The 144,179-nt window shown below is 40.3% G+C and overlaps 1 protein-coding gene across 3 annotated transcripts; it reads left to right on the top strand.

The window, feature by feature from the left end:
- Nucleotides 1-33,079: 33,079 nt before the first annotated feature.
- On the top strand, nucleotides 33,080-133,803 carry pik3r1 (phosphoinositide-3-kinase, regulatory subunit 1 (alpha)). 3 transcript variants are annotated; one of them, XM_041185235.1, is made up of 16 exons: nucleotides 33,080-33,233; nucleotides 35,364-36,060; nucleotides 102,064-102,156; nucleotides 103,004-103,078; nucleotides 104,857-104,988; nucleotides 106,519-106,720; nucleotides 106,937-107,031; nucleotides 122,405-122,507; nucleotides 123,793-123,891; nucleotides 123,992-124,172; nucleotides 124,880-125,005; nucleotides 125,221-125,363; nucleotides 128,125-128,301; nucleotides 128,691-128,765; nucleotides 128,857-129,027; nucleotides 129,869-133,803. In XM_041185235.1, exons 2-16 carry the CDS (start codon nucleotides 35,730-35,732, stop codon nucleotides 130,056-130,058), a joined length of 2,193 nt encoding a protein of 730 aa, XP_041041169.1. In that variant the 5' UTR covers nucleotides 33,080-33,233; nucleotides 35,364-35,729; the 3' UTR covers nucleotides 130,059-133,803. The 3 variants fall into 3 exon arrangements, with proteins under 3 accessions (XP_041041169.1, XP_041041171.1, XP_041041172.1); XM_041185237.1 differs by lacking the exons at nucleotides 33,080-33,233; nucleotides 35,364-36,060 and adding an exon at nucleotides 85,975-86,125; XM_041185238.1 differs by lacking the exons at nucleotides 33,080-33,233; nucleotides 35,364-36,060; nucleotides 102,064-102,156; ... (2 more) ...; nucleotides 106,519-106,720; nucleotides 106,937-107,031 and adding an exon at nucleotides 119,823-119,985.
- The last annotated feature ends 10,376 nt before the right edge of the window (nucleotides 133,804-144,179 follow it).

Below are 144,179 nucleotides of genomic sequence, written 5' to 3'. Positions count from 1 at the left end.
CCTCATGAGGTGTTCCATCTCTATCTCTTAGTTCTGATAAAGAGTTATATGGACGTGAAACATCAACTGTATTCCTCTCCACAGATGCTGTCAGAACTGCTGAGTTTTCCAGGTATTTTTGTTTTTGTTCTAGATTTCCAGCATCCGCAGTACTTTGCTTTTATTCTAACAATTTAAGACTGGGACACCATCAACAGTAGAATTGTACTCAACCACAATCTGTAACCTCATGGTCCACCATATCCCCCACTCTACAATTCCCACCAGGGGATCAATCCTTGTTCATTGAAAAGTGCAGGAGGACATGCCAGGAGAAGAACAAGGCATACCTAAAAATGAGGTATCAACCTGGTAAAGCTACAACACAGGACTACTTGCATGCCAAACAGCACTATCAATAAGTGATAGACAGAGAAAAGTGATTCCACAACAAACAGATCAGATCTAAGCTCTGCTGGCCTACCACATCCAGTCGTGAATGATGTTGGATAATTAGACAACTCACTGAAGGAGGAGGCTCCACAAATATCCCCATCCTCAAAGATGGGGAAGCCCAGCACCGGGAAGCCTAGCACATCAGTGAAAAAGATAAGGCTGAAGCACTCGCAGCAATCTTCAGCCAGAAGTGCCAAGTGGATGATCCATCTCGGCCTCCTCCAGAGGCCCCCAGCATCACAGATGCCAGTTGGCAGCCAATTTGATTTACTCCACGTGATATCAAGAAACAGCTGACGGCACTTGATACTTCAAAGGCTATGGGCCCTGACAATGTTCAGGCAATAGTGCTGAAGACTTGTGCTCCAGAACTTGCCACACCCCTAGCCAAGCTGTTCCAGTACAGATACAACAGTGACATCTACCCGGGCTATGTGGAAAATTGCCCAGGTACGTCCTGTACACAAAAAACAGGACAAATCCAACCTGGCTAAATACCACCCCATCAGTTTACTCTTGATCATCAGTAAAGTAATGGAAGGAGTCATCTTACACTGCTGACTTTGCCTGCCCTGGAGTGCTGCTCTGAGCTGCAGTAGAGTGCATAAGTGGAGTTTGATGACTAAGGGAGTTCATTGAGGAGGGAACGAGGTGATCCTTTGAGTACCATGAGAATGGTCGGGTAAGGATTTACTACTTTTATAGCTTATAGTTTTTGAGGACTTATTTTGTGGTTCATCATTTGTAAGAGCTATATTCTGTAACAACAAGGGTCAGGGAAGAACTGCCCTAGAGTAATTGATATTATTTGATATTAAGTACCTTCCAAAAGGTTTAATTTAATTTAAAGGGGTAAGTCATGTGAGGAGAGCTCAAAGCTCCTCCTGTTCTATGTGAGAAGCCAGGAACATTTCCAGTGCCCAGGGCCAGCATGTGTGCAGGAAGTATCTCCAGCTACAGCTCCTGGAAGCCCGGCTTTCAGAGCTGGAGTGATGGCTGCGGACACTGTGAAGCATCCGCAAGGTAGAGAGCATCGTGGATAGCACGTGTAGAGAGGTGGTCACACTGCAGGCTAAGAGTCCACAGGCAGGAAGAGAATGGGTAACCACCAGGTAGAGCAAGAGGACTGGGCAGGCAGTGCAGGAATTTTCTGTGGCTATTCCCCAGCAAAACAGATATACTGCTTTGGGTACCGTTGATGGGAATGGCCTCTCAGGTGAAAGCAGCAACAACCAAATTCGTTGCACCACGATTGGCTCTGCTGCAAATGGGAGGAGTAACAAGTGTGGGAATGCAATAACTATAGGGGATTCAATTGTAAGGGGAATAGATAGGCATTTCTGTGGCCACAAATGAGACTCCAGGATGGCATGTTGCCTCCCTGGTGGTAGGGTCAAGGATGTCTCAGTGGCTACAGGGTATTCTGAAGGGGGAGGGTGAACAGTCAGTGGTCATGGTACACATTGGTACAAACGACATAGATAAAACAAGAGATGAGGTCCTAAAAGCAAAATATAGGGAGTCAGGAAGTAAGTTGAAAAGTAGGACCTCAAAGATAGTGATCTCAGGATTACTACCAGTGCCATGTGCTAGTCAGGGTAGAAATAGCAGGATATATCGGATGAATACGTGGCTGAAGAGTTGGTGTGAGGGGGAGGGTTTCAGATTCCTGGGACATTGGGACCGGTTCTGGGGGAGGTGGGACCAGTACAAACTGGACGGGTTACACCTGGGCAGGACCGGGACTGATGTCCTAGGGGGATTATTTGCTCGAGTGGCTGGGGAGGGTTTAAACTAAAATGGCAGGGGGATGGGAACCCATACAAGGAGTCAGAGGAAGGGGAATCAAGGACAAGAACAAAAGACAGAAAGACGAATAAGAAAAGTGATAGGCAGAGAAATCAAGGGCAAGAAACAAACAGGGCCTCAGTGAAAAATAGTGGGAACGGGACTAGTAATGTTAAAAAGACAAGCCTTAAGGCTTTGTGTCTTAACGCGGGGAGCATTCACAATAAAGTGGATGAATTAACTGCAAAATAGATGTAAACAGGAATTATATAGTCGGGGGGTAAGGAGACATGGCTGCAGGGTGACCGGGGATGGGAACTGAACATCCAGGGGTATTCAGTATTTAGGAAGGACAGACAAAAAGGAAATGGTGGTGGAGTTGCATTGCTGGTTAAAGAGAAAATTAACACAATAGTGAGAAAAGATATTAGCTCTGAAGATGTGGAATCTGCATGGGTAGAGCTGAGAAACACCATGGGGCAAAAAGCGTTAGTGGGGGTTGTATACAGACCCCCAAGCTGTAGTGGTGATGTTGGGAATGGCATTTAAACAGGAAATTAGAGACGCATGCAATAAAGGAACATCTGTAATTATGGGTGACTTTAATCCGCATATAGATTGGGCAAATCAAATTAGAAACAATACTGTAGAGGAGGAATTCCTGGAGTGTATACGGGATGGTTTTCTGGACAAATACTTTGAGGAACCAACTAGAGAACAGGCCATCCTAGACTGGGTATTGTGTAATGAGAAAGGAATAATTGGCAATCTAGTTGTGCGAGGCCCCTTGGGGATGAGTGACCATAATATGATAGATTTCTCCATCAAGATGGAGAGTGGCATAGTTGATTCTGAGACTAGGGTCCTGAATCTTAATAAAGGAAACTATGATGGTATGAGATGCGAGTTGGCTATGGTGGATTGGGAAACATTACTTGAAGGGGTGAAGGTGGATAGACAATGGCAAACATTCAAAGAGCGCTTGGGTGAACTGCAACAATTGTTTGTTCCTGTCTGGTGCAAAAGTAAAATAGGAAAGGTAGCCAAATCATGGCTTACAAGGGAAATTAGAGATAGTATTAGATCCAAGGAAGAGGCATACAAATTGGCCAGAAAAAACAACAGACCTGAGGATTGGGAGCACTATGGAATTCAGCAAAGGAGGACCAAGGGATTTATCAAGAAGGGGAAAATAGAATCCCAGAGTAAGCTTGCAGGTAACATAAAAACTGACTGTAAACGTTTCTTTGGGTATGTAAAGAGAAAAAGATTGTTGAAGACAAATGTAGGTCCCTTACAGTCAGAAACCGGGGAATTTATAATGGGGAGCAAAGAAATGGCTGACCAACTAAATACATATTGGGGAGCAAAGAAATGGCTGACCAACTAAATACATATTTTGGTTCTGTCTTCACAAAGGAGTACACTAATAACATACCAGAAATGTTGGGGAACACAGGGTTTAGTGAGAGGGAGGAATTGAAAGAAATCAGTATTAGTCGGGAAATAGTGTTGGATAAATTGACGGGATTAAAGACTGATAAATTCCCAGGGCCTGATAATCTACATCCCAGAGTACTTAAGGAAGTGGCCCTAGAAATAGTGGATGCATTGGTGGTCATCTTCTGAGACTCGATAGACTCTGGAACAGTTCCTACAGATTGGAGGGTAGTTGCATGTAACTGCACAATTTAAAAAGGGAGGTAGAGAGAAAACACGGAATTATAGACCAGTCAGGCTGATGTCAGTAGTGGGGGAAATTCTCAAGTCCATTATAAAAGATTTAATAGCTGAGCGCTTGAAAAACAGAGGCAGAATCGGACAGAGTCAGCATGGATTTGTGAAAGGGAAATCATGCTTGACAAATCTACTGGAATTTTTTGAGAATGTGACTAGTAGAGTTGATGAGTTGGAGCCAGTGGATATGGTTTAGTTGCACTTTCAGAAGGCTTTCGAGAAAGTCCCACATAAGACATTAGTGTGTAAAATTAAAGCACATGGGATTGGAGGTATTGTATTGAGATAGCTAGAAAACTGATTGGCAGACAGGAAACAAAGAGTGGGAATAAACAGGTCTTTTTCCGAATGGCAGGCAGTCATTAGTGGAGTACCTTAGGGATCGGTGCTGGGACCCCAGCTATTCACAATATATATTAATGATTTAGATGAGGGAACTAACTGTAATATCTCCAAATTTGCAGATGACACAAAGCTGGGTGGGAGGGTGAGCTGTGAGGAGGATGCAGAGATGATTCAGTGTGACTTGGACAAGCTGAATGAGCGGGCAAATGCAGTACAATGTGGATAAAAGTGAGGTTATCCACTTTGGTAGCAAAAATAGGAAGGCAGATTATTATCAAAATGGCTATAAATTGAGAGGGGAATGTAAAACGAGATCTGGGTGTCCCCCTACACCGGTTGCTGAAGGTAAGCATGCAGGTGCAGCAGGCAGTAAAGAAGGCAAATGGCATGTTGGCCTTCATAGCCAGTGGATTTGAGTACAGGAGCAGGGATGTCTTGCTGCAATTATACAGGGCCTTGGTGAGACCACACCTGGAATATTGTGTGCAGTTTTGGTCTCCTTATCTGAGGAAGGATGTTCTTGCTATAACGGGAGTGCAGTGAAGGTTTACCCAATTGATTCCTGGGATGGCGGGACTGACATATGAGGAGAGATTGAATCAGTTAGGATTATATTCACTGGAGTTCAGAAGAATGAGGGGGCATCTCATAGAAGCTTATAAAAACCTAACAGGACTGAACAGGATAGATGCAGGAAGGATGTTCCTGATGGTGGGGGAGTCCAGAACCAGGGGTCAAAGTCTGAGGATACGGAGTAGACCATTTAGGATTGAGATGAGGAGAAATTTCTTCACCCAAAGAATGATGAGCCTGTGGAATTCATTACCACAGAAAGTAGTTGAGCCCAAAACATTGTATGTTTTCAAGAAGGAGTTAGGTATAACTCTTGGGGCGAAGGGGATCAAGGGATATGGGGAGAAAGCGAGAGCAGGCTATTGAGTTGGATGATCAATCATGATCTTAATGAATGGTGGAGCAGACTCGAAGGGCCAAATGGCCTACTCCTGCTTCTATGTTTTTATGTTTCTAACAGTGCTATGAAGTGGCCCTTGATAAGTGATAACCTACTGACTGATGTTCAGATTGGAACCACCAGGGTTGTTCAGCTCCTGAGCTCATTATAGCCTTGGTTCAAACGTGGACAAAAGAGCTGAACTCCAGAAGTGAGCTGAGACTGTCTGCCCTTGACATTAAGGTAGCATTTGACCAAGCATGGCATCAAGGAGCCCTAACAAAACTGGAATCAATGGGAAATCAGGGAAGACTCTCTGCTGGTTGGAGTCATACCTAGCACAAAGGAAGATGATTGTGGTTGTTGGAGGTCAATCATCTCAGTTCTAGGGCATTCCCCAGGGTAGTGTCCTTGGCCCAACCATCTTCAGTTGCTTCATCAATGACCTTACTTCCATCATAAGTTTAGAAGTAGGGATGCTTGCTGATGATTACACAATGTCCAACACCACTCATGACTCCTCAAATACCTGAATCAGTCCATGTCCATATGCTGCAAGACCTGGACAATATCCAGGCTTGAGCTGACAAGTGGCAAGTAATATTCGTGCCACACAAGTGACAGGTAATGACCATCTCCAACAAGAGAGAAACTAACCATCGCCCCTTGACATTCAATGGCATTACCATCACTGAATCCCCCACTATCAACATCCTGGGGGCTACCTTTGACCAGAAACTGAACCAGACTAACCATATAAATATTGTGGCTACAACAGCAGGTCAGAGGCTAGGAATCCAGTGAAGAATAACTCACCACCTGACTCCCCAAAGCCTGTCCACCATCTGCAAGACACAAGTCAGGAGTGTGATGTAATACTCTCCACTTGTGGATGAGTGCAGCACCCACAGCACTCAAGAGGCTTAACAGGACAAAGCAGCCTGCTTGACTGGCACCCCATCCACAAACATTCACTCTCTCCACCACCAACGCACCATGGTAGCAGTGTGTACCATCTGTGTGTACAAGATACACTGCAGGAACTCACCAAATCTCCTTTGACAGCACCTTCAAAACCCTCAACTGCTACCATCTAGAAGGACAAGGGCAGCAGACACATGGGAACACCACCACCCGGATTTTCCCCTCCAAGTCACTCACCATCCTGACTTGGAAATATATTGCCGTTCACTGTCGCTGGGCCAAAATCCTGGAACTCTCTCCCTAACAGCACTGTGGGTGTACCTACACCACACGGACTGCAGCGGTTCAAGAAGACAGCTCAACACCACCTTCTCAAGGGCAATTAGGGATGGGCAATAAAGGCTGTGAAGCCCTCATCCTATGATTGTATATTAAAAAAAACAAGGACACTGCTATGAATTGGCCGTCTGGTGGGATGTGGACAGGCTGATGTCTTCTGAAGAAGCCTGGAGGGAACACCAGTGGGAGGACACCAAATCCAGCCACCCTTGGGGATGGCCCGCCATTCAGGAGAGAGACTGAGATCAGGAGGAAGAAACTTAGTGGTAAAACTGGAAGGCACAATTTCAAAGTAAGGCCTCTCCCATTTAAAGTGCAGATGAGGAGAGATTTCTTCTGTCAGAAGGTTGCTAATCTTTCGAAATCTCTATCCCAGAGAGGAGTGGAAGTTGGGTCATTAATTATATTCATGGCTTAGTTCAATAGATTTTTGATCTACAAGGGAGTCAAGGATTATGGGCGGAAGGCAGCAAAGTGATGTTAAGGCCACAAACAGAATCACAGAATCACAGAATCACACAGCGCAGAAGAGGCCCTTCAGCCCATCGAGTCTGCACTGACAAGCGAGAAACACCTGACCTACCTACCTAATCCCGTTTACCAGCACTTGGCCCATAGCCTTGAATGTTATGATGTGTCAAATGCTCATCCAGGTACTTTTTAAAGGATGTGAGGCAATCCAAATCCACCACACTCTCAGGCAGTGCACTCCAGGCCTTTCAGTATTCTGTAAGTTTCAATCAGATCCCCCCTCATCTTTCTAAACTCTATTGAGTATAGACCCAGAGTCCTCAAACGTTGCTCATATGTTAAGCCTGGGATCATTCTCGTGAACCTCCTCTGGACACTGTCCAGGGCCAGAACATGCATCCTAAGATAAGGGGCCCAAAATTGCTCACAATATTCTAAATGTGGTCTGACCAGAGCCTTATAAAGCCTCAGCAGCACATCCCTGCTTTTATATTCTAGTCCTCTCAAAATAAATGCCAACATTGCATTTGCCTTCCAAACTACCGACTCAACCTGCAAGTTAACCTTAACAGAATCCTGGACTAGGACTCCCAAGTCCCTTTCCACTCCAGATTTCTGAATTCTCTCCCCATTTAGAAAATAGTCTATGCCTCTATTCTTCCTACCAAAGTGCATGACCTCACACTTCCCCACGTTGTTTTCCATCTGCCACTTCTTTGCCCATTCTCCTAACCTGTCCAAATCCTTCTGCAACCTCCCCACCTCCTCAATACTACCTGTTCCTTCACCTATCTTTGTATCATCTGCAAACTTAGCCAGGATTCCCTCAGTTCCTTCATCTAGATCATTAATGTATAAAGTGAAAAGTTGTGGTCCCAACACTGACCCCTGTGGAACTCCACTAGTCACCGGCCGCCATCCTGAGAAGGACCCCCTTATCCCCACTCTCTGCCTCCTGCCAGACAGCAAATCTTCTATCCATGCTAGTACCTTGCCTCTAACACCATGGGCTCTTATCTTACTGAGCAGCCTCCTTTGCGGCACCTTGTCAAAGGCCTTCTGGAAGTCCAAGTAGATAAGTTCCATTGGCTCTCCTATGTCTAACCTACTCAAAGAATTCTAACAGATTTGTCAGGCATGACCTCCCCTTGATGAAACCATGCTGACTTTGCCCTATTTTACCATGTACTTCCAAGTATTCTGAAATCTCATCCTTAATAATGGATTCTAAAATCTTACCAACAACCGAGGTCAGGCTAATCGGCCTGTAATTTCCCGTCTTTTGCCTCACTCCCTTCTTAAACAGGGGGGTTACATTAATGATTTTCCAGTCCTCTGGGACCCTCCCTGACTCGAGTGATTCCTGAAAGATCACCTCTAACGCCTCCACTATCTCTTTCAGAACTCTGGGGTGTAATCCATCTGGTCCATGTGATTTATCCACCTTCAGGCCTTTCAGTTTTCCTAACACCTTCTCCTTGGTAATGACATCCATACTCACCTCTGCTCCACTGATTCTCTTGAAATTTGGGGATATTACTTGTGTCTTCCATCATGAAGACTGACGCAAAGTACCTATTCAGTTCCTCCGCCATTTCTTTGTTCCCCACGACTGCTTCTCCAGCGTCATTTTCCAGTGGCCCAATGTCCACTTTTGCCTCTCTCTTACTCTTTAAATATCGAAAGGATACTCTTGCAATCTTCTTTTATATTACTGGCTAGTTTACCCTCATAAATAATCTTCTCCTTCCTTATTTCTTTTTTAGTTGTCCTCTGTTGGTCTTTGGAGGCTTCCCAATCCCTTGGTTTCTCACTGCTCTTTGCCGCATTGTATGCTTTCTCTTTAGCTTTTACGCTGTCCCTGACTTCCCTTGTCAGCCATGATTGCCTTGTCCTCCCTTTAGTAAGCTTCTTCTTCCGAGGGATGAATTTTTGCTGTGTCTCCCAAATTACTCCCAGAAACTCCTGCCATTGCTGTTCCACTGTCTTTCCTGCTGGGTTAATCTCCCCGGCAATTCTGGTCAGCTCCTCCCTCATGCTTCTGTAGTTGCCTTTATTCAACTGTAATACATCTGATTCCAGCTTTTTCTTCACAAATTGCAGGGTAAATTCTATCATATTATGGTCACTTCCTCCTAAAGGTTCCTTCACCTTAAGCTCCCTTATCAAATCTGCCTCATTACACATCACTAAATCTAGAATTGCCTGTTCCCTAGTGGGCTCCACCACAAGCTGCTCCAAAAAGCCACCTCGTAGACATTCCACAAATTCCTTTTCTTGGGATCCACTCCAACCTGATTTTCCCAGTCTACCTGCATATTGAAATCCCCCATGATCACTGTAACCTTGCCTTTCTTACACACCTTTTCTATCTCCTGGTGTATCTTGTGCCCCACACCCTGACTATTGTTCGGAGACCTGTATATAACTCCCATTATGGGTTTTTTACCTTTGTGGCTCCTCATCTCTACCCACACAGATTCTACATCATCTGACCCTACATCATTTCTTGCTATCAATTTAATTTCATTCCTTACTAACAAAGCAACCCCACGCCCTCTGCCAACCTACCTATCTTTTTGATAGGATGTATATCCTTGGATATTTAGCTCCCAGTCCTGATCCCTTTGCAGCTATGTCTCCGTGATGCCCACCACATCATACCTGCCAATTTGAATCTGCGCCACAAGCTCATTTACCTTATTTCGTATACTGCGTGCATTCAGATACAATACCTTCAGTCCTGTATTTCCTGTCCCCTTTCTCATTGTCGTCCCTTTATCTGATGTGCTTGAAGTTAGATTCTTAGCCCTTTCCAAACACTCTGTCCTATTTTGTGTTCTGGGGATTTTAATAGCCACACCTGGTCTCTCCCTTCTTTTCAGTTTTTTCATAATTTTCCATGAAGTTGAATCCAACCGCCCCCCCACCCCCCGCCACCGACCCCCCCACCACCCCCACCCCAACCCCCCACCCCCCCCCACCCCCACCCCCCACATGCCAACCTGCTGCTTTGTTTCCCATTAGTCATACTTCTTGGAGTTTTACCCTTCCCTCCCTGCACCCCCCCCCCCAACTTTCTAGTTTAAAGTCCCGTTGACCACCCTATTTACGCTTTTCGCTAGAACATTGGTCCCAGATCAGTTCAAGTAGAGACCGTCCCAACGGTACAGATCCCTTCTGTTCTAATATTGATGCCAGTGCCCCACGAGATGGAACCCCTCTTTCCCGCACCACTCCTTTAGCCATATGTTTACTTCCCTTATTCTCGTGTCCCTATGCCAATTTGCACGTGGCTCAGGTAGTAATCTGGAGATTATAACCCTTGAGGACCTGTTCTTTAATTTAGTTCCTAGTTCCTGATATTCCCCAAACAAGTCCTCTTTCTTAGTCTTACCTATGTTATTTGTCCCGATGTGACGACAACAACTGGATCCTCCCCCTCCCTCTCCAATATCCTTTCAAGCCGGTCAGAGATGCACCGAGCAGACAACATACCATGCGGGACTCTTGATCCTGCTTACAAAGGGAGCTATCAATTCTGCCTCACTTGCAGTCACACCCTGCTGACCATGACCACTGACCGAACTTGAGGTACTTAATCTACCGGGTGTGACTGCCTCCTGAAACAAAGCGTCCAGGTAACTCTCCCCCTCCCAGATGTGCCGCAGCGTCTGGAGCTCGGACTCCAGCTCATCAACTCTGAGCCGGAGTTCCTCCAGCAACCAACACTTGTTGCAGATGTGGTCAATGCAGCTCGCAATGGGATCTGCCAGCTCCCACATCATACAGCTACAGCACATCATCTGCCCAGCAATCTTGACTTCGATAATTAATTTATTAATTAGCTTGTAGTTTTTTTTCAAATTTGGTGCAGATTTCCTACCAACCAATCAGGTCACAGCTTTCCTGTGATGTCAATGTTTCAGTTTTGGCTTCAGTTGCTCTGTGCTCCAAGGTCACCGGTCCAGTGCTCCTCCCTCCAAGTCTGCTCCCTGGGGACAAGGCCGCGAATCCCCGAGGTAAGCTAGATTTATACTCAACACTCCAGTGCTCCTCCTTCCGAGTCTGCTCCCAGAATTTACTCACCAATCAGCTGCTTTTTCTTTAAAATCCACTGCCTTTTCCTTTCTTTTTTTTTAGGTTTGAGGAGGAGGGAGGGATGGAAACACTACAGCAATGTAATGTTTGGGGTTATTCCGTTCTTTGACAATGGGTCCTCCTCAATTCCCTCCTGAGTCGCGGTGTCTGCAGCGACTTCTCCCAGAATGCTTCAGTCACTTCTCACCATCGCCCTCTGTTGGATGCTTTTCCTCCTGTTGAGTGCAAGAGTCCTTCTCCTCGATTCCCTCCTGAGTCGCGGTGGCTGCGGTGACTTCTCCCAGAATGCTTCAGTCACTTCTCACCAGCATCCTCTGTTGGATCTGGATGATACTGAGTCAAAGAAAGATGAGAAGCCTCCAGAGTTGTCCATTAGGCAGCAGATGCTGGGTGTCCAGCAAGTTGTGCAGAGGATCTGGGGGGAGATTCATGAGGGTATGCATGCCATGGCCTCCGTTATGGAGGAGTCCATGCAGAACATAAGTGCTGCATTGACCTTCATGGCTGAGCGCACTGCTGCCTCCATGGAGAGAGTAGCGACTCTCATGGAGATGCAGCTCTAGGAACAAAATCAGTGTTCAAGGGGTTGCGCTTGGACCTGCAAGCCCTCATGTAGGCACTGATCTCAGGTGGTTAGTGCCAGTGTGGGTGATGGCTGAGGCATCCCAGTTAGGTGCCCATCTATCAAATGGCGAGCAGGGAGGTCCAGAGCAACCTCACATTGGTGCATCAGCTGCTTGTCATCTCTGCAGTCTCCTCTCAGGGCGCTCTGGATGATGGCAGCAGCTCTTCCTCCTCCCTGTCAATGACCATGACATCTGATGAAGCTGCAGTGACTGGGGAGATTCCAGCCATAGCACTGGCTGCTCCGTCCCAGGTGGGGCCAGCACAGGGTCCACTGGCCAGAGGACAACCACCAAGGTCATCAAGGCCAACAGGACAGCAGAGTCAGCAGGCTGTCTCCAATGCCAGCAAGGGGGGACCACTAAGCCGTAGCACTCACAAACATAAATTTAAGGCACCGTGAGCATAAAAGGGACTGGTCACGGGTGATCTTCTGTTGTGCAATGTTTTGTTTATGTGTACTGGTCTGGGGTTGAAGATCAGAGAAGACCAGTTAATTTGTTTTGACTTTCAAAATGAGATAAATTTTCTTTTGTCATAATGGCCTTCACTTGTTTTAATTAATGTGGTGCAGGGTACGCCGCTATGTAATGCTGGACGTAGGTGGATCTAACTTTATTGCACAGGCACTGAGTGGACTTTGGGGTCAAAGGAAAGGGCACATTCAAACATCCAGGATGGAGGAGGTAGCCCTGGCATGAGGTGGTAGAGCTTATTTGGCAGCCGAGCTGATGGATCGTTGGATCAAGGCATCCCTGGTGTCCTTGCCTCCCTGGAGGTTACCAAGGTCTGCCTCCATGCCCTCAGCATTCTCCTTACCATGCTCCTCTTTGGACTCACTGCTGGACTCATCATCTGTGGCCTGTGGAGTGGCGTCAAGATCCTCTTCCTCCAGTGGGTCCCCCTTGCCAGTGCCAGATTGTGCCGAGCGCAGCATGCAACCACTGTCAGTGACATCCACTCTGGGGGTTATTATAGTTCTCCCCCTGAACGGTCCAGGCATCGGAAACAAATCTTCAGAAGACCTATGGTTCTCTCTATCGCCGCCTTTGTGGAGGCACAGCTCCTGTTAAAATGTTGCTCTGCCTCTGTTCGTAAGCCACCTTTTCAAGGGATAGCCCTTGTCACCCAGCAGCCATCCATCCAGTCGGGCTGGAGCACTGAAGAGCCTCGGCACCTGGGAGTGTCTGAGGATGTAGGCATCGTGGGAGCTGCCTGGATACCTTGCATAAACTTGTAAAATCTGCATCCTGTGATCACACACTATCTGTATGTTCATGGAGTGGAAGCCCTTCCTGTTGACAAAGGCACTGGGCTCACCTGCTGGCATCTTGATGGCCACGTGTGTACATTCTATTGCATCCTGGACGTGGTGGAATCCAGCAATCGCTGCAAAGCCTCTGGCTCACTCAGCCAGGCTGGCCTCATCTGTACGGAAATGAATGAAAGTCAATATCCACCTGAACAGAGCTTCTGTCACCAGCTTGACGCAACTATGGACAACTGATTGGACACTCCACACAGATTCCCCACTGAGCTCTGGAAAGAGCTGGAGGCATAGATGTTGAGGGCCACTGTGACCTTCAGATCCACTGGCATGGGATGTCCACCCACAGAGTTGGAGGTGATCTCAGGCCCAATCATCTGACAAATGGAGGTCATTGTCTCCCTTGAGAGGTGGAACCTCCTTCAGCATTGCACCTTGGACATGTTGGGGTAGCTGCGTCACCGCCAGTAAACCCTGGCAGCAGGATAGTGGAGTCTTCTGCAGCCCCAAACGCTTTGGACTACCTGCTGGTCCTGTGCCCCTTGTGCCTCTCCTCCCACAGCTCACTCCCCTGCAAGCCGCACTGGGACACCTGGCCTCCTCTCCCTTCTGCCCTTCTCTTCCTCCTCAAAGGAGGTACTTCCAGTGGAGACCACAATCCCCATTACCAGGGTTACAGAAGGCTGTCTGATACCTGGAAGGGGACACACAGTCTGAATCATCTGGGGTCCTTGGAAACACCAAGGAGACCTGAAACGAGGCCTGGAAATGTTAAGAATGAAACCCCGAATAGAGATGAAGCTGCCAAGTACCAATAAGTCAACAGCAGCAAACAACCTACCAAACCCCTTACTACTCACACTCACAATGCTGCTGGCCCTTTCTATCCCGCCTGTGGATGAGGTTTTGCAAATTATCGGCTGGTCGCCTGCCCGTTTTGCTCGTGTGACAAGCGCAAAATCGCACAGGCAATATAAAATCAGCATCAATTGCCTTTTTTAATAGCTTTAACTGGGCTTTTAATTAATGGTGGGCACAGATCAGACTCACGCTCGTGCCCGCCAAGCGAAATACTGTGCAAGTGCGCGATGACGTTGGGTCACTCACCCAACGTCACCACGCACTATTTTATGTTCGAGCGGGTCAGGCGTGCGCCCACCCGCTCAGCGAAAAATTCTGCCAACGGATTTCCTAATTGCATATAAAGAACAATGATTTAACATCAGAACATAAGAACTAGGAGCAGGAGTAGGCAATTCAGCCCCTCGAACCTGCCCCGCCATTCATTAGGATCATGGCTGATCTCATTTCGGCCTCAACTCCAATTTCCCGCCCTCTCCGCATAACCTTTCAACCCATCACTAATTAAAAATCTGTCTATCTCCTCCTTAAATTTATTCAGCATCCCAGGATCACTGCACTCTGAGGTAGTGAATTCCATAGATTCACGACCCTTTGAGAAAAGTAATTACTCCTCATCTCTGGGTTAAATCTACCGCCCCTTAGCCTAAAACTATGGCCTCTCATTCTAGAATGTCCCAGAAGGGGAAACATCTGCTCCACTTCTACTTTGTCTATCCCCTTTAGCATCTTATATACCCCAATTAGATCTCCTCTCATCCTTCTAAACTCTAGCGAGTATAGGCCTAAGCTGCTCAATCTCTCCTAATAAGACAAGCCCCGCATCTCTGGAATCAATCTAGTGAACCTCCTCTGAACCACCTCCATTGCAACTACATCCTTCCTCAAGTAAGGGGACCAAAACTGTGCACAGTACTCCAGGCGCGGTCTCACCAATGCCTTGTATAGTTGCAACAACACTTCCCTATTTTTATACTCCGTTCCTTTAGCAATAAATGCCAAAATTCCATTTGCCTTCCTTACTACCTGCTGTACCTGCATCCAACTGTCAATGGTACCCATCTTCTAGGGCAGTGTTTGTAGATGTCCTAGTGGCATTAAACTTGGCAATGCTAACCCATTAGTCTCAACAAGAGTCACAGAAACCATTAAAAAAATCTTTAAGTTGGAGAAAAAAAATTAAGGAGTAAAGTATCTAGTATTAAGCTTCTTAAGATAGAGTTGAATTTAATTGAAAAGCAACTTTCTCCAAAACTTTATTTGACCCTCAGTGTTTTGAACCCACGGACAAAATGGCTTCTGGAATGGGTCAGGTATATATATAAAATTTCTTTCTTGAAGTGGGAGCAGCCAGCTGACACGTAGTGCATCAAAAATGTTTTTGAAGTATTACATTTCCACAACATAAGTAATAGTGTGCCAGATGGTATTTTTAATTAAACACATTTTTTTTCAATTTCAGTCAGTAACAAAGCTTGAGGCAGGTTCATTTCTATGTATTTAATTACAATAGTTAATTGAAATACAACAGAGGTGGCCAGTGGGCAACTATTGCTTCACAACGGCCAAATGTTACAAATTTGGCAGTTAAAGAACAACAGTAGACTGCTTCTACTCCATTTTACTGCCTGGCAAAAGAGGCACAGTTTTCAATATAGGGGCCTTGATATTTACAGGGAGGTGGGAAGAATGCAGAAGGGGCCAACCATGGCTGAAGAATGTAGCAAGACCAGGGCCCCTGCTAAACATAACGGTAGGACTGCAACATAATTGCTTCGATATTTTTCCTGTCCAGTAGCCTGTCAAATTGACAGCCTAGCTGGCAGTTGGAAGGAATGAACAGTGGCAGGGGGCCACAGCCACAAGCCACAGTTGGTAGCCCTTGGTGACAGTGCCTGACAGGAGGGCAGATGGTTGTTGAGGATGGGCAGAGGGGAGGGGAGGACATTAAGGCAAAGTGGGGATAAGGAGGTGATGACATCGGGGTGGAGTAGGCGTGGTGAGGACATTGTGGTGGGGGTAGAAGGGACATGATACTAGGGTGAAGAGAGGACCACATGGGTGGGGTGAGGAGACGACATTGTGGTTGGGGGTGTGGAAGGTTGAGGATATAATAGCGGGGGAAGAGAGAATGTTGTGAGCAAGGGGAAGAGAGAATATCACTGACAGGTGGAAGAGAGGACATTGAGGCAGGGGAAGGAGGGAGTGAGGTCATGATCGGGAGGAAAAAGGCTGGTGATCCACAGAGCGAGGTCGCGGGCTTCCCTGAGGGCCTGGAGGAAGCATTTGTGCTCCTCCTGACCCACAAAAAGTGCTGAGAAAGGCACTTAACTTGTGAATCCAGCAACTCCCACCTCCCAACCCCTGGGAAACCCACACAGTAGCAGTAAGTTTTAAATGGATAGCAAATTGAACAGTGGGGAACGGACTTTAAAATGCTAAAGAGGTATCTGCCTGACAGAGGGACATTCTGATGCCACAAAATCCACCATTGTGAAGCCAACAACAGGTGAGGTGGGTTAGGTTCATGTTCCCCGTGATTAACTCTTTCAACCTTTTTCATTCTTCTCTGACCTTCTACTGGCCATCATGATGGGGAGTGACAGGTGTCGATGGAAGGTTAATTTTGGGGCTAAAGTGGTTTTTTAACTTGGTAATTTGCACTTTCTTTTATATACATGGTCAACAGACTTTCATAACACACAGCAAAGCAGTTAAAGCAAGAAGAAACGTTTGGACCATCTCTTACATAAAGTGACATTCTTTATAAATTAATTGATCATTTTTTTTTGAAAAATATACTTTATTCATAAAATATCCGGAAGAACATTACAAAACATTTCTAAACCACCATCACAAAAAGTAGAATCAGATTCAACTTTTATACATGTATCATGAAGTGCTCCAATACAATCAATGAATATTACAATCATTTCAATATGGTCATTTCAGACAGTCAGACAGTGCAATGGGATTGGAGTTATCAATATACATCATGTTGCACTCTGAGGTGCTTCAATACAATTATAATACAATTAGTATTCACTACATACATTTATTGTGAGCCGTACAGCCCGAGGGGTCTATACCTTTCCCAGCCCCTCGGTTGACTATGGCTGAAAGGTCTTAGACAGCGACCTTTCCCCATTGCGCCTTTACAGTGGCTGCCCCAAGCTTTAGTGCGTCCCTCAGCACATAGTCCTGGACCTTGGAATGTGCCAGTCTGCAACACTCAGTCGGGGACAACTCTTTGCACTGGAAGACCAACAAGTTTCGGGCAGACCAAAGAACATCTTTCACCGAGTTGATGATCCTCCAGCTGCAGTTGATGTTTGTTTCAGTGTGTGTCCCTGGGAACAGCCCATAGAGCATAGAGTCCTGTGTCACAGAACTGCTCGGGATGAACCTCGACATAAACCACTGCATCTCTCTCCAGACCTCCTTTGCAAAGGGACAATCCACAAGGAGGTAAACAACGGTCTCGTCCCCACCACAGCCACCTCGAGGGCATCGTGCAGAAGGGGTGAGACTCCTGGCGTGTTGCAAGAATCTGACAGGGAGGCCCTTTCTCACCACCAGCCAAGCTACATCTTGGTACTTGTCGGAAAGTTCTGGCGATGAGGCATTCTGCCAAATGACTTTGACAGTCTACTCGGGGAACCATCCGACTAGATCCACCCTCTCCTTTTCCCGCAGGGCCTCTAAGACGTTACGTGCCGACCACTGCCTGGTGGACTTGTGGTCAATGTTTCTCTGCATAACTTTTTCCACGAGGGACAAGTAGTACAGCACGGTCCAACTACTTGGAGTGTTCCGTGGCAGCGTGGCCAGACCCATCCCTCACAACACCGGGGACAAGTAGAACCTCAGCATGTAGTGACACTTGGTGTTTGCGTACCGAGGGGCTACGCACAGCTTGATGCAGCCGCACCCAAAGGTGGCCATCAGGATGAGGGCGATGTTGGGCACGTTTTTTCCCCCTTTATTTAGAGGCTTGTACATCGCGTCCCTGTGGACACGATCCATTTTTGACCTCCAGATAAAGCGAAAGATGGCTCGGGTGATCGCCACCACACAGGAGTCTGGAATGGGCCAGACCTGCGCCACATACAGCAACAGTGAGAGTGCCTCACACCTGATGACCAGGTTATTACCCGCAATGGAGAGCGAGCACCGCTCCCACATGCCCAGTTTTCTTTGTACCATAGACACTTGCTCCTTCCAGTTTCTAACGCATGCCCTGGTCCCTCCAAACCATATCTCCAGCACCTTCAGGCCATCAGCCCTGATGGTGAAAGGGACAAAGGATCGGTCAGCACTGTTCCCAAAGAACTTGCTCTTCCCACGAGTTAAATAATGTGTATGAGGAAATTAAGGGTACCCAGAAATAACCTGAACATTCAGCAATCAACTGCCCATGCTAAGCAGGATGAACAATATTTAAGTATAAAAACAAAAAACTGCGGATGCTGGAAATCCAAAACAAAAACAGAATTACCTGGAAAAACTCAGCAGGTCTGGCAGCATCGGCGGAGAAGAAAAGAGTTGACGTTTCGAGTCCTCATGACCCTTCAACCCTTCAGTTCTGTTGAAGGGTCATGAGGACTCGAAACGTCAACTCTTTTCTTCTCCGCCGATGCTGCCAGACCTGCTGAGTTTTTCCAGGTAATTCAATATTTAAGTATATATGTTTCTGTGTTCTGCACAGTTATTTTCAGAACAACTAAATATCGCAGTTTTGTCTTTTAAATTTTTGCCTGGTGACTTAAGACTGATCAAATTGGAGCATTAAAACAAAACTCCTATTAAAATTCAGCATTTCACTGATAATTAGATGCTATATTAAATTTGCATATTTTAGTGGCTCACATTCACTGCAACTCTCATCTTTCGTTCAAGTATACCACTTCCCAGCTAATCTCCCAAGTGCTGAAGCAAAAATTAACACTTTATAAACAAATACTTCAAAGAGCTGTCATGAATTGCACAAAGGGAACACAGACAGAAAGAGAGAGAGAGAGAGAGAGATGAAGGGGAATGCAATTGAGCTTTTCTGGAGTTGAGTGCTCTTTAAGAGGTTACTGTTAGATTCTGCTTTAACAGATTGGAGTCTGATCAGTTTAAATGAGCAACAGTTCAAGAATGATTTCCCATGTGATATGTTTTTGTTGTTGCTTAGAATAATTTGTCAACTCCACAATCTATGTATACTCTTGCCACTAGATTACTTACTTAATTGAACATAATGGACTAAATCTAAACCTGTCTAAAAAAGGAACTGAAATAAATATCTACATATACATAGGCACAGAAGAAGAATTTTTTGTGAAATAGTCTCATAAAAGAATTAATTAAAAATGAGGGGTATCTTGGATAGGAAAACAACATCCATGTTATTGCTATGAGTGTAACTGAATTGATGCCCCTGTGATTGTGCTGACAATACTCATTAGACACCCTCAAATAATGTCACAGAAATACATATGTGCTTGAAGACAGGAAGGTTCTGCCTTGCATTAGAGAGCTTTGAGCTATTTGAAGCATTCAGCTGTCTCCTTGTGTCCTCTGATCCCTATTTAAGCACCAAAGCTTTGCAGTTATCATCATTGTCCTACATCCACCTCTGCAACATTCTTCATCCCTGCCCCTGTCTCAGGTTATCAGTTGCTGAAACCCTTAACCAAGGCTTTGTTACCTCTGGACTCAACTATTCCAACGTTCTCCCAACTGGCATCCCACCTTGTACCCTCTGCAAACTTGAGCCCTTTCAAATCTCTGCTGCCTGTACCCTAAATAAAAGAAAGTTCTATTCACCAATCACTCCTGATGTACGTTGCCTATCAATCAGACAATGCCTCAATCTTAAAATTCTCATCCTTGTTATCATATCCTTCCATGGCCTCACCCCACATTATCTCAGTAACTCCTCCAGGATCACTGCTCTTTTCCAATTCTGGTCTCTTGCACATCTCCGATTATTATCACCACACCATTTGTAACTATGCTTTTAGTAGTCTAGGCCCTAAATACTGGAAGTCCCTTCCTAAATTTCTCTGCCTGTCTACCTTCTTCTTCTCCTTTAATGTGGCCCTTAATGTGGCTTTTTGACCAAGCTTCTTGGCATCTGTCCTCATATATCCTTTATGGCTCAGTGTCAAATTTTGCTTTATATTGTTCCTATGAAGCTCCTTATGTGCTTTAGTGCAATAAGGGCACTCTGTGAGCAGTTATCAACCTTTTTGGGAGAAGAGCCCCTTTTCAAATGAACTAATAACACAGGTTAACAATGACAATCATAAATCATTCTCCACTTCCAGAGGGACCTAGACGAACTTATATTTTGAGCCCTGTTCCTTTAAGTATGTAATACTTAAATATTAAAAAAATTCCCTTCTCTTGAACAAGTCTGAACTCACCTGGCATCCACTGTCAGATTTAGTAATAGCCAATGTTCATGCCACTCTCAACAGTCCCCCATGTAAGCTACCCTCTAGGTGAGACAGCCAGCTCGCTCTGCATTGTACATGTAGTTGTTGCATTCTGTTGCCACCTCCCAGCTTGCATCAAGCCCATCTCCAGCTGTGACCCATTCACTTAATCCTGACAATGGTGCTCACCCTCTCCCCCTCCTGACCATAGCAATCTTATTGCCCAAGGCTGGCCCTGCTTGGCACTTTCACATTATGTTGTTCTACGAACACCCACTTGATAACTGCTCCACTATATGGGCTGAATTTCACCAGCCCCCAACGGATGAGCTGGGAGGGACAGTTTGTAAAATAGTGAGGGATGGTGGGGGGTGGAATGCATGTCGCCTCCCCACCATCATGGAATTTTATCAGTGGCGCACATTGTGTAGGATGGTCTTCCCACCCTGTGGCCAATTGAGGCCCTTAAGTGGCAAATTAAGTGCTATGTAAGTGCCTCTCCCTGCTGCTGGTGGCATTTTACCAGCAGTTGGTGGACCCCCCGAAACATGGGGAGATCCCAGCCTCCTTGTTGGCTCGGGTGGGGGAACCTCCTGATCAGGCACTCTGCGACTATGAAGAGGCCACCAAGCAGCAAAGCTGCCCTCACCCCTTCCCCCCTCTAAGGAAGCATGTCCCTGCCTTCAACAACAACCTGCCCTCGCCTGTCAAGGCCTGCCTGACTGGCCTCAGCAACCCCTGACCCCACTTACCTTGTGGGAAGATCAGCGTCCATTTTGATAGCTGTAGTTGCATCAGTGGCCACTGCTCCCATTGGCACTGCTGAAACATAAGAGCTGCCAGGTCTTCAATTAGCCAGGAGCTCTTGGAGGTGGGCTCCCGTCTTTTAAAGGGACGGGAGTCCCAGCACTGCGCAGTTAGTTGTTGATAATTGCAATATTCTGCCTTGTAAGTGCAAGTCATGTTCTGGTGCTATATAAATGCAAGTTGTTGTTAGTTAAAACTTTCTAAGGAAATGACTCTCCTAATGACTCAGTGAGCTTATTGTTTGATCAGCTGAGCCCTATAGACCCAAGTCCAAGCCACCGATCTCTGCAGAATCAAGTCATCTTACCTGGCAGGGATACTATAAGTTGCCTCAGTGCTTTTATTAGGGAGGTGAAAGCCACCGAGGGTTACCTCGCTAAGTCATTAGTCAGAACATATTTTGATTTTGGTTGAAGTTATGATTGGGAAATAGCCTGCTGAAACTGACTGTCAAGATTCACACAATAAATGTACCGTAAGACAACTGGCACTCATGGAAATGCTCCAGGGAAAGAATTCAGGCAAGCTGTAATGGGGGCAAGATTGGTGGCATGATCGCATTTGGCTGAGGTAAGTTTGGGGAGTGGTGATCACTGAAGTTCCTGCAATACAGGATTCCAGAGAGCTGAGAAAGGGAGAAAAATTGGAAGATATCAATGAGAAAAAAATCTTTCACTAAGTTCAGTAATTTGCACACAACCTACTAAACTCATTATGAGACTATGATGTTGCTGCGCAGCAAAAAGTATTTATTAAAAAATCATCAAATATTTACCTGCTTTGTGACTATAAATTGAATGAAAATGCAATTGTCTTCAGGGCAAAATAGGTATGAGAGATTACCAAGCTATGGAATGATAATAGGCGATAATAACAAGTTAGCTACTTAGCTTGATTTATTTAAATTTATGTCAAAGGTAAAGTTACAGCAGCCAGAATGAGAAATGATTTCAATCAAGGTATGTACTACTATCTGAATAAAAACATGTTTTATAGTTCAAAACGGAAAAAGAGAAAATAATTCATAAGGCCATTATGCCAAGATAATGTCTGCATATTTTGAAGCCCTGGGCACAGCAATATTTCTTTGCAAGTACTTTGGAAATCAAACTTCCCCCCTAATATAGGTCTTGTATTGGAAGAAGCAAGATATAAAATTGTTCAATTTAGCCAAAGAATCTTACCAGCTCAATCTATAGAACTATAGCCATGGTTTACTCTTCATACGATAACTTAGAATTACTCTGCCTTTGCTAGTCCAGAATACATGATATTTAAACAGAAGTACTGGCCTACATTTTTGGGTATGCTGGAGGCTTAGATGACTGAATGATGGGTTCCAATTGCTCCCAATAATGGGCCTTGGGCTTCACTTCTATGAATCTGGCAAGCTACACAGAACTTCCACTGAAACGTCCAATTGATGATTGGGTCAGCACTAGGAAAGGTAGCATTTTGGCTTATGGGCTAGGAAAGGTGGGCAATCTGTGGTTGTGGGCTGGTGAGGGGGTTGTTGTGGAGTGATCAGTGGCTGTGGGGGAGTGAATGGTGTTTGCAGGGCAGAATTTAGTGGCTGGGTCAGATGGATTATAGTCAGAGAGGAAGGATTGGTAGTTGGGAATGTGTGATAAGAACATAAGAGCATAAGAAATAGGAGCAGGAGTAGGCCATTAGGTCCCTCAAGCCTTCCCGCCATTCAATAAGATCATGGCTGATATGACCCAGGCCTCAACTGCTCTTTCGTTCCAGCTCCTCATAACCCTCAACTCTCCGATATTTCAAAAATCTATCTACCTCCTCTTTAAATACTTTCAGTGATCTAACCTCCATTACTCTCTGAGGTACGGAATTCCAGACATTCACTACCTTCTGAGAGAAGAAATTCCTTCGCATCTCAGTTTTAAATGAGTGTCCTCTTATTCTGTAACTATGTCCCTTAGTTCGACTCATGGAAACACCTTCTCAATATTCACCCTGTCAAGCCCCCTCAGAATCTTGTACATTTCAATAAGACTACCCCTCATTCTTCTAAACTCTAATGAATAAAGGCCTAACCTGTTTAGCCGTTCTTGATAAGTCAACCCCTTCATCCCAGGGATCAGCTTAATGAATCTCCTCTGAACTGCCTCCAATGCCAGTATATCCTTTCTTAAATACGGGGACCAAACTGCACACAGTACTCCAGGTGCAGCCTCACCAACACCCTGTACAGTTGTAACAAGACTTCCCTATTTTTAAACTCCAAACCCCTAGCAATACAGGCCAAAATTCCATTTGCCTTCTTAATTACTTGCTGCACCTGCATGCTAATCTTTTGTGTTTCATGCACAAGAACACCCAGATCCCTCTGTGCTGCAATTTTTTGGAGTCTCTCTCCATTTAAATAATAGTCTGCCTTTTGATTTTTCCTGCCAAAGTGCATGACCTCCCACTTTCCAACGTTAAACATCTGCCAAGTTTTTGCCCACTCACTCAACCTGTCTATATCCCCTTACAGATTCCTTATGTCCTCTTCACAACATTCCCTCCCATCTATCTTTGTACCATCAGCAAATTTGGATACATTACACTCTGCACCCTCCTCCAATTCATTAATGTAGATGATAATTGAGGCCCTAAGACTGATCCTTGTGGCACTCCACTAGTTACGTCTTTCCAACCTGAAAAAGATCATTAATCCCGAATCGCGGTCTTCTGTGTATTAGCCAATCCTCAATCCATGCTAATGCGTTACCCCCAAAACCATAAGCTCTTATCTTGTGCAATAACCTTTTATGTGGCACCTTATTGAATGCCTTCTGGAAATCCAAATACACTACACTACACTAGGTGTCTGCATGGGATTGAAGCAATTGGTGCCTGGGTCAGAGGGATCAACAGCTGGGGGGGACAAGGTTTACCCTGTGATGTTTTATGTGGGGTCTGTGAGGAACACCCCTTCTCCTCCCTGCATCACATTCAGATAAGTAAGGTGAGGGGGTTGGGGCAGGCCATTCTGCTGGTTATTATCATATTGTACTATGCAAGTTCAGCATATGGCGTGTGAAACACTGGAACATTCAAAAATAGAAAGATTTTGAGACACACCAGACTGTAATTTGAATAAATTATTCTGACCTTTTAACTTTGTTTTAACAGTCAGTGCATCAATCTTATTTAATGGGGGGATGGTGGCATTGTAGTAATGTCACTGGGCTAGTAATCCAGAGGCCCAGGCTAATACTCTGTGGACTCGGGTTCAAATCCTACTATGACTGTTGATGAAATTCAAATTAATAAAAAATCTGCAATTGAAAGCCAGTTTCAGACTAGGAAGCTATCACTGATTGCTGTAAAAACCCATCTGCTTCACTAATGCCCTTGGGAAAGGAAATCTGCTATCCTTACATGGTCTGGCCTGCATGTGACTCCAGATCCACAGCAATGTGATTGACTCTTAAATGCCCTGTGAACAAGGGCAATTGGGGATGGGCAATACATGCTGGCCTAGCCAGCATGAACAAATAATAATATTCAAATTAGGGCAACAAATCCTAGCCTTGCCTGTGGCACCCACATCCCCTGAAAGAATAAAGAAAAGAAAATGTCAAGTGACAAACTTCCACATGGAAATGTGCATGTGTTTCCCATCTGCTGGTTTGTGCCTGAAAATCAGGTGCTGCCTGGATGAATTTTTAGCTTCTAGTTTCCATTGATTTCTGAATACAATTTGCTTTCTATTATGATACTCAAGGATGCTGACAGATTTTGACAGAACACATGAATAAAAAATTTTCTCCATAATAATTATTTAGTACAAAAGCAAAATACTGCGGATGATGGAAATCTGAAATAAGAACAAGAAAAACTGGAAAAACTCTGCAGGTCATGCAGCATCTGTGCAGAGAAATAGAGTTAATGTTTCAGCTCGACGACATTTCATCAGAAGTCAGAATATTGATGATTATGTAGTAGTTTGCTGTTTTCTTTTCTTTATGTTTAGCTGTTTCTTTTTATTCTTTCATGTGATGTGAGCATCGCTGGCAAGATCAGCATTTATTGTTCATCACTAATTGCCCTTGAGAAGGTGGTGATGAGACACTTCCTTGAACCACTTCAGTTCATCTGGTGTAGGTACACCAACAGTGCTGTTAGGAAGAAAGCTCCAAGATTTTGGCCCAGCGACAGTGAATGAACGGCAATATAGTTCCAAGTCGGGATGGTGTGTGACTTAGAAGGGAACTTGTAGGTCATGGTGTTTCCATGCATCTGCTGCCTTTGACTTGTAGGTGGTAAGATTTGCGAATTTGGAACATGCTACTGAAGGAGACTTGGCAAATTGATGAACTGCATCCTGTAAGTGGTACACACTGCTTAAATTGCGCCACTGTGCATCCGTTGTAGATGGAGTGAATTTTCAAGGTGGTGGATATGTGCCGACCAAGTGGGCTGCATTTGTCCTGTATTGTGTCGAGCATCTAGAGTGGTGTTGGAGCTGCACTCACCCAGGCAAGTGGAGAATATTCCATCACACTCCTGACTTGAGTCTTGTAGATGGCGGACAGACCTTAGGGATTCAGAAGGTAAGTTAGCTGCCAATAAATCAGTTCTAGCTCTGAGAAGAGTCATACAGACTTGAAACATTAACTCTGTTTCTCTCTCCACAGATGCTACCAGACCTGCTGAGTTCTTCCAGCATTTTCTGGTTTTATTTATATATTATCTAATAAAACCAGAAAATGCTGGAAGAACTCAGCAGGTCTGGTAGCATCTGTGGAGAGAGAAACAGAGTTAATTATTTATATATTATCTAATATATCAGTTCAGTTGGTTTCAATGCCCAGAAGAAAAGCAAGTCTGATTCAAAGGGTAACATTATGGGCTGTGAGCAAGATTAAAGAGATTTAAGTTATATAGTCCATAAACAATGGTTAAATAATGAAATTCATCTATATATTTATTGAGTATGATGTACATTTTTAATCCATAAGTGTTACTTCAATACTTTGTACTCAACATTTATGATGGAATCTTTACATGTTGACATTTATAGTGGGATGGCTGCATGTAAACATTTAAAAAACTGCTGTAATTGGAAAAACATGGGTAAACATCTTGCCATCCAGTATATTGGTTAATCAAATCACTCAAAGTGCTTTTTGAAAAAGAATAGTCTATATACAGAATGCCTACATTGAGTTTTTTTAACAATTTAAATATAAGCAAGAGAAAACCTCCACTTATCACCTGTGTTTTGTCAATGGTTACAAAATATAAGCATTCTAATTACTGACACATGTGAGACAGAGACAGAGATGGAGCGAGACACATACACAGACATAGGAATCCATTTCCTGGAAACTGTCACGACAAGTCAACTTTAGTATTTTCAGAGATTTATTAGAAAGTTAAAGACCAGTGTTGCTATACTTTGTTTGTACAACCATTCCCAATATCTCACTGTTCTCCACTGCTGATAGACGTTACAAATTCATCGAGTTGAACCCCACTTTGCACCTGCCAGATCTGCACAATGTAAGGCTCCACTGACATAACTCTGCCAAGCCCCACACTGGTGACAAGTCAAAGGATCCCACCCATGCAGCCAATGCCCAGCAGTCCCACTGCAGTATTATCAAACTCTAGGATCATCACCACTGATCATGCAGCAGTGATACCAAAGCACAGGACTGCCACAGTACAGCCTCCTCCTTTAATCAGTTCTACTAAATACCAGATGAATACCAGATGCAAATATTGCATACCATCTTACAGTATATTCTCAGTTTTAAAACTGGTAAAAGAGCAAAATTAAAAACACAGATAAGTGAATATAAAGCAAACCACTTATTTATAGTTTGCATAGAATAATGGAGAGTCATGGAATTCATTTCCCAAAGCATCAGAAAAAATCCCAGGCTACCACTTAACAAAAAATGGAATTTAAATAATTCAATCACCACAAATGAGTGGTTTAATCCCCATACATACTACAAACAGTCCTATTGTTACCAATCAGCAACTTTTTTTATTCATGTGGGCTAGCTGGCTAGGCCAGCATTTGTTGCCCATAGCCAGAGTGCATTAAAGAGTGCATTGCTGTGGGTCTAGAGTCACATTTAGGCCAGACCAGGTAAGGGCAGCAGGTTTCCTTCTCTAAAGGACATTAGTGAGCTGGATGGGTTTCTACAACAATCAACAATGGTTTTATAGTCATCATTATACTTTATTGAATTCTGCCATGGCGGGATTCTAATCCAGGTCCCCTGGGTTTCTGGATTACTAGTCCAGTGACAATGCCACTATGTCATCACCTCCCCATTTACTCCAATTTACAATAGCAATTTCATAGGAGATCTGCTAGGAAAACATTTAATGACATAGATAAATTAAACATGGATTATTACTTCAAACTGCAGAGAGAAAGTAAAACCATTGGTCATAACAGCATATGAATGAAAAGTACATTTAGAACAGTTGTACTTGTGACAAATGTTTAGAACGTTGCTAAGTAAACGGGTCGTATGCCTGGGGAAGCAGTTATAGTTCGACGTCGAGGTTAATAATCCATTCAATGGCTTCAGCTGACGCAGTGTTGATGGCTGTAATGCCACCGGGAATGGATCTCTCAGGGCAGAAGTTCAGTATGTGGGTGATGGTCTGACTTGAATGGCCACAGTCACAATTTGAGCTATTTCTCATGTTCCACTTGTGGAGCAAGTGGCCACAACTTCCCTGGCCTGTTGTCAAGCAGTTGAACTTTGCCCACATTATTCATAGGAGGTTGAAATCTGGGACTTCACTGCTCAGGTCAGTTATCATGGGCGTAATTTCCCGTTCCAGAGGCTAAGTCTGGTGGTGGAAGTGAAAGTTGGAGTGACTCCCACTGGAGAACACGACGGCAGATCATGCGGGACCTTGTGCTGTTCAGTTCATTAAATATGCAGCTGCGAGGAGCACGTCAACTCTCGTGATTGGTTGGACAGGAAGTAACCCACTCTGTCATCACTTCCTAGGCTTCAAAGTCCAGGCACCATATTTGAACGGCATCTGGACAGCCATTCACCTTTCCACTCTGCTCCTTGACTGCCCCCCAGTCCTGCCTTGATCTCATCCCTCCCCTGTGCCCAGCCTTGGCACAGCTTGTGTGGCAGGCAGCTGACATCTCTCCATGATGGTGTGAAAGGAAGGCAAAAGCAGCATCTAGTGACCTGAAAGTTCAGAAAGAGGTCTATCTCACCAGGTGCATGACATTTAAGTACAGTCACGAAACAGAATGTTCTAAATTCCCATTGGGCCATTTGGATGGCAGACAAGGTTCCGATTAGGCTCTTAATGAGCATTCATGAGATGCGAATGGGGTTCCTGACTTAGATCAGTGGGACACTCGACTCACCTTTAAGCTGCCATGAAAGTCGGGAGGACAAATTCCAACTTAATTTCCCAATGTGCGGAAACTGATTTTTGGCCTCCCCTCAAATCTTGCTCCCCCACATGCCATGGTTCCCACTGCAGGTGAGAATGGAAAATTCCACCCCAGGTTGCAGTGGTGACGTTTGCAGTCAATTAGGAGGTGGTTCACCAAGAGGCAGGGCTGTCATTAGTTTGTACAGTGTGGAGTGTATTGGGGTTGCAGGATTTCAGACGGGTGCACAGGTTTTTTTTTGAGGTCCTGTGCCAATGGGAATGCTTTGTTAGTTGTCAACCAATGGCATTCTTTGAGGAGGATGTATCCCCTGAAGACATCAGAAGGTTCAATGTATGCTAGCACAGGAAGCCATTTGGTCTCAATGTCCCAGACATAATTTTCATGCCTTGCCAGAGGTGGATAACCAGCACGTCTGTATGGTGGCCCCTGAATCAGCTTGTGCAGCAGTACTCTGCTATAGGGTAGATCAGGGTGAGTGAAGCAGTGCGTAGTGGTTCTGCTGCCCCAGGAAGTAGACAGAAACCTTCATGTGCCCTCCTGTTAAAGCATTTTTTCTAACTTGAAAATCTGCGAACTAATGCTGTCAAGAAAGCAACCAAATTCCAGCCACCTGGCTCCTCATCCAAACAGTAAAAAGCAACTGGGCTAAGTAATTGAAGCAAAAGATTGAGATTGCTTAAAGTGCAAATTAGAAGCCATGGTAGAAGAATGAATGTAAGCAAGTAATTGTATTTAAACGATGGCTTAATACTTCCTCAGGATGTCACGCAGTCTATTGTTTATTTCTGAAGGGCAGTCATTATTGTTACGTAATTAATTTACATATAAAAAGTCCCTCAGGCAGCGAATGAATGAACTACCAAATAACTTTGTTTCTGGGAGTATCAGTTGATGGAAAAATGTTGATCAGGACACTCAGAGAATATTTTGTACATTTTCTATACACCCATCGAAGTTAGCAGAAGAGATCTTTGAACATACTACAGAAATGAGCTTTGATGAGCCAGGTGGACTATTCTCAGTGCCATTTTTTTCTGCAATTGATATTTTTTTTTTAAAAAATACTTTATTCATAAAATATCTGGAAGAACATTACAAACATTTCTAAATCACCAACACAAAAAGTACAAACAGATTCAACTTTTACACATGGATCACAAGGTGCTTCAATACAGCCATTTCAATATGATCATTACAGACAATCAGACGGTGAAATGGTTTTGGAGTTATCAACGTACATCATGTTGCACTCTGAGGTGCTTCAATACAATTATAATACAATTAGTATTCCATGCATACATTCATATGAGCCATACAGCCCAAGGGGTTTATACAATTCCCAGCCCCTCGGTGCACTATGGCAGAAAGGTCTTAGGCAGTGACCTTTCCCTATTGCGCCTTAACAGTGGCTGCCCCAAGCTTTAGTGCGTCCCTCAGCATGTAGTCCTGGACCTTGGAATGTGCCAGTCTGCAACACTCAGTCGGGGACAACTCTTTGCACTGGAAGACCAACAAGTTTCGGGCAGACCAAAGAGCGTCTTTCACCGAATTGATGATCCTCCAGCTGCAGTAGATGTTTGTCTCGGTGTGTGAACCTGGTAACAGCCCATAGAGCACAGAGTCCTGTGTCACAGAACTGCTCGGGATGAACCTCAACAGAAACCACTGCATCTCTCTTCAGGCCTTCTTTGCAAAGGCACAATCTACAAGGAGGTGAACAACGGTCTCGTCCCCACCACAGCCACCTCGCGGGGAGGGGGGTGAGACTCCTGGCATGTTGGAAGTATCTGACAGGGAGGGCCTTTCTCACCACCAGCCAAGCTACATCTTGGTATTTGTTGGAAAGTTCTGTTGATGAGGCATTCTGCCAGATGACTTTGACAGTCTGCTCAGGGAACCATCTGACAGGATCCACCCTCTCCTTTTCCCGCAGGGCCTCTAAGACGTTATGTGCTGACCACTGCCTGATGGACTTGTGGTCAAAGGTGTTTCTCTGCATAAATTTTTCCACGAGGGACAGGTGGTTCGTCACGGTCCAACTACTTGGAGCATTCCGCGGCAGCGTGGCCAGACCCATCCTTCGCAACACCGGGAATAGGTAGAACCTCAGCACGTGGTGACACTTGATGTTTGCATACTGAGGATCTATGCACAGCTTGGCGCGGCCACACCCAAAGGTGGCCATCAGGCTGAGGGCGATGTTGGGCATGTTTTTTCCCCCCTTATCTAGATGCTTATACATCACATCCCTGCGGACACAATCCATTCTCGACCTCCAGATAAAGCAAAATGTCCTATGTTCCCATGTATGTATCCAATAAATAGAATTAAAGGCAGTTTTTGCACTGATCTGTTAGCAGGAAGCATAGTACTTTGAAGTGCAGTTGCTCAGAAAAACATTGTGCAGTAACTCTAGAAAAAGAGTATCTGAATGTGAATCCCAGAAATTCAACTCCTAAGTCTTCTGTGTCTCTCCTTCCTTCTAGGCCACAATTAGAACTTTCAACAGTGGCAGCATGGATATGAAGTCTGCTGAGTGACATGAAACAGAAAATAGCAGCAAATGCTTGGCTTTCAAGCTGGAGAAGATACACAGTGGGGTTCCCCAGGGGCCAGTGTTAGGAATATTGCTTTTCTTGATCTATACTAATAGCCTAGACATAGGTAAACAGGGCACAATTTCAAAATTTGTAGATGACACAAAACTTAGAAGCATTGTGAACTGTGAGGAGGATAATGATAATTCAAGAGGACATAGACAAGCCGATGGAATGGGCAGACATGTGACAGATGAAATTTAATGCAGAAAAGTGTGAATTGATAACTTTTAGTGGGAAGAATGAGGAGAGGCAATTGAAAAAGAAAGATACAATTCTAAAGGGTGTGTAGGAGCAGTGGGTCTTTGGGTATATGTACACAAATCATTGAAGATGGCAGGGCAGGTGGAGAAAGTAATTAATAAGGCTTATGGGATCCTGCGCTTTATAAAAAGGGGCACAGGATATAAAAACAAAGAAGTTATGGTGAACCTTTATAAAACACTGGTTCAGCCTCAACTATGTGTTGTGCCTAATTCTGGACACTACACTTTAGGAAAATGTGAAAGCAAAAGAGAGTGCAGAAAAGATTTACAAGAATGGTCCCAGAGAGAGGGGCTTCAATTACTTGGATAGGTAGATGAATCTGGTTCTGTTCTCCTTCCAGAAAATAATTTTTAGAGGAGATTTGATGGAAGGGGTTCAAAATCATGAGGGGATCTGGACAGAGTAGATTGAGAGAAATTGTTCTGATTGGTGGAATGGTTGAGAACCAGCAGACACTAATTTAAAGTGATTGGCAAAAGAACCAGACAGGAGATGAGGATAAGCTTTTCACAGAGTGAGTGGTTAGAATATGGAATGCACTGCATGCGAGTGTGGTGGAAGAAAACTCGATTATGGCTTTCAAAAAGGAATTGGATAATTATCTGAAGACACAAAAATTGTAGGGCTACAGGGAAAAGACAGGGGAATGGGACCTAGCTGAATTGCTCTTGCAGAGACCTGGCATATTCACGACAGGCCAAATGGCCTCTTGAGCTGTGTCCATTCTATGGTTCTATTATGGAAGGCTTGAGAACCAGTGGACACTGATTAAAGCTGAATGGTAAAAGAACCAAAGACAATGTGAGGAAAATCTCTTTTATACTGTGTGCTTAGGACTTGCGAATGCCTGCCTGAGAGAGGGAAACAGGTTCAATCATATCTTTCAAAGGGAATTGGATAATTACCTGAATAGAAAAATAATGAAGGGCTATGGGGAAAGGGCAGGGGGAGCGGGATTCACTGTTCAGCTGTTACAGAGAGCCAGCATGACCAGAAGGGGCTGAATGGTCTCATTCTGTGATTCAATCATCCTGGTACTCAATCCATAAATCCATTTTCTTCAGCTCTGAAGAAGAGTCATACGGATTCGAAACGTTAACTCTGTTTCTCTCTCCACAGATGCTGTTAGACCTGCTGAGTTTTTCCAGCATTTTCTGTTTTTGCTGCATTAAATCTTCCATTCTGCTTTTCACTTTAAATAAAAACTTCCTCAAAGCATAAGCCTTCAACTCTTCCCTTAATATTGTTCCCAAACCACTCCTGGATCGCACCTTCTTTTTGAAGTGCTTTGGAATGGTTTGCTACTATAAAGGCACTGTATAAATCTATAATGTGGTTGTCAAAGGGCAGAACCGCAGAGCCTTGGGAGCTCTTCATCAAAAGTGTCATATTTAAAGGGGGCCCCGAAAGAAGTCAGGGGACCGGGGGGAGTGGAGAAACTAAAATTAAAGTACATAAGTGTACATTAATGGCTGCATGGCACAATACAAATATATTTGCTTGATTGCAGTGCAGTAACTGCATTTCAAAAGTTGGGGGGGGGGGGGGTGGGGTGAGTTACGCGTTCTTCCAGAGTGGTGAGTGGCCACTTCTTGCCAGCATTGGCGACTCGGTGAGTGACAGGCATAGGGCCGCTATCGTGATGAAGCGGACCAATAGGCGGGCAGGAAAACGGAAGGGGGCGTGTCCCTCGGAACAATACTGGATCTTGAGGCTGAGTAGGAACAGCGCGAGGCCATTAGCGAGTGCGGAGTGGAGGGCGCGAGGAAGGGAGTCACCCCGGGCCAGCCGGCTGACGAGCTGGCGCGAGAGAGAGAGAGTGAAAGAGAGAGGGGAGAGAGCGCGCGAGTTGGCACCGGGCCTCGTCAGTATTGGCAATCAGGTAAACGGCGGTTGGTTTCATTTAAAGGGCGCCGGGGGGGCAAGTTCGAGAGCGCGGCTCGAGTTGGCCGATCACAGAAAGAGGGGCGCAGGGGCGCGGGGCTGGGGGCGGTGGGGGGCGGTGGGCAGCAGCTCCAGCTCCAGCTCAGAGACCCCGCTCCTTATTCACGGCATCTTTTTCCCGTGCGGGCTGGAAGCGCGGCCTGTCCCGATCCTTCCTTCCTTCTCCTGTGTCAGACTCTCTTGTCAGACCCCGGCCTGGTTCAAAGGGCTTTTCGTGACCGGAGCCAGAGGGGTGCTCCTCCCAATTACGAGGAAGAAGGGGGCAACTTCTTGATTTTTTTTTTTGGGGGGGGGGGCGTGGGGAATCATTCGCATTCCTGAGAATTCAAAGCGAGCTGAAAGTTATTTTTTTTTAAAGGCTTTGAGCAGCGCAGTAATCTCCCTGGTTTATCCCGTTCTTAAACCATTTAATAATGTTTTATTGTCCAGGGCTGAAGAGCTAAAACCGTCCTCGCTCAGCGTTTATTTATTTGCTTTGATATGCATTCTCTTGCAAGGGTCGTGTTGCATTGCTGTCTTTTAAGATTTGATTATTTTTTTTGGAAAAATTTATAACGGGAAAGAAAACCCGAAAGCCTTTTTCCGCTAACATATGCTGACCACGTATCGACATTAATGCAGTCCATATGGATTTTTCTGCGGCGCTTCAAATTACTGTACGCTTTGGACCCGAAAGTCACTTTTGCTTTTTTTTTGACAAACTTATTTTTTTCCAAAGAGAGTGCAGTGTACACGCGGTGGTTTTTCCTTGGGGGATGCGGGGGTGGGGGGGGCAACCTGAAGCCTTTTTGATCACTGAGTAGTGGGCGTGAAGATTTGAATTTGAAATTTCCTTTTAAAACTTAATATGCCTAGTTCCAGTTGACTGGAATTGACTTTGGTTTGCATGCGTCTTCAGTGCTGCATCGTTGCACTTGTATACTAATTTGCAAAATAATCAAACTCCATTTTGCTATTTTAAAATTGTTTACTTTTTTATTTCCTGAAAATTGATTTTGTAAAAGTAACTTTGGCCAGATTTGAAGAGAGCTTTCTTTTCCCCAGAAATGTACAATGCACTGAATTTTTGAGCTTCAGTGCAAGTAATCAAATCCACATGCTGCAGCACTCTGGGAGACATTTGCCATTCTTCCTAAACTTCCATTTCCAGGTTGCAGTTACCCTCTTGGTCCCTTTTTAAAAGAACTTGACGGTGGGAATTTTAAATTTTATTTTAAGATATTTTCTTTTATAATTTTTACACTCGTTTATAATTCATCCCAGTAAGCAAAGGTGAACAGTTTGCGTTTGATTTCATCATTCTGATCTGACGAATTGTTGGATTGTTAATCCTAGGGCATCTCCAGCTCCAGTTATAGTGTTATATTGGATTGGCATTATTCTTTCAGTTTAACTCATGGATTGTCACAACGGAGTCATTTTCTTCGTTAACACACTGACCTTGTTCTCATTTGTAACCGTGCTACAGTGTCAAGAAGGCACTTTTTTTAAGCTTAGTGTTTTTTGGGGTAGTATCAAATTTCTGTCCGGCAGCTCAAGAGAAGTGCAGAGTTCCTATTTAACTGCTTATTCTACGCTTTTGAAATTCTATGCATCAAAAGGAGCAACATTTGCAGTTTCCAGGTGGAATAATGTCCCTTGCAAAACAGTAATTTGGGGACAGATAGTGCACCAAAATTTTGTACAGTATGTCTCAAAGATATAATCATTAGAATTACTTCAAACTCAATGGTAATATGAGGCCAATGCCAAGTAGTTTTGCAATGGTTTCAGCTGGTTCCTGTTAGTGTATATGCTTGCCCATGTCTGCATGCCAGTTTGTTCCTTTTTTGTATAACTGGTCAACCTTGGAAGTTCCATTTGTAGAAAGCTAGAGCTTGGTATTAAACTGGTTTGTAAGGTTGTGAATTATAATATCTATGTTTTTTGGAACAAATTTGAAGTATCCATAGGTATTGATTTAGAGCTGTCATCTGGATATGAGAATGAATTATTGTCAAATTGGCTGTGTTTTGTAGGAAATGATTTTACATTGTTTAATAAAAAGCAATTCTCTCTTTTCTTTTAGGTTGGGACTGCTCACAGAGGCCAATAATAGTTTGTTGTTGACTGACGGATCGTTTGTGGATGAAACATCAGAAAGATACGACAAACTGCTCAGCTGTGGAATCTTGCTTTTTTTAGAATGTGCTGACACGATCAAGAAGAACACAGGAGTACTTTTTTCTTATTTTTGAAGCGTGACATTGCATATTTTGCAGGAAATGGTACAAAGCTTTTTGGAAGCTTTTTGACTAAACAAGCACTGTTCACAATTGGAAAGTGCTTTATTGTGTGAAAAGCTTATCTGAAGTTTAAAGTTTCTCACCTGTTAAGCAGCTAAAAGGCAAATGTTCTTCTGCTTGTATGTTTTACATCTATAACAATAGAGAAAATGAGTGCCGATGGATATCAATATAGAGCTCTATATGAGTACAAAAAGGAGCGAGAAGAAGACATTGATTTACACACTGGTGATATATTGATTGTCACTAAAAATACTCTATTAGCCCTGGGTTTCAGCGAGGGAGATGAGGCAAGACCAGATGAGATTGGCTGGCTCACTGGCTTAAATGAAACAACACAGGAAAGGGGAGATTTCCCAGGAACTTACGTAGAGTTTCATGGTTTCAGGAAAATTTCACCTCCAACACCCAAGCCACGGCCTCCTAGACCACTGCCTGTGGCTCCAAATCCATCAAGACCAGAAGATCCTGACCAGCAAGGTCAGTCCTTTCAGTTACATTCATGATGAGAATCCAGGAATAATGAAAGAATTGTAGTATTGTGGAATTGTAGTATAGCATGCATCAGATAAGAATGACAATGCTGTTAGAAGTAACACTTAATTTCTTGTAATTATCGAATTAAAAAACTGAAGAAATAACTTAGGAATTATATTTTACTATTGACATTGGTGAGTTATAAAGCCTGGCTCATTCATATATATTTTTAAACACTACTTCTGCTTGCAGATTATTTACACATTAACCTCTGGTTCATGAAAAATGACCAAATTATTATTTGTAGAACTGTGGGCTGAAAAAAATCAGTTAAGAGAAAATTGCTTGTGTATCTTTATGTTTCAATATTCTTTGTTCCCCCTCGCCTGAAGGTGGTGAGTTCTGCTGGGGTGCAGTTACATGGGTATCAGTAGCCTTCTTGGACACAAGTTTTATAGTCATGGGTGTCATATCTGAATGTTAACGTTCTTGACAACCATGCATGTATGGAGATTTTGAGGCAGATCTCACTAGATAGAGAATTGGGACAGGTACATTATTATTTTAGTCTTCTCTATCTCCTATCAATTCTGCAGTAGAATCATTTGGTACAATGGTTGAGATCAGCTAACTAAGTCATTGATTAAGTTCACTTACTACATACATAGAATTGAGGAGTATAATCCCCCACAATATGTATTTGTGTAAGTGAAGCGGATTGCACCAGCAAAAAAACTTGTAAAAGTTTCATTAAATCCAGAGTTACTTCCCTTCCAATTTTTGGATTTTCTCTCACTTTTTTTCATTGTTTGACTTTTTTCTGCTTGCACAACACCAGGATTCTGCACTTCAAAACGAATTCATCAATTACAATAGACGTGTGCTGAGGATGTGATGATATGCTATATAAATGCAATTATGTTCTTCAAAGATGTCCATAAGTCCATTTAGACAGTTCTTGAAATGCTAAGATGGAAGAAAATAAAGATACAAAATTGGATTCACAACAGCTTATCAATTTCATTACATATGATATATGGCACAAAAACAGGCCATTTGGCCCAATCAGTCCATGCTAGTGTTTATGCTCAATTCAAGCCTCCTCCCATTTTTCTCATCTAAACCTACCATTGGAACAATCTTTTCCCATTTTCCTCATCCTTGTCTAGCTTCCCCTAAATACATTTGCTGATGTAGCGGAGTTCCACGTTCATACCACTATTTGGGTGATGAAGTTTCTCTGAATCCCCTTTTGGATTTTATGGTGACTATCTTATATTGATATTTATATCTGGTAATGCTCCTCCCCACAAGAGGAGACATTCTCTATCCACTCTATCAAAACCTTTCATAATTTTAAAGGTCTCTATTATCTCATCCTTTTTTCAAGAAAGCAGAGACCCAGTCTGTTAATCCTTTCCTGAAATGTTACTCCATCCATTTCTGATATCCTTAAATCTTCTCTGCACCCTCTCCAGTGCCTCTCTATCCTTTTTATAACATGGTGACCAGAACTGCACACAGTACTCTTAATTGCGGTCCAACCAAGGTTCGATACAGGCTTAACATAATTTCCCTACTTTGTTTTAATAGTGAAGTTTGTGAGGAATTGGATTTGAAATGTTTAATTGTTTTTTTAAAAGTCCAAAGTGATCTTGAGGTGACAGTGATATAATTCAATATTACCCCTCCTTGGCCTACTGATGATTTATTTTGCAAGCATATGATTTTTGACATGGTCATAATGTTGCATCTGGATCAAATATTAATGTTCAGTCTCCGAGCTAACCCAGAAAAGTGACCTTCAAAGCCATTTTTAAAGGTAATCATTGGAAGATTCTTTAGTTGTGTGGATGTGGATTCCAGGCTTTAGGATGGAAGGGGTTCAAGGGAAAGATTTTATTGAAACATTAAATACAGTTGAACTGATGGCAGCCTGGCAGTTAATTATGAATAAGAACTTCAACAATTTATAGTGACTTTAACGTAAGGCACTTCACAGGAACATTATGAAACAAAATATGACTCTGAGCCACAAATGGAAATATGAGGTTAGATAACCAAAAGTTTGGCCAAAGAAGTAGGTTTTAAGGAGTAAAGAGAGATGCAGAGGTATAGGGAGGGTATTTCAAAGATTGGGGTCTAAGCAACTGAAGGCACAGTCACAAGTGGTAGAACAATTAAATTTGGGGTGCACAAGAGGCCAGAATTAGAGGAGTGCAGAACTCCCGAAGGGTTGTGGGGCTGGAGGAGATTCCAGAGATGGGGAGACGACGACAAGACTATGGAGGGATTTGAAAAAACAGATGAGAATTTTAAAATCAAGACATGGCTTGACCGGGAGCCAATGTAGGTCAGCAAGCACAGGGGTGATTGGGGAATGGGACACGATTGGAGAGATTGGGATGACTTTCAGTTTATGGAGAATGAAAGGTGGGAAATGAGCCAGGATCGCATTGGGATAGTCTCGTCTAGAGTAATAGAGGCATGGATGAGGGTTTTGGCTGCAGATGAGTTGAGAAGGGCAAAGTCTTTAGAGGTGGAAACAGGTGGTCTTAGTGATATGAATATGAAGTCAAAACCTTGTTTCAAGATCAACTGTGACACCAAGGTTATGAACAAACCATCTTCGTCTCAGATTGTTGTCAGAGAGAGCAATGGCATCAGTAGCTAGGGAATGGAGTTTGGAACCAGGACTAAAAACAGTGTGTTCAGTCTTCCCAACATTTAAATGAAACTCAAAAAATTGTTCCAGTAAGGCAATTGAGAGGCTCTGTATGTTAGACTTAAGTTTGTTTTCAACTGTGTTTTTCTGTTGGTATCAAACATAAGGCAGTGGTGATCAGTTTTTTATATGAAGAATCAATTTTGCATCCACTGCTTAAAAGTTAAACCTTGGCTATGTACTACAGGACAGTGTTACGATCTGGCCTAGTCTTCTAGAATCAGTATCTCCTGGTAGATGAGCATTCTTTTGGGACTTCACAAACCTGTCCCATTTAGCAATCTCATTGGTACTGTGAGTTGGTGAAGGGGAGCATGATGAGGATAGACATTTGGAAGGGAAAAAGCATCTTTATTTCCCTAGTGATGTATGCACTGCCTGTGGGGATGGATGGAAGTTATCTACATTTTTAATAATGTTCTCCAGTCTTCTCCCTGCACCTTGTATCTGATGATTTTGTCAACTTTCTCCTTCGTAACATGGCCCTTGAGAGGCAGAGATTTTAGTATATTGCAAAAAATGCTTCACTGCATGATCCATGATTTTGCAAAGTTCTAAGCTAAGGTTTGGTAGTATTGTTCAAAATGAGAGCTTTATAATATGAGTAGGGTGTATGTTGGGTTTGATATTTTATCTACATGCTAAGGTGTAATATCCAGCCAAGCTGGAATATTTGGCAAAGCAGTTTTAGTGGTGTATAAGTTTTATCATATTTATATTAGGAAGAACTGTGTGCATTACACTTACAAAAGTGCTCTCATAGAAAATTCAATCTTGACTCTTGAAGTTTTGGGGCCTTTAGAATAGAGCACACCTTGTTTAAACAAGCATAATACTTGGCTCTTGAAGGTGCTAAGTTTTGAACTAAAGATGCCCTATATCCATGATGTGCCAGATGTACTGTATTTTTGACTTTCTTTCCTTGTTCCTCTTTCCCTTATGTTTCTATTCTCTTCACAGTAATGTGAAGCCACTGTACTTATTTTATAAATTGAATACTTGTGTACATATTTTGGGCGTAATTCATGGACTTTCCTCATTGTTGACGGATTATTAGCTAAATTTCTACCCTTTGATATTTTTTATGGAGTTTGCAAATGGGAGGACAAGTAAATAGCTGGCTCCTAAATTGTGAGCAAGGGCTGGGACGAATGGCAGGGAGGGAGTGGTGGGTGGTGAGTAAGATGGCAAGAGGAGTAGCAAATGAAAGGGAGCGAGGGAGTCGGGAGAGGAAAGTGGTGGGTGGGAGGGAACAAGGGGGCTGGCAAGTGGTAGGAGGGAAGGAGCAAAGGGCTGGGAGAGGGAAGCATCAGGAGGAAGGAATGGCAAGTGGGAAGAGTGAAGTTGGGAGGTAAGCGGTATGTAGTAAGTAAAGGAGGAGTATTTTGGGCCAGTTAGATTTCAGAGCAGCCATTAGGTTTTTAATGTAAAAATTACAGAAACATACTCACCATTAATTACTTGCTTTCTTACAGGTAAGTGATTTTCATTTAGTATGCCGTTTTTTGGGAACACATTATAAGTGCTAATTGAGGCATAGCTGTATAAGAATGAATGAGTTTATATTACAATGGTGTGCATTTATATAGCAACTTTACTATGCAAAACATCCTGCAGGATCATATAAAGCAAAATTTGACACCAAGCCATGTAAGGCGATATTAGGGCTAAGGATCAAAAGCTTGGTCAGAAGTTGGTTTTAGGTGAGGCCTATAAGAGGGAAGAGAAGGGGAGAGGTTTAAGGAGGGAATTCCAGAACTTGGGGCTTTTGCAGCTGAAGACATGGCCACTAATGATGGAGCAATTAAAATTGGGAATTCTCAAGGCCACAGTTAGAGATATGGACTGGAGGAGGGTGAGGCAATGGAGGGATTTGAAAACTAGGACGAAAATTTTAAAATTTGAGGTTGTAACCAGGAGCCATTGTAAGTCAGCAAGTACAAGGGTGATGGATCAGTGGGTCTTTGTGCAAGTTAGAACACTGGCAATGGAGTTTTGGATGAGATGAAGTTTACGGTGGGTGGAATCTGGGATGCCAGCAAGGAGTTTGTTAGAATAGTCAAATCTAGAGGTACAAAGGCAAGGATGGCAGTTTGAGCAGCAGATGAGCTGATACAGCGATGTTGGGCGATGTTAGAGGAGGGTGTAAGTGGTCTATTTAGCAAAGCTAAATAGTTGAGAACTCATCTTGGTGAAATATAAGACCAAGGTTTGGTTAGGTTCAGACTAAGACAGTGGCCAGTGAGAGGGATGGAGTCGGTGCCTAGGGAACAGAATTGACAGCGAAGACCAAAAGCAATGACTTTGACCTTCCTAATAGTTAATGGAGGAAATTTCTCTTTATCCAGTACTTGATATTGAACAAGTAGTCTGACATTTGAGAGGTGGTGGTGAGCTAGAGCTGAGTGTTGTCAGTGTACATGTGAAAGGTGACATTTTTTTGGTTGATGTTGCTGACAAGCAAGTAGATAGGTAGTAGGTGAAAATTACAACCAAGTTTTTCCATTGTTGGTTGTACCCAATCTAGGGGAGGAAAATGTAAGGTTATGTTAAGGAATCCTTCTCCCTTTAGGTGAACAGTGGCAATCAAGTGCCTTAAAATTAGCAGTCACTCTGGCTAAGGTAGAATTGTAGCAAAGAACTGGAAATGTTTAAACTTGGAGGCTGGATTTAACCACAGCACTAGATTATTTCTAACTGAAACAAAATTTCTTCCAAAAACCAGTTTGGCTGTCTCAACCAGGTATCTGCAAAGGGTCATGGTTAAGACATACTTTCCTCCATCCTCCAGTTTTCCTTTTTTATTATTCATTTACGGGATTTGGATGTCGCTGGCTAGGCCAGCATTATTGCCCATCCCTAATTGCCCTTGAGAAGGTGGTGGTGAGCTGCCTTCTTGAACCACAGCAGTCTTTGTGGTGTAGGTACACCCACAGTGCTGTTAGGAAGGGAGTTCCATGATTTTGACTCAGCGACAGTGAAGGAACAGTAATATATTTCCAAGTCAGGTTGGTGAGTGGTTTGGAGGGGAACTTCCAGGTGTTGGTGTTCTCATGTATCTGCTGCCCTTGTCCTTCTAGATGGTAGAGGTTGTGGGTTTGGAAGGTGCTGCCTAAGGAGCCTTGGTGAGTTCCTGCAGTGCATCTTGTAGATGGTACACACTGCTGCCAGTATGCGTTGGTGGTGGAGGAAGTGAATCTTTGTGAATGTGGTGCCAATCAAGCAGGCTGCTTTGTCCTGGAAGATGCCAAGCTTCTTCAGTGTTCTGGGAGCTGCACTCATCCAAGCAAGTGGGGAGTATTCCATCACACTCCTGACTTGTGCATTGTAGATGGACGACAGGCTTTGGGGAGTCAGGAGATGAGTTACTCACCACAGGGTTCCTAATCTCTGACCATTGCTACTCTGAATAGATTAACCCCTCAGTTGCATTAACAGTGTCTTTTAACCTGTCTGTGTATTGGAGTCAGTTGACCAAGTGAAATAGGTTGTCTGTCATTTTAGTGTTTGAATATATATTGAGATGTAGCTCCAGCTGCCATACAAGAAACACCATGGGTTGGGCGTTCCCGGCAGTCGAGCAGTGTTCCTAATCTCAACCCAAGAACAGATGTTGCTGCTGTGCCAATCTATTTCTTTCTCGTTGAGCTCCTCCTGTTTTCCTTCCCCTTCCCTGTGACACTTTCCAATTTTTCTCTCAAATTTTTATAGGACATTTTCAGGGTATGGATTGAATTGCAATATGGGACAAAGAGCAGGGCAGCTAATTGAATACCTCTTTCAAAGAGTTGACACAGGCATGATGGGCTGAATGGCGTCACATGCAACATGATCAGTTCTAGTATTAAAATTATAAGTTCTAAATTCCTTTACATAGCAGCAAAAGAAATTAAGGAATGGGAAAAAGCTCTTTGTCCAGACATGTCTGTTTCCACAGACCCTGTGTGAGAACTTGTTACCCATAGGAAATTTAAATTTTTTTCCTTGCTGTGAAAGGCTAATGGAGCAAATTCAAGAACACTCATCCATGTTCACTATTTATATCTAGCCCCCTCTCTTCTCAGTAATGAACTGCTATTATTTAGAAGACTCCTTAAGGAAAACTAGGCACGTTTCAGGGTAAAGCAATTTGCTCAACCTATAGCCTTGCCATTAAACTCAATTTCCACCACTGGCACACTGACAAGAGCATGATCTAAAGGATGCACTGGAGCAACTCACCAAGATTATTCTGACGATATCTCCCAGTCTCAACTGTACCATTGAAAAGAACAACATCATCTTCAAGTCACATAGCTTCTTGGACTTGGAAATATGCCATCGTTCCTTCATCACCATTGAGTCAACATCTTGGAATTCCTTACCTAACACCATTCCTGGAGTGTCGTCAATGCAAAAGCTGCAGTGCTTCAATGAGAAAGCTATCACTACCTCGTAAGGGCATCTAGTGATGACTACTAAATGTGACTTCAGCCAATAATGCCCACATTCCAAAGACTGATATTTTCTTGGTTCAAGGAGCAAAGAGATCTTTGTATTCTATGGAGTATCTGATTACAAAGTGTTAGAAAGTATTTAAACACCGGTCCGATGGAGTTCCACGCAAGCCTCGTCCCACCCTTCTTCATCTAAAACCAACATAACCGCTTTCTGAGTAAGCTTTTCCTGGATTCCTTACTGGATTTGGAATCATAGCATAATACCTCACAGAGGGAGCTCATTCAGTTAATCATAGCATCCTCTTTTGTGAACATGTATTAAAAGTAATTATTTAGTCCCTCAGCTGTGTCCTCTGTCTCCACAAGATTTTAGTTTTGATCTCTAATCAGCCCCACCTTTTTATTCTTTATATGTTAGTTGTGTGCTTGTCCTTTGTAGTTGAATATGACCTTCACTTCAACTAGAAGTCAGGAAGTTAAGTTTCAGGTGCAATGTGTTTGACGGTGCCTCATCAGTCCAATTTGAGCACAAAAAGATCTGGTGCATGTTTGACACATGCATTCTGGTGCGGAAGAGGCGCTTGTGAAGCTTTACATTTCCTGTTGGCCAGTGCAAATCTTCGGTTTGTTGGAAGTGCTGCCTTTCCTGATAAGACTGCACAATATAGAACAATCCTGTGCGAGGTTCTCACATGTTATCTTATATATATGGGCCCAAGTTCTCATCGTGGCTGCAAGTGAAAACATCTTTTTGACTTCCCCATCAAACCCTTTCATAGACTTGACAATTTCAGTTATGCTGCCCTTCGTTCACCTGTTTTTTTTTAGAGGAAAGAGCCCTGGCCTGATCAGCCTTTCCTGATAGATTTAACTTCTCAGTTCTAGTATCATCCTTTGTCCACCTTCCTGGTGCCTATTTTTTTTTGCAATATAGAGACTAGAACTGTTCACAAATATCTCAAGTGTGGTTTAACCAACGGTCTTTACAGAATTAGTATAAATTCTGTATTATTTCAATTTATTCTGCAGAATTTGGTTTGCTGCTCTTTTTACTGCCTTATTAGCCTCTGTTGCAACTTGTAGTGATTTGTGTATCTGTACCCTGAGATCCATCCATTCTGTAACCCATTTAGACACTTATTTTCAAAGGAATATGTGACCTTCTTATACTTAATGTCAAAATGTACTACCTCACACTTAAAGGTCATTTCCAAATTCCATCCCCATTCTGAGAGTTTATTAATGTCTTCCTGTATTTTGTTGCAGTCCTCCTGTATTAACTACACCCCAGTTTGGGATCATCTTCATATTTTGGAATTGTAAATACGACCCCAGAATCTAAATTCTTTATGTAAATGGTGAACAACAGTGGTCCCAGCATTGATCCTTGAACACCATACTTTGCATATTTTTTGAAAATGCTAATACCATTGAGAAGTACATTATGAACTCTGAATTGCATGTACAGACTAAGTTACCACCAAATGATTTGTCTCCTATTATTGCTCCTTATGAGTTTTGATTCTTTCTCCAATGGGGTACTTATCTAGCTATATTTGATGCAGAAAATCTGCTTTCGGTGGCAATTTGCCTAGTATTGAAGAGAAGAAAATGATATTCCTCCGATTTAAGACATTGTAAAGTGGTATACTGCTTTTCTTTGTCTGGAAGCAAAATTCTTCCATGAGCAGCTTCAGGCATGGACAAGTTTAGTCTCCCCAGATATGCTAGAAATGCTGCCATATAAGCACTGCAGCCATCATTTGGTGGTAAATTAGTCTATACATGCAATTCTGAATTGTTGATGTACTTTCCAATTGTGTTTGCATATATGTAGAATGCTGTTTAATTTCTATTTGAAATGGTGGCACGTCTGCAATTGTAACCGTTGTAGATTGCGAGACTACTAAGATTGTTAAAGGTTTTCATGAAATCATAAGATTCTCATAGTGATTCATTTCAAATATTGCTGAAGTGCTGCTGTTTCATGCCTATTATTTCATACTGCATAAAATACATTTTTAATCACTTTTTTGCAGGTGAAATGTTGGAATCCCAAAACTTTGGCTGCAAATTTCTCTTATTGCATTTAAATCCCTTCATTGTAGACTAGATTATAAAAGAAGAAAATGATTTGTCTTTTGTGCTTTGCAAATTATTGAATGTATAAGGGTTGCTAAATCTCTTTGCATGTGACTTTGTTTGGCTTCTTGTTGATTGAAATAAAATTCAAATGGTTCAGTAACATGGGGAGATGGTGGCATAGTGATAATGTCAGATAATATAAATCCAGAGGCTCAGGCTGATTCTCTGGGGACATGGGTTCAATACTATGGAATTCAAATTCAATTAATAAAGTCTGGAATTGGAAGCTAGTCTCGGTAATGGTGACCATGAAACTTATCACTGATTTTCGTAAAATCCATTTGGATTACTAATGTCTCTTTAGGAAAGGAAATCTGCCAATCTTACCTGGTCTGGCCTGCACGTGACTCCAGATCCGCAGGAATGTGGTTAACTCTGAACTGACCCTGAAATTGCCAACGAGGCCACTCAGTTCAAGGGCAGTTAGGGATGGGCAACAAATGCCAGCAATGCCCACACCCATGAAAGAATAAAGAAAAGAATAAAACCTTCTACTATAGACGTTGCAATAAACTCTGCAACACTTTTTATAGGCATGTCTTGAATTCAGTGTTTGGACACATTCTACATTGACAGCATAATCATTTTGTAATGTAAAATCTGGCCAAGTCAAAATAATTCACCTGTTTCTGTGAATCCCAGCCAACCTACAGTACAATTTTCTGTTCAGATAAATTTAATGTAAAATAGCGAACTAGCCTTGGAGACCTGCATAAAAACAAAAAAACTGCGGATGCTGGAAATCCAAAACAAAAACAGAATTACCTGGAAAAACTCAGCAGGTCTGGCAGCATCGGCGGAGAAGAAAAGAGTTGACGTTTCGAGTCCTCATGACCCTTCGACAGAACAAGTTCTGTCGAAGGGTCATGAGGACTCGAAACGTCAACTCTTTTCTTCTCTGCCGATGCTGCCAGACCTGCTGAGTTTTTCCAGGTAATTCTGTTTTTGTTTTGGAGACCTGCATGATGTTTGGATGGCTGAAATGATTGAAACTTGTGAAAATAGGTCTTACAAAGCAGTTGATATTGTAAACTAAAGTTGTTAGATGGCCACTGAATGTGCCATATTGGGAGCTGTATTGTTCTGCAACTTATTTTTATAAAGTGCAAAAATTATATCTGGTACTGTAAAAATGTGATCATGTAGTTGCCATAGAACCATAACTTTCCAGTAGAGCGGAAGACTTTCGATCCATCATGCCCTACTCTTCTTGTAGCCTTGTGTTTTTTGCTTTTAACAGTTCATTAGAATATAGAATCTTAAAGCAGAGGAGGCCATTCAAACCATTATGCTTCTGGCTCTTTTAAAGAGCTACTCAGTTTAGGTTAATTTTCCCCATAGCCCAGCAAATTAACCCGCTTCATGGAAACATAGAAAATTGACAGTACAGAAGGGGACTTTTCGGCCCATCATGTCTGCACCAGTCGAAAAAGAGCTATGCAATCTAATCCCACTTTGCAGCTGTTGGTCAGTAGCCTTGTATGTTATGGTACTTCAAGTATGTATCCAAGTATTTTTTAAATGCATTGAGGCTTCTTTCTCTACCACCCTTTTCAGGCAGTGAATTTCAGACCCCTACTACCCTCTTGCCAGAAAAAGTTCTCCTCCACTCCCCTCTAATCCCTCTGCTGATTAGTTTAAATCTATGCTTCCTGGTTATAGGCCTCTCTGCTAAGGAAAATAGGTCCTTCCTATCCACTGTTGTCTGGGCCCCTCATAATTTTATAAATCTCCCCTCAGCCTCTTTTTTTTTTCCAAAAGCCAGCAGCCCCAGTCTATCCATTTTATCATCATAGTTAAAATTCTCCATTCTTAGCAATGTCCTCATAAATACCCTTGGTTTCCCCTCTGGGAGGTCGCATCCCTCCTGCAATGCCATGGTTAGAACTGTACACAATACTCTAGCTGTTGCCTGACTAGTGTTTTATACAATGCTATTGTCATTTCCCTGCTTTATATTCTATGTCTTGATTAATAAAGCAAAGTATCCCCTGTGCCACTTTAATCACCATATCTACTTGTCCTGTTATAGAGACCTGTGAACATGCACTTCAAAATCCCCCTGTTCCTCTATGCTTCAGTATCCTACCATTTATTGTGTATTCCCTTGACTTGCCTGCCCTCCTCAAATGCATTACTTTACATTTTTCTGGATTAAATTCCATTTGTCGCTTTTTTGCTTGCCTGGCCAACCCATTGATACCTTCCTGCAGCCTATAGCTTTTTTCCTCATTGTTAACCACAAACCATTTCTGTATCACCGGTAAACCTCTTAATAACACCCTCTATATTGTTATGATTGCCATAGAAACTAATAACTTCTAAAAATATCCCAATGACAGATGGAAAAATTGCACAGGATTTCACATTTTAAGGCTTTTACTGTAACAGACATACTAAAATCAACGTAGACTAACCATTATTTAATAGGCAACTAATATACCAAACTATAGAAAAGTTATTCCCCTTTAACTAATCAACTAACTCAACTGAAAATATTTAATGACATATTTGTGCATTATGCTACATGCTCAGTAGATATGTAGCCTGGTAGATTAAGTCCCACATTCTGCCTGGCTTCTTGGCAGGCACCCTTCTTCCTGCCACACCCCAGTGAGTCTTCCAGGGTTCTTTGAAAGCCCCTTCACTCAGTCTTCTGAGCATCCTGAGTTCCAGCCACATTGCCACTATGGCAACTCCTTGGTCTTTAAATCTCCATAATTCCGGTCTCTTTGAGCAGAAAAACAGTTGTCCTCGGCATTGTACTCAGTGGCTAACATAAAACAGTCTTTTTCTCTGTAGAGCAGTAGCTGTTTCGATGTTCCCCTCTGGATCTCCGAGCCTGAGTCCAGAAGACCTGCCACCCCCCTCTTTTGGGTTGAGGTGTGAAAACCGCCACTTGTTTTTCTCTAGTTTTCAACCTGGGCCTCTCTTTATCCATGACAACCAAATTGTGTGGATCTGTCTCCAGGCTGACGTCAGTAAAATTTCACCACCCCCCATTCCAGGACATTCTGTTTTATCTTCAACTTTTTAAATTCTTTTATGGGATGTGGAAGTCACTGGCAAAGTCAGCATTTGTTGCCCATCCCTAATTGCCCTTTATTTGCTCAGCCATTTCAGAGAGCTGTTAAGAGTGAACCACATTGCTCTGGGTCTGGAGTCACATGTAGGCCAGATCAGGTAAAGCAGATCTCACATTTGTGAACCAGATGGGTTTTTACAATAATTACTGAGACTAGCTTTATATTCCAGATTTATTAATTAGATTTACATTCCACCAGCTGCCATAGTGGAATTTGAAGCTATGCCCACAGGGTGGTTTGGGCCTTTGGACTACTAGTCCTGTGACATTACCACTGTTACCATCTCCCCTATTAAAGGAGGCAGTTTAAAACATAACCGCATTATAGAGTCTTGCATTCGTAACACTAAGTACATATCCAGCTATTTTTCAAAAGTTCCTATGCAATCTGGTTCAAGTACCAGATCTTACTGTCTCTCGATAGAAAAGGCTTATCCTCATTTCTGTTATTTTAAATGAACGATCTCTGGCTAACTACTTTCTTTCAGAGGAAAGTTTCTCCCTAACTGTGCTATTAAAAAAAACCCTTAAATTTTTGAGTACCTCTATTAGATCATTCCTTGCCTCTTCTGTATTCTAAAAAGAACAACCCAGCTTCAGCAATCTCTCCACATAACTGAAGCCCCTTATCTCTGGCCTCATCTTCCTCCAAACATTGTCCATGACCTTCATGTTCTTGTTAAAATGTGGCGTCCAAAATTGTGCACAATATGGCCGAGACCTAACCAATGATTTGTAAAGGTTTAGCATGACTTCATTTTTGTATTCCATACCCCTATTTACAAAGCTAAATATCTTTCTCATTCTTACCTTAAAGAATGCAGTGTTCTTTGCTTCAGCTACCCCCTTTGGCAAAATATTCCTTGTTCTTACAATTTAAGATTTGTATAATTATATCTCCATTTTTCTTATTTAAAATGCCTTCGTAACTGTAGAAACATCTGTTCAATCTCCACTTAGCCTTCTCTGGTCTGTGTTGTAGATTTTCAACCTGATGAACTTGTATTGTAAACTGTTGATAGCTTAATTTTTTTTAATTATGAGCGTGCCTAAAACTGCTGACAGTACTCTTCGTGACATCTAGTCATTGACTTGTCTGATATTATAACCTCTGCTGTTGTACTCTGTCCCCTATTTATAAAATGGAAAATACTACAAGCTTTTTTTTATGACTTTGTCTATCTGCTTTTGTACTTGCAAAGATTTCTGTGCATTTCTTTTCCTGCACACCCTTCAGTGTATTTCCATTAAGTCTTATGCCTACATTTCTTTTTCCTCTCCCAAAATACACTCTCCTTTCTCTGAATCTATTACCTGTCTGCCCTACCCCTAATTAATATATCCTTCTGAAGATGTTAGTGTCCTTTTTGCTGTTTGTCAGCTCTCCAACTCTTGTTTTCAGAAAATTCCCTTACACAAATTCCCTTCCCAAATCACAACTACCTCTATCTCAGGATATATTTTAACACCAAAAGTGATCAACCTTGGATGGACTCCAGATTAAGTAGTGGAAGCAAAATACACGGAATAACATATAAAAAGAATAGGATGTTACAGTGGGAAAATTGTGGGGTGCTTATGGACTAAGTTGAGTCACATGATCTTTACCTATATTTATCTTGTGCTTTTGAACAAAAGTGGATCTAAAACAAAAACAGAAAATGCTGGAAAAATTCAGCAGGCCTAACAGCATCTGTGGAGAGAAAAACATTTAACATTTCAAGTCCGTATGACTCTTCATCAGAGTAGATCTAATACAGACCCAGCATTTCTCTAATATTTCATACTTCCAATCTTGACATTCTTCTGTTGCCTATTTAGTCCTTTGAAGACTAACAATTAATATTCTTGTCAAAAATTGAAGAGCAAAATGCGTGATGAAAGTTAGCAATTGAATTTCAGCATTTTGATAGCCTTCTAAACCATTCATATTACTTCAGAGTCCTTGGCTGCTGTATTTAAAATGCATTCTTGTGTGGGTGGTGGTATTAAACCTGTTTGACAAGTGATCACAGTATGAAAAAAGTTCTTCTCACTTAATTTAAAATAAATGTAAAAGGAAATGTTGGCATGACTATTGTAGGATGTGAAGTTGAACTTGTTTTCCATTTTGCCACATCCATTCCACCTGTAAGCAGAGTGGAGATTCCTTTTGGCAAACTGACTTCAGTGTCAATTCCTGTAAATGAGTTCTGTTTTAGACAGTAATCCTAGATGGTGAAAATTGTTTGGCCTTCAATCAGTCTGGAGGGAAAAAGGGACTGAAGGTCCAACAGCAGCTTGTGGGGATAGAATAGTTCCACCTCCAGTATTTGCCGTAGACTGTTGTTACCTTTCTTGCAACTTGCTATATGTGCGTATAAATGTCTGTTTGCCTGAATGACGGCAATATTTTCTCTAAGCAAACTTCAATATTGAATATGACATTTGTTATTGTTCTGTACTGTGAATGACTCCCCTTGGCATGGTTATTTTTATCAATACTGCATGTGATACTCTCTACTTGGTATGTACAGAGGACTGCTTTGGCCAAAATTACAAAGTTGAGTGCATCAGTGGGATGGAAAGATCATAATTAATGGGTGTTCTTAATCGTGTGGCTCAGTTATAAAGTAAGCTTAGTGAATTTTGCTGTTCCCTAGGATCTTCTGAGTGAGTTACTTCAGCGGTTGGCTATAAGTTTATTTTGCTGCTTATATTTTACTTATTCATTTTAGTAAGAATGAATACTAAATTCATTTATATGCTGTCAATTCTTTTTGTCTTGCGCTCATCAGGACAATACAAGAATACCAAATTTCAAAGGGATCAACAATTTCTACTGCATGAGAAAAGGGCGTTGATTGGCTGGCAAGTGGACTCCGGTCAAGGCGTTGCCCTGGGGAATACACCAGGGAACAGTTGTTCTCCATACATTTGTTTAGTTGCTAAAGGCGCAATGCCTGGACATGTACTTCCTGGACAGCACTTGCTGAACAATCTCGAGTGTGCTAAGAATTACACTAACAACCAATTTAAGATTATCAGTTGGGTTCGCAATGTTGCTTACAATTGCTAGAAGCTATGTATATTCATATGCAGGGTTCTTTCCTCTGCAGGTCTTCCTACTGGATATTCTTATATTTCTGTTTACCGTCAATGATTGTTAAATGCATTGGAAGTATTTGGAATTTTTTTCCTTCTGCTTTTTGATGAGCAAGGTAGAGAATACTGTTTGAGTGCTGAGCCCCAACAGCCACAGCAACAGTAAGGGACAGTAAGAGTAATTTGTTAGAACTATTGGCATGAAACTTCTTAAATCAGTTTTTCTTTATGGATAGCTCTGCTTCCATACTCTTTTTCTAAACTGGAGCTTGAAGAATAAAAGAAAACAATTGCTGGAATCTGGGTAGCAGGAGAATACAAATTAATTTCTCTTAAATCTGCTGCTCAAACTATGCTGTAATAATCCTTGTAGATTTGTGTTTTTAATTGAACCCTCTTATCCCACTATTCTTTGCTACACTTCCATTTAAGTCTCCAACACAAAAAGGCCTGTTTGTTACATGAATGTCAGAGACTCAAGAGGCTCGCTATCACTTGGATCTTTGAGAAGAGGTGGCACTGCCAGCTACAGCATTACTACAACCCATATTTTTATTATTAATGTTAGTGGATTTGCTCATGAGTTGGAGGTTTAGCTGTTTTGTGCAAATGGGAATTTTATGCCATTCAATTCCTGAAGTGTGATGGGCAGATAGTAACGTGCAAAATGTTTGTCATCAAGCACTTTACAAACCCCTTTTTATGTTGTATCATTTTATAATATTTCTACCTGACCTAAACCTACTCAAGTTCATTTTTATTGCATCATTCTTCCAATGTGATTGACTCTGAAGCTTGATCATACCAGCCCTATAGATTTGAAGTACTTTCTCAATGCTGCAGTAGAGTACTGTCAAGTTTAAAACTATTGGACAACTTGAAATTAAATGTAAATGCAGGAAAAATTTAACTTTTATTTTAATGCATAATTTACATTTGCTATCTCTGCCACCTTTACAAGTGCTAACAAATCTTAAAGTACAGTCTTTTTTAGGGAGTAAGGAGCAAAGGATAACTGCTCTCCCAATTTAATCCTGCTGATCAATCCAAGGATTTTGATCTGCAACCTGACTTCTCAGTGATCCCTGCATTATTTTCAGGAAAGACGTGTTCATATTCTTTTGGCATTCCCCATGAGTACTTTTGGGCCTGAGCATGATATTTACCTGATAACTTGAGGTAGTTATCAGGGTGAGTTTCTGCAAAGGGAATTGGGTTAAGTGAATGGTCAAGAATTTGGCAGATGGTCTATAATGTGGGAAAATGTGAGGTTGGCTGGAAGAAAAGGCAGAATATTATTTAAATGGAGACAGACTATAGGATGTTACATTACAGCGGGACCTTGATGTCCTTGTACATGAATCACAAAAGGATAGCATGCAGGCACAGCAAGTAATAGGAAGGCATATGGAATGTTGGACTTATTACAAGGGGGAAGCTTTGCTGCAACTGTGCAGAGCATTGGTGAGTCTGCACCTTTTGGCTTCTTTACTTAAGCAAGGATATACTTGCATTAGAAGCAATCATCAAGTCAGGCTCACATTGAAATCTTAATCACTTTGAAAGTGTTTAGTGATATTACTAAATCATTATAAACGTTAAATCTATGCTTGGTAATCGCTAGCCTTCACAGGGAATGGTATTGTTACAGTATAAGACTACTGAGTTAGGAGGTTGATTTGAGCGTGGTAAGTTATGAAACTTAATTCAGTAACTCTGGTAACTTGTGGGCTAATGCCAGTAAAGCAAATGACAAATGGAAGATGTCAGAATTTTTTTTTAAAATGCCCTCTGGGAAGGAAGTCTGTACCCAGTCTGGCCTACCCGTGACTTCGGGCCATGTTATATGGTTGACTCTTGATAACTCCAGACCAACAAATCAATATTGTTCACATTCCTAGAGCAAATAAATATTTTACAAAAGTTGCCTTTTAATGATTTCTATCCAACCCTGGCAACATGACTAAAACATGTATACTTTTCTTAGTATTCCTAGTATAATTTTTGCAAATAATAAATCGCATCTATGTAAAAGCTATGTCCATTAGCAGCAATGTTATTTTTGTACCTGTGTTTAATAGCAATAAGACAAAGCCAACCCCTTGTTCCACATTAATGTAAATCTTGATTTACATTATCCAAGGCACATATTACAGCTTATCAGAAAATAAATCTAGATAATTGACAAGATGAGCATTGTCTCTTTTCAATTTTAATGATAGAAAAGGTTTATGAGGTTAATAACTAGCTATTTACATTTATAGAAGGTCAAATTCCACTATCCTATTGAATGAGATGTTTTGAGCAGAACAGTGGTTACAGTTGTACAGGATTGCAGCCATAAGCAGCTGAACATTTGGGATGGATTTTAGCGAAGTAGGGGAGACTCCGCAGACTTTGTAAAAATATCAGACGGGGCCCAATTCCAGGATTCCTGGCGCTCCCAATTTTCATTAGCATGGGATAAAGGTGTGGGCTGGTGTGGGTCACAAACCCCACCCTGCACTCCTGATTGGCTGGCTCCATTGCAGTGGTAGGCATATCCTAACTCCCTGCAGTTTTCATGGCGTTTGACCTGCTTTTCAGGTAGTCATTGTTCATGGCACTCTGAGGTGTTGTGCCTCTGAACTGTTTCTGGGGCAATGGACCTGACTCACTCCAGTCAGTACCTGCAACCGCGCAACCCCCCCCCCCCAAACAAAAATCCTGCTTTTCAAGCATGCCAACCAGGAAATTTCCTGACTGTACCTGCCTCGAGGATGAAAATCCAGCCCACAAAGCTTGTTAACATTGGCATTTCAGTGCCACACTGAGTGAATACACAGCATTGTTAGAGATATCATCTTTTCAGATCAAACATTAAAGTACGTATTCAAATGAATGCAAATCATAGTAAAAAAGAGCAGAGGTTTTTCTTTTGGTGTTTATGCCAACATGTGTTCTTCAATAAATCAGTTTAGCTTAGAGTCTTATTCGACTCAATGTTAATCCAGTTTCTTTCTCCACAGATTCTGCCAGACGTACTTAGTATTTCTGTTTCTATTTCAAATTTCCAACGTTTGTAGCATTTTATATCAACTGGTTATTTATCTCCTTGCTATTTATGGGACTTTCTTGTATGCAGATTGGCTACTGCATTTGTCTGCTAACAGTGACAGAACTTTATTCGCTGTGAAATGTTAAAGGATGTCCTGAGAATATGAATTAGCTATATGAATGCAATTTTTTTCATTTTGTTTATTTTTTCTTTAGAATTTATTTTCTCCATGTGGCATTTGCAGTGGTGGTCTTATGAGTAATCATATACAGTAATTTTCTATGCTCAAGTTTAGTTGTGATGACTGAGCCATGGCTGACTGCTTGAAACTTGATTCCTTTTCTCTCCACTGATGCTGTCTAACCTGTTGACTATTTCCAGCGTTTTCTGTTTTTATTTCTTTGTTTACGAGGCTAATTCTGGCCTACAAGTCTTCACATACATGCTTGCTCGTTAGCTGCAGCACAGTAGAATAGAAAGAACCACTCGGCTAAGAGCTGATAAATATTTTTCTCTGGGACAAAGAGCTGTCAATCAGCACCATCAAAAAAGCTTGGCTGGCATATCTGCTACAGCAAACCCACAGAGTGGTACTCACATTAGCCTTAATATTATGACATTAAATGGGGCAGGTTTCAGATTTATTAAATCTATTTTGTTTAATGTCAGAAATCTTTATACTGTACACAGTTACTAAGTTATTACTCTGAAGTGTGAATGGCCAAAATCTGACCTTCAAGCTCTGGCACTCCTTTCTGAGGCAACTGAATTCTGCTTGTGCTTACATGTCACAGTTGTCAACTTATTCTGCATTTTGAGAGTTGGATGTTTGGAAAAGGCTCTTAGTGTGGTTGCCTCATTGATAGACAAATTCTGAATCAGAACACCAAGTCTCGCAGTTTGAGATGTATGCAAATCATTGGATTTAGACTCCCCAAAGCTGCATGATGCACACCTATAATTGGGCTTGAAAACCCCAATCTAAATGTTGAAAATATTTTGTATTTTATATTGTGACACAGCTATGATGAACAAGTATTATACTATTCCTAATATAAGCCAGATGAGTGAAATGAGTTGGTCTGTAGGCAAACCATGGAAATGGTGTGTTACTAGCTAAACACTCATTAGTTAAGAGTAGAAGTCTAATACCTTTTGTCAAAATGTGCTTGTGTATACAGTTGAATAGCCATTTTAAAATACTCCTGCAATCTACATGGAAAATATTCACATCATTACTGTATGTGACTGATAAGCCACAAATATACAACTGTGTGCCAAAATTTGCTAATGAATACAGGTTTTTATTTAATTTCAAATTTAATATTTACGCAAAACATTTCTGTTCAATTTGAGGTATTTTGTTTCTTCTCTCCAAATAGTCACTAAGCTCCTTGCAGTATAGTGTAGAACACAATGACTTCTAATTTTTTTTAGTTGTTTTACTCTTTATAATGAGCACAACATTTATCACATGCTATGTTTATTCAAAACTAAAGAAGTGTATCTTAAAACGCAGTCTTAAAAAGTTCTAGAAAGAAAAACCCTGTTTGTCAAATGGGGACAATGGGGGAAGCTAAATTTATTTGCTTGTGGTATTTATTGTTCTCTTGTTGAAGGATTTGGCTCTCCAGTTCCTTTTATGTTTTGTTGGTGACTTATTGGGTCACCACATGAAGAATATAGTAAGTATGTAGTCCCTGTACCTTAATTTATAGGGAGGTTTGCTTTGCCTTGGCCTAAAATGAGTGCCCCTTAATTCACATTTTCCATCTACTTGCAACTATATGTAAAGGAAGGTAATGCTGAGGTCCAAATTTATTTATTCATTTATGGTAACTGGGTTTTTTTTTGGTTGGTTTTCACTTGGGACAAATAAAATATTTGGGGATTTTGTCAAATGCACCTAATTTTTTTGGGAATGTTAAGTGTGATTAGCAAATTGATGTTCACCTAGCCTAGTTTATTACAGATTTTATACTAGATATATATGATTGTAACACCACATTATAGCCACTTTCCCAAATAGCTAAAAATTCACATACTCAACAGAATTAATGTTGAAATGAACTGTTGGTATATATAAAATGTATTTTGTACTTTATGCTGCAAACTTGCAATGATATTCTCCTCTCTATGGGTTTTTATATAAAATAACTTAACAACCTATCATGCTAGTTTTGCTTTGATGGGAAGCATGAACAGACATGGCTTAAATATTTTGCTTGATGAATGATCTCGAGCAGAATGCCCATTGTTTATAGTGCAGCCATGTGGAACTGCAGTCTGGCTACATACGAGATGTAAAATCTTGTCTCCACAAGCTTATGTTTGACAATTTGTTCCAAAGTTAGTGTTCTAGGGTGGTTCTGTAATGTAAATAAGGGCCAGAAAGCTGAAAGTTACCACTGTTAGAGGCATGCATAAGATTACCATACTATCTGTATCACTGATGGTCAAACAACCCCTGAAAAGTAGAAAGATGCAAGTAAATGTGATCATTCACTACTTCACTGTTGGGTTAAATACACAGTTTCTGTTAAAACGGATCAAACCATTTTCATTTAAAGCACAGTAAGCTCATTGTGTAGCCGTAGCAATTAAACTTAATATAAAATATTCAAAGCAGTTATTAATTGTTATGCCCTAGTATGCACAAGCTATGTTATGACATATTTGTTCCTGAGTCAGTGTTTGGAAGTACTAAAAGCTGATCAGCATCACACCTATTTCGCTTTGGTTACTTATTAAGTTCCAATGTATAGGAACATAAGGTCAGAAGAAATTATAGTGTAGATTGCTGAAAAAAGAGACATGCCTAAGCTTTTCATCTTGCACTCATCAGGATACCTCAAAAGAATACCAATATAAGGGGAAAATAACAATTCATACTGTATGTGAAGAGTGCATGTACTAGAAGCTACATATATTAATGTACAGGGCCCTGTTCTTTGCAGACAGAAAGAACACTCATTACATCTGTTTCAGCTAAACAAAATAAGTGATAGCCATTCACTGACGCATTCCTCAGGGCAATACCTTGACCAATCAGAGCCAAGCTGCCTAGTTTAAATTTCAAACAATGCTTGGCAGTTAACTGTCATTCACCATCAATGGTGCATTCTTCATGGCAATGTCACTCGTCAACCAATCAGCGCTCTCTTTACATATAGTATAAATTGTTGTTTTCCCTGTATATTGGTATTCTTGCGAGGTGTCCTGATGAGTGCAAGATGAAAAGCTTAGGCATGCCTCTTTTTTTTTTCAGCTGTCTACACTATAGTTTCTTCTGATCTTATGTTCTTATACATTGGAACTTAATAAGTAACCAATAGGTGTGATGCTGATCAACTTCTGCCATTGATATGTAAACTGAAAAATTGGCCATGAGCCCAAGTATTGCTTACTTTCATGGATAAAACAGATGAAAATAAAACTTCTTCATCTGTAATATTTAATAGTCTGTATATCCAGAGCATGAACATAGGGGACATGTATGTCTGATCTGGTTACATTCCATAGATCATATGAATGAAACCATAGCTTTTCATAAAGGATTAAATAATTACATTTGTAGATCTTTAATCTTCAGCCTCATTAACCAGCCATTTATACAGCTTTTTAAAGGAATTACTAGGGATTGGTATTTCAACTTTCTAGAAGAGAGAGGTACTTTTGATATCTAGTCACATTTGAATTGTTGCTCCAATTCATTTCTTACAGTAAGTTAAATTAATTTGCTCTTATCTACATTATGTATGCTTTTCAGCATTTAACCATCTAAACACTGATCGCTTTTTAATATCATTTTCAATGTAATTTATTACTCATTTTGGTATATCTGACCTAACCACCATTTGCTGAGAGAGAATGGCATTCTGAGTGCTAGTAATACAAACTATATAGCCATTAGAGAAGAGGTCACCAGGTATGTCGCTTGTTTGTTTTTTTTCTCCCTCTCTGAAACCACTCAAGTCTTTATTTGATTGGATGAAGAACTAAGTAGAGCATGAATTCAACTTGTGTTTGTTGCCTGCTTTACGATGATGCTATGAAGCAGAGTCATACAGACTCGAAACATTAACTGTTTCACCTGCACAGATGCTGCCAGACTGCTGAATTTTTCCAGCATTTTCTGTTTTTATTTTGGATTTCCAGCATCTGCAGTAATTTTGCTTTTATTGATGATAATGGTGTTCAGTGCTGCCACACTGTCTTTGCCTCGCTAATAAAACTCAATCTCCCCATGTGAGCATGTTCTGATAACTTGATATATGATTAGTTGTGATTTTATGCTAAGTGTACTGACTTAAACAATTTAGATTATTCCCTAATAAGTCAAATGAATGTGATTAAGTCATTGCTAAGAACAACAGGGTGATAACTTTTGGTATTCTATGATGCTATCAGCCAATTCTTGGTCAATTCAGTCATGGACCATATTCAAAATAAAGCACTCGCTGCTTTAGATCAGCGACCTGCCTATGTCGTAATCTCAGAAGATTGCATTCTATTACAGCAATGTGAACTCTTCAGTGTCCATTTCCATGCCAGTTATCCATGTGAAAGTGCTGTTCAGCAGCAAACTGCAGCCAATTTTATATTGGATTCGTCAATAAAATAACATGGTGGATGAGATGAAGAAATTGGACAGCCTTATTCAATCTTTTACACACTTAGAAAATATGCACTTTCCCATCTTTGTGAACTGGACTGCTAGATTTAATGTGAACGTTTAAGATTTGCAAGTGTTGGTGGGTGTCTCAAGTGCTCCACTGTGTGGAGTTTATTTGCCTCGATGAATATGAGCTGTATTGTTGGGTTATACTGCATATTTATGGTTTGAGATAATGCACTGTTTTTCAGCTCTTCATGCCATGATCAACATCTGGTGTATTTTTGAATAAGGATACTAGCTGTAAAAGTAGTATGCCATTTGCAAGAGATTTTCAGTAACAGCCAATAGTGCATTTTTTAAAAAAAATCAACATGTACAGCTGTTCAAATTTCATTCCTCCCATAATTGTTTTGACTTGTTAGTTTCCAAGTGGAAATAATTAAGTTATTCCATATGCATTGTTGGACATCAACATGGAAGGTAGAATGGTTGCCCTGTACCTGTACTGCAGCAATTACGGAAGAACTTTTGAATTGTTTACATAATACTGAATGTAATTGATAGGGTCATCTGACCTAATGATTTACACAATGTTACATTAATAGATGCTCATTTACATGCATTTAGTGATTAATAATGCACTCATGAAAGTGGGACAAGTGACAAGTTACCTTGCAAAGAAGTAGGCAAATTTATCTGCACTTTGGCAACTTTGAGGTGAGGGTGGAGAGAAACAGACCCAAAAGGAGAATGGCAATAGCTTAGAAATTATACCTTCCTTCATGCAGTCTGTGATTATGCAGCCACTTCCTTTAATTTCAATGAAAACGTGGAACTGTAACGTTGTAACGCATCTTACCAATACTGAGTCCTTGATTAATTGGGGAAGACTGTTTGTTATCTGCTACTGTCACCCATAGAAACACTGACTTAAATTCTAATGGTAACTTATGGTGCAAAAGCAGTTTAGTTTGTCAAGTCTGCTCCTTCCAATGGTGCAAATTATGTGCTCTCAAGCAAAGTCTCCTGATGAAGGTATATGGTCACTGATCCAACTTTGAAGGAGGCAACTTGCCTTGAGTGATCTTAGGATAATTTACTGACGCCTTGATTGTGATTAAAACTAACTTGTGTGTCTGCATTGTAATGTAGATTGTGAAAATGAGTCATCATCCAGTCAAAATTGAAATATAAACGTGTCAGTGTGGCGCAACGTATATATTATGTGTAATAAATATTTTCATTAAAATATAAATAAAATAGAAGAAAGTCAAACCAGGTTTTGGGAGAAAGGGAATACAAAAATAAGAAAATATGGCAGCCCAATGTCACGAGCAAGGTTCCTCTTTTGTCTTTGGTTGCTTTGGCCTGGAATTTGCAGTTCTAATGACAACAGAACCATCAGCAGTCACTATCATTATTGTGTAAAACAGACAGGAACCTCCAGCATCTGTACCTGTGCAGTTAAATGCAGAAATTCTGTCAGCAATAGCTTGCTACTCCACAGGTGTACACCTGCAGTCTTCACTGATGCATCCAACACAATCAATGAATTGGCATGAATTTTTTCATTCGTGGGATCTGCGTTTCACTGGCAAGGACAGCATATATTGCCAATCCCTAATTGCCCAAGAGAAGTTAGTGGTGAGCCACCTTCTTGAACTGCTTCAGTTCATGTAATGAAGGTACACCCACAGTGCTGTTAAGAAGGGAGTTCCAGGATTTTGACCTAGCAACGATGAACATATGAACATATGCATTAGGAACAGGAGTAGACCACTCAGCCCCTCAAACCTGCACCGCCATTCAATAAGATAATGGCTGATCTGATTGCAACCTCAACTCCACATTTCTGCCTACCCTCTTGCTTATCAAGAATCCATCTAACTCTGCCTTAAAAATATTCAGAATCTGCTTCCACTGCCTTTTGAGGAAGAGAATTCCAAAGAGACTCAAACCTTTTGAGAGAAAAAAAATCTCCTAATTTCTCTGCCTTAAATAACCAACCCTTTATTTTTAAAGTGACCCCTAGTTTTAGATGTCCCCACAAAAAGAAACATTCTTTCCACATCCACCTTATCAAAATCTTTCAAGATCTTATGTTTCAATCAATTCACCTTTTACTCTTCTAAGTTCCAGCAAATAGAAGCCTAACCTGTCCAACATGCCCTCCTAAGACCCACCCATTCCAGATAGTTGTCTAGTAACTTTCTCTGGACTGCTTCCAATGTATTTACATCTTTCCTGAAATAAAGAAACCGGCACACGGTACACACGATACTCCAGATGTGGTCTCACCAGTACCTTGTACAACCGAAGCATAATCTCCTTACTTTTGTAATCAATTCCCCTCACAATGGACGGTAACATTGTATTAGCTTTCTTAGTTGCTTGCTGTACCTGAATAGGAGCCTTTTGTGATTCATGCACTAGGATACCCTGATCCCTCTGAATCTCAGAGCTCTGCAGTCTCTCACCATTTAGATAATGCTTTTTTTCTTTTTATTCCTGCCAAAATGGACAATTTCACATTTGCTCCATGTGCCAAATCTTTGTCCCCTCCCTTAACCTATCTATGCCCCCTTGTAGCCTCCTTGCATCCTCTTTAAAGCTTACTTTCCTACCTATCTTTGTGTCATCAGCATACTAAGCAACTATACCTTCAATCCCTTCATCCAAGTCATTTATGTAAATTGTAAAAAGATGAGGCACTGATCCCTGTGGCACATCCTGCCAACCAGAAAAATATCCACTTTTGCAAACTCTGTCCTATTAGCTAGCTAATTTTCTATCTACGCCAATATGTTGTCACCTACACCTACTTTTATTTTCCACAATAACCATTGATGTGGCATCTTATCAAATGCCTTCTGGAAATCAAAGTATTATACATCCACCTTTATCCAGGAAAGAATGGTGTTATAATTCCAAACCGTTTTGTGTGTGATTTGGAAAGAACTTTCGGGTGATGTGTTTGCTTCCCTTGATCTTCTGGGTGGTAGAGCTGCAGGTTTGGAAGGTGCTTGTAAATCAACACTTTGGACACTTGAGGAGAGATGTTCAAAATTGTGAGGGGGCTGGACAGAGTAGATAGGGAGAAGCTGTCCTCGCTCATAAAAAGATCAAGAACAAGAGGACACAGATTTTAAAGTGATTTGCAAAAGAAGCAAATGTGATGCGAGAAAAAACTTTTTCACACAACGAGTGGTTCAGGTCTGGAATGTACTGCCTGGAAGTGTGGTGGAGGCAGGTTCAATTGAGGCATTCGAGAGGGCATTAGATGATTGTTTCTATTCAAATAATGTGCAGGGGTATGGGGAAAAGGTAGGGCAATGGCACTAGGTCATAATGCTCCTTTGGGGAACCGGTGCAGACACAGGCCAAATGGCCTCCTTCCGTGCCGTTAAAACTCCTGTTATTGCTGAGAAAAGAGACATCGAAGTTTTTCGTCTTGCACTCATCAGGACATACGCAAGAATACCAATATAAGGGGAAAACAACAATTTATACTATCTGTGAAGAGAGTGCTGATTAGTTGGCAAGTGGCGTTGCCATGGAGAATGCACCACTGATGGTGACTGACAATTAATTGCCAAGCATTGTTTGAATTTTAAGCCAGACAGCTTGACCCTGATTGGTCGAGGCATTGTCCTGAGAAATGAGTCAGCGAATGGCTGTCACTTATTTTGTTTAGCTGAAACAGGTGCAATGTGTGTATATGTTCTTTCTGTCTGCAAAGAGCAGGGCCTTATGTATTAATACATCCAGCTTCCAGTACACACAATCTGCCACATTGCCAGCCCACTGACTCTCTTAAATTGGTTGTCAGCTTAATTCTTAGCACATTGGACAACATTTGCTGAATAATCCTCAACCACAGAATCACATCTAATGTTGCACACCCTGTTTTGAGCTTTGCAAGCACAGGCTGGCCGGGTACAGTCTGTACCCTGCCCGTTGTAAACTGGGTCAGGCTGTTTAATCTTTGGACACTATGCTACAAAGTTTTCATGTTGTACGTATTTATTTTGAATTTCTGTAAAAGTGCAGTGCATTGTTAATTTTCATTATTTTCCATTAAATTGCTGTTAAATCTTCCATATGTATGTTAAACTGACACTGTGTATGTTACTGCTGTAAATAGGCCCAGGCCTGTTAGCTTTCTCCTTTGTAGGTTGAATAAGGAATCCTAATTTGTCCCAGTTAACCAAGTCAACAGTCTTGTTACTTAAACATTACCTCATTTTATTTCTGAACTGCCTTCCCCTTGAGTGTGTGAGGGACATAAAGTCCAAGGAAAAGCTGAGGGAGAAGACTAATACTTGATGTTCCTCCAGATTATATCATATTTCTTAACTTGAGCACAGCTGAATTTCTGTGCAAAATTCAGGAAATTCTGTTACTGTTGCAAAATTGACGAACTATTGCTAATCTTACATAAAACATTAGTTCAGCTCCAGTTGGAGTATTGTGTCCAAATCTCGGCACCAAACTTCAGAATTGACCTGAAGCATGTACATAAATGTATTAGATTGGTACCGGGATATTGGATTACAGTTACATGGAAAGAATGGAGAAGTTGGAGTAAAGAAGGCTAATGGGAAGTATAATTGAGGTGATTAAAATCATGAAGGGTTTAGCTAGAATAAACAATGACTTTGTATAGCACCTTTTAACATAAAACACCCGAAGGCAGGAGTGTTTATAATCCATACTTTTTGAAACTGAGCCGCATAAGAAAATGTTAGGGCACATGCCCAAAAACAGTCAAAAAAGGTAGGTTTAAAGGAACCTCATCCTTAAGGAGGAAATACAGATAGAAAAGTGGAGAGGGTTAGGGAGGGAATTCCAGAACTTAGGGCTTTGGCAACTGAAGGCATAGCCACCAGTGGTCGACAGATTTAAATTGGGGGTGCAGAAGAGACCAGTTAGAGGAGTGCAGATATCTCCTGAGCATTGTGGAACTGAAAGATTACACAGTTGAGCAGGGGCAAGGCCATAGAGGGATTTGAAATCAAGGATCAGAATTTTAAAATCAAAACATTGCTTAATCAGGAACCATTTTAGGTCTAAAAATAAAAACAAAAATATAAAAACAAAACTAAAAACAAAAAACTGCGGATGCTGGAAATCCAAAACAAAAACAGAATTACCTGGAAAAACTCAGCAGGTCTGGCAGCATCGGCGGAGAAGAAAAGAGTTGACTTTTCGAGTCCTCATGACCCTTCAACCTTTCAGTTCTGTTGAAGGGTCATGAGGACTCGAAACGTCAACTCTTTTCTTCTCCGTCGATGCTGCCAGACCTGCTGAGTTTTTCCAGGTAATTCTGTTTTTGTCTTGGATTTCCAGCATCCGCAGTTTTTTGTTTTTATCTCTGTGTTTAATTGACTGCCCCTGCTCTTCAAGAAATGTCTACCTTGAAGAAGTTCTGTTCGTCTCTACACCATTTTAGGTCAGTGAACTGAGGTGATAGATTAACATACCCATGTTTTGACTCTCAGCATGTTATCAGAGTTTTGGATGACCTCAAGTTTGCAGGGGTAAAACATGGAGAGCCAACCAGGAGTGCTTAGAACTTGAAATCTAGAGGTAACAGAAGTATAGATGAGAATTTACGCTGAAGATAATCTGTGAGAGGGATATCTGGTGATGTTATAAGAAGTGAAAATAGGCAGTCTTGATGATGGTGCAGTTGGAGTTCCAGGAAAAATGAGCATGGATTTAGAAAGCAATAATGCATTCAAGGACTTTGGAGAGAAAGTGAGGTTGGAGCTGGGACAGTAGTTTGCAAGAAAGGAGTTATGGGTTGAAGGTGTCAAGTTTGGCTCAGTAGACTAGGGAAAGGAAGGGGAGACGGAGGCAGTTGATCGATGGTCTTAAACTTTGTGGCAAAGAAGTCCACAAGCTCCCTGCATTTGTTGAAGGTGAGGGTGGAGGAGACAGAGAAGAAGAGTTTAAGAAAATGGGGGAAACATGTTTCCACCGTTTGAAGGATCGATAACTAGTATATACAGATTTAAAATGAATGATTAGGACGTGGAATGCTCTGCCTGATGGCTACACATTCAATACCCTTCAAAAGGGAATTGGAGAAATACTTGAGAAAAGGTTGCAGGGTTATGGGGAAAGAACAGGGGGAGTGGAGCCAACTTGGTCGCTCTCCAAAAGAGCAGATGTAGACTTGATGGACCAAATTGTCATCTGTGCTGCAGCTCTCTGATTCTACTGTCATAGTTATATGTAGCAAACACCTTTTAATATTTGTTGCAAAATGTTGAAGCTCCTCTCCTTTTTGACCACTAATATTTAAGAAAATTGGTATCAGTTTTGCCCACTCTGTATATGTATCAAGGAGTATAGTATAGTAAGTAGCATTTGCTAGCAAAATTAAGATTTAAGTGATGATGTATTCTGCATCAGTTTTTACAGAACAAGGTGGAAGTCAAGATTGTAGGATTGAAGAGTGTTAAAGAGAAAAGTAATTAGAAAGTCAATGCAAGAAAAAGCAGAAACAGAAGTCCACAGACCCTGATGCATGCATCCGAGAATAATGCAAGTCGGGAAAGAAACAATAGATGTATTAACCATACATTTCTATAAATGTTTGGAAACTGGAATTGTGTTAAAGGCTTGGCAGGTGGTAAATCTAACACCACCGTTCAGAAGAGACAAATGGATAAGATGAGAAATTATGGTTTAATTAATCTTCTATATGGGTTTTCATAAGCTCTTTGATAAGGTGGTACAGAGACTTGTTACAAAAATTGAGATGTTAAAGGGAATGTAGCTGTTATCTGAAATGGCAGGGAAGAGGAACAAGGTGAGTTGCTCAATTGGAGAGCCGGTGTAGACATGACGCCTCCTGTGCTGTAATGATTCTGTGATTGTGGACAAGAGGCATGGATCATGGACCGAAAGCAGAGAATAAGGGTTACATGGTTGTGTTCCAGATTGGTGGGATCTGTAACAAAAACAAAAATAGCTCGAAAAACTCAAGAGGCCTGACAGCATCTATGGAGAGGAAGATAGAGTTAACGTATCGAGCCTGTATGACTCTTCATCAGAACTAGCAAGAAATAGAAATGAGGTGAAATATAAGCTGTTTAAAGGGAACGGGACATGTGGAGCTGGATAGAGGGCCAGTGATAGGTGGAGGCAAGGGAGAGATTGCCAAAGATGTCATAAACAAAAGGACAAAGGGGTGTTGGGGAAAAAAACACATCTAGGTATGCAACCATATATAGATCTTTAAATATGGTAGTATGAGTAAAAAGGCCATTAAATGCCAAATGGATTCTGGGTTTTAAACATGGCATTAAATGTAAAAGCAAAGAATTTTAAACCAGGGACAAGTTACAGCAAAGATTCAGTAGAATGATACCAGAAATTAGACTTCATAATATGAAGTTTTGCTGAAAGTTGTAGCTATTTCACTGAATAAAGGTTAGTTGGAGAGCTAATAGAAGTGATCAAAAGTATGAAAAGTTTTGAGAAGGTAACTAGTTTAAAAAAAAAAAATTGTTTCTACTGGATAGTAAATTGGTAATGAGTGGGTTTAGACTTGTAATTATCACTGGAAAAATAAAGGCAGACATTTGGGGAAAATGTTTTTGTATATTGCAGAAAAATGACCAGAAGTGACCTTTGAGGCAGAGACTCTTCCCATTTAAAGGAATGTGAATAATTATTTGAAGAGGAAGAATGTAAAAAAGATTTGGGGAAAATATCCGTAGATTAAAATCTAGCACTGGCAAGATGGGTGAAATGTGTTTGTCAATGTTATGGCTCTATTCCACAATATTAAATGCAAATTTACAATAATTAAAAAGTCCAGTACCATGATAGCCTTACAAGAAGTTTATCAATGTGCTTGGTAAAATATTGTTCAAGATATTTTTGGAAAAGCTACTGAGGTAACAGTAATTTCAATTTTTAATGTATTAAACACTCATTTTTATTCTTTGTGATTTTCTTTACAGCCTTGTTTATTTTAGTGACTGATTTGGGACAGAGGAAGTTGTTGGCTAAAATGGAGAAATACTTGGTGCCAACTAATGGCTCTGGAAATAAAATAAAATAAACTGGTGTGCAGCCATTAACTAAGATGCTGTCGCCCATTCCCTGCTTACTTAGCAAGGAATTTATGAAATTTGTGTTGCAGTTGTATTTAGAAATGAGAAGTTTAATTTATACTGTGTGCAGTTTGAGCACTATAATTTGACTTTTGCCTGGTAGATTTTTAAATACTTCGCTTTGTTAATCCTGAAAATGTCTTTGTACATGCACTGATGAAAATGTAGCTAACGCGAAGGATTTGATCTCCATCTCCATATTCATAGTACACATGGTACATTTGCCAGCTTTCGAAACATGGCCTTTTGACCTTTTGTACCATACTTTCTTGTAGAAGGCAGATGGAAAGCAATGAGACAATGCATTTGTTCCAATTTTTTATGTAACTATATTTTCATAAACATTTATTCAAGTGGTTTATGTTGTGCATACTAAGGAAGAGTTAACTTTAAATTTTTAAGTCAGTTTGATTCAGAAGCAACATGCATTGCTTTTCCTTTCGCCATGGTGAAGTAAATGCACATTTACTTGCACAAAGCCAGCTTTAACCAAGAATATGTCACATAATCATTTTATAGCCTTTCCTTTGATCACTTCATCTCTCTTCTGTAATTGGATTTGAGAAAAAAAATGGCCATTGTGTGAATGTTCTGTTCTGTTCTGCTGACGCGATTAATAGCAATGGCAAAAGAAAAGGAGCTAGATGGAAAGTTCCCCAAATGTTCAATTAAAAGAATATCTAAGTAATTAAAAGCATGCAAAACATCATTCTAACTCATTGAACATTCTTTTGAAACATTTTCATTGGTTTAAGGAGATGATCTTTTATATTATTATGTCTCTTTAAAACAATTTGAAGGTTGTTCAACCCATTAATTCCCTGTTATTGGAGAACCTGTTCTTCTTTTTTGTTACTCTCTCTTCCACCTTTTAATATAAAACTTGCATATCTTTTATTTTTCAGTTCTGTTAAAGGATACAAATCCAACATTGACCGGCATTTTCTCTTTATAGATGCTCACGGACTTGATATTCCTGCATTTTCTGTTTTTTGCGATTTTAGTATTTTTTTTTAATATTTGTACTAGTTATCTTGATTTAGGATTTTTTTTATTAATCTGCTGACTCTTATATACTAATGAATGTTGTAGTTGAGGGTTGTGCAACACCAATATAGCAGTGGCATGAACATTTTTGATTGGGAACCACAATATGCCAGTGTTGTCCAACAAATTGCTGACTGACCACAGGCGTTTCTATAGAAATACCATTTTAGCCAACTGCATTAATCTTAGCAGAAAACATCCTCCATACATCCCAGAATACAAGAAAGTGTTCTTTACATGTGTATTTACTTAAAATTCAAAGGAGGAAAGCAGACGTGACAATCTCGAAGCACTCGCTTTCTCTGCTTTTCATCCTACAATTTTGCCAAACAGCACAAAAAGGTTAAAGTACGCATGCATATACTATGTGAAGTATTATCACTATACCTATTACACTTTTTTAGTCACATTTGGCTAATGTATTGGACAATGGTGCAATAGGCTCAATTTTCCACTAAGTGTTTATATGTGCTGATGCTAGTTCTAGTCTTGCATCTCCTGGGAGAAAGAAAAGTAACTTACCCCAAGGGCCAGACTACACAAGCACTCACTGCACATTGGTGTTAGGAGAAAGGTTTTGCTTGTACAAAATGCAACCAACAGCATTGTGAAATTGCAGGAGCATTAACAAGGGGAAAAAAATCTAGGCCTAGCATTTGGAAGTATTAAGATTCCTGACTCTGCACTTAGACCTTATAAACCTGCTGCATTCCCTGGCATAGCATGACATGGTGCCATCAAGTTTCAGCCCTGTTTATTTTGGATTACAGTTATGTTTTTTTAACACTGTTCCTGATAACTAAGTTACTTTAGCTCACTTGTGCTAATGGTTTCAGTGGATCCCAGGCAGTGGCTTAACTGGATCCCAGATCACTGATTATTAGAGAAATAATGATACCATTTTCAAACTCTTTTTAAAACAAAATGCAGCTTTTTACAAATAGTGGCTTTATTCATATCTCATTCATTCATATATTAACTGCTGTTAAGTGAGCTCATAAACAAGCATTGTAAACTAATACAAAACCAGAATTACCTGGAAAAACTCAGCAGGTCTGGCAGCATCGGCGGAGAAGAAACGAGTTGACGTTTCGAGTCCTCAACCGTGTCCGGCCCATCTCCCACGCATCCGCCCTCACGCCTTCTCCTCCCTCCCAGAAACATGATAGGGTCCCCCTTGTCCTCACTTATCACCCCACCAGCCTCCGCATTCAAAGGATCGTCCTCCGCCATTTCCGCCAACTCCAGCATGATGCCACCACCAAACACATCTTCCCTTCACCCCCCCTATCGGCATTCCGTAGGGATCGCTCCCTCCGGGATACCCTGGTCCACTCCTCCATCACCCCCTACTCCTCAACCCCCTCCTATGACACCACCCCATGCCCACGCAAAAGATGCAACACCTGCCCCTTCACTTCCTCTCTCCTCACCGTCCAAGGGCCCAAACACTCCTTTCAAGTGAAGCAGCATTTCACTTGCATTTCCCCCAACTTAGTCTACTGCATTCGTTGCTCCCAATGTGGTCTCCTCTACATTGGAGAGACCAAACGTAAACTGGGCGACCGCTTTGCAGAACACCTGCGGTCTGTCTGCAAGAATGACCCAAACCTCCCTGTCGCTTGCCATTTTAACACTCCACTCTGCTCTCTTGCCCACATTTCTGTCCTTGGCTTGCTGCATTGTTCCAGTGACGCCCAATGCAAACTGGAGGAACAACACCTCATCTTCCGACTAGGCACTTTACAGCCTTCCGGACTGAATATTGAATTCAACAACTTTAGGTCGTGAGCTCCCTCTCCCATCCCCACCCCCTTTCTGTTTCCCCCTTTTTTTTCCAATAAATTATATAGATTTTTCTTTTCCCACCTATTTCCATTATTTTTAAATATCTTAAAATCTTTTATGCTCTCCCCACCCCCACTAGAGCTATACCTTGAGTGCCCTACCATCCATTCTTAATTAGCACATTCGTTTAGATAATATCGCCAACTTTGTGTTCTATTGTTGTTGACATCTTTTGATGATCTGCTTCTATCACTGCTTGTTTGTCCCTACAACCACACCCCCCCTCCACTTCTCTCTCTCTCTCTCTCTCTCCGCCCCTCCCACACACCTTAAACCAGCTTATATTTCAACTCTTTCTTGGACTCGAACTCACATTCTGTCGACGGGTCATGAGGACTCGAAACGTCAACTCTTCTTCTCCGCCGATGCTGCCAGACCTGCTGAGTTTTTCCAGGTAATTCTGTTTTTGTTTTGGATTTCCAGCATCCGCAGTTTTTTTGTTTTTATCATTGTAAACTAACGATGTTTTTTCTTCTTAATTGTACCAAGTTAGGGTTTTGAGTTAATTTGGAAACGTTTTAGGCTGCGTTTCTCCAATATGTGCGTGCAAGTGTGTACATGTGTGTTTCATTACTTGCTTGAGGAGCCTTTTGTTTAAATTGGCAAAGCTAGTTCGTGGAAGCATAGTTCATCTTCTGGCAGGATTAACTGCATGCCAGGGAAAAAGGGCCATGTGCAACAGAGAGAAAATTCTGGTTATTTTTGTTTGAAAAAGCTTACATGTCATGGATAAGATAGGAACACTGTTTGACTATGTCACCCTGAATATGAGCAAGGACTATCAAATGTATAAACTTAGTGATGTGGAATATTTATTCTTGAGCATTCGGTTTAATGCATTTGCTCCCTTTAATGTTGCAAATCTTGTCCAATTAAATTGTCAGCATTTTAAATTATGAAGTATTCTTTCTTTGGCCGTGTAGCATTGTCTTTAATTTACTGTAATCAAGTGTTTTGATAAGTGTAGACTTAGAATTTATTTAGAACTGTATCTGTTCAACAGCTAATGTTGTGGAGCATCTGTTTTGATCTTTTCACCGGTGTAAAGAATATTTGCTTGCATGTCCCCTTTTCAAAAGTACACTTTTGAATATGTGTTTATGAATAGCTCATTTGCTGTTTTTTGTTAAGGGTTTGTATTTAAATTTATTTAATTAGATATATGGAAAATCCTGATTGAGAAACTAGTAATAATCCTGAAGTGAATGCAATTCAAACAAGCTGGAAATTAAGTGTAGTTAAACAGCTATCTTACAAGGTTAGAGGAAAAGGTGTAAATACTTGAACAATGAATGACCTATTTCAGGACCCATGGATAGAGCTGGGATGCCTGTCGTTATCTCTCTAAAAAGAAGCTAAAAGTTAGCAATTCTGGGAAAGAGGGTGGTCAAATTAGAGATAGGAATTATATGGGTTACAGAATTGAAGTGTTATATTGAAGTTAAAATAATTTGTTTGCATTTCTGTTTGTCATCCCAAAACATGCCACTTGCACAAATGTGATAATGACTCAGGTTGGTACCTTGGTTAAAAGGTTCTTTTGTTTGATTTATCTGTGTTTGCTAATAGAAGCAAGCAGTTCAGTTTTGGACCAGACGGGGCAGTTGCAGCTTTGCTTTAGTAAAGTTTGCATCTCACTGAATCAAGAGAGCCAACAGGAGGTGATAATTAGGCCTGCATTTCAAGCAGAGAAAATGCTAACTTTTATCATTCATCTCATGGAATGCAGGTCTCAGTTTTGAGTTTTGTGAGGGAAAGGCAGTTGGAAAATGTACCTAGTTTGCAGTTAGTAAAAGTCTTCAGTGGTCCTCAGAGCCTTGTGGCAGAAACCAATTATCAAGAGTTAGCTTAGGAAGCAGTGGGGTCTCTGCCAGCAACCCTAACAAGGAGATGATGCATCCGCTGTCACAAGGTCCTTAAAAGGAAAGATGGAGGATCGTGTAGCCAAGAAAGCTAACAAAAGGACCCTGATTGAATCTTAGGAATACCTAGAATACTAAGGAGAATTAAAATAAATTCCAGAGGATTATGGCATACCTTTTGGCTTGATCCCAGGAAAAGTGAATGAACCATCAAGATTTTGTAAGATAAGGGAACTCTTATGTGGGGTGAGGGGGTGGGGAGGAAGTAAAACATAGACAAAAACAAAAATACCTGGAAAAACTCAGCAGGTCTGGCAGCATCTGCAGGGAGGAACACAGTTAACGCTTCGAGTCCGAATGACTCTTCAACAGAACTAAGTAAAAATAGAAGAGAGGAGAAACTAAGTAAAACATCGAACTGATTTTATAGTGCAAGTCTTTATAAATGATAGTGTTAAGGTAATAGCTTTTTTATTAATTTACGGGATGTGGGCATCACTAGCTAGGCCAGCATTTATTGCCCATCCCTAATTGTCCTTGAGAAAGGGTGTTGAGCTGCTGCCTCAAACCACTGAAGTTCCTGTGTTGTTGGTACATCCACAGTGCTGTTAGGGAGGGAGTTCCAAGATTTTGACCCAGCGACAGTGAAGGAACGGTGATATATTTCCAGTCTGGGTGGTGAGTGGCTTGGAGGGGAACTTCCTGGTGGTGATGATCCCATGTATCTGCTGCCCTTGTCCTTTTAGATGGTAGCAGTCATGGGTTTGAAAGGTGCTAAGGAGCCTTGGTAAGTTTCTACGGTGCATTTTGTAGATGGTACGCACTGCTGCCACTGTTCATCTGTGGTGGAGGAAGTGAATGTTTGTGGAAGGGGTGCCAATCAAGCGGGCTGCTTTGCCCTGGATGGTTTCAGGCTTCTTGAGTATTGTTGGATCTGCACTCATCCAGGCAAGTGAAGAGTATTCCATCACACTCCTGACTTATGCCTTGTAGATGATGGACAGGTTTTGAGGAGTCAGGAGGTGAGTTACTCGCTGCAGGATTCCTAGCCTCTGACCTGCTATTGTAGCCACAGTATTTATATGGCTAGTCCAGTTCAGTTTCTGGCCAATGTTAACCTCCAGGATGTTAATAGTGAGGGATTCAGTGATAGTAATGCCATTGAATGTCAAGGAGTGATAGTTAGATTCCTTTTTGTTGGAGATGGTTGTTGTCTGGCACTTGTGTGGCGCAAATGTTACTTGACACTTGTCCATCCAAGACTGGATATTGTCCAGGTTGTGCTGCACTTGGACATGGACTGCTTCAGTATCTGAGGAGTTGCGAATGGTGCTGAACATGGTGCAATCATCAGTGAACATCCCCACTCCTGATCTTATGATAGAAGGAAGGTCATTGATGAAGCAGCTGAAGATGAGGAACTCCTGCGGTGATGTCCTGGAACTGAGATTAATAGTGCTTACTTTGGCCACTGCTTTTGATATATATTAATCCATACTCCCATATTTGCAAATGACACAAAACTTGGAAGCATTGTGAACTGAGAGAGAAGTGATAAATTTCGATGACATGGGCTGTAAGAGTGAGTGGACATGCGACAGATGAAATTTAAGGCTGAGAAGTATGAGGTGATACATTTAGGTAGGAAGAATGAGGAGTAGTAATAGAAAATAAAGGGTACAATTCTAAAGGGAGCACAGGAACGGAGACCTGGAGAGGTTTTTGTACACAAATTGTTGAAGGTGACAGCAGTTTGAGAAAGGGTTTTTTTTTTAATTCTTTCAAGGGATGTGGCAAGGCCAGCATTTGTTGCTCATGCCAAATTACCCTTAAACTGAAGAGCTTGCTAGGACATTTCAGAGAGCAGTTACAAGTTAGCCACATGGCTGTTGAACCTGGAGTCATGTGTAGGCCAGATCAGGTAAGACTGGCAGATTTCCTTCCCTAAAGTACATTAGTGAATCTGATGGTTTTTTATGACAATCTGTGATAGTTTCATGGTCACCATTACTGAAACTGACAAGAGTATAGGATAAATATATATACCAGGGATTCATTCATTTCCTTTGATCACTCTTAGAACGCATAGGATTTGTTTTATATTGGTAATTAATTTTTTGCAGGTGGTAATTTTGGGGAAGGCATGTTCATATGATTACTAGTCAGAAGCAGTCTTTTGGCATATATATCATCTTGCACTCATCCCATTTCCAGCTCTTTTGCATCTCTGGTTCAGTATCTGCTTCAGTATCTGAGGAGTCGCAAATGGTGTTGAACATGGTGAAATCAGCAGCGAATATCCCCACTTCTCTCAATGTGTAGCACTAAAAATTAATGGACAGAAATGGTTTTATGCCTATAGCTATAGTTCTTCTCTTTGGTCCCCTTTTAGCCTATCCAAGCACCCTTTTGCCACGCTTGTGCATGTTCTTCTGTTTATCCTAGTGAACACTATCCCCTTTTCTTCCCAGAAGGTTTTTACCCAATCTTTAATCTTCAATATGTTTGTTTAACAATCCACTTAGAGGCACACCTGCTCATCCTGAACTTGCAGATTTTAAGTATTTACATATTCCACATGCTCAGCATTTCATGGCATCTCTGTTCTTGGCTGTATCAATCTTCGCCACTGATTCCTGATGATTAACACTTATGGTATGCCAGTCATTTAATAAACTTGTGGTGTATTGAGTAGGAACTGCCCTCAGTAACATATTTGCATTTGACCTTGTCAGTTCCTGTACCACTTACTCTCAGGCCAAAACCATTTCCTTTAGCTTTTTTAATCAAATATCATTTTTACCCTACAACACATTTCATAGCCTCTATCTGTGCTTCATGCTCTCTCTCAGCTGCTTCCTTTTTCAATTTGTTTACTGAGGGCGGCTGAAATTAAATTTGTTTTTTGCAACTGGCTCCTTGGGTAATATGGATTTAAATTAAACTAGCCACTTTTTAAAAAATCTCTTCAAGCTTTGGATCCTCTTGGTCCTAGACAATTGTTTATCGAGTACCTAGGTAAGCAGATCTCACTCACTGCATTTTATTTTATGCTTTTTAGTTGCAACTAAATTTCTTCTGGTTACAAGTCATTCCATCTGTTTAAACAAACCATTTTATTTAGATCATTTTAGAGGCATTGCCTCTACCAATCAGAGTCCACTTCCCAACAAATCAGCACTCTCTTCACATGCAATATAAATTATTGTTTTCCCCTTGTATTGGTATTCTAACAAAGTGTCCTGATGAGTGCAAGATGAAAAGCTTCCACATGCCTCTGTTTTTCAGCAATATTGAAGTTCTGTACTAGGTTGTCATCTTAGATTGTTCAGGCACACCACCTAGCAATTGGTTCACAGCAACATATTTGGAAGGTTTGTTGTATGGCCCAGGGAGACACAAAAAGGAGGGAGAAGAATGGAGAAATCTTCCCAGGATTATAAGCATTATAATTCCCAGATTTGTAGGTGGTAAGCCTCCAGTTATAGTTTGCGGTGAAAATTTATGTCTGGCTTTATCGGTTTCCCTCCTCCCCTCACAATGTGGAGTGGGGCACCAGGCCAACGTGATAAAACATGAGACTTCAGTTCATCCTATTTTGATGTTAGCTTGATCTATGATCGTAACAGAGTTGCTAAAAATAGCTTGGAACATTTTACTTGCAATAGCAGGTAAGGTGAAACCGAATCAAAAGATGCTGCTTTGTGTGGTTAGCTGAAATATCAATGTCCACAGAGAGAATTCTTTAAAGACACTGTGTATCGTTTATTGGTGATTCTAATTGTGATACAACCCACTCACTTTTCCAGAACCACTTCATCCAAGTAAGGGTGGTGGAGAGCCCATCCCAACAGGCAATGGGTGAGGTACACCCAGGACAGGACGACAGTCCGTCATAGGGCGCGCGCACACACTGGGGGACAATTTCCAGTTCGTCATGGGGCACGTACAGGCGCACACACACTGGGGGCGACTTACCGTAGCCAATCCACCTAACCTCTTTGGACAGTGAGACGAAACCGGAGCACCCGGTGGAAACGCACAGGGAGAAAGTGCAAACTCCACACAGACACCCGAGGTCAGGATCGGATCCAGGTCCCTGCAGTTGAGGCAGCAGCGCTAACCACTGCGCCACCATGCCACCCCCTGTGATACAACTTTGGGAATGGACACAATCAGTTAAAAATAGTACAAAGCTGATTTCATTTAGCAAAGAATACTTTATAAAAGAACTTACAAAAATATTTTGAGATTCTTCACTTTCTTAAGTGATGAACATTGAAGTAAGCAAATAGCTACCTGATATACATAGGTGCTTATAGCCACTGGATCCCTTGTTGTGCAATTGTGGAGAAAAGTGAAGTATTATGCAAGTGATGAGCACTAAGTCTAAAATTACAGTGCTAAGTCAAATAAAGTAGAAGCACCAGAAGATCAATGTATTTGTTTCCAGTTCTCTTACAGTCTGAGCTTGTTTGAGGAACTGCTGGACTTGGCCTCTAATACCTCCAACTCAACCTGCATCAGTTGCTGTGGAAATTAGTACAGGAAGTGACTAGCTGCAAACATTCCAATAGCAAACTTTTAAGAAGGAATTTTAAAAAAGTTCCGGCAGTCAAGTTTTGAAATTGTTCTTTAAAGAAATACCAGAAGCAGCAATTTTTATTTCTTCATCTTTGGGATATTGATGGTGCCCATCTATAGTTGCGCTTGAGGTGATGGTGAGCTGCCTTGAATCATTGAAGTCTGAAGTGAAGGTGCTCTTTTGGTGTTATTAGGGAATTTCAAGAAGCTTGGAGTACGATATTTGTGAGCTTGATGATATAAGACCATAAGACGTAGGAGCAGAAACAGGCTATTCGACCCATCAAGTCTGCTCCACCATTAAATAAGATCATGGTTGACTTGATAATTCTCAATTCCACTTTCCTGCTTTTTCCCCATAACCCTTGGTTCCCTTAGTAATTATAAATATGTTTATCTCAGCCTTGAATATACTTAACGACCCAGCCCCTACAGCCCTCTGCAGTAAAGAATTCTACAGATTGACTACCCTCTGAGAGAAGAAATTCCTCCATCTCTGTTTTAAATGGGCAACCCCTTATTTTGAGATAATGCCCTCTGGCCTGAGACTTTCCCACAAGGGTAAACAACCTCTCGGTATCTACCCTGTCAAGCCCCCTAAGAATCTTTTATGTTTCAATAAGGTCGCCTCATTATTCTAAACTCCAATGATTACAGGCCCGACCGACTCAACTTCCCTTCATTAAAAAAAAATCCCTCCATACCCGGGATCAACCTAGTGAACCTTTTCTGGACTGCCTCCAATGCCAGTATATAAGGGGACCAAAACTGTTCACAGTATTCTAGGTATGGTCTAACTAGTGCCTTGTATAGTTCTAGCAAGACTTCCCTATTTTTATACTCCATTCCCTTTGAAATAAAGGCCAACATTCTATTTGTTTTACCTATTACCTGCTGAATTTATATGCTAGCTTTTTGTGATTCATGCACGAGGATACCCAAATCCCTCTGGCTGCTGCTTTCTTCAGCCTTTCTCCATTTAAATAATATTCAGCTCCTCTTCTTCCTGCCAAAGTGCATAACCTAACACTTTCCCATGTTTTGCCAACTCACTTAACGTGTCTATATTCCTCTGTGGCTTCCTTAAAATATGGTATTAATGTGTACATTTCTGTTTCCTTTTTATTTGCGTTTCCATTGTGGAGGAAACTTCATATTTGTAGAAAAGATGAAAATATAAAATTAGTTTGAGGTGCCCATTCCTAAATATGCAAGTTTTCACTTATTAACAATGACAAAAAATCCACTGTCCACAAGAAGTTGTTTTACCCTATGGAAAAATATGTTTGGCACCCAGAAACCATAGCTACTTTTAATCTTGCAATTGTAAAAAAAAAGTCAATTTCAAATTGAATCAGCCCAAAGCTTGACATGTTTTCTTGAATTGAATTGAACATTTATGGAACAGATCCAGAAAAACTGAATGGCATAGGTTTCGAAGGTGGATGTGGCTCATCTTGTATCCTGGTGTGGTGCACTTTAATGTTTGTCATCAGTTATCCTTTGAATTTTAATGACTACAGAAGTGATTTTTTTTGTAAACATAACATCAAAATTGTTCCAAAGCATTTTACAGTTGAAAATAGACATATGAACATTTTAGTTTAAATATTCCTGCAAACTACCAATGTATTTGGAATATTTAACCTGGCAAAAGTATCATTAAAACCAGTAATTTAAGTTTGTGGAATGTTAGTATTTAACATGGCCTCAGTCTGACTGTCACTTAGCCAGCCTTTAAACTTGTATTAAGCTGAATTCTGTCAGTGCAAAAATGTTGCCCGTTCCCTGGAGCCTACAATAATTAGTTTAAGCATGTTCGCAGAGATGCATCTGATGAAATACTACAGCCTTTTCATGAGGACTTTAAAGTAACCTCAAAGAATGCACTTTCAAGTTTAAAGGGTTAAGCAGTTTAGCCTAAAGCAGCACAACATTAATAGCTTTTGAACTGTTGAAAGAAAATATATAATTTTTCAGCTGGGGCGGTGGGGGTGGTGTGCTTTGGTATCGTTCTGAGAAAATTTGATTGGATTGTGAACTTTTGATGCTAAGTTGCAACAAAAAGACAATGTGCTTTCTGGGCCATCTATAATTATTTGGTACAAAAACTAGTTTTAGTTTAATCCTTTCCAAAAGAGTAATACCAAAAAAAGATTGAAATTGTGTTCCTTTTAATTATTATCCCTTTATGCACTGCATTCATTATAATAACTATAAATGTATAACATTTTCTTCTTTTTATCCCAATTTTATATTTTAAGTCCCATTTTGTTTTGCTGCTTTTCATCAGTTCTCTTTTAATGATTAACAGGCTAATAATTGCTGCAGAAGTTGATTCTTGCCAGGCGTTATATAAAAACGAGAAAAAGCACAATTGTGCCAGGATCTGAAATGAGAAAAGATAGGTTAATATTTATATGGACTAGTTTTCTTTACAGATGCTGACAGACCCCTTGTATATTTCCAGCATTTTCTTTTAAGTGAAACATTTTTATTTGCTGTGTTTATCTCTACTCTGGCCAGATGGTGCTGTGTGGAAGCTGACCGCTGCAGTTCTTGATTTCTACACAGTGCCACCTAGTAGTGAGAAAATGATACTGCAAAAATATAGTTAAACTTCTTACCCCATAACAATTTCAATGGAGGTTAGTTATGTTCTGGCTCAGCTCAAGAAGTGGCTAGTGTCTTTTGAATGTTTGTGTCTAATCAATCTGAAGGTGGGGGAGGGCAAATGGTGCAACAGCAACTTGAAGTTCAGATAATTGAAAGCATTTATTGTGCTGTATTCCTTTACCTCTGATGGCATTCATTGCTCATGGTGTTGAGTGGTGTGTTCGTTTTAAATAACACAGTAGTAACATAATGTGCACTAGGCTCCTATGTAGATGTGTTTAAGCAGGCATATTCTTTAATTGCTGTAGGTAGGCCATTGGTGAAGAAATATTGTACATTGGCTGGTGCTTAAATTTCTTGCTCCAGTTAAGAGAAAAACAGCAAAAATTACTGCACTTCTATTTTTATACCTTTTGAAACTTGAGTGCTATTGAATCCTCGCAAGTCACACAACACACAAATGGATACCACATAACTCTTAAGGCTACCTTTTAGAGATGGATAAAAATCTTTGTGATAGAATAGGAGAGTCAAGATCAAATGGCAGAATAAGGAAGAAAGAAGAAAGTAGAAGGCTTAAACATAGGAAACGATAATGCAAAAGCAAAATACTGTGAATGCTGGCAATCTGAAATAAAAACAAAGTGCTGGAGATAGACTATCAGCTGATATTCACTACAAACTCTCCAACTCCCACAGCTATCTCAACTACACTTCCTTACACCCTGCTTCCTGTAAGGACTCCATTCCATTCTCCTAGTTTCTCCATCTCCATCTCACATCAGCTCTTATTATGCAACTTTCCACATCAGCACTTCTGGTATGTCTTCCTTCCTCCTCAAACGAAGATTTCACCACCCCTGGGACCCTCCACACACTTATGCTCTCACCTTCCACCCCATATTGACCAGATTCCATATTCAACGGATCGTCTTCTGCCATTTTTCACCAGCTCCTGTGTGATGCCATTACCAAACACATCTTCCCCTGCCCTCCCCTTTTAACTTTCCAAAGGGACTGTTCCCTCCATGACACCCTTATCCACTCCTGAGTCACCCCTAACACTGCCTTCCTTCCCTATGCCACCTATCTGTGCAAATGCAGGAGATGCAACACTTGTCCTTTCACCTCCACCCTTCTCACCGTCCAAGGCCTCAAACACTCTACCCAAGTGAAACAGTGAGTTACTTGTACATCTTACAATTTAAGATGCTATATTTGCTGTTCATGATTTGGTCTCCTCTACCTTGGGGAGACCAAACGTAGACTGGGTGACTGCTTTGCGGAACACCTCCATTCACTCTGCAGGCATGACCCAGAGCTTCTTGTCGCTTGCCATTTTAATTCTTCCACGCTGACCTTTCTGCCCATGGCTTATTATAATATTCCAGTGAAGCTCGACACAAGCTCGGGAACAGCACCCCTTTGTCCCAGCACTAAGCCTCCAGGCTCTATTGAGTTGAACAACTTTATATCATAAGCTCTACCTTCATTTTTTTTTCTGGCTTGATTCCTTCTTTACTCTTTCATGTGGAATTCAGGTGGCTGCCATATAGCCATTCACACCTCATCTGAATACAACCATTGTCCGTTTACTATACCCATTATCACTTTAGTTGGCTTTTTCATCATTAAATCTGATGTTAGTTAATTTGCCTAGCCCTCCACCCTTTCACAGACCTTCCATTTTCTTCTTTGTGCTCCACCCGCCACTGGCTTAAAAACTCTCATCAGTTCTGAAGATAGAAATGGTCTAAGATCATTGATCTGAAACATTAACTCTGCTTTTCTCCACAGATGTTGCCTGACCTGCTGAGTATTTCCAGCATTTGTTTATGTTTCATAAGAAACAATGTTATATAGGCTTAGAGATGTTCAAGTCAATTGAAGGTAACCAAGTTAAATATTTTAAGGAGTATTTTACTTTTGTAAATATAGGAAGGAATGAGGAAATAAAAAGCAGATTCTAGGAAGTACCATGAGTGATCCAGAAAAATTGTTTATGTAATTCTGTTCAAAGTAGATGGAATATTAAGACATTTTTAAGGGATAAGTTGAGATATTTTGGGAATCAGGAAATGGCCAGTGCATTAAATTCATTCTTCATGTCGTTCCTCGTAATGAAAATTCAGAGCAAATTCTGTGTCCAGTCAAAGTTCATGAATGCTTGAGTGAGAAAGGATGTATTATGAAGAAAAACCATTTAACATCTGTTGATTATGTGGACTAGATGACTTGTGTCAAGCAATCTTTGAGAAAATGGTCAAGTCTGTAATTACTTTTACAGAACCTTCAACGGGAGTGGAATATAAAGGTGAATGTTGTTCTAATTATTCAAAAGAAAACATGAACTGGGTAATTATGTGCCAGTTAATCTTCACTGGCATGGAGGAAATGCTCTTGGGCTTTTTACAACATATATCGGTGGTTAAGGTCACATGTAGAATTTAATGTCATGTTTCTATTTAAGAATTGCTTCAGAAAGCACTGGTTCATTATTATGAGTGGGTCTAGGTGCTGTACCAACTATCTTAAAACCAAAGAATTCTGCAGCTACCAGAAACATGCAAGTGGATTTTTTTTAATTAAATAACTAATTGAGTTGTAGCTTTGTTTCTGACTGTCTACTTTCTCCAGTAGCTGAGGAAATTTGAATCACGATCAGTGAGCAAGAAAGTGCTATTGAACTACATTGGCTGATTGAATAGCAGCCTGTGCAAAGAAAGTATTTTCCTTGCCTTCTAGAGCAGTTGCCTATAATTCATGACCATGTTCTGCAATGCATTTTGTAGATGGAAGGGTACTAGAAGCTCACCAAGTAATATTGCCTGTGAGGACAAGCAAATGAAAAAGATCACTCATTGTGAGATTCTCTTTATACAGTTGCATCACATCTGTGGCACAGAAACAGGCCATCCAACCCAATTGGTCAATGCTGCTGTTATGCTCCAAACAAGCTTCCTCCCATTTTTCTTCATCTAACCCTAACAGCATAATCTTCCATTTCTTTCTCCCTTATGAGTTGATCTAGCTTAAATTAAATGCATCTATGCTATTTTCTGCAACTGCTTGTGTTCGCGAGTTCCACATATTTGTCACTCTCGGTAAAGAGCCTGAATTTCCTATTTGAATCATTTTCACATTTTCTCTGGTGCCTCTCCATCATTTTTATAACATGGAGATCAAAACTGCACTGTACTCAGAATAGTTTAATCAACGTAACACAAATTTGACAACTTCTCTCCCTTTTCAATTTTGTCCCTCCTAGAAATGAACTCCATTGTTTGTTTTTGCTCTTTTTTTTAATGGCCTTATTGACTGGCTCACTGATGCTCAGTTTGGCTTCTGCCATGGACAGTCTGCTTCAGACCTCATTACAGCCTTGGTCCAACATGGAAAGAGGAGCTGAATGCAAGAAAGGAGGTGAGAGTAACTGTCCTTGATATCAAGGCAGCATTTGACTGCGGCATCAAAGAGCCTTGGCAAAATTGGTATCAGTGAGAATCTGGGAGGGAGCAGGGAGCGGGGTACTCTTCACTGGTTAGAATCATACTAAGTACAAAGGAAGATGGTTGTGGTTGTTGGCAGCCTATCATCTCAGTCCCAGGATGTTTTTGCAGGAGTTCCTCAGGGTTGTGTCTCAGGCCCTACCATCTTCCTCTCCATCACAGGGTCAGAAATGGGGATGTTTGCTGATTGCACGATGTTCCTTGGCTTCTCCGATACTGAAGTAGTCCATGTCCATCTGCAGCAAGACCTGGACAACATTCGGGCTTGGGCTGATAAGTGGCAAATAACATTGCACCACACAAGTACTAGGCAATGGCCATCTCCAACAAGGTAGAATCAATCATCTCCTCTTGATTTTCAATGGCATCATTGAATCCTCACTAACAACATCCTGGGGAGGTTACCATTGACCAGAAATTTAACTGAGCCAGCCGTAAAACTATTGTAGCTACAAGAGCAGGTCGGTGACTGGAAATTCTGAGCCGAGCAACTCACCACCTGACTCCCCAAAGCTTGCCTATCATCTACAAGGTGTAGGTTGGGAGTGTGATGGAATACTCTTCACTTGCCTGGATGTGTGTGGCTCCCCTAACACTCGAAGCTCAACACCATCCAGGACACAGCAATCCTCTTGACTAGCACTCCATCCAGCAACTTAAGCATTCACTCCCTCCACCACCGACGCACAGTGACGAGATGCACCGCAGCATCTCCTTTGACAACATCTTCCAAACCCACGACCTCTACCACCTAGAAGGACAAGGGTAGAGACACATGGGAACACCATCTGTAAGCGGAGCAAAAAAAATAGCATAAATGTATTGAACTGAAAGACCTGTTTGTGCGCTGTAAATTCTATTTTGTGTGACCAAGATTTAAAATTGTTAAACTTATGCAAGCTGACCTGCCTCAGGTTTTCTGTTTGTAGGTAATTCGGTCAGCTGCTTTTTAACCATGTACAGAAGAAAAGTATTGGGGATAGCTGTGGAAAGCTTTAAAATCACCTTCCTAGGATATGAAAAACATTCCTTGAGTTCTCTTTACTATGATGAGAACTTGGAGTTACTGATAGATTTATGTATGCTTGCAAAGGGAAAGATCAAGCTATTGGTAACATGCAATTCTACAAATAGATTTGCCTGAAAAACCAAATGCATTGATTGAATTTGTATTTTTGCATTGCTGATATATAAAAGGCATGTCCTAGCCAGGTTATTTGTGAAGAATGTATAGTTCACTGAGCTACAAAATGAACTGGCTGTTGAGGAAGACCTAATTCTTTCATACTGATGAACCTTTGGCCTGCATTAGGGAGCTGCAGTAAGTACTAATAGACCTCTCAAAAACCATCTGTCATTATTTATAGCGTACTTTTCTTAGAATATATGCTGTAGAAATTGGATGCATTACCAGGAGCTCAAAATAAATTCACACTGCGCTGTAAATTAACCCATAAAACCCCAGAATCTCCATTTCACTCTTTAAATAAAAAAATCACATTTAGCTGAACTTCCAGGTTTGTAGTTTTGTTGATTTTTGGGAATCATACCCTCCGTAGTGTAAGTTTTGTTTCTCAAAGCAATTCCTTATCTAATGTTGGACTTTGGTCAGGGAGGTAAACCTATTTGAACAATGTACATATGTAGAAATACCAAACCCTGCATACCTGGAAGTGTTTCTTTACATTTTGAGAGTTACTTCCCCTTGTGGGTGATTTTTTTCTTCCAGATCTTGGCTTAACTATTACAATATGAAAGGTAAGTAGAGCAATTGGAATAGGATACCTCCACTTAAATTAGCTTCTTGCATGTTTTTGTGCCAGCATCTGAGGCTGTTTTAAAAATTGCCTCACAGAGAAGTCTGGGAAAGTATTTGTTCTGTTTAATGCGATTTTCTAACTATTTAGAAATGGTTCATGTTGGGTGCTATTTCCAATTCTGCTTCTGAAATCTGAGAATAAGGGGTCAATTTTTTTCAGCTTCTCTTGCATTGTTTGATTTGCTCTTTTTGTTCTTAAACCAACTTGTGAGTAATGAAAGAAGCCTAGAATTCTAAATGAAAATTTACATTTAAGGGCTATTCAAGTTGCAGCATCACTGAAGAAATATAAAATTACAGTTACAGACAAAAGGTTTGTGTGTGGCCTGAATGTTGGTTTCTCGGGGTATCTGCAGATATGCTGCAGCCTGTTGAGCAATACTGTCAAATATAGAGCTTTAATAGTTTTATCTCCTGCCCGACTTAATAGAATAGTTGGATGTGTAATGGAGAGAAGATCAAATAAAGGAACGTTTGTAGTCTTGTGGACTTGCCACAGAGTTGCAGGATTTTTTTTTTTGAAGAAAACTGACTTATTTGTCTAGTATCTGACCCAAGTAACTAAGGTTAATTGCAATTTAATTTTAGTTGTCCTCATGCTGCCTTGCACTATGACATAATTAATTTTTGTTTTGAGCTGCAGAAATCCCTTGAAATGCTTGAATCTCGCCTTGCAAAACATTGCTCACAAGTAACCTTTCTAGAATATTCTTAAACTGATTGGCAAGAATATTTTGAAAAATTTACAGGAACTATATTGAAATATGGTTGATGGAATAATGCTGCATTATTCTAATGCTGAATCTTGTGCATAAGAACTATATAAGTACAAGCTGAGATATATCAATTGTAATCTGAATCTGACTTGACAAATTAACCACACATCATCCACTTCTGTCTTCAGCCAGCTCAGAATTAGTATGATATTATGGACTCATGTTTAGTTTACTAACCTTATTGCAATAAAATAATTACCAAAAGCTGCCCTTTGAAACTCTAGATGATTTGGAAACTATTACTATATCTGAGTGTGTTCTCACGCAAGGCAGTATTGCCTGTTTCTGCTTAGATTAGAGTTTGTTGCCAAGAACTGTAGATAGAAAGGTTTTCTTGGGATGGATTTGTATGATTGGTTGTTGCTCAGCCTAGTCTAGTAAAAAATAGAACATATGGAATCTGACCGTAGTGATGTGTCATCAGAAGTCTAGCATTGACCTGACTGACATCAAGTCCATAGCAAACTTTATGACCTAGAGCGCAGACAGTTGAATGGTATTATAAATATGTGCACTACATTTAGCTGGGCTACCAGTTTCTTTGCAAGCTAAATACAAGTGCTTTGATATCCTGTAGCTGGTCTGTGCTGTCTGCATTCGACAAAGATGATGACTTCAAGTGAGAAGTTGATTGAAAACAGCAGTAAAGGAATCTATAAAGTTACACAAATCCTGAAGGACAGGCTTGTATCGCGTTGTTCTTCTGCTTCATTGCTATACTTACGAAAACGACCTTTTCATTGTAAGCAGGGTATGGTATAGAGCATAGTTATCTGGATTTGACTGCTTAAGTTTGTAATTCATAAATACTTGTCTGAAGTATGCTGTCAAGTGGCTTTTATTATTTGTCAAAATCATGAAGATCGAGGTAATATTGCAACAAAATACTTATGTATTTTTTCACCAGGCTGAAAGCGTTCTAAGTTGCCACAATAGATTTGTGTAGCCTGTGAATATTTATTGGCTAAATAATTTACTACTTGTGTTACTGAAGCTATAAGCTGTTAATAGGAAAGATCTGTATGGAATGGAGGAACAGTTTAGGGAACTAATGTCTTTTGAAGCCATACTTAGCTGAAAATAGTTGTTGTGAATTACTTCCTTGTAATAGTATGCTGGCCATAAAAGCTGTGAATGTGATTATTCTAATTCTATTACAAGTTTGTTAATCGTACAAATGAAAAGTCATTGTGACCAGTTGCAATTTTCATCCCCTGTAGATGTTGACATGACAGTTTACAAAGTTGGGAAATACTTTTTCAAGCTGCAACATCCCACAATTATTTAGTTTGAGAAGTACTGCTGAAAGGTTTGGCAGCTTTTTTGTATTTATACCAGTGGTTGATTCTAAAGTCCCCAGAACACAAAATAAGACAGAGTTTTTGGAAAGGGCTAGGATTCTAACATCAAGCACATCAGATAAAGGGACAACAATGAGAAAGGGGACGGGAAATACAGGACTGAAGGGGTTGTATCTGAATGCACGCAGTATACGAAATAAGGTAAATGAGCTTGTGGCGCAGATTCAAATTGGCAGGTATGATGTATGGGCATCACAGAGACGTGGCTGCAAAGGGATCAGGACTGGGAGCTAAATATCCAAGGATATACATCCTATCGAAAAGAAAGGCAGGTTGGCAGAGGGGGTATTTTTGCTTTGTTAGTAAGAAATGAAATTAAATCGATAGCAAGAAAAGACGTAGGGTCATATGGTGTAGAATCTGTGTGGGTAGAGTTGAGGAACCGCAAAGGTTAAAAAACCATAATGGGAGTTATGTACAGGCCTCCAAACAGTAGTCAGGATATGAGGCACAAGATACACCAGGAGATGGAAAAGGCATGTAAGAAAGGCAAGGTTACACTGATCATGGGGGACTTCAATATGCAGGTAGACTGGGAAAATCAGGTTGGTAGTGGATCCCAAGAAAAGGAATTTGTAGAATGTCTACGAGATGGCTTTTTGGAGCAGCTTGTGTTGGAACCCACTAGGGAGCTGGCAATTCTAGATTTAGTGATGTGTAATGAGGCAGATTTGATAAGGGAGCTTAAGGTGAAGGAACCCTTAGGAGGAAGCGACCATAATATGATAGAATTTACCCCGCAATTTGAGAGGAAAAAGCTGGAATCAGATGTAACGGTATTACAGTTGAATAAAGGCAAGTACAGAGGCATGAGGGAGGAGCTGGCCAGAATTGATTGGGAGATGAGCCTAGCAGGAAAGACAGTGGAACAGCAATGGCAGGAGTTTCTGGGAGTAATTTGGGAGACACAGCAAAATTTTATCCCTAGGAAGAAGAAGCATACTAAAGGGAGGACGAAGCAATCATGGCTGACAAGGGAAGTCAGGGACAGCATAAAAGCTAAAGAGAAAGCATACAATGCGGCGAAGAGCAGTGGGAAACCAGGGGATTGGGAAGCCTACAAAGACCAACAGAGGACAACTAAAAAAGAAATAAGGAGGGAGAAGATTAAATATGAGGGTAAACTAGCCAGTAATATAAAAGAAGATTGCAAGAGTTTTTTTTAGATATATAAAGGGTAAGAGAGAGGCAAAAGTGGACATTAGGCCGCTGGAAACTGATGCTGGAGAAGTAGTCGTGGGGAACAAAGAAATGGCGGAGGAACTGAATAGTCAGTCTTCACAGCGGAAGACATGAGTAACATACCCAAAGTTCAAGAGAGTCGGGGGACAGAGGTGAATATGGTGACCATTACCAAGGAGAAGGTGCTAGGAAAACTGAAAGGTCTGAAGGTGGATAAATCACCTGGACCAGATGGATTACACCATAGTGGAGGTGTTAGTGGTGATCTTTCAGGAATCACTTGAGTCAGGGAAGGTCCCAGAGGACTAGAAAATCATTAATGTAAACCCCCCCCCCCCCCCCCCCCCCCCCCCCCCCCCCCCCCCCCCCCGTTTAAGAAGCGAGTGAGGCAAAATACAGGAAATTACAGGCCGATTAGCCTGACCTGGGTCGTTGGTAAGATTTTAGAGTCCATTATTAAGCATGAGATTTCAGAATACTTGGAAGTGCATTGTAAAATAGGGCAAAGTCAGCATGGTTTCATCAAGGGGAGGTCATGCCTAACAAATCTGTTAGAATTCTTTGAGGAGGTAACGAGTAGGTTAGACAAAGGAGAGCCAATGAATGTTATCTACTTGGACTTCCAGAAGGCCTTTGACAAGGTGCTGCACAGGAGGCTGTTCAATAAGATAAGAGCCCATGGTGTTAGAGGCAAGGTACTAGCATGGATAGAAGCTTGGCTGTCTGGCAGGAGACAGAGAGTGGGGATAAGGGGGTCCTTCTCAGGATGGCAGCTGGTGACTAGTGGAGTTCCGCAGGGGTCAGTGTCGGGACCACAACTTTTCACTTTATACATTAATGATCTAGATGAAGGAACTGAGGGCATTCTGGCTAAGTTTGCAGATGATACAAAGATAGGTGGAGGGACAGGTAGTATCGAGGAGGCGGGGAGGCTGCAGAAGGATTTGGACAGGTTAGGAGAATGGGCAAAGAAGTGGCAGATGGAATACAACGTGGGGAAATGTGAGGTTATGCACTTTGGTAGGAAGAATAGAGGCATAAACTATTTTCTAAATGGGGAGAGAATTCAGAAATCTGGAGTGGAAAGGGACTTGGGAGTCCTAGTCCAGGATTCTCTTAAGGTTAACTTGCAGGTTGTGTCGGTAGTTAGGAAGGCAAATGCAATATTGGTATTTATTTTGAGAGGACTAGAATATAAAAGGAGGGATGTGCTGCTGAGGCTTTATAAGGCTCTGGTCAGACCACATTTAAAATATTGTGAGCAATTTTGGGCCCTGTACCTCAGGAAGGATGTTCTGGTCTTGGAGAGTGTCCAGAGGAGGTTCAGCACAACGATCCCAGGAATGAAAGGCTTAACATATGAGGAAAGTTTGGGGACTCTGGGTCTATACTCGATGGTGTTCAGAAGGATGAGGGGGGATTTGATTGAAGCTTACAGAATACTGAAAGGCCTGGATAGAGTGGACGTGGGGAAGATGTTTCCATTAGTAGGAGAGACTAGAACCCGAGGGCACATCCTCAGAATAAAGGGAAGACCTTTTAGAACAGAGATGAGGAGAAACTTCTTTAGCCAGAGTGGTGAATCTATGGAATTCATTGCCACAGAAGGATGTGGAAGCCATGTCATTGAGTGTATTTAAGACCAAGATAGGTAGGTTCTTGATTGGTAAGGGGATCAAAGGTTACAGGGCGAAGGAGGGAGAATAGGGTTGAGAAATTTATCAGCCATGATTGAATGGCGGAGCAGACTCGATGGGCTGAATGGCCTAATTTCTACTCCTATGTCTTATGCTCCTTCTCTCTTCCCCCCCCCCCCCATCCCATGGTAGTACTTATGGACAAAGCTATTACAGGCAGTTCTTGCTCTCTACCTACCCTCATCTCTTTCACCCTTTTCATGTTTGTCTTCCACGCATGCGTGCATGCATGTATGCATGTGTGTGTATTTTAAGCTGCATGATTAAGATGCTGAGACCGAAGCCTAGCTAATGATTATGGAGTAGAGAAAAAAGGTTTGTCTGAATCAGGGTAGAGATTGGAAGCTAGAGAAGTTTGTAGAGAGAGGATGAGGCCATGAGGAGAATTTGATAACTAAGTTGATGCTTTTGAAATTCCGATGCATTAGAAGTGTGTGTGTGTGTGTGTGTGTGTGTGTGTGTATAAGTGTATGCATGTGCACATGTATAGCCTGTGTGTATGAATATCTTCATCAGTTAGCTGCAACCTTTTCGGGGATAAATAGTCATCGGATGCTATCGGATTTGAATGCAATCATATCTATCCTTTATTGTTGGGTAAAAGAGGGAAATTATTAACGGATTGTCTTTGCCAATGGTTAAGAGGTCTATTGACCCATTAATAGTTGAGTTCATGTTATTGGGTTAGAACCTAAGCATTCATTAAAAATAAACTGAAATGTGAAACGCTTAAACTATAAGTGGAAACTTTTTCTCTACCGTAGTAAATGACAGCTTGAAATAATTTAGAAATCAGAAATGAGTTTAGGGCCAGTTGGTTTACATTGTCACAGTCAAGTAGTAAATGAGCAGCTATATGCACAATTCAGTGTGATGAATTAGTAAATTGTTTAAGCAACCCACTATAGATTTATTTGAAGTTTAGATCTATTCAACACTGCAGTATTGGAGGATAGTTCTGAATTTTAAAATGTTAGAGTCTGGAACAGAATGATGCGGATGCACAGATCCTTTAGCTCTCGTGGTTATTAAGATCAAAAAGTGAAAGACATTCTGCCAGTGTCAGCAGTGTTCCTAGTAAGCATTAGTATGCAGCATTAAATTATCTACATCACTTAAGCAATAACAATGGTTGCTTTGGGAATATAGAAATGCCAAACTGATGCATTTGGGATCAATGTTGGACATGATACCAGGGAAACTCTATGCTCTTCTTTGAATAGCACCATGAGATCCTTTGCATCCACCTGAACAGGCAGGTTTAATGTTTTATCCAAAAGACATCACCATTGATATCACAGCACTCCCTTAGTACTTCACTGAAGTGTTCAGAGAGATTGTGTACTCAAGTCCTGGGATGGACTTGAACCCACAACATTCAGTTTGAGCAGATTGAACAGCAAAAGCACTGTTTGTATAGGTTTTCCCAGTGCAGTGGTGGGAAGCCCTTTTAGGAATCCAACCACCATAAGTAAACAATTTGGAGCTTTCTGTGCTCCAACTATGGTTATTAAAAATGCAGAAAATTACAGTTAGAGACAAAAGGTTTGTGTGTAGTGTGGATGTTGGCATCTCGGGGTATCTGTAGCTATGCTGTCAAAAACTGTCATTACTGTCAAATATATGGCTCTAATAGTTTTATCGCCTGCCTGACTTGATAAAATAGTTGGATGCGTAATGGAGAAAAGATCAAATAAAGGGACATTTGTACTTGAGGCCTGTCCCCTTTCATGTCAGAGAATGTGGCTTTCAGATTGTTGTGCTGGAAATAGTGTTGGGGCAGGGAGCAGGAAAGGCCACACCTGGAAGAGGAGACATGAGGTAAAGTTAGCTTGGTGGATTGTTGTCTTAATTTCAATCTGTTTGAGACTGACTGCAGTGCACCTGTGTAACCAGAATTGGGAAAGCCTATTTTGAGGTTATATATGCTTAAGAAGTTAGCTATAGGTCATAAATAGGAATGGTGGTAAAGTATAACACTTGTAGGCATTGTGCACAATGTAGAAATCTTTTACCAAGTTATGGAGGTGCATGTATAATTTGAAAACATTACAGGGAAGTACTCGAAACAAGTTGTTTGGTCTAATAGGTGTGGGAGAGCAAAGTTTGATCAGTTTAAAAACTGGAATATTTTGTGACTCTGTGTCATATGTTTTATAATGCTCCCATAACCTTAGGATGGTTTCTTACTTAAAGGCATTATATTTATATAAGTTGTTGGAGTTCACATGCTGAGATGACATTACATGTTATTATTTGTAGTTATTAAGCACTTTATGTAAAAAAAACCCATTGGGCCATGCAATCAGCCCAGTACACACTATCTTTCATAATACATGCTACTACTTTCATAGAATGCCAAAAGAAGATGCTACTGTGTGCATTGGGTGTGAGCAATGACCACCATGATGGAATCACTTATCTGCATCAAATCTTCATCGATGCAATCAGTATTTACATTTTTTTTAGTCCCATTAAATTTAGCTGGACATAACTCAGAACATCGCAATAGCTTACATTAATTAATTTTTAAGTTTGCTTAGTCTTGTGCTAATGGATACAAATTACAACATCCAGATGTGTTAGAACTATTTTAGCTTTTCATATTTGAAGCAAGGGGTTAAACACATTGAAACAAGCTTCAGTTACAATGCTGTACTTTTGATAAAAATAAACTTGAATGTTTCAAAGGAAGTATTGTACCGGTTGGATTAACTAGGATATCCTGGTATTGTTGCAGTTAAATTGATTAGAAGCAGCACCTGCTACAAGAATATTGATGCATGGAACCATTTCTGCACAGTTGCAACATGCTAGCATTGCATCAATACTTTAAATTGGATGCTAAAAACAAACAGAAGATCAATTTTTGTATTATTATGTTTTTGGCTGTGATTGACTAGTAGTTGTATATTAAAGGTTCCTATTTTCTCTGAATTGGCACAAATGATGCCTGTGAACAGTGGTATTGGGATCGAAATTCATCTACATTTCCCAGAGATTGTTTCAGTGACACAGCTGTGCATTGGGTGTTGCCTTTGGAGTCCTCAACATTGACTTCAGAGCTCATGAAATCGCAAGGCATCAGGGCAAACATGGGCAAGGAAACCTCCTGCTGAATACCACCTACTGCTTCCCTTGCCCCTCCCCCCACCCGCCAACTTAATTGTTGAATCAGTACTCCTCTGTTGAAGACCACTTGGAGGTGGCAAGGACACAGAATGAACGCTGGGTGGGGGGACTTCAATGTCCATCACCATGAGTGGTGATACCGATCGAGCAGGCAGTCTTAAATGACATAACTGCTAGGACTGGGTCTTCAGGTGGTGAGAAAACCAACAAGAGGAGAAAAGCCATCTTGACTTCATCTTCGCCAATCTACCTGGCACAGATGCATCTGTCCATTACAGTATCGGTGGGAGTGACTACTGCACTGTCCTTGTGGAGACAAAGTCCTGTCTTCACAATGAGGATACCCTCCATCATGTTATGTGGCACTACCACTGTGCTAAATGGGATTGATTTCGAACAAATCCAGGCCATCAGCAGCAGAATTGTATTTAAGTACAATCTGTAACCTCATGTCCCAGCATATCCCCCCCACCAACCATTACCTCCAAACCAGGGGATCAACCCAGGCTCAAAGAAGAATGGAGGAGGGCATGCCAGAAGCAGCACCAAGCATACCTAAAAGTGAGGTGTCGACCTGGTGAAGCTACATCACAGGACTACTTGCATGCCAAACTACTTGCATACCAAACAGTGGAAGCAGCATGCAATAGACAGAGAGCTAAGTGATCCCACAGCCAACAGATCTAAATTGTGGAGCCCTGCCACGTCCAGTCATGGTAGACAGTTGAACAACAAACTGGAGGAGGATGCTCCACAAATTTCAGAATATCAATGCAAAAGACAAGGCTGAAGCATTTGCAACTATCTTCAGCCAGAAGTGCTGAGTGGATGATCCACTCTCGGCCTCCTGAGGTCCCCAGCATCTCAGATGCCAGCCTTCAGCTGATTCAGTTCACTCCATGTGACATCAAGAAACGGCTGAAGGCACTGGATACTGCAAAGGCTATGGGCCCTGACAACATTCCAGCAATAGTACTGAAGACTTGTGCTCCAGAACAAGCCTTGCCCTTAGCCAAGCTGTTCCAGTACACCAAAACACTGGCATCTACCTGACAATGTGGTAAATTGCCCATGTATGTCATGTCCACAAAAGACAGGACCGATCCAACCTGGTCAATTGCCGCCCCATCTGTCTACTCTCAATCACAAGCAAAGTGATGGAAGGGATCGTCGTTAGTGCTATCAAGCAGCACTTACTCAGCAATAACCTCAGTTTGGGCTCCGCTAGGGCCAATTAGCCCCTGACCTCATTACAGCCTTTGAGCTGACACGGACAAAAGAGCTGACCTCCAGAGATGAGGTGAAGTGACTGTTCTTGACTTCAAGGCAGCATTTGACCAAGCAAAACTGGAGTCAGTAGGAATCAGGAGAAAACTCTCCACTAGTTTGAATCATATCTAGCACAAATGAAGACGAAGGTCAATTATCTTAAACCTGGGACATCACTACAGGAGTTTCTCAGGGTAATGTCCTAGCCCAACCCTCGTCAGCTGCTTCATCAATGGCCTTCCCTCCATCATTAAGGTCAATAATGAGGATGTTCGCTACTGACTGCACAATGTTCAGCACCAATCGCGACTTCTCAAACACCGAAGCCGTCTGTGCCCATGTGCAGCAAGACTTGGACAATATTCAGGCTTGGGCTGATATGTGAGAAGAAAGTTACTCGCCACTTAAGTGCCAGGCAATGACCATCTCCCCATGACATTCAATGGCATTACCAATGATGAATCTCCCTCTATGAAGTGGGAGTTACCATTGACCAGAAAATGAACTGGAACAGCCATGTAAATACTGTGACATCAGTAGCAGGTCAAGAAGCTGGGAATTCTGCAACGTGTAACTCATGCCCTGACTCCCAAAGCCTGCCCACATCCACAAAGCAAGTCAGAAGTGTGATAGAATATACTGCATTTGCCTAGATGAGTGCAACTTCAACAACGCTCAAGAAGCTGGAAACCATCCAGGACAAAACAACAACCCACTTGATCAGCCCATTCACCACCTTCAACATTCACTTCCTCCACCACCAATGCACAGTGACAGCATGTGTGCACCATCTGCAAGATTCACTGCAGCAACACCGCTACTTTGACAGCACCTTCCAATCTCTACCATCTAGAAGGACAAGGGCAGCAGATGCATGGGAACACTGCCACCTGCAAGTTTCCCTCCAAGCCACACACTATCCTGGCTTGGAACTATATTTCTGTTCCTTCACTGTCACTGGGTCAAAATTCTGGAATTTGCTCCCTAACAGCACTGTGGGAATACCTACGCCACATGGACTGTAGCGGTTCAAGTAGGTGACCCACAACCACCACCTCAAGGGCAATTAGGGATGGGCAATAAATGCTAGCTCAACCTGTGACTTCTATACCCTGTGAAGGAAAAAAAATGCTCAGAAGTGAACTTCCTTTAATACCACTATTCATAGCAAGGTGTAAAGAGTTTATTGTCTTTAATTTATGCTAATACTTTTTTTTAAAAAATCTTAATTAGTTTTTATTGCTTTAAATCTTTGGATTGAAGAGATTATCCTAAATTTGTGTATAGTTCTCCAACTTCAAGCTTAGGCATCGGATGTGAGCAACTGCTTTATCCGCAATTTTCTGTTAATCAGTTGTAGTCAGCAACTAAAATATCCCAAGATGCTTCATTGGACCATAATCAGGCAAAAATTGCCACTGAGCCAAAGGAAAAATTGGGCTGTAACTTCCGAGCTCCGAAGCGTCCCCCTCCCCCACCCCCAATCCTATCCTACCTATTACCTTATTTGCTCGTCTTCTCCCTGGTTTGTCAAAGACCTTTAATCCTGGCTGGACCTTTAAACTTACCTCGTTTACAGCAGTGAGTGCCAGTTAAAACAAAAAAGGGGGCATGGCTTATTTGCCTTCAACTCTACAACCCATGACGATAGGCCCCAGGGATGCGCTGCACTGCCCAGATCTCACCTGGCCTGAGTTGGAAGGTTCGGCTAGATTTTCATATAAGAACTTTGAGTGCAGTGGCAATCCGACTCAATTTCCATCGGAAGTTACAACCCACTGTCTGCAGTGTTGACATGAAGTGAAACCACGTTTTCACCTATCTGCAGTTGTGCTTTAAATGCACACTCTGTCCTGGTGTAAGGTTTTAAAAGAGAAGTGTGTTCTTTAAATACAGAAAATAGTTAATGGACTTGGGTAGAGGGAGAGAATGGACGTAAGTGTCTAATCTGGTATAGTTGGGGGAATAGTTACTGTTTTCTGTAGTCAGGATTGAGAGTCTCGCAGGCTGTGTTGCCTACCTGGTGCCAAGGTTAAGGATATCTCATCTGGGCTGCAGAAGAACTTGGAGTGGGAGGGGAAAGATCCAGTTGTCGTGGTCCATGTAGGTACCAACGATATAGGTAGACTGAGGAAAAAGGTTCTCCTGAGGGAATATGAGCAGCTAGGGGCTAAATTAAAAAGCAGAACCAAAAAGGTGTTAATCTCCAGATTACCACCTGAGCCACGAGCCAGTTGGCATAGGATCAGTGAGATTAAAGAGGTAAATGTGTGGCTCAAAGATTGGTGTGGGAGAAATGGGTTTGAATTCATGGGACATTGGCACCAGTACTGGGGAAAGAGGAAGCTATTCCGTTCAGACGGGCTTCACTCGAATCATGCTGGGACCAATGTCCTGGTGAATCAAATAACTAGGGTTGTAGATAGGGCTTTAAGCTAAATAGTGGAGGGGAGGGTTCAGTTGCATTGAAATATAAAAAATCAAAGTTTAAGGAGAGGGTAAGAGTGCAGGTTAGTGATGAGGCTGATTATTACCAAAAAGTGAAAAAGGACAGAATGTGTGAATGCCATATTGCACCAAAGAATCATAAGTGTAGGGAAAATTGGCAATAGGGCAAACTTAAAGGCTTTGTATCTGAATACGCATAGCATTTGGAATAAAACTAATGAGTTAACAGCGCAAATAGAGATAAATAGGTGTGATTTGGTGGCGATTACTGAAATGTGGTTACAGGGAGAACAGGTTTGGGAGTTGAATATCCAAGGGTACTCAGTATTTCGGAAGGATAGGCAGGAATGAAAAGGAGGTGATGCAGCTTTGTTAGTAAAGGAAGAGATTAGTGCTATAATGAGGAATGATAGGCACTAGAGAACAAGATGTAGAGTCAGTCTAGGTAGAAATAAGAAATAGCAAGGGAAAGAAGTCCCTGGTGGGAGTAATCAATAGGTCCCCAAACAGTAGTGCAGCCGTAGGGCACAGTATAAACCAGAAAATACTGGGAGCATGTAAGAAAGGCACAGCAATAATCATGGGTGATTTTAATGTGCATATAGACTGGACTAATCAAAATGGGAAGGGTAGCCTCGAGGGAGAGTTCATAGAGTGTATTAGAGATTGTTTCTTGGAGCAATATGTTGTGGAACCAACCAGAGAACAGGCCATTCTGGATTTGGTTTTGTGTAATGAGATGGGATTAATTAATGATCTCATAGTAAAGGATCCTCTAGGGAAGAGTGATCATAGCATGATAGAATTTCAAGTTCCGTTTGAGAGTGAGAAACTTGAGTCCCACACTAGTGTTCTGGAGTTAAACAAAGGTAACTACATAGGCATGAGGGCAGATTTGGCTCTAGTGGACTGGGCAGGAGGCCTACAAGGTAGGACAGTTGATGAACAATGGCAGATATTCAATCCCTCCCAAGTAAAATATATTCCAGAGGAAGAAAGACGGTAAGAGAGGGAAAAAAACATCCACGGCTAAGCAAGGAAGTTAAAGATAACATAAAGGCAAAAACTAAGACATATCAAATTGCAAAGGTCAGTGGCAGGCTGGAAGATTGGGAAATTTTTAAAGATCAACAAAGGGTTATTTAAAAAAAATGACAAAAATAGCAAAGGTAAATTATGAAAGAAAACTAGCGCAAAATGTAAAAACTGAGAGCAAAAGCTTCTACAAGTGTCTAAAAGGAAAGAGAGTAGCTAAAGTGAATATTGGTCCCTTGGAAGATGAGATTGGGGAGTTAATAGTGGGGAACGCAGAAATGGCAGAGATGTTTAATCAATATTTTGCCTCAGTTTTCATGGTGGAGGACACTAGTACCACCCCATTAGTAACAGGTAGTGCAAAGGGTGTAGAGAAGGAGGAACTTAGAACAATCATCATCACTAGAGAAAAAGCATTGAGCAACTATTGGGATTAAAGGGTGATAAGTCCCCAGGACCTGATGGCCTACATCCCAGGGTCTTAAAGGAAGTGGCAGCGGAGATAGTGGATGCATTGGCTATAATATTCCAAAATTCCCTGGATTCTGGAAAGTTTCCAGTGGAGTTGAAAAATGCTAATATAACGCCCTTATTCAAAAAGTGGGGGAGGCAGAAAGTAGGAAACTATAGACCAGTTAGTTTAATGTCTGTCGTTGGGAAATTGTTGGAATCCATTATTAAGCAAGTAGTAATGGGGCATTTGGAAAGTCTAAATGCAATCCATCAGAGTCAGCATGGTTTTATGAAAAGTAAATCGTGTTTGACCAATTTGCTAGAGTTCTTTGAAGATGTGACAAGCAAAGTGGATAATGGGGATCCTGTAGATGTAGTATATCTGGAATTCCAGAAGGCCTTTGATAAGGTGCTGCACAAAAGGTTAAAAGACAAGATAAGATCACAAGGAGTTAGGGGTAATATATTAGCTTGGATAGAGGATTGGTTAACCAACAGAAAGCAGAGTCGGGATAAATGGGTCTTTTCCTGGATGGCAAGCTGTAACTAGTGGGGTGCCACAGGGTTCGGCCCTTGGGCCCCAATTATTTACAATCTATATTAATTTGCAGATGACACCAAAATAAGTGGGAAAGTAAGTTGCAATGAAGAAATAAGAAATTTACAAATGGATATGGGCAGGTTATGTGAATGGGCCAAAATTTGGTAGACGGAGTTTAACGTGGCTAAGCGTGATGTTATCCATTTTGGTCGGAAGAATAAAAAGGCGACATTACTTAAATGGAGAGAAACTTCAGAATGCATCAGTGCAGAGGGACCTGGGTACCCTCGTGCATGAATCGCTGAAAGCTAGTATGCAGGTAATAAGGAAGGCAAATGGAGTTTTGGCATTTATTGCTAAAAGAATAGAATATAAAAATAGGGAAGTGTTGTTGCAACTGTACAAGGCATTGGTGAGACCGCACCTGGAGTACTGTGCACAGTTTTGGTCCCCTTACTTGAGGAACGATGTAGTTGCATTGGAGGTTGCTAAAGGGGATAGACAAAGTAGACGTGGAGCAGATGTTTCCTTTGTGGGGCATTCTAGAACGAGAGGCCATAGTTTTAGGCTAAAGGGTGGAAGATTTAGATCAGAGATGAGGAATTACTTTTCTCAAAGGGTCATGAATCTGTGGAATTCACTACCTCAGAGTGCAGTGGATGCCGGGACGCTGAATAAATTTAAGGAGGAAATAGACAGATTTTTAATTAGTAACGGATTGAAAGATTATGGGGTGAGGGCAGAAAATTGGAGTTGAGGCCAAAATGAGGTCAGCCACGATCGTATTGAATGGCACGGCAAGCTCAAGGGGCTGAATTGCCTACTCCTGCTCCTAGTTCTTATGTTCTAATCCAGCAGTTTGGAACTAAATATGGTGTCCCCATATTTAACTGTTAAAATCAAATGGATAGTTGTGCTAGTGTTGCATTCGGTGGATCAAATAAAGTTCAAATCTGAATTAAATTTATTGTGGTTTTAGTGTCATCTGTATGAATGACACTCGGTGGGCAATCTTTTTCTGAATGATTTCAGTATGTCTCTTCAACCTGGCATTTGCTGGAAAAATCCATGGAGTTTGAATGCTACAAGCTTATGTTGGTTTTAAAAAATAATGAAAAAAAGCTTGTGTTCCACCACTTCATACACCAAAAAGCGTTGAATATTTAATATAGAAATAAGCAACGGCTAATTTCTAAGAGCAGGTGAATACTAAAATAATAGTATAGTATAAGGGGTTAATTCTAACTGATATGCTAATGAGACAGTATACATCTCAGGAAATTATGCAATGTCACATGACCTTGCTCTCGTAGTCCTTATGGCAATGTGAAGCTACAGTAAGTGAAGTTCCAATGAAATTAACACTCTCTTTACCTCAGCGGATTCTGTATATGTTTTGTTAGCACAATGAGGCCAAGAATTTTATAAATAGGACGTTTGAAATAAAAAGAACTAATTAATGTGATATCCTAGAGTGCGTCATAGCCAATTAGGTGTGTTTTGCATTGTAGTCACTGTTGTAATGCAAGGAATTGCACCACTCAGTTTGCACACAGCAATGTCCCACAATTAGCAATGAGATTAATCGGACACAATTATGTTTGAGAGTTAAGTGTTAGCCAGGAAATGGGAGAATATCTGCTCTTGTTCAAATAGCGTAATGGGATCCTTTTACATTCAACTGAAGAGGCAAGGCAGGGCCTCAGTTTAATATCTCAACTAAAGGGCAGCATCTCTGAAAGTGCAACACATCCTCAGTACTGCACTGAAATGTAATGTTCAAGTCTCTGGAGTGAGGCTTGATCCCACAACCTTCAGAGTGCATTAATTCCAAAGAGTAGAAACTGAAGCGAATAGCTAACTAACTTAATGTAGAGCTACTGCTATTATGTGAAGGTTTAGATTTGAAGGACTTATAAAGCAGGAAACCTTGCACTTCCCAGAACTGGAAAGGAAATTTATTGAAAAGCTGTAACATTCAGAGTGCTTTTTCCACTTTTCACCCCCCTCCCCTGCTATATTGAAGACTGGGTGGAAAGAATTGAAATAGTGGAGAATTTCCTTTTTTTTTGATAGAGGTCTTTGTAATTTCTTGTTCCCCACTAGCATTTCTAATTTATCTTTGAAAATGCTTGTATTTTTGAAACTTTATTGCTTGTAAACTTTAGTCAACAGCTGAATTCAGCAGATAATACAAAAGGAAATCTTGTAAAATATGGGGCATGTTGTCTTCACATTCTTTTGCTTTTTTGGGAGGGCAAAAGTACGTGTAGAGAAAGACGTCAAGTTTCAGTCAGTGTTCTATGGCTTGTAGTAATGGAGAGATTTTCTTAGGATAATTTACTCTAGAGAATTAAGGACTCAAGTACAATATTAAAATCATTGTCTACAGTACAGATGGAGGCTATTCAGCCCATTGTAGTATAAATTTATGAATTTTAAGGGAATACTTAAGTTGAAGCTCAATGTGTTTTGAGAGTTCTGCAGGCTGTATAACCAGGCCAAACTTAGGGTGGTGCTATTAGTTTTGATTTAATTATTTTGTGCTGAAGGTGGTGAACATGTGGAATAAACTGCTTGTGAATGGTGTGAAAAAATTAGCATAGTTATGTGAAGAATTAAGCAACTACAGCATTGCATTTTGGAATCTGCCAGATGGACTGCAGACTTTTTGTCTTGTATTTTCCTATGAATTCGGTTATCCCCATAGCATCGACTCACTGAAATTTGGCTTCCTTTTTAATTCTGTTCAACATGTCAGTTATTGGAGGACTTGTGAAGTATCCGATCTGCTTAATGCTGTGTTACAGCGTAGCCCCCTCTGACCGCAGGAGTATGGCAGCAGCACCCTCATTTGGTGACAATAGAGCAGCACAGTTTAAAAATTAAAAATGTTAGCAAATTGCTAGGATTGAAATACAAAAGCAAAGAAATCAAGCAAAGCATTTTAATTTTTAAGCAAATTTTCTTCTCTCTTCCCCCACTCGATTTCAGACCCAATCCAAGTTATATATTTGAAACTCCTTTAGCATTTTCAAATATATGTAAGATGAATTGGGTCTGAAAATCAGTATCTAACTGCTATCACTAAAGCAATCTATGGGGTTGCCAATTAGAACAACATTCATACATCTATCAGCTTTCCAATAACATTTTAGGCTCAAAGAAAACAGATGCCAAGAGACTTTTTTAAACCCTTGTTAAATTACAAGCTGGGAGTTATTTAAAGTAGAAATTGGGAGGAGTAACCAGCTCAACAAATCAGAATAACCTTTGAAGGTCTTTGATATATATGGTAATAAATTACTTCAAGTCCCGTATCTTTTAGAACTAAGTCAAACATTAAGCCAGAAAAGTTTCTCGTGATGTTCTGGTAATCAGAATAAAGGTAGCTTGTGAGTACAATCTGTATGTGAGTGCCAGACTTTGTAGAGGGGATGTGTCTGCAATATTGACAGAGTCAATAAGAAAATTTATTTAGGATTTAAAATTTAAACAGTCATGCATTTATTTTTAGACTGTTAGAACATTAACTTAATTCATTTTTTTTTTACTTTTGCAGCTTCTGTTCTACTGGATTTAACTGAGCAGTTCTCGCCCCCAGACATTGCGCCAACAACCCTAGTGAAGTTAGTAGAGGCGATTGAAAAAACAGGTAAGGTTAATAATCTGAATTCATTCCGTAAGTTTCCAAAATAGTACTTTTAGTCCTGATATATGTTCGAATAGGAGATTGTTTTAAAAAGACTGCCAAAGTCTTAAACATGGTATGGATAAAATTGTTTATCTTGTAACTGTAGTTTTTGTAAAAATGTGAATTTTGTTTGGTTGCAAGTATTGATGTAATTCAGGTCTGGAGACTGGTAAATATTAATTTGCACTGGAGTAATATATGGCATTTGCCAAATAAGTATTCTTAATTGCGAGCACTCAATAACTATCCATTATGCAACTGATTTGGAAATTATTGTCTCAAATTGCAAATGTTTCTAGTTATTTATTGATTTTTATTTCAAATATTCGTATATCTGGATTGGAATTTTCAATGCAAGAGTTACTGGCAACATGAAGAACAGCCAATTTTAAATTTGTCTCTACCACCTTTAATCAATCAAGCTAGCATATGTTAAAGGTTTCCTAGATTTAAAAATTAAACCATAGTAACTTCAAAACCGTACAGCAGATTTAATTCTAAGCCATCTTTTAGCAGTATCCCTTTGATAATGTTGATTCTTTTGTAATGCGAGTTACTCTTCATTGTATTCTTATAATCAGAGTATATGTCTCATGGAATAACTGAAAAGTGTAGAAGCTACTGTACCTTTGAACTTAACTGCATTTACCTAGAAATGCTTCAAAAGTGTGGTGTTTGACTCTTTATAGCTCTCTAAATGGTGTAGCTGATCAACTTCAGACCGCATCTTCACAGTTCTTAACTTTATTCTTGTATGACTGGGAACATGCAGTTCACGAATGTAAAAATTTTAATTTTTATTTTACAGGTATAGAGTGTGCCAATTTATACCGGATGTCTGGTTCATGTGGTGGTGCTGAATTAAAACAGTTGTTGGATTATGGTAAATATACACCACATTTGGATATTTTCCAAGTTGCTTGGTACAATGTATATACTGAGTCCTTTTCTATTTGTGGTTTAAGTGTATCGCCACTTAAATGAACTTTTACTCCCTTCTCCTATTTATACCTCACCCAGCATTAAAATAATTGGGGTGGGGGAAGGGATTTGTTGTCAATTTTCAGTCTGTAAATTCCCATCTTTTGCATAACCTCAAGGTGTAGTTTCTGAAAAGCAAGTTGATCTAGGTAGCATTGGATTTGTTCTCAGTGCAGAACTGCTTTGTATGAATGCTACAGTACCACTAGGGGGCTTCTTAATTCTACATATTGTGTTGATAGTGTTACAAAAATTGGCATAAGCTTTAGAATCACCTGTGGAAAAAAAATATCAGCTAATGTACCCATTGTGGGGTGGGGGGTGGGGGCTACCTATCCTGCCCTAAATTTTTTTGCACCCAATTTTAATTCTGCTCAGTGCATTGTGATGAGTTTGTTACTTATAAGTAACTGTGCATTTACACTTATGGTGTACATTCTGCTACAAGGCAAATGTTGTCCCTTTAAGCCATGATATCAATTATCTTTTTTTTTGACATTTAGTCTATATTCAAAATTTGACAGAAATTCCTACACAGCTAGTTTTTCCACTCTCAATTTTTCTTCCCATTTCAGAAGATGCTTATGTTGGCTGTGGGAGCACAGATGCTTTCTGGTTCTGAATTGAAATGATCAATTAGACATTGGTGAACCAGCCTGCTGATAGTCAGACTATCACAATTTTGCCTGGCTCTTTCTTCGCTTAAAGACCACAGAAATGCACTTCCCAAGGAAATGGCTGTCTATTTCTCTTCCTAGCTTAAAAGCAGGGCAGTATTATTAATAGCCCTATTACTACTGCTCTGACTGAGATTGGTAACCTCAGAATGGGTGAGAGATTGAACATTGTCCCATACTGGTTAGTAGGGTGCAGCACTGTTCTATTAACCTAACCATTAGGGAACCCTTATGTTTTTAATTTGAGAACCTGAGATGATCCAAGCTATGCAATTTTACAGTAACTTATGACTATTTAGCGGTTCCTCCATTTAAATTCTTTCATATTCGAGCTGGCTGTTAAGTTCAAAGGATGGCTTTAAGCATTTGAGCAGAAGGAAAGTAGGTGCTCTATCTTGCATTTGATTTCTCCCATATACATGGTGAAAGTAGGTACGTCTCAACTGAGGCAGAGTGGCTGAGGACTCAAAAGAGGGTATAATCTCTGAGGGTGGCGAGCGGGGTGGGGGTCAAGGTCTAGTTGCCCAGGGGAGCAAATGGTGGCAGAGCTCTCCAAATAGGACAGTTTCCAAATACAACTATTACAATAAGGAAGTCATAATTCTACTTGTGTTTCTGCAACTTCCAGTCTAGGTATGTTATAGCTCCAAACAACACTGGGTAAAATTGTAGGGACAATTGGTGAAAGGTGGGAGCAGCCATGTGAAATCAGTGTGCATTTTTCAGACCTGCATTACTGTTCAGAGTCTAATAAATGTCCCATCCCCTCCAGCTCTAATTGGACTACTTCTAAGTGTGCTTCTTTAAATTGTGTTGAAAATCTGCTCAGCACGTAAGGTCTTCTGAAAGTATATCCCATAACAATACCACTGCTTTTTGTAAACAGATTTCTGCATACTTGTAACTCTGTGTTCTTTATAGAGATGAAGGTGCAGTAAAACTCTCAACAATCAGCTTGTTTTGAAAATATTTCTGTAGTCAGGTGCATTTCTCAATTTACTAGATGCGACTTCAGTGGACATTGAGCAGTTTGATCTGCAGTCACTGGCTGATGCGTTAAGGCAATATCTTCAGGAGCTGCCAAATCCTGTCATTCCAGCATCCATCTACAGTGATATGGTTTATATAGCTCAAGGTAAGAAAGAGACAATTTTCATTTATATAGCACCTTTTGCAACCTCAGAACATCACAAAACTAATGAAATACTTTGGAAGTATAGTTTGTTGTGATGTAGGGAAATGAAGAAGCCAATTTGTGTGCAGCATAGTCGCACAGTGATTAGATAAAATGACCAATTAAACTCATGTTCTTACAGTTGAGGGACAAATGTTACATTGCCACGTCAGCTGAGATTGTGCGCTCAAGTCCTGGGGTTTAGTCTTGAACCCATGACCTTCTTATTCAGAGGAGAGAGCACTATCCCTAAGCTAACTAAGCAGAAAATCTTGGTCAGATTGTTTTTTTTTTAAAAAAAAGTAGAAGTTTGCATACTTTTGATCAGCTGCATGCTCAAGTTCATTGAACATTTACATGATTTTAGTAGCTGTTTTCAAACTGTTTTTGCTTTTTTTTAATCTAAGTACAAATTCTCCAAAATAAGACCCAAAATTTCAAGCCGGATAATAAAACAGGTAGTTTCAGCTAACAAATGCTGATATATTTTTTAAATATTTTGTCAGAGAACGAACTCACCAGAACAATCAAGTAAAAAAACACAATGCGAGCAAAGTGCCACAGTGTTTTATTTAATTTTTCTATAGCATTGATTGGACATTTTGAAAAGTTCAGATAAAGTATTTTTTTATGTTCCCTATTCTCTTGCACACCCTCACACCACCACCCCTCTGAACCCACAACACCCAGTCCATCATCTTCAGTTTGCTCCATATCTGCTTTAATGTTTGCTTATCCTCTGACTAAATGTCTTTGTTTTAAGTATTGAGATAGTCCAGGTGACATCACACATTGTGGTTAGAACCTGTGATTTTTGTTTTATGTTTTGAACTCTGCTCTCATTTGTGAAAACTTCAAGTTAAATTCATTAAGTGTGCAAACTGTGATAAATGTTATATCCTATGATGGTAATAGGTTGTCTGCAGATGTCACCATTACATTTGTTAACAAGAAGCAACAATACTCAGTTAGTGCTGTAACCCTCTGACATGATCTTGAATGTGACACACAAAGTACTGAGACATAACCACCATTTGTACTATGTGGTTTGTAAATTTTGGGTGTGATTAAGTTACAAAGATTAAAAACACAGAAGACTTGTTGCACAGTCTACAGGACTATTAACCTGCACAAAGTATTAACCTTTTATATGATTGCACTATGCAGACGGAGGATGTGGTTGGTGTTCTTATCTGCTGTATCTATAAATTGTCCAATCACCTGCATCACAAGAAATAGCAGACCTATGGAATAGTACATACTAAGTATTTGTGGTCAACATCACAATGCGTACAGTTTTCCACTAGCTGCCCACAATACCATTTTTAAGGGTTTCCTTATACCGGACACAGATTGTTAACTGTCAGTAGTCTAATTTTTTCTTTAAAAGTAGCATGTTGAGCTGTACTGGATTTTGATCAAGAGTGCTGAATGTTGGTGTTCTGTTGCTCCACTCTTGACAGCCATGATTTTTAATTTCTCTAAATGTAGAGGTACTCAATACAGAGGAGTGTGCACAGTTGCTAAGGAGAGCTATCCGGTCCCATAATGTGCCTCACCAGTATTGGCTTACACTTCATTATTTGATCAAGCATTTCTGCAAACTTTGCCAAAGCTCTGGGAAGAACAACCTGAGTGCAAGAACATTGGCAGAAATCTTCAGTCCTTTGCTTTTCAGACAACAGGCAGCAAGGTATGTATGCAACCAGTAAGACTGTTCCCTAAGGCACGCACTTGTGTATTTTGTAAAACATTGGAAAAAATACATTAATTGTCCTAATAGCCTAAATAACATCTTTTAGCATTTTGAAATATATGTTTTTTAAAATGGAAATGTTTTTGGTTCAGATTTGCATTGTTTAACTTTATGATTTGGATTGTGGATTAATTTTTACCTTTGCTTATCTAGCTCAGATACAAATCCCGAATACCACATTAAGATTATAGAAGTACTTATAGCCAGTGAATGCCAAGAAACACAAACTACACAAGCACCAGCACCAGGTAAGGTCCCATCTAGCTATGCATCTTGGCTAAATGTTAAAAATAACTTGCAGTTTATGTAGGCTTGAGTGGTTTTCTAACTAGGCAGGATTACTTTTCCCCTTTAGTATAAGAGCAAATAGGGTTACAAAATGTAAATCATTCAGTTCTTAAAGAAATTAGATTATTAACGTAAGCTGTAATGGTTTCCCTTCTTGTATCGTTGCTTGGAATTATTATTTATCTTTTATTTGTACCAGCGAGATTTTTTTTTCTTTTTAAAGTGTGCAATTATTTAGTTGCAAAATATCATTTAAATGAGATGACTGTTGAAGTTCAGGTATATTTTGTAAAATGAAAGTTTTATATTCAAACATATGCAGTAACATCACTGAACAGATACTGGACAAATTTTGTTTTGCCGCACTGGGTTTAGTCAGTTTTGCAGCAGCACTTTAATGCCTGTGTGCTGTCTAACATTCTATTCATGCCTTTGGTGAAGAACTAAATGCAAGATCAGGTTTTTAAGTAACTTTTTAAATGTGTCCTTGAATAAATGTTTGAATGTGAACCTGGCCAGTAAGGCTCACCAAGATTAGGTCTCTTCCTAGCTGTCTCATTTAGATTCAGTCTTGTAAGTATAATATAGCATATCCTGCAGAACTATTTGCTCACTGCCATTTTTTTTGCCTACTGATTCTTCAGTTATGAGATTATATAATAAAATTAAAAATGCAGCATACCATATGGCTTTTTAAAAAATGATCAGTTGCCTAAAATATGGGATATTGCATTCTTAAGTATTTGTTTTAATTCTTGAAAATGCAGGAGCCCCTAAATATCAATGCTATATTCTCTTGTACGTTTTTTTTTATAAATTAACCTGTATAAAGTGAGTGAAAAATTATTTCTTGACTTCCATTAAGAGACTCTTGCTGAGGTGTTTTAATTAGCTAGTTGCTGACCTCGAATTTCGGTCATGTAGTTTAGTCCTTTACAACTTGTCTCTAACTGGACAACTCTTACTGGGCTTTGCCATTCCTTTTTTCTTCAGCCCTCCTCTTTTTTCATGAAGAGCTGGGAGAAGAGAAGCCTTTGACTTCTTTAAAGTTGTTCAGTTTTGGATGATGAATAAAGCTTTGCATCTTGATCCAAGTTTGAACTCGTGAAGTCATGAGGTTTACGAGTTCAACTGCTTATTAATTTTTGATCAAGGGTGGAGTGGGAAGGCACCTATGAATTTTTCTTGATTTTTTTCTTGTCAAGGTGAAGACCACAGACTTGTAGATATGTTGAAATCACTCATAACTGATCTGTAAGGGAATCTAGGGTTATGGGGAGCAGACAGGAAAGTGGAGTTAGGACCAAGACCTTATTGAATGGTGGAACAGGCTCAAGAGGCCATACGCCCTACTGCTGCTCCTATTTCTTATGCTCTTATTCTTATGTTCTTAACCCTCTGCATTTTCAGTCGGTGCATTGAAATTTACTACTAAATGATTTCAGGTTTTATAAGTTGATTTAGATACTGATGTGGTCATACTGAAGTACTTCTGGATGAATGCACTATGGCATCTATCATCTCTAATTGTCCCAAATCTTTCTTGAAAGAACTAAATTGAAAATCAAACAGTTAAATCAAGGGTTGGATAGTCTCTAAAACATGATTGTGTGGGTAGTAAGATAGGTTCAAGGCCCTTGTCAAGTTCCCACTTTGGCTGTGCTGTTGTGGGAAGCTGCCCCCCACAGGTGGGAGCCTCACTTTTATAATGACATTTTAAAAGGCAGGTTTATAACATTCCTAGAACAGCTGTTCGAATGCCCAGGTTCTGTTAAAATGTGGCTTCCTATTAGGCTGGAGTTATATTTTTGCTTGGTGCAAAGTCCAAGCAATGCGAAATTACCTGCTCAAAATGATTTCTCTTGCTGCACCACACTAACCTTGTACTACCACTGTTGCATATGTGCATCCTTGAAATCATCTTGCATTGACGTGGAAATGGTGGTGTAATGGCAGTGTTAAATTTCACTTGAGTTTGCAATACTTTATCAATATTATCTTCTTAGTCTACGCCATAAAATCTAGTTTGAGAAATGGTATAAATAAAGCAATAGATCTAACTAAACTTAGCTATTAACTAAAATGATAACATTTTGGATAGAAGTTTTGCATTGGGAGGCTTTCAGAGGATATGGTAGCATAATGGTAATGTTACTGCGCTAGTGATCAAAAGTCCTGGAGAATAACCAAAGGGAGTCCAAATGCCATCAGGGCAGTTTGAGGCAAAAAACCTGGAAACAAAAAGTAGCTATCAATAAAGATAACCATGAAATTGTTGGATTATCATGGAAATCTGCTGACCTTATCTGGCTGCAGCCTACATGTAACTCCAGCCCCACACGTAAGATGATTGACTATTAATGGCCCTCTGTGCCCTAGCAAGCCAGCCCATTATGTCATAACTTTCTCAAAGCAACTAAAGATGGGCAGTAAATGCCACAATTGTTAGCGATTACTTTATCCCAAGAATGATTTATAAAAAAGGCAATGTTTAGCAAAAACAGAATTAATTTTGATTCTCTGATTTGGCATGCTGCAGATTGTGATAAGCTTATCTTTTTAATAGTTCTGCAATTTATGGGAATGTCCACTTAAACATGTTTTTTAAAATACGTTTGGTGTCGTGAGTTGAAAATGGGCAGGATGTACTATACTGTTTTTAAGTTCATATTGGTGCCTATAATATAAAAATATACCTGTATGCAAAAGCCTCTAGTTCTGCTTAGAGGTAGCAGATTATTATTGTTTTAATTCATATGAGGAGAAGCAATATTAAGACCATAAGACATAGGAGTAGAAATTAGGCCAGTTGGCCCATCGAGTCTGCTCCGCCATTCACTCATGGCTGATAAATTTCTCAACCCCATTCTCCCATCTTCTCCCCGTAACCTTTGATCCCCTTACCAATCAAGAACCTATCTTGGTCTTAAATACGCTCAATGACGTGGCCTCCACATCCTTCTGTGGTAATGAATTCCATCGATTCAACACTCTCTGGCTAAAGAAGTTTCTCCTCACCTCTGTCCTAAAAGGTCTTCCCTTTACTCTCAGGCTGTGCCCTCGGGTCCTAGTCTCTCCTACTAATGGAAATATCTTCCCCATGTCCACTCTATACAAGCCTTTCAGTATTCTGTACGTTTCAATCAGATCCCCCCTCATTCTTCTAAACTCCATCGAGTATAGACCCAGAGTCCTCAAACATTCCTCATATGTTAAGCCTTTCGTTCCTGGGATCATTCTCGTGAACCTCCTCTGGACCCTCTCCAGTGCCAGAACATCCTTCCTGAGATACGGGGCCCAAAATTGCTCACAATATTCTAAATGTGGTCTGACCAGAGCCTTATAAAGCCTCAGCAGCACATCCCTCCTTTTATATTCTAGTCCTCTTGAAATAAATGCCAACATTGCATTTGCCTTCCTAACTACCGACACAACCTGCAAGTTAACCTTAAGAGAATCCTGGACTAGGACTCCCAAGTCCCTTTCCACTCCAGATTTCTGAATTCTCTCCCCATTTAGAAAATAGTTTATGCCTCTTCTTCCTACCAAAGTGCATGACCTCACACTTCCCCATATTGTATTCCATCTGCCACTTCTTTGCCCATTCTCCTGACCTGTCCAAATCCTTCTGCAGTCTCCCCACCTCCTCAATACTACCTGTCCCTCCACCCATCTTTGTATCATCTGCAAACTTAGCCAGGATGCCCTCAGTTCCTTCATCTAGATCATTAATGTATAAAGTGAAAAGTTGTGGTCCCAACACTGACCCCTGCAGAACTCCACTAGTCACCGGCCACCATCCTGAGAAGGATCCCCTTATCCCCACTCTCTGCCTCCTGCCAGACAGCCAAGCTTCTATCCATGCTAGTAGCTTGCCTCTAACACCATGGGCTCTTATCTTACTGAGCAGCCTCCTGTGCGGCACCTTGTCAAAGGCCTTCTGGAAGTTCAAGTAGATAACATCCATCGGCTCTCCTTTGTCTAACCTACTCGTTACCTCCAGAAAGAATTCTAACAGATTTGTCAGGCATGACCTCCCCTCGATGAAACCATGCTGACTTTGCCCTATTTTACCATGCACTTCCAAGTATTCTGAAATCTCATCCTTAATAATGGACTCTAAAATCTTACCAACGACCGAGGTCAGACTAATCGGCCTGTAATTTCCCATCTTTTGCCTGACTCCCTTCTTAAACAGGGGGGTTACATTAGCAATTTTCCAGTCCTCTGGGACCCTTCCTGACTCGAGTGATTCCTGAAAGATCACCATTAACGCCTCCACTATCTCTTCAGCTACCTCGTTCAGAACTCTGGGGTGTAATCCAGGTGATTTATCCACCTTCAGACCTTTCGGTTTTCCTAGCATCTTCTCCTTGCTAATGGCCACCATACTCATCTCTGCCTCCCAACTCTTGAACTTTGGGGACATTACTCGTGTCTTCCACCATGAAGACTGACGCAGTTCCTCCATCATTTCTTTGTTCCCCACTACTACTTCTCCAGCGTCATTTTCCAGCGGCCCAATGTCCACTTTTGCCTCTCTCTTACCCTTCATATATCTAAAAAAAAAACTCTTGCAATCTTATTTTATATTACTGGCTAGTTTACCCTCATATTTAATCTTCTCCCTCCTTATTTCTTTTTTAGTTGTCCTCTTGGTCTTTGTAGGCTTCCCAATCCCCTGGTTTCCCACTGCTCTTCGCCACATTGTCTGCTTTGTCTTTAGCTTTTATGCTGTCCCTGACTTCCCTTGTCAGCCCTGGTTGCCTCGTCCTCCCTTTAGTATGCCAGTTTTCCAGTATTGGCATTGTTTCTGCATTAAGGAGTACTACATCAGGCGTCGCATGGATCTGGTATGGTGTAAGTGTTTGAATTTTGCACCAAAAATGTGCTTTAATCCCCAACTCAGGAAAGCATTTGCCACTGCATTGATGTATTTTTGTTCCCTTTCACATTTCCCACATTAGTTATCCCTTTGGCCTGAGTGAGTTTGCAGTTGTGCTGAGCTAGGAAAGACACCTTTAAAATAATTTAATTTAATTTTGACTAGAGAGAGAGCATATAAGACTTTTATCCCATCCAAATACTGTGGCTACGTGAGCAGATCAGAGGCTGGGAAATTAAGCAGTGAGTAACTCACCACCTGATTCCCCAAAGCCTGTCAGCCATCTACAAAGCACAAGTCTGGTGTGTGATGGAATATGCTGCACTCGTGTGGATGAATATAACTCAAGAAGCTCAACACCAGCCAGGACAAAACAGCCCTCTTGACTGGCATCCTGTCCATGACCTTAAACATTCATTCCTTCCATCACTGACACACTGTGGCAACATTGTGTACAATCTACAAGTTGAACTGTAGCAGCTCACCCTTGGCTCCTTCAACAGCACCTTCCAAACCTCTCCCACTTAAAAGGACAAGGGCAGCAGAGGCATGAGAGCACCACCACCTGCAGGTTCCCCTCCATGCCACTTGCCATCCTGACTTGGAATTGTGTTCCTTCACTGTTGCTGGGTCAACTTCCCGGAATGCCCTCCCTAACAGCACTGTGGGTGTACCTACACCATATGGACTGCAGAGGTTCAAGAAGAGCTTACCACCACCTTTTCGAGGACAGCTAGGGGATGAGTGACAGGTGCTGACCTGCAAGCAACACTCGCATCCTGTGAAAGAAAAAAAAATCAGTGTACTAGTGTGCTAACCCACTAATTTACCCAGTCTACTTGTAAAGTCATCATAACAAAGAGAATATTGAAAAATAAATGTTCATGGCAGTATTGTGCTTGAAAGTTGATTTGTAGTGACTGTGCCTTCTTTGAAGCACTTGTTTATAACTGTTTGGAATTCCTGTTTACTAAATTAGTAACTGTGTAGAGGTCTACATAAGGTAGGGTTTGCTAATTTTAAGACCACAAAGCGTGATCTAATCTCTTCCCTCCTTACTTGCTGAAGCCCAGGATCAGAGCCATCAGTTATAAACAGTTAGGTTCCAACAGATGTTTCTTCTGCTTTCATCTCATTTTATACTCTAGATGGGTTTCTGTATTGGAACAGAGAGAACCCCTATTAAATCAGTTCTGTAAGATATGCAATGGTCAACTGATTGCCTATGTCATAATATTTAATGGTATGTCATGTTCCTGAGGTGATATCTAGTATGGTGCATTAAACAAAAGTACAACAGTAGATGCTGAATAATTAGAGTTCATTCATTTTGACAGTTTGATTTTTGTATTGCATGGGAAATCTCCTTAGCTAAGTTGAGAGAAAAGAAGATTTGCTAGAGTTAAGTTAAATCCAGTACTAAATTGGTTAGTCAGAATAATGTCCAAGGAGAGATGGATTTTTTTAAACTGCAAGCTACTTTCTGTGCCCGTTCTAGTCAGCCTGTTGTGAAGATCAGACTTTGTTCACGTTAAAGTAGTTGGTCTCAAACAGACATAGGCTTTCAAGCAATTTTATGTATCAATCTCGTTATCCCAAGCAAAGTGTTCAGTATTGTAACATATTGATCATTAGTATCTAGATTTGACCTTCTTTGGTTTTATTCATTCATTTAACTTGGCTGCCATGTAACAACTAATGCACTTCAAAAATAACCCATTGTCTGTAAAGTACTTGGGGGAGTACTAAGGATATAATTCATTTGTAATTTTTTATTTTGTGGAATATAGAAAAACTTGTCAACTACAAATCCTTCCAAGCGTAGTCAACGTTGTAGGAAGTTCAGGGTGGCATCTCTTAATAGCTTGTACCTTCTCTTGTAACATGTTGTGTGAATTCTAAAGGATGTATAACAATGTTAGATTTTCTGCAAATAAATGTTTAACTTTAGATTCCTAAAGGATAAATGTGAACTTCTATGTTCTATTTACTATAGGAAGGAATAATAGAATAAAATGAATGGCTATCATGGTGCCTACAACTGAATTATTGTAGAAGTGGCTGAGATTGTGCAGATGCAAAAGAAGTTCAATAACGGCCTGTAGCTTTAAAGCCAAAGCTTCTAGGCAAACCTAGAACAAAAATAAAACACTGTGGATGCTGTAAGTGTGAAATGAAAATGGGAAGTGCTGGTCAGGCAACATTTATGGACACAAACGCAACTTTGAACCTTGTTATATTTTACATGAAGTTTTATATTTATCCTGAAGAGGGCTCTGAATATTAAAGCAGAAAAAATGTGTTGACTTTGAGGTAATATGTATATGTAGTTTTTTTGTCCTTTGCATTTTTCCTACCACTCAGGAAGGTGCTGATTTCTATTGGCTGCAATTCCAGGAACAGCCTATTGGAAACCTTACCCATCGGGCCATTTTTCATGTCTGACCTTAGACAGTGGCCAGCACAGGCTATTCGACTTTAAAGGGCATGAAGCTCATGCATGAAATTTCTCACCAAGCGTTAAGTCATTTGCATTTATGGTAGGAAAACGATCGGGAGTTCTTGTGTGGTGTAGGCATAAATGCCCTTTGATATTTTATTCAGAACAAAAAATTGAAGTGATTGTTTTGTCTTCAGGACTTCCATATGGCTCTGAGGCCAGGTTCCTGTCTGAGCCATACAAACCAGCCATGTCTGAAGTTTGATACCTGGTCTGTACAGAGTTAACTGACTATACATTGCTCCAGTTTAGGGGAGGGAAAATTTGCCAGAATTCCTGATTGATTGTTATACAGTGATTTTCCTGTAGAAAGTATATGTCCGTTTGGACACTGAGCAAAGACGTGTATGGCTGGAGAGCCTGCTGACATTCATCAAGTCTGAAGTGAGGAATGGTAATTTTGGCAAGTTGCTAAAGATGGTCCACAGAATTGCATCCAACAAGGAACCATGCAAGAGAAAGAAAATAGTTTAAACATGAATGGATTTCCACTATCTAGGACAGAGCCTACATTTTTGGAGATGGGGATGTAGAGAGTTTTTAAATTATCACATTGAAACATCCTAAAGCCCTTTTACATAGAATAATTTCTGAAGTGCAAAACTGAAATTTGGTCTTAGCCCTGTGAAATATTGTGTGTATTTCATTCACTATCTTGGATTTTACTCCCATTCTTTCTACCTCTTTCCCAGATACTAAACTTATCTTTCTATTGTTTTTATTTGTAAATCATAACACCTAATCTTTTGAATGCTGGGGAAACAAATTTATCTTTTAAAGCCATTTTTTAATTTAAATAAAAAATATTTTCTAAAGCTTTCTAGTGGAAATCATAAAGTAAGATTGAAGTGATATACAGAGCTCTGGGACGTTCTTTAATTCACAATATATTTTCTGCATAAAATTAATTATGAGTGACTTTCTAATTATTCCTGGTTTGATGCCTAGTCTATAAAAGTAGCTGTTGCCAGCTGAAATTGAAATAAAATGCTAGAATTTACTTTGATGTCTTTGAACAAGGGGAAAAAGCAGACAGATTCTTGCTCCACTATGATGCTTGAAGGCTTCTTCCTCTAAACCTTATAACTTGAGTCCAGAATGCTGTATTTAAGCCATTCATTGGAGTTAACAGGCAGGGTTTAGCCCTTGCTGGGCAGGCTCGGAGGGGGCAGTCGGGAAGCCAGCCGCCACCTGCGATTGAGGCAAGTAGGCGATTTCATGCTGGTGGGCCAATTAAGGCACGCCCAGCATGAAACAAGAGCGGCAGCACTCAGTGGCTGGGGGTGGTGGGGAGTGTGAGCTTCGCACAAGTGCGTGCATGAGAATCACCCTGAGGCACAGAGCTGGCTTAGAGAGATGAAGAGTTTTCAAAAAAAAATTTGATAAGTGTTATAAAACATGTCCCCTCATGTGACTCTGGTCATGTTATAAGTGAAATTTGAAAAAAAAATTATTTCATTTTTATTTGATGTTGGAAACCTCATCCCACCAGTGGATGAGGTTTCCAAAAAAGTGCAAAGACCACTTGGTTGGATGGGCAGCAAAAAATTTAAGTTAATTGATTCTTTAATGGCCCTAATAGGCCTTTTAATTGTCGGCGGGTGCGCTGCCGATTCCCCCACACACCCGCTGACCGAACTATCGCGTGAGTGCATGTTGATGTCTGGACACTCTCACCCAGCCCCTACACGCGTCATTTCATGCTCGAGCAGGTCGGGCGCGCGCCCGCCGAGGTGAAAATTCTGCCCAACATTTCCCTTCAGTAAAATTTGCCATTTCCCTTAAATTGTCAAGTATGTCACTTCAATGTTTCTGTTTTTCTAAAGAGAATAAGTCCAATTTAATTCTTCCTTATAATATGGACTGCTGGTACCTGAAATGTGCATTTAATTTTTTTTTAAATGAACAAACACTTGTCTTTGTGCCTTGTGAAATCATGAACTCACCACAAAAGGAATCCCCACAAGTTCAGATTGAACTCAAATAGCCTGCGTGAATGGGCCTCAATTGTTGTGAAAAGCATATGTAGCGCTTTAGAATTAAAATCATTTAGCTGTGGTGTGTAGAATAAAAGGCCATATCTTTTGATAGTAAATGTTAGTGGTTTGAGAAGTGAATATTCATTAATTATTGTTAGTGATGAATCCAGTTAGAAACTATAAAGGTGCATATCGCGTAATGTGTCCATAAACTGCCTTTTTTGGTTTCTAATAGTTACATTTTAATATAAAAAAATTAATCCTAAACACTGTTTTGTTACTTTTCATAAACTTTGCTAAAGCTGATGAGCTTACTGTCAGCCAGCCTGAGAAATTCAGTTTAATTCTCCATCTCTATGCAGATTGAGACTTGGTTAAACTTTCCTAATGAGACTCTGGAATTTAAACTTGTCTTTGGTTGGGAGTAAATGCTCAGGCAATTTGTATTTCACCATTAAAACGGATTAAGAAGTTTTGTACTGAAAACTGCAATTTAAAAAAAACCTTTCTGGTGTGGCAACTTAGATCTGTTTAATTTCTTGATTGGCAAGTATTCTTCAGTCTGTGCACTTTGGGTTGCCTGCCACGTGGGCATTTTTATTATTGAAATACACTGAGGACTGAAATATGAGCCGTCTAATATAATGCAGAGTCGCCTTTGTTCTGCACCTGTAGTCTGACCTGAGGGGATAGATGGAGTCAGGCTCTAAGTTGGATTGCTAGTGGAGGAAAGCAGCTCAAGGAAGGCTTTGATTCTATTTTTGCTGAACCAGCTTAGCTGCTTCCTGCATTGGCAGCTTGAAGTAGTTTGGTTTCTGTAATGTTATGTTCAAATACAGTGATTATTATAAGAAAGTTTACAGTGCCTCTCAAACAGGCCCTGACATTTTCAGTATTAGAAATTCCCTTTTAAATACAAGTTGGATTTTTATTAATGAAAATTAGCCAAATTTCTAATCTACAGTCTTCCTCCTCTTTGTTGTCCTCCTCCTCTCCACCACCACCGCCCCCCCCACCCCCGTCCTGTCCTGAAAGAAATCCCTAACTCAGCAAATATTTGAGCTTGCCTAGGTTAATGTTTAAAGAGAGATCTTTATCATTAGTTAAATGCAGACCACTGACTGTGCTGCGAGTACAGAACTTGGGTTCATTTTTAATGATTAACTTTGTGCTCTGCAAAGGTATCTGTACACTCATGCAAAGAGTTCATTTATTAATCACATGCATTTCTTGACTAGCTAATCACAAGAACCCGATGTTCAGATACAGGCCTTCATGTTTTCAACGTTGATAGTATGGTACTTCTGTTAGCACTAAACCGTGCCTTGAAACCACTTGGGGAAGGCAAAAGGCCACCAGCTTTTGGTTATTATATCAAGTTGTCAGAGCTACATAGTTACACAAGCTAACGCGAGGAGTCTGCTTGAGAACAGATGATCAAAATATCCAATGAAGCAGAAAAAACACAATTGATGCATAGTTCAAGATGTAAGCTTGTCTATGAATGTGTACTTTATTTTATTTTAAATTGCTCCTCCAGAATTACAGTATGACTTTTAGATGGAATGTGATTTTTATTTTTCTTTGTCCCCCCCAGACCCTATCCCCAGTGCCTAGCTTAGCATATATCTGGCATTTGGCCAGACCATGCAGATGCAGTGGAAAATCACCTGTCTGTCATTTGTTCTGTCTATGCTAGCTTAGCATATGGTGTCGCAGCAAGCTAGACTGGTTTGAGCTGAGCATTAACCTGATTGTACAAGTGTATGGATCCAGGGTTTGGCTCCTTTGGTAAAGCCCTGAAGGCATAAAAATTTCCTGCCCTAGTTGTGGAACTCCAGCTATTTTTTCTAGTTTTAAAAACTTTTTTTTAACCTGCATAGTAAAAAGTAAGGAGACTTAATTTTGTACATAGTATTTTATCACAATGTGCCTTTCCAAATTAGCTTATTACAGTTTAGTTTAAACATAGGTGTTTTTTAACTTTAAATTTTTAAATTAAATAATTGTTTTAAATCTACTGTGTATATGAAAACTTGCAGGAAATTGTCAAGTGCTTCATTTACACGTTTAGTGGAAAAACTTGTTTCAGTTTTGCATATTGTGCAAACAGCAGTGGATGCCTCCTTTTCCTCCCATTGGAGTTTTGCTCCAAATTTTTTTTATTCGCTCGAGATGTGGGTGTCACTGGCAGGGCATTCCTAATTGCTCTTGAGAAAGTGCTGGTGAGCCACCTTCTTGAACCACTGCAGTCTGTGTGGTGTAGGTAGTGTTTTGTTTACTGTTGAGAATAGACAGATGATTAGTGCTGGAAAACTTTTGAAAATAATCTATAAAGGATTCTTTATGAGAAAAATATTTTGAATTATTGTTAATTGCTATAAATGATGTCACAATTTTGTGTAGTGGGTTATGCTTGGATTTTACATGGAAGTTCTTCATAAATATATTGGGCTGTTGGTATATTGCCTGTTAACCCACGGTGATTTGGGATACAAAATGATAGTATGAAAGTGAAAGTCTCTGACCCAATTTCTGAGTTGAGTTAAATGAAGGCATGTGCATCTTATTGATTAAGCTTCACATTAGTTTAGACCTCCTATGTTCTTGTAAACTTTTTAATATTAGGAGAAAGTGGATGTTTCAACCCACTCCATGCTAATGTTTAGTTCTTGCAAGAGCAGAGCTCTGCATACATGCAAGCATTTTTGTATAGAGCCTTCTGCTGGTTGGGACAAGGGTGTTCTATTCTTCTAGCTCTTTCAGTTGGGCATCATACTATTTAGATGCCTGTTTCACCTGCATCTGTGATATAATGGCTGCATTAAATTATTGTGGATGTGCATTTAAAAAAGTTGTTTACTAAATCTTTATTCGCTTAACTGGAATATATATTTTAACTCTCTTTCAACAATGCATGGGTGTGTTTAAATGTGCTGTAATTTTGTTCATATAAGACATGTCATCTAGGATTCAAATAGGCCTAAAATAGTGTAAATCTTTCTAAATGTCAAAACTTCTTGGAATGGACTAGCTGTGTGTAGTGCCAGATGCATTGAGGAGCCTACGTGCTGCAGTTAAGCTTTTGTCAGGCTGCCAGAAGTGGGCTGTACCAAACTGGAAGCACTAGATATGAAATAGAAAATTATCAGTGTTAACTTATTCTGCAGGATTTTAGTCTGTTATCTGTTTTTGTTTTAATTTAATTTTTTTCCACTTACTGAATTTTGGAACTGATACATAAATTGATACTGAAAGCCACTGAATATAGGAAATGAGCAGGAGTGGTCTGGTGACATTATCTTGATTGGATTGGCTGTAGTGTATGATGTAAGAGGTTACAGTGCAGCCCTTCATAGGTTTTAAAATGAATTCCAAGACACCATTATAAAAAGACTGCATTTCTTCTTATGATTGACCCTGAACAGCAATGTTTGAATCTTGATGTGCAACACAGTTTGGAATATGGAAGAACTAGAATTAGACTATCATAGAGCAGAAATTCACTGTGCCACAGATTTGATGTTTTACATAGAAATGGATCCACCAGGTAATTCTACAACAAAATCAAAACAGCACTGGTTTTAATGTAGGTATTTGTGTGTGCAATCTGACAATGAATTGCCTTTTTTTTAGTGATTGCTGAAGGTTAGAATTGTTAAACGTTTAAATTTTCAGACTAGACAAAGCACATTTGTTCATGATGAGGAACGTTTCCACCCCCCCTTTGTACTGGATATGATAACTTCAGAGCTGTAGGGGGTACTTTAGTCATTGCTTGTAACTCCATTTAACAATAAATGGGACTAGCCTTTTTTTTAATCCTCGTCAAATCTGCAATAGAGGCAAAAACTTTAAATCTATATAAATGCTACCATAAATATTTGTGATATTTTTACCTTGCTTTATAGGGCTAGTAGTAAATGGCTGGTATTCAGGAAGAAACATCACAGTGCATTTTCCTGAAACGTTAAGTGGCAATGTAAAAATTGTGCATTTTTCAAGAATTTATATACTGAATCAACAGATTTTAGATCCTGGTATTGACTCTAATGACGCCCCTAGGTCTGCACAGAAAAGTTGTACCTTTTATTAGATAAAGTATCAGAAAGATATTTTATTGAGACAAGTGGACGATCCAATTGACACTATTATAACAGTATATATGCATTTGCTGTTCACTTGTGCAATGAAATTGTAGTTTGTTTGTAGGAGTGAATTTTAAGAAGAAAGTTGTTCAATACAGGATTACTTCTGCAGTACGACCTGAAGTATATCTTATATTTCTGGAGCTAAATTGACAAAATGTTGCATCACTTTAAGATCAAATACTTGGTCACCCTGTCTGCTTTTAGTTTTACCTGTTTGATTAATACGAATTATTTTTTGAAGAGTCTTATTCAGTTAAATATTTAGTTTTATTACAAGTTAGGAATAATAAGTTAAATTTAGATTTTAATCAGTATCACTTGCATAAAAATTGTTGAAATGAGTGCAAATAGTTGATTTATGAAAACTTGCAAGTGATTTTTTTGTATAGATACACATACAGCAGAATTAGCTGAAATCACCATCACTTTTTAAATGTGCATTTTTAATGACCAGGGTTGTGGTTGGTGTGAGATACATCCCAGTGACCATATTTAAGCTTTAGCTAAAATCCTGTAAAGAGCTGGGCTATGCTTAGTAATGTGTCTATATTAATGACTAATCTTTGAAGGTTTAATGTCCACTGAAGCTGAAAAAATCCTGCGGTATTGTTTTTATTGGCTGTAGGATCTGGTTCTGTATGGTTCATTTAAACAGCATTTTGAGCAAGCTTTCAGTGCAGAGCCTTAACCCTTTCATTGTCATTTTCTCCCCCACAACTAAAGCACTTAAATGGATCTTGAATATATTTTGAACTAGCTTTTTGGAAATTATATCCATAAATTTGAAATTACAAAGCTGTCTTTTGAAGATAAATGAGAATATTTGAAAAATGTTGAGAATTTCAGATTTTAAGATATCCATTATATATCTGCCAAATGTGTTATGATTTGATTGCTCTTGATTATAGTGGTAAATTGAATACCCAATTAATAATTATTATCATTGACCTTATTTCCTGCTGGTCTTCTAATATCAGATAAAGTGATTATGTTAAAGTGTGCTTTTTGCCTGAGCAAGATCCTTCAATCTAGCTACCTCTGTATTTCATTAATACCCAATTTTAAAAAAAAGATGCTTGTGGTTGACCCAGTTTGTGCACCACTTGAAAATTCCTTTAGATTAGTAATAATCATCCAGGATATTTCATTTATTAAGATAGTTTGGTGCTTGGAGTCCAACTGGGTACATTGCTGATTACCAACCAACAGCATCATACGTTTTTAAAATATATTTGTCAGGAGTTGCAGTATTTTTGGTTTATTCTCATCAATGTTCAGAGTTTTTCAGATCTGAAGAACTTAAGGGAAAGGTGGGTGTGGGGGTGGCAGAATGGTTGACCTCATTGCAGATGGATTATTTTCCATATTGTGTGAAGATGCATTTCTTTAAGATTGAATGCTTACAGAAAGAATGTGTTCCACTGCTGCATTTACATTGTATTTTAGGTCAACCTACTGAATCCAGAAAACCAGATTTCTAACTTGCTGCTAAAATATGTAGTTTTGTACTGTTACTATAACATGTTTCATTAGTGAAGTTGAACAGAATCTGATTTTAGCTACCGCCAACTGCAGTGCACTAAAGTCTTTTAACTACTGCATGTGCAATTAGACCTTTGAGTGCAATCAGTTGAAGTAATGAGAGTTCTCTCTGGTTCCCTGATGGATGATGAAACTTTTGAATCCCTCTTCTATTTGATGTTACACCTAAACATTTTTCACATGATGTCAAAGGAGAATTATAAAGCATGTATAGAATAAAACATGAAAATGTTGGGCATTTTCTGAAATTGTGTTCTTTATTTTTAATCTCTGCAGCTTTGCCTCCAAAGCCACCAAAACCCACACCTGTAACTAATAACGGAATAAACAGTAACATGTCTCTGCAGGATGCTGAATGGTACTGGGGAGACATTTCAAGGTAAGTCTATAACTTTGATAGTTTTATTCTCATTTAGGAGTATAAGGAATACAGTAAGCACGATAGTTCACCTGAGACAGCTACTCAAGAGCTATATCTAGTTAATTGTTTGCATTTGTTCCTAACCTAACTACCAGAGTTGCAAGGCAGAAAATTATTTAACATGAAGTCTAATAACAGCAAACCAGAAACTATTTCATCATTTGAATAGTGAGGGCGGAGTTTCTGCGTAGTTGTCAGTAGGGACAGAATTGAAAGATATTCAAATCGGAGAGGAAATTCTCACTGACTCATTGTTACCTTTTGAAAGGATTTCATTCATGTCTGCTGGAGTCAGGTTAGAACAGAATTGGACTGATGCATGGCTATACATATGAGGAAAGAATTGACAAGGCTGGATTCTCTTTTCTCTGGAAAATAGATTGAGGGATGACCTAATAGAAGTCTTTAAAATTATGAAAGCTTTTGACAGAGTGGATACAGGGCGAATGTTTCCACTTGTAGGAAGAGCATCACTAGAGGCCATCAATATGAGATAGTCACCAAGAAAACCAATAAGAAATTCAGAGGAAACTTCTTTCCTTAAAAAAATGAGTGGTAAGAATGTGGAACTTGCTACCGCAGGGAATGGTTGAAGCAAAAGTTGGATGCATTTTAAAGGGAAGCTAGACATGCAGGCGAAGGGAATAGAGACTTACAATGGTCGATTTTAGATGAGGAAAGATGGGCGGAAGCTCAAGTGGAGCTCAGTGTCGCATGGGCTGGTTGGACCAAATGACCCATTTCTGAGCTGAAATCTCATGTAATCTACGCAATACAAAGTTGGTAGCTTGCAGTTATACATATATACAAAAATTTCCTTGGAATATAAATTGGATTCAGAATGTATTCCCAAGGGAAGGAAGAGTACCTACTATAGCAGGAAAAAAATTATTTTCCAAAATGGCAACTTTGCATTTGGAGTTTTCTTTTTAATAGGATTTATGTAAATGCTGCTAACTGTATTTTCTCTGCTTGCTAAGTTCATAGCCAGTATCTTGCTAGATTCAGTTGACTAGATGGTGAGCATGTGGATCAGATTAATGCCAACAGCATAGGGTTTGATCCCTGTTCCAGCTGAGGTAGATAAAAGCATGGCACTTTGCTGTAATGCGGCAAGTAATCGCCAAGGACCTGCCTTCAGGCAGAGAACTCGAAGATGATCATGCTAGGTACTACCTCATGCAGAATTGAGCTGTGCAGAAGATAGTCTAATTGAACCACCTTCCTTTTCTTCCCCCCCCAGAGAGGAGGTCAATGAAAAACTGCGGGACACTGCTGATGGTACCTTTTTAGTTCGCGATGCTTCTACAAAAATGCATGGTGACTATACTCTTACCCTGAGGTAAATTTCCTGAACATTTGCTATGAATTCTTTGCAGAATCTTAATAAATGTTATGCTAATATTTATCACCTGAAACTGTAAAATGTGACTATTTTGCAGGAAAGGAGGCAACAATAAATTAATCAAAATTTTTCATCGAGATGGCAAATACGGCTTTTCAGACCCGTTGACTTTCAATTCAGTTGTGGAGCTTATAAATCACTATCGTCATGAATCGTTGGCACAGTACAACCCTAAGCTAGATGTTAAACTGCTATACCCGGTTTCCAAGTTTCAACAGGTATGTTTTGGCATTTTTGGTTTAATTAATGGAAGGCAAATGTGCCTGTTAGCCTTGTGTATTGTTGAAAAGTCTGATTCCTGAACACTATGGGCAGGATTTTTACCTCGGCACGTGGGTAGGCGCGCGCCTGACCCGCTCGAGCATAAAATGACACGCGTTGACATCGGGCGAGTGTCCCAACGTCAACGCACTGTTGCGCGATATTTCGGTCAGCGGGCACATGCCAGAGTCAGCAGTTCACCCGCCGACAATTAAAAGGCCTATTAAGGCCATTAACAAGGTTATGGAAACAAATTTTTCGCTGCCCCCGCCCAACCTTATGGTTGGCGGGCAGGTGAAAAGTCCAAGCAGCCATTGCATTATTTTGGAAACCTCATGCACGGGTGGATAGCAGAGTCACATGAGGGGACATGTTTTATAACATTTTTAAAATCTTTATTTCTAACTTTTAAAACTGTTCATCTCCGTGAGGCAGCTCTGTGCCTCGGAGATTTTCAAGCCTGCACTCGCATGAGAACTTCCTGTTCTTTTAAATTATAACCAACTTGTTGCCCTTTATTTACTATAAGTTATAAAGGAAACATAAATATTGAATTCTAGACATAATACTATTTGAGCTTAGATAACCTTCAGGATCAATTAAATTTTAACTGTTGCACAGTGCCAATAATTTTGTATCACATCATTTCCTGTATTTTCTTCAGGATCAGGTGGTAAAAGAGGACAACATTGATGCAGTGGGCAAGAAATTGCACGAGTATCATACTCAGTACCAGGAAAAAAGTAGAGAGTACGACAGACTTTATGAAGAATGTACTAGAACATCTCAAGTGAGTTTTTTTTTTGCCACCAATCTGGTTGCTTCAAGTGAGTTCTGTAAGGCATTTCATCATGAAACATTTGAATGCATGGTTGTGTTTTTTAGTTGAATTCTTAATTATCTTCACTAAAATCCAATCCATTTTATCAGTAAAATGAAACAACATTTTGCACTTTACCAAAAAGTTATTGTATTCTTTTGTGCTAATTTGTCTTTTTCAATTAGGAAATTCAAATGAAAAGGACAGCTATTGAAGCATTTAATGAAACAATCAAAATATTTGAGGAGCAGTGTCAAACACAGGAAAGGTACAGCAAGGAGTATATTGAAAAATTCAGGCGTGAAGGAAATGAAAAAGAGATCCAAAGGTTTGTACTTTGTTGAGATTTAGTCTTTTTCAGTTTGACAGACGGATCAAAAAAAATAGTATTTTCATAAGTGTACACTTTACATTATTTGGTTAATTTCCAGAGTCTTGTAAAAGATGTTATGTTTCTAATTTTGCAAATTAAATGCCAAATAATACTTAAAATCAAGTAGGGGATTCAAAGAAAACTTCTTTACTCAGAGTAGTAAGAATGTGGAACTCATCACCACAGCCATTCCCTGCATTAAATAGTATAGATGCATTTAGGGAGAGGCTAGATAAGCGTATGAGGGAGAAGGGAATAGAAGGGTATGCTGATAAAATTAGATGAAGGGTGGGAGGAGGTTTGAATTAAGCATAAATTCCAGGATGGAAAGTTGGACCAAATGGCCCATTTCTGCTGTTTCCTACAACAAAGACTACACTTCAAAAGCACCTCATTGGCCATAAAGCACTTTGACACGTATGGTGGTCATGAGAAGCACTGTGTAAATGAAAGCCTTTATTTGTATGTTCTGTGTGATTTTATGTAAGAATCTCAGAAACAGGCCTTTGGTCTATGCCAGCATTTATACTCCATATAAGCCTCTTGGGTTTGTTACTTTTTCCCATCCTCTCCCATATTCCTCTATTCCATCTCCTTCATATATGCATCAAATTTCTTAAATATATCAGTGACATCTGATTCACCCACTGCATGTGTCAGCAAGTTCCACATTCTCATCATTCTAAGTAAAATAAATTCCTCCTAAATTCTTTCTTTGATCCATTGGTAGCTATCTTGTATTTATGCCCCCTTGTTCTAGACTTGCCTACAATTCACCCTATCAAACCTCTTTATTATTTCCTAACTCATCTTTTCCAGAGAGGAGAACGAGCCCCCAACCCATACAACTGCTAGTTGCATTCTCAAAATTCTGTTAACATCATTGTAAATCTGCTTCATTATCTTTGCTGTAGCATGGAGACGAGAACTGCATGCAGTACTCAAATGTTATCCAACCAGGTTCTACATAAATTTAACATTACCTTGCACTTTTTGTATTCTGTTCTTCTCAAATTGAATCGCAGTATTTACTTTGCACACTTTGTGGCATATCATTTTCTGTGGCTACTTCTTTTGATTTATGTATCTGTATTCCCATATCTTTGCTTCTCCAGCACATTTAATTTCGTGACCTTCCAAGGAATAAGTGGACTACCTTATTTCCCCTACCAAAAGAAATTGCTTCTTCACTATATGGAATATTATTTTCCATTTAGCCACCCATTACGCAAACCTATTTAAATCACCCTGTATGTTGTGGTGGTCTTTCAGATTGTGTTAACACCCCTTACCTCCCCCACCCCCAGCAAACAACCCACCCAATTTCTGATACGGAACACCAAATTCCTGAGCCCAGATAATTATATGTAAATAAGTCATCCCAGCACAGATCCTTGTGAAACCACTCCTTCCATTTTTCTAAGATAAAAGCAGAATATTGCGGATGCTAGAAATCTGAAACATAAACAAAAATACCTGGAAAAACTCAGTAGGTCTGACAGCATCTGGGAGAGGAATACAGTTAACATTTCGAGTCCGTATGACTCTTCATCAGAACCATGAAATAGAGAAATGAGGTGGAATATAAGATGGTTGAAAGGGGGTGGGTCATGTAGAACTGGATAGAGGGCCAGTGATAGGTGGAGGCAAAGAAGAGATTGATTTTTCTGCCAGTCTGAGAAATTTCCCTTAACTCCACCTTCGATATTTTAAAAATTTTGTAGTCACTTTCCAACCCATTCTGCTAACTTGCTCCTGACTGCACAATCCTTGTTTACAAGTTTCTTATGAGGCATCTTATCAAAAGCCTTCTGACAGTCATTGTATATCACACCCAGTGCGTGGCCCTGTCTACCCTTTTAGAATTAAATAAGGTTGACTAAACATGACCTTTGTAGAAATCCATATTGAATATTTTTTGTTATCTGATATTTCAGCAAAGACTCTAGTATCATTCCTACCACTGCTGTTAAACTAATTGGCCTATATTAGTTTCCTGGATTACGTCTAGCACCTTTTTGACAATAGAAATTATTGCCCTGTATGCCAGCCCTCTATTCCCTATTCTGTTGAATTTTTGTACATGGATATTCTGCAATCACCCTAGTTTTTGAGTAGCCACAGGTGCGATCCTCCTGGGTGGAGGATTTTGCCTTCAAGTTTGGCTCATTTCGCTAATATCTCTCTTTCTAGCTTAGCTATTGTGATTGTCATCCTTCTTTATTAGAATTTTTAAGTGAAAACCAAGCCAAACCATCTGTTCAGTACTAGTACCATTTCAGTATGAGCTCCAGTGAGTTTATCTAACTTGTCTCTTAAAGGCTCCATCCATATCTCCATTTTGTTTTTGTTCTTAACCTGCATATAAAATACTTCACTCTTAAGATGATTTAATGCTTTCATTTCATTCTTTCTCTTTGCTTTCCTAAATGTCTTCTCTAAGCTGTTCATATTCCCTTCATACCCTTTCGTTTACTGATCATAAACTTTGTATATGCCTTTTTGTTTGGATTCAATGCTTCTTAGCACTCATTTCTTTAAGGTTTGTCTGTTCATATTTTTAGTGGAATATGTTTGAGGAAGTGTAGTGGAGGGGCAGTTTCTTTGTGGTTATCAAGGTTGTATATTCTCTAGATTTGATTGTTTCCAGTTTAATGTCAAAGTATCTGGTTTTGTTCAAATTCAGTGTTTCTAATGTTTTACTATTTCTTTCCAGAATTATGGTAAATTATGAAAAGCTGAAGTCTCGCATCAGTGAAATTGTTGACAGCAAGAGGAGATTAGAAGAAGACTTGAAGAAACAAGCAGCTGATTATCGGGAAATTGACAAAAGGATGAACAGCATTAAACCCGACCTGATTCAATTAAGAAAGACAAGAGACCAGTATCTTACGTAAGCAAAGGACTAGTTAAAGAGTGTTTAAACCTGAAAATGCTGGAAATGCTCAGCAGGTCAAGCAGTATTTGTAGTGGGTGAAACAGTTAATGGAAACATTAATTCTGCTTCCTGCTCCACTGATGCTGCCTGTCCGGATAAGTATTTCTAGCATTTTTTTGTTTTGATTTCGGATTTGCCGTATTTTGCTTTAGCTCTACACAATTCTTCATGTTCAGATTTTTTTTATTATGGTAATGAAGACATCTACAGTCATGGCTAATTGAGTCAGGGAACAAGGCATGGAAAGTCAGAAAAGTGTTCTAAGCACCAGAAAATGCACTTAAGTTCAATAACACTCATCCCCACCCCCACCCAAAGTAATATCATTTCTTTTATTTTTGAAGGTGGTTGACACAGAAGGGTGTTCGACAAAAGAAGATCAACGAGTGGCTTGGTATTAAAAATGAAAACGCTGAAGAGTAAGTCGCTTCAATTTCATATTTCTAAAAGATTATGCACATTTCCACGCGTTTTGTTGCTTTTATAATTGAAAATATTCCATTTTTTTAGCCAATACTCTATGGTAGATGATGATGAAGATCTACCTCATCATGATGAACGAACATGGAATGTAGGAAGTATTAACAGGACCCGGGCAGAGAGTCTGCTGAGAGGAAAACGGGATGGAACATTCCTAGTCCGAGAGAGCAGCAAGCCAGGATGTTATGCTTGCTCTGTTGTGTATGTATGCTCATCCTTTGCAGCAGATATGCTAGAAATTTAAAGGAAAAAACTTGCGTTTGTAAAGGAATTTAACACCCTACTAAACCTATAACAAAGTGCTTCCCATGCAACAAATAATTTTTTGTAGTATTGTTGCTTTTAAGTGAACGTGCAACCATTTTGCACACAGCAAGATTACCTAAATATCAATGAGATTTTGGCGTTGGATGACACAAAACCTCAATTTAACATCTGAGTGCCACGTCCAATAGCGTAGCAGTCTTTCAGTGTTACATTGGAGAGTCAGCCTAGGTTATGTCCTGGATTGTGCCTTGAACCCACAATTTTGTGAGTCAGAGGCAAGAATGCTACCAACTAAACCAAGATGACAATTTTCAACCAACACTTTGAACAGATCCCTTGTGACAATTTCTGTAACTATCTTTAATATCCCCAGATCTTTATTATCCTTTCCCTTCATCGTCTCCGCCCAATTTTCTCATCTCATCTCCCTTCCAATATTTCACCAATGTAATGATTCTTTGTATGTGAACCCATAGACTGACTTTCAAGGCAGCCTTTTTAAGCAAGGTCAAATGTTTAGTCTAAAGTTGCAACCTTTCTCATAGCAATATCACTGTTATTTTTGTTGGATAATATTCCTCATCCCTTAGTGCACCAAATATTAAAGCAAAATACTGTTATGGCCTGTGATGTTTCTAAAACTATAAAGTACAGTGATATTTTCAATCAAAAACAAAATTGGAGGTATTTTTTTTCCTAAGAAAGCTCTTAAAGTTTGCTTGCTATTATTTCTGATGCATTTCAGTGTTAGTAATGTCTGTTTCCTTCTTTGTAGGGTCGATGGTGATGTGAAACACTGTGTCATAAATAAAACCCCCACAGGATATGGATTTGCAGAGCCATACAATTTGTACAACTCACTTAGAGAACTGGTGCTACATTATCAGCACACATCGCTTGTACAGCATAATGACTCCCTCAATGTCACACTAGCCTATCCAGTATATGCTAATCAGAGAAGATGAGAGCTAAACACTTGGTTTTTGACTGCTAGACATGAGGTCATTGAAATGGCTCTTACTCCTTTGCTCTGATTCAGTTTGACTCCTGTTCAGAAAACAGTGTGCAAAGCTGACTTCAGCTTTCCACAGAATTAACTGGGAGAAGCAACCGTCTGGAGCTGTGAATGTAAATTCCTAAAGTGCTTTTTAAGAAAGCACAAGTTAATTGAGGACTGCTAAACTATCTCCTTTTTGGGGATGTCGGGGCCTATTTTTATTGGTGCTTGTTTACATTCTTCAAAATGATTTACCAGCTGGAATGTCGGATACTGCAAATCCAGGGATATAAAAAAAAGCTTAAGAACGAACATTGAAATGGTAATTATATCCAGTGGTGTTTTTTGACCCTGACTGAGGAAATATATCAAAATGGAACGACTTGTTTGAGGAACAAATGGGGACTTTATCTTGTGTAGCAAACTGGCACTTTGGAAACCAGTACCTGAATTAAGATGAGGAAAGGAATGCTCTGTTTGGTCGGGGGAAGAATGGGACGCTCACAACAAAGTGCCAGATTTGTAGAGTCCAGGCCATTTGAGCCTGCTTTATAATCTGTTTCAAACCTGAAGGAAAAGACTTCAACAAAATGTGGCACACGGTATATAAAATCATTGTAAATAATATGTATGGATTATGTCACTCTGGGAGAGTCTGATTTAAGTAAAATGGTATCAACCTAACCATACCAGATTTTGCATTCTGTGTTTTCCTATTTTAAAGCTAATGTGTTTTTGCAGACATCGCTATGCAGGGGCTGCATATTGCATATCATATTGCATATTTTCAGAAAAAATTACCCACAATATAAGCTTTGTTTTGTTGCCTAAAAGTGTTGTCAGTTGTTATAATAATCTTCTGTTATGTGTTTTCAAAACACAAAGTGTGCCTGTGAATGCAACTTCTAAAGTTGGGAGGGGGACAATACTGATGCATCGGAAGCTTTATTAATGCTATCTGAATAGCATATTTGATTATATTAAGCCAAGAATTAAAAAAAGACTTCAAACTTGTTTCAGATATTCTTCATTAAATGGCAATGGTTTTTTCATCTAGTTCAAAAATATATTTTAGCCATGTTGCTTTTAGCCAATGCAACCATTTTTTATTATGATGTATCCAGAAAACACTAAAGGAAATCTTAAAAAAAAGAAATCTGACTCCCATAGCCAGGCCATGAGTTAACATTTTTAATGTACATTACACTTTCTTGCAACAGCTTGAAAACTAGAGCTCCCCATCTCCCTCCAATTTCATCCTTCCTAAAATTTTCAGGCTTTTAAAACCCAAGCTTTATATATATTCTGCTTGCTGTTTTCTAATTTTCCTCATCTTTATTTTCAACTTTGCCATTGTCCTGTACTGATGGGCCTTAGCCCTTTAACTTAGTACCTCAATTGTAAAAAAGAAAAAATTTGGTTTGTAATGGATGTAATTGCAACCCTGCAACAGAACTTCTGGTGGCCATGCTAGTGGAAAATGATATACTTGATATCAAAATCCTTTATCCTCCAGAGCTCATTGCATCGCTTTAATTCAGTTTATTGTTTCACACAACGCAAAAGCTGAAGTGTTTTGTAACTTGGTGCACATTTTGAGACTCCTGAAAAGAAGTCAAAATACTCATGTGCTGTGCTAAATTTTCAGCTGCATAATGTGGCCCAGTAGCACAAGGTGGGTAACTTGCTAGCCTTCTGAATTAGATGGCCATGGGTTCAAAACCCTGGATTGTCAATACTGTAGCTCAGCTACTATTTACTTGTATCTTTTGCTATTCTTGTCCAGGGAGCTAGAGGGTACCTCATCTCACTTCACCTCCACATCGCAAATGTAAAATACCAGTAAGCCACTTGCCGCCTACAAGCACATTTTGGACCATCTAGCTGCAGGGTAATATTGGCTGCAGTCATGAAATTAGATCATGATAACCTTACAGCTGCCCCACTGAAGGAGTGGGAATCGGTAGATTATGCAAGAACCTTTTACGAGTTGGGGGGGTGGGGAGTAGAAGAAATTCATGATCACAGAGGAGAAACAAAATTAGTTTTAAAACAATTACCTTGTAGCTAATCTTTCTTGAGGCTTAAATAAAGTACTGTACCATGAAGTATATAATTTTTAATGAAATCTGCACATTGCATTACTTAAAAATATGAGCATCCATAACTATGCAACTTGAGTTGTTACAGAGAACATGAACCTAACCCTGCTAAAAGACAATCAAGTAAAATTTAATATTTGTTTAATCGTTCTGCAGATCAAACAATTAAGGTATTGCTGGTCTAAGATGACTCGTTGAGAAGTAATGAGGATTTGCTTACAACATATGCACATTTTTTAGTTTGATTTGCAAGTACAATGCAGATCCTCTATGCAAAAAAGTTATTCAACCTATTATCAGCATACTAGGAAAAATATTGTTTACTTCAGTACATGATATATAATGAAGCTATTAAATGTAAAGTATTAGACTTTCAATGAAAGAGGAGCTAGAGTTTAGGTTAATTCATTTTACTGTCCTATTGTACGCACCACTAACTCTATTGCACTTTTGCATACACTTCTAACTTCAGAATGCTTTTGCATTTGGTAGTGTGAAACAATCTCGATACAAGAGGCCGCAGCAGGATAATTATGGTTCCACTAGCATGCTTTATTTAAGCTCTTCCAAAGGTATCATGAGCTTTACAAATTTAATTCAACTGTTAAATGTTTGGATGTTAAGAACTGGTTATGCGCACAGAATTTTTCTTCTGTATTGAAATTCATTTGTTTCTATGTCTCTATTGTATATGTTCTCTGTATTTTGCTGTAGCTGTGTTTTTGAAGAAGCTTTGCTCCTTTAGTGTGTGTAATGCTTCTTTGTTTTAATGGTACTACTGCTGTTGTGCTTTTTTAAAAAAAGAATGCATTGTGTGCCATTTTTGTTCAGTGTTGCATTTCTATGGAAGTTCCTTTTTTTGTGGGCTATTCATATGGGTTTTCATGTGGAGATGCATATCTTAACAAGACTGATCTGAAAGGATATTAATCTTGTAATTATTCATGAGCCATTTCATTTCTTGAAGTAATAAATGTAGTTGCAGAATTTGTGCTGATGTTGGGTGTTTTAAAAGACTCCACCAACCTATACCAAATCTCTATTCCACAGGTTGCTAAGCATGACATTCACCAGAGTGACTGTACCTTGAGCGCTGGTTGGGCTAAATTCACTAAGGGGAAAGAGTGTGCAGGCTAAAACTCTTGGTTGTTCTCATGTGAGACAATATTCTCTTGTTCAGTTTCTTCTATTTGGCCAGTTACTTTCCAAAAGATATCAGATAACAACTTAAACAAATTAGCCCTGCTGTGCACGTTCACAGGTAAAGTCATTCATATTGTATGATTCATCACCATGAGACTGCAGTTGCTGCCCAATATGCTGCTATTTTTCAATCCTTAGAAATTCTAAAACTCCATTAGTTGAATAATGTTTGTAAAGTAGTCAAGATTGCTTTGTTTAAAAAGCCTATTGCTTATTTTATTTTCTTTTAATATTGGGAGGGTTGCCGGACAAGATATAGCTTGTCTGAGAAGGCAACGCCATTACTGTCGAGTACAACCTCTTAAAACTATGCTTAAGCTCTAGGTTTGATATAGTTGTCTCGTTTGAAGTTGCTATAATCCATGTATTTGGCTATCATAAGGAATAAAGTTTTATTTGGAAAAAAAACGTGTGTGTGGAACTGAGGAGGAAAATCTGAAAACAAAGTAATCTGGAATTTCTAACAGCCACTGTGGCCTGCTGCTGGTTTTCATGCAAATGCAGCACATAATTCTTACAGAATTTTGTAATGAGCTGCATAGTTATTTTAAGCAGCCATGACTGAGAGAACTGTATGGTTGCCATGGATATTGACATACAGAACCTGTTAGATACAAAAATCCTTGGTAACTGTACACATGCGAATGCATAAATGGATTTGAAGTTAAAAGTATTTTATTTTAAAGGCCCTGTTCTGGTACTGCATAACGATGAAATTACCATTTCTTTCATTTTAGACTCTTTGAGTTTTACTAACAGCCCCTTTCCCATTTTATTTGTTCATGGGATGCAAGTATTGCTGACAAAGCCAGCATTTATTGCCCATCCTTAATTGCCCTTAAAGAACACAACCTTAAACCGCTGCAGTCCATGTGGTGAAGGTATTCCCATAGTGCTATTAGGTAGTTGCAGGATTTTGTCCCAGTAACAATGAAGGAACAGTGATATATTTCCAAGTCAGTGAACTTGCAGGTGTGTGTACTGTCCTTGCCATTCCAGGTAGTAGAGGTTGAGAGTTTGACAGATGCTGTTGAAGAAGCTTTGATGAGTTACTGCAGTGCATCTTGTACATGGTGTACACAGCAGCCACAGTATGCTGGTGGCAGAGTGAATGTAGGTGCTTTGTCCTGGATGGTATTGAGTTTCTTGAGTGTTGTGGAGTTGCACCCATCCAGGTAAGTGGAGAATATTCCATTACACTCCTAACTAGCTTCTTGTAGATGGTGCAAAGTTTTTTGGGATTTAGAGATTAGTCACTCTATGTAAAATAGCCAGTCTCTGACCTCTTGTAGTTGCAGTAAACACTCATCTGATCCAGTTGAGTTTCTAGTCAACGGTGGCCCCTAGGATGTTGCTGGATATTTGGCAGTGGTAATACATTAAGGAGGTGTGGTTGGATTGTTGTTGGAGATGGTCATTGCCGTGTGTGGCATGAGTGTTACTTGCCAGTAATCAGCCCATCTCTGAATGCTGCACGTGGGCATAGATTGCTTCATTATTTGAGAGGTTCCAAATTAAACTTAAACACTGCCATTATCAGCAAACATTCTTTCTTACCATACAATGAAGGGAAGGTCACTGATCAAGCAGCTGCAGATGGTCGTGCCTAGGACAACACCCTAAGGAACTCTTCCAGGTGTCCTGGGACTGAGATGATTTACCTTCAACCACAACAACCATCTTCCTTTTCGCTAGGTACGACTCTAGCCAATGGAGAGTTTTCCCCTGATTCTCATTAGCTTCATTTGTATAAGGGCTCCTTGATTTCACACTCATTCAAAGGATGCCTTGATGTCAAGGGCAATCCCTCTCACTTCACCTCTGAAATTCAGCTCATTTGCCCATGTTTCAACCTGGAGCCAAACTGTCCTGGCAGAATCCAAACTAAGTACCAGTTTGCTGGTTATTGGTTGTAAATGCTACTCGATAGCACTGTCAACAGCACATTCCATCACTTCAATATTTGAGAGTAGGCTGATGGGGAGGTAATTGGCTGGTTGGATTTGTCCTGTTTTTGTAAACAGGACATACTTGGATAATTTCTCTATTTGTTGGGTAGATGTCAATATTGTAGCTCTACTGGAATAGCTGGACTAGGGGCATACATTTTCAGCACTTTTGCCTGGATGTTGTCATCGTTTGCCTTTGCCATCTCCTGTGCACTCAGCTGTCACTTACTATCACGTGTAGTGACTGACTTCTGTTGGCAAGGATCTTGATTTGAGGCTAAGATGCATCATCCACTGAGCACTCCCTGCCATCGTTGAGTATGGGGATATTAATGGAGCATCTCCCTGATATTTAATTATCCATCACCATTCATAGCTGGGTGTGGCAGGACTTAAGAGCTTTGATCTGATCTATTGGTTGTGGAATCACTTGCTCTATCTATAATATAAGGATTCTCCTGTTTACCACACATGTAGCCTATGTTGTAGCTTCATTAGGTTGGCACCTCATTCTCAGCTACGCCTGTTGTTGATCCTGGCATGCTCTGCTACACTTCTCAGTGAACCAGGGTTTGTCCCTGGCTTGATGTAATGTTGGAGTGAGGGATATGGCAGGCCATCAGGGTTACAGAGTGGGTTTAAAACATAGCCCACAGCGCCTCAAGCATGCCAGTTTTGAGCTTCTAGACTTGTTCTTTTAGCAAGGTGCTAATGTTGCACATCACAATGAAAGGTGTCCTCAGTGTGAAAACAAGCCTTCATCTCCACAAGGACTGTGCAGTGGTCACTCTTAGTGACACTGTCATGGGCAGATGTATCTGCAAGGGGTAGATTGGTGAGGACGAAATCAAGTAGGTTTTTCCTTCATTTCTTCTCGCCAACTGCCACACCCCAGTTTTGGCAGCTATGCCCTGAGGACTCAGCCAGCTCAGCCAGTACTGGTGCTGCCAAACCACCCTTGATGGGCTGAAGTGGCTCATCCACAATAAACTCTGTACCCTTTCTACCCTTGGTTTCTTGCAAATGCTGATTGACATTGAAGAGTGGTGACTCTTCAGCTGATGGAGGGCAGTAGATGGATCAACTTTCCTTGCCCATGTTTGACCTGATGCCATGAGACTTCATGAGGTTCAAAGTCATTCTCTCCTGACTACATACCACTGTGCTGCCACCTTTGTGGGTCTGCCCTGCTGGTGGAACAAGACATATATCTAGGAATAGTGATGGAATAGTTTGGAACTGTGAATGAAGGATATGATTTTGAGAATGTAATTGTGTTATTTGACTAGTTTGTAGGACAGCTCCCAATTTTGTCAAGTCCCCCAATGTTATTGATTAGGACTTTGCAGGGTTGACTAAGTTGGGTGTGTCATTGCCAACTCTGGTGCCTGCTGGATGGCCCATCTGGTTTTATTTTTTATTACTTCCTGTAATGGCTTGATAAAACTGAGTGTCTAGCTAGGCTATCTCAGAGGACAATTAAGAGCCAATCTTATTGCTGCAGGTCTGGAATCTCATGTAGGCCAGACCGGGTAAGTACAGCAGATTTCTTTTCCTAAAGGACATTACTGAACCAGATAGGTTTTTGCAGCAATCCTTTAGCTGCGTGGTCACTATTGCTGATTCTAGCTTTTAATTCCAGATCCTTCTTTCTTTAATTAACTGAATTTAAATTTTCCAACTGCCATATTAGGATTTGAACTCCTATCTCCAGATCACTAGTCTAAGAATCTATATCACTCATCCAGTATCATAACCCCCATGCTACTATACCCATCTCATACCATATACTTTTATTTTTCTATAAATAAACTTTGGAGCCATCCAAACTATCCAACCAACAATGGATGGATTTATTTAAAACGCGTTCGTGGGCAGCTCGTATAATGTATTATGTTACCATTGAAGAAGGACCTTTAATGGTATTTGAGATTACAAATGAAAAGAAATTTCATGCAGCAGCAACTTGCTCATCTAGCAGCCATTGTAGATGTGATGTATCTGCACAAAAGTCTAACCTGTGTGTAATCAATTCTACAACAGGTATTAACCATGGGCACCTAATCACATCCTTGGGAAATATCATTACCTACTTAGCTTGAACTGCTATTGCAATATACATTCCTCCTTGGAAACCATCAACCAATCATATACAGTATTTGGCCTTACTAGGAATATTGACTTTTAATGTCCTGTTCTACTGAAATTTGAATGGGTGGATTAACATTGCACATCCCAGAATAATAGTTTGAACCTCAAAATTAAATATTATTTAAGAAGGAAGAGAAAGAGAAACCCGCTAACTACAGACCAGTAATTTAACATCAATCGTCAGGAACTTAGTGGGATCTATCATCAAAGAGTGACTCAGCTCTTAGAGAGGTATTAGTTGATCAAAGAGAGTATGCATGGATTTGTGGAGGGTAGTTTATGTCTGACTCAGATAGGAGACTGTGAATTGGAGTAAAATGTTTCTGCTTTGATGGGCAAGAAGTGATGAATGGTGTTCCCCAAGAATCTGATTTGGGCCCATGGCTTTTTTCATGACTCAATGAAGAAATTAGAATTGTTTACAGATGATAAGTTAGGAGTTGCAATATGTTGTTTGTGGATAAGTGGAGGAGGAGGTTACAAAGGGAAATAGACTAAATGAATAGGTAAAACTATGGCAGATGAAGCTCAGTGTGGGGGGAATGAAAGACACTTTGGAATATTTTCATGATGAGAAACATTCTTGATGGAGCAATGGAATTTTAAGTGTCCATGGAAACAAATTACCAAAAGCTAGTTCACATACAAAACATAGATAAAATTCCATTAGGCCTTTTAAATAAGGGAATAAGAATTTCTTTTTACTCGTTCAAGGGATGTGGGCATCACCGGCTAGGCCAGCATATATTGCCCATCCCTAATTACTCTTGTTAAGAGGGTGTTTAAGAGCCGGTAATATTACTCTGGGTCCAGGTAAGGATGGCATATTTCCTTCCCTAAATTAGTGAACCAGATGAGTTTTTACAACAATTGACAATAGTTTCATAGTAATCATCAGACTTTTAATTCCAGATTTTAACTGAATTTAAATTTCACCATCTGCCATGGTAGAATTCAAATTTGGGTCCCCAGTCCAGTGAAAATACCATTATGCCACCACCTCCCCGATTCAAGGCAAAGCAAGTAATACTCCAGTTGTACAAAGCCATGGTCACACTGCATCTGAGTGGAGTTAAGTTTTGGGCACCAAAGCACAGGCAGTGGAACAGTGCTGATTCATTGGAACTATATTAGGATTTTGAGGATTAATTTATAAGGATAGTTTGCATAAAGTTGAATTGAATTCCCTTGAGTTTGGATGGTGAGGGGTGATATAATCAAAGTATTTAATGTGATTAAGTAATCTGATAAGGTAGATAAATTATTTCTGGTGGGAAGAATCCAGAACAAGGGGGAATAATAAAATTAGAGCTAGGTAATTTTAGGAACAAAATCTGACAGCACTTTTTTACTGGGTAGTGGACATCTGGAACTTGTTCCCCTGAGACACTGTGGTTGTTTGTCTCTTGAAATTTTCAAGACTGAGGTTGATAGAATTTTGTTGGGTGCAGGTATCAATGGCTATAAAATAAAGCTGGGTAACTGGAGTTGAGATATTAAGCCATGATCTAATTGAATGACGGAAAGACTCTAAGGGCGTGTTTCTATTCTCCTTAAAATGGTGACACCATAGTACTTTTCCTATTTTGTTCCTCTTTGAAGAATTCTTAGCTCCAGAAAAATGTTCAGTTTTTAAGATAGCATATGTGCAAAGTCTAACCTAATTACAATATGACAGCTTTCAAAGAATTTGAGCAGAGTAAATTGAGAAATGGCAGATGGATTTTGATGTAGTTATAAATACAAGGTGATGCATTTCACTTCTTTGTTCCAATATGCATATACACTGTGTATATCAACAATGGAAAAGGAAAATTATTCACTCTGACAAAGCTGTTCTATTAATGCGGCAAATCCAAATGCCAGCATGGGTCTTGAGGGCATTTTTTAAATAAAAATGTTATTTTAACCCTATATAATTTGTTGGTCTGGCTGCATTTAGTGGCCAACCCTGTGGAGTAGAGAATTCCAAGGATTCACATAGCTCGAAGTGAAGAAATGTCTCCTTGTCTCAATCCTAAATCATTGACCTCTTATCTTAAGACTCTGCCAGATTCCCTAGCCAAAGGAAAAAAACCTCTGTGTCTACCCTGTTGAGACTTTTCACAATCTTGTGTTTCAATGAAAATGCCTCTCATTTTTCTAAATTCTAGAGAATATAAGCTCATTTATAATTCCTATCATCATAGGACAACCCTTTCATCCCAGGAACAAAATCAGTGAAACTTCACTTTACTGCAGCCAACATAAGTAACATACTTCCTTACCTATGGAGACCAAAGCTACGCACACTGCTCCAGATGTGGTCTCACCAAAGTGCTGTAGAATTGTAGCATGACCTCCTTATCCCATAGCAATAAAGCTCAACATGTCATTTGCTTTCCTAACTGCTTACTGTACCTGCATGCAAGCTTCCTATGTTTCAAGTTTCCCTGAACATCAACATTTACAAGTTTCAAACCTTTTTTAAAAAAAATTCTGTTTTTCTATTCTTACTACCAAAGTGAATAACCTCACACTCTCCATGTTATAATCCACCTGCCACCTTGTTGCCCACTCACTTAATCTGTCTATATCTCTTTGCGGCCTCTTTGTGTCCTCCTCACAGCTTACATGCCCACCTAGCTCTTGTGTTCATTGGACTCAGTCTCTTCTTCCAAGTCATTAATATAAATTGTAAATACCTGAGGCACCAGCATGATCCTTGTGGCACTCTACAAGTTATAACCTGCCAACTTAAATGCCCCTTTTATCCCTACTCTCTGCTTCCTGTCTGTTAACCAATTCTCCATCTATACTACTGTTCTACTCCTGCCAGACCACATGAGCCCTTATCTAGAGTGCTAACCTTTCATGTGACACCTTATTGAATGCTTTTTGGAAATCCAGGTATACTACATCAACTGCCCCCCTTTTATCCACCCTACTACTTACATACAAAAAAAATAATAAGTTCCTCATCTTCCAGATTATCTTTGCCAATGAATCATGGAAAGTTAACATGCAGGTACAGCAAGTAAATCGGGAGGCAAATGGTATGTTAGCTTTCACATATGAACATATGAAATAGGAGCAGAAGTAGGCCATTCAGCCCCTTGAGCTTGCTCCGCCATTCAATAAGATCATGGCTGATCTTATGTTTGTGTTTCGAGTTCCACATTCCCATTCACCCCTGATAACCTTTGATTCCCTTGCCTAACAAGAGTCTGTCTATCTCTGCCTTAAAAATATTCAGTGACCCCGCCTCCACTGTCTTCAGAGGCAGTGTTCCAAAGTCACACAACGCTCTGGGAGAAAAAAATTCTCTTCATCTCTGTCCTATAAGGGTGACCCCCTAATTCTAAAACAGTGCCCCCTAGTTCTGGACTCACCCACAAGAGGAAACATCCTTTCCATGTCCACCTTATCCAGATCATTTAGGATCTTATATACTACAATCAAGCCACCTCTCACACTTCCAAACTCCAGTGAAAAAAAGCCCAGTCTGTCTAACCTATCCTTATAAGACAACCTACTCATTCCAGATATCAATCTAGTAAACCACATCTCAACTGCTTTTAATGCATTTACACCCTTCCTTAAATAAGGAGATCCAAAATGCACACAGTATTCGAAATGTGGTTTCAACAATACCCTGTATAACTGAAGCATAACATCCCTACTTTTATGTTCAATTCCTCTTAATAAAGCATAGCATTCCATTAGCCTTCTTGATTACATGCTTTAACTGAATTCTAACTTTTTGAGACTCATGCACGAGAACACCTAAACCCCTCTGCACCTCAGAATTCTGCGGTTGTTCTCCGTTTAAGTAATACTCTACTTTTTTAATTTTTCCTGCCAAAGTGAACAACTTCACATTTTCCCACATTATATTCCATCTGCCAGATTTTTGTCCAGTCACTCAACTTTTCTATATGCGTCTGCAAACTCCTTATGTTTTCTTCACAACATACTTTCCTATCTATCTTTGTGTCATCTCCCCTCATCTAAGTCACTGATGTAAACTGTAAAAAAGTTGAGGTCCCAGCACAGACCCCTGCGGGACCCTACTCTTCACACCCGGCCAATCAGACACAGATCCATTTATGCATGTTCTCTGTTTTTTGCCAGCCAGCCAATCTTCTATCCATGTTAATATGTTACCCCTGCATTGAGCTTTTATTTTCTGCAATGACCTTTGACGTGGCACTTTATCAAATGCTTCTTGGGAATCCAAGTACAGTACGTCTACATGCTCCCCTCTACCCACCGCACATGTTACTCCTGCAAAGAATTCTAATAAATTGGTTAAACATGATTTTCCTTTCATAAACCATACTAACTTTTCCTGATTACCTTGTATTTTACTAAGTGCCCAACTATAACCTCCCTTGGTGTGAGTCGGGATATTTGAATGAGTCCAAGTTTATGCAGGGAGGAAAGAGGAAGGCTGGTCAGAAGATCATTGGAAAGTTTTCTGCTATAACCCATTGACTCCCTCAATTACCTTGATGATACTTCCTCTTACCATACTTCCATTCTCTAAGTTTCTCTGTGTCGGTTGAATCTATTCTAATGATACCACCTTCCATACCAGTGCTTCCAACATGTACTCCCTTTTCTTCAACTGAGGATTCCCCTCAATCATTGTTGACAGAACTCTTGAATATGTCTGCCCATTTCCAGCCTTCCTTTCCTTCCTTCCAGAACCACAACATGATTTGCCTTAGCCTCAACTTCCACTCCCCTAGTCTCCACATTCAACAGATAATCCTTCACTAAACATCTGTTCCCCTCCCCTTTAGCATTCTGAAGAGACCATTTCCTCTGCGAAACTATGGGTAACATTCCCCATTTGGGGTGGGGGGGTGGCTGGCGGGGGCGGGTGGCCCTCCGATTGGTGCCCGCAATTGGGGACGTGCCACCATTTTTCATGGGCAGGCCAATTAAGGCCCACCCAGCGTGATTTCTGTACGGAAGCGCTCTGCGCTTCCTGTGCAAGCAGGGGTGGAAAGGCAAATGCGGAAGTGCGCTCCTTCATGAATGCGTGCGAAGGAGCACTCTGACCTCCCTGAGATTAAGTGCTGCCTCAGCGAGATTGGTTCCCAAAGTGAGGAAGTTATTCTTACCAAAAATTTCATTTACCATCCATGTCCCCTCAAGTGACAATGTCACAGTGAATCTTAATTTTTTAATTTGGTCATGAAACCTCATCCCACCCATGGATGAGGTTTCATGCTTTTTCAGGTGGCCGCCAGTGCTCCCGACCTGCCCGCCAACTTTAAGGTTGGACGGGCAGATCGACTAATTGCTTTCATTGCTTTTTGAATGGCCTCAATAGGGTGTAGACAGGTCAGCGGGCGCACAGCTGACTCAGCTGTGCCCCCACCACTTGAAAATGCAAATGACGCGGGGTGACCTCGGGAATTTCGCTCTACGTCATTCCGTGTCATTTTATGCGTCGGCGAGCAGGCCCCGCCCCCGCTCGCCAAAGGGAAAGTTCTTGCCTATGGTTCACTCTTTAATCATCCACAACACCAGGTGCCCTTTCCACAGTACTAACTTATGCAAGTGCAGGAGATGCAACAGGTGCTGTTCCACCTCCTCCCTTCCTACCATCAAAGAGCCCAAACACCACTCCTCGGTGAAACAGCAATTTATTTCTTCCACCCCACAAATGGTACTGTGTCAATTTTTGCCTGATTACACTCTGATATAATCCCTTGGGGCATTTTACCTGCTGCAATACATGCATATTGTTTTAGTTTGCTGATTTGTCTGTCCTCCTCCATTCCCCCTTACAATTTGCCATTATGGCTGATTTGGTTTAATCACCAAACTTCAATGATTATATAATGTCCAAATCATTTAAATTAGAGAGAAATCAATACATCCAAGCACAGATCCCTGGTGTATACCACTGCCCACATCCAGTCAATCCAAAAAAAGTGTATTGCCTCCTATTCTGCTTTCTATCTCCTAATCGTCCTTTAATCCATGCATCCCTATTTCCCTTTAATATCACCTGCTTTAAAGTACATTATCTTTTTTGTGAGACCTCATCAAACATCTTCAGCGGTTACAAAATATATTTGGTCCAATATTTTAACTTTAACCCAGGAATAGAGTTATTGGCTGTTCACAGCTTATTAGTGCAAAGTCATTAACTCCATTTTAAACTCACTGACACTTGTTATGCATTAATTTTGGTTCATGCAGGTCTGTTGCTGTTATTTTAATAGAAACATAGAAAATAGGAGCAGGAGTAGGTCATTCAGCCTTTCAAGCCTGCTCCCCCATTCAATATGATCATGGCTGATCCTCTGTCTCAATGCCGTACTCCTGCTCTCTCCCCATACCCCTTTATGCCTTTAGAGTCTAGAAATCTATTTCCTCCTTAAATATGTTCAGTGACTTGGCCTCCACAGCCTTCTGTGGTAGAGAATTCCACAGGTTCACCACCCTCTGAGTGAAGAAGTTTCTCCTCATCTCACTCCTGAATGGCCTACCCTGTATCCTGAGTCCATGACCTCTTGTTCTAGATCCCCTGAGACAGACATCATCCCTGAATCCCGTCTGTCCATCCCTGTCGGAATTTTATACTTCTCAGTGAGATTTTTTTTTGTTTATTTACGGGATATGGGCATCGCTGGCTGGGCCAGCTTTATTGCCCATCCCTAATTGCCCTTCAGAAGAAGGTGG

Source organism: Carcharodon carcharias, chromosome 4 (genome assembly GCF_017639515.1).
Source record: "Carcharodon carcharias isolate sCarCar2 chromosome 4, sCarCar2.pri, whole genome shotgun sequence".
NCBI lineage: Eukaryota > Metazoa > Chordata > Chondrichthyes > Lamniformes > Lamnidae > Carcharodon > Carcharodon carcharias.
This window is presented reverse-complemented; position numbering and strand designations above follow the sequence as displayed.

Coding starts and splice junctions, on each gene's coding strand:
- pik3r1 (XM_041185235.1), top strand. CDS start 35,730: ATGAGTGCCGATGGATATCAATATAGAGCTCTATATGAGTACAAAAAG. Junction 124,173..124,879: donor CGGTTTCCAAGTTTCAACAG/GTATGTTTTGGC, acceptor TATTTTCTTCAG/GATCAGGTGGTAAAAGAGGA. Junction 125,364..128,124: donor AATGAAAAAGAGATCCAAAG/GTTTGTACTTTG, acceptor ATTTCTTTCCAG/AATTATGGTAAATTATGAAA.